The 117722-nt window shown below is 47.9% G+C and overlaps 4 protein-coding genes across 13 annotated transcripts; all 4 read left to right on the top strand.

Moving 5' to 3' along the window:
* The first annotated feature begins 11579 nt into the window (after positions 1 to 11579).
* On the top strand, positions 11580 to 62583 carry grin3ba (glutamate receptor, ionotropic, N-methyl-D-aspartate 3Ba). Its single transcript, XM_057059347.1, has 12 exons — positions 11580 to 12425; positions 37959 to 38650; positions 42255 to 42751; positions 43078 to 43349; positions 43929 to 44165; positions 46997 to 47143; positions 47349 to 47494; positions 49609 to 49724; positions 56968 to 57119; positions 57950 to 58114; positions 59042 to 59109; positions 59561 to 62583. Exons 1-12 carry the CDS (start codon positions 11895 to 11897, stop codon positions 60507 to 60509), a joined length of 3972 nt encoding a protein of 1323 aa, XP_056915327.1. The 5' UTR covers positions 11580 to 11894; the 3' UTR covers positions 60510 to 62583.
* Positions 62584 to 65469: 2886 nt separating this feature from the next.
* Positions 65470 to 81866, top strand: plppr3a (phospholipid phosphatase related 3a). Its single transcript, XM_057059287.1, has 9 exons — positions 65470 to 66111; positions 69368 to 69471; positions 69633 to 69818; positions 72138 to 72267; positions 72828 to 73023; positions 73901 to 73958; positions 75093 to 75266; positions 77567 to 78388; positions 78539 to 81866. Exons 2-9 carry the CDS (start codon positions 69391 to 69393, stop codon positions 79547 to 79549), a joined length of 2658 nt encoding a protein of 885 aa, XP_056915267.1. The 5' UTR covers positions 65470 to 66111; positions 69368 to 69390; the 3' UTR covers positions 79550 to 81866.
* A 5814-nt stretch (positions 81867 to 87680) lies between these two features.
* Positions 87681 to 102326, top strand: palm1b (paralemmin 1b). Of its 10 annotated transcripts, XR_008946627.1 has the most exons (9): positions 87693 to 88153; positions 96000 to 96042; positions 96639 to 96719; positions 99534 to 99649; positions 100072 to 100142; positions 100356 to 100735; positions 101285 to 101327; positions 101789 to 101833; positions 101951 to 102003. XR_008946627.1 is itself a non-coding variant. In XM_057011750.1 (8 exons), the coding sequence occupies exons 2-8, from the start codon at positions 96001 to 96003 to the stop codon at positions 102086 to 102088; spliced, it is 873 nt and encodes a 290-aa protein (XP_056867730.1). In that variant the 5' UTR covers positions 87681 to 88153; position 96000; the 3' UTR covers positions 102089 to 102326. The 10 variants fall into 10 exon arrangements, 8 of the variants coding, with proteins under 8 accessions (XP_056867730.1, XP_056867728.1, XP_056867731.1 ...); XM_057011750.1 differs by lacking the exon at positions 101285 to 101327 and having other exon boundaries at positions 87681 to 88153; positions 101951 to 102326; XM_057011754.1 differs by having other exon boundaries at positions 101789 to 102003.
* A 1296-nt stretch (positions 102327 to 103622) lies between these two features.
* LOC130513137 (polypyrimidine tract-binding protein 1-like) lies at positions 103623 to 116011 on the top strand. Its single transcript, XM_057011747.1, has 16 exons — positions 103623 to 103836; positions 104530 to 104583; positions 104855 to 104885; positions 108216 to 108276; positions 108444 to 108616; positions 108912 to 109058; positions 109247 to 109417; positions 109530 to 109640; positions 109962 to 110139; positions 110210 to 110290; positions 110410 to 110567; positions 111787 to 111820; positions 113023 to 113115; positions 113223 to 113439; positions 113521 to 113598; positions 113704 to 116011. The coding sequence occupies exons 1-16, from the start codon at positions 103670 to 103672 to the stop codon at positions 113834 to 113836; spliced, it is 1887 nt and encodes a 628-aa protein (XP_056867727.1). The 5' UTR covers positions 103623 to 103669; the 3' UTR covers positions 113837 to 116011.
* The last annotated feature ends 1711 nt before the right edge of the window (positions 116012 to 117722 follow it).

The raw sequence follows: 117722 nt of genomic DNA, 5'->3' as shown, positions 1-117722 counted from the left end.
CTCCAGGTCTGCCTCTCTGCATGTGTGTATAGGTCTAATTATATGTTCTCAGTCCATCTGTGCGTGTGCACGAGATTTAGGGTGTTTTATTCTGGTGGGAGGGGGGGGGGGGGGGGGGCGCATGGGTCAGGCTGAGAACGAAGAGGTGTGAAAGAAGCCTGAGCGGAAGGGAGCAATTATCCCAAACACAGATGTGTATCCTCTAATTGCTCATATACATTATATACAAAGATGCTGTATTGACTGGGGAGGGACGTGCATGTATATCTACGAAGCAAAGAAGTACTCCTATACCCAAAGTAGAGTTGTTTGCTGAATTCAGCAACGATTTCCAGATGATTGATCCATTAATTTGATTGGCTGAACTTCTGTGCTGCGTCTGGTTGCTCTGATGAGCGGAACACGCTATCCAGATTTTGGGTGGAGCGTTGCAAGTGCAAAACAACCCGGTCAAACAAATACGAAACATATTTCTAATAAATCATACTTCAGGAACAAATCCAGCATCTTACAGGAAAGTATCACAGGTACGAAAAACATACCATCAACTGTAGAAATACAGTATAAATCACAATTTCCAAAAATGGCTCCTTACATCACATGAATTTTAGCATGATGTTTCTCAACTATAGAAACCTGTTTTATCCAGTTTGACCTACGCGAACTGGAAGGTTAAGGGTAAGACAATGGCGTTGGGTCCTGATATGTACGCTAGCCAACAGCTTAGCATCAGTTGAAACTACCAGTTTGTTTAGATCGTACATTAGGGCAACATACCGGACAATGTAAAACAACACAAACAAAAAAATAACCTTTAAAAAGGGTCAGTGGGGCAAAGGGCAGGTGCTATAGCACCACCCAGGGTCTGTGGTTCTGAACCAAGATGGCCGCCCTGTAGACCCGCCAATGTGGCATCCCTGATCTGTGGCCACGCCCCCAACATGACATCAGGGGAGCTATGCAGGAAATAAGTTTGAGAGTGGCTCAAAGAAACTGGAACCTTTTAAAAATACAGATGTGTGGAGGATTCAGAGAGAGAGAGAGAGAGACATATAGAAAAGGAGAGAGAGGCCAGAGGCGGCAATCTTACATGTGAGTGTTGATGACTCCTATATAGTTAAACTGCCTCGTGGTCTCACACACACACACACATACACACACACACACACACACACACACACACGACTGTACACACACTGTACACAGAGATTCTCTGCCTTCTCTGATTCTCTTAAAGAGGTTTTCTTCCTCGTGCTTGTCCTTGGGCAATATCATCAAAGAGAGAATCAATACGTCCATCGCTCAGAGTGAACGGAGGCAACAAGAGGGGTGGAGAGGCAGTGAGAAATGTATGGAAGGAGATCAGGACTGGGTAGATGGAGAGAATAATAGATGTTTGGCAGTGCAAACAGTGGGGAATGAATGGAGAAAAAGGAAAATCGGGCTTTGGGCAAAGTGCATAATGACTGGGAGTGAAAGCAGGAGAGAGGGATGAGAGGAGGAGTGGAGCAAGGAGCTGGCAGAGGAACACAAAAGGAAGCCCGAGACAAAGTGACAAGGATGGATGAAGGCAGCGAGCAAAAGTGGAACAGATGGAGAAGGGAAGGGAGGAGTGCGCAGAAGAGCATGCCGGGGGAAAGAAAGAGAGAGAGGGAGGGATGGTTCTAAAGGTGGAGGAGCAGCCCGTGACTCAGCCGGAAGGAGGAGAGAAAGGACGGCAGAGGGCGAGGGGGTCCGAGGATCCGGAGAGGGGACCTGGAGGAGGGGAAAGAGTGATTATTGAGTGAGGAGGTGATGAAGTGAGACAGAGAGTCGGCCTGTAATCAGCCCTCTTCAGATTTATGGTCGACTGCGTTCATGACGAGGCTTCATTGTATTTGATGATCCGACTGTGACAGACTGGCAGCGCCACCGCTCCAGCCGGAGCAGCCATAAAAAGGGAGGCACGACCCGTAAGGGCCCGTTCGCCATTCATGAAATTTACTGTAGGTGTAAGATTAGGCATATTTGAACTGCTCTCGAATGATTTATTGCACTTATGAGAGATTGAAACACCTAAATCTACTGTTCTTTTAAAACTTCTAATTCCCCGACACACCGTGATTTGCCGGAGCGTCATTACTTCAGCTCTTTCGTTTCCATCTGAGCTTCGCTCCCGGTGATACTGTGAAATTTCCCACCCACTGGTTTTGGCCTGAAGCTAACAGCAGCCCTAATTTTAGCCCCGGCTCTTGATTGACAGAATCATTGTGGAAGCAAAGCTCGTTTATTGTTTATTGTGAGGCTTTTGTTTGGTTGTCCATCTTTTTGAAATGTCCAAACATGCTGTTACATGCTGCCAGTGTCAACGGGGCATCACTTTTAATGTTGCTCCGGAGTTTGCGCTTCCTGGAAAGATTGCTGCTAAATAACTAGCACAATATGTTGAGAGTGTCTGTATATGTATGCTAGGCTACGTGCTTAAAAGATAATGTTACGGCTAATGCTCACCACAGGTGGAGTAATCTGTCAGTCAACATCTGTCTCGTCTCTTCGGGGTCACGGGGAGGGTATGCAGTGGGCAAAGGCAGGTCCACCCCTGGATGAGTTGCCAGTTCATCGCAGGGCTCTATATGAGCGCTTGTGGGTTCGGTGCCTTGCTCAAGGGTGCCTTGGCAGTGCTCTGGAGGTGTTCTGCCCCCTCCGCCTGACACCAGAACACCTTCCATGTTTTGTCTGCGCCGGGTCTCGAACCGAGACTGTGGGCGGAGTCTGCGAACCCAGCGTCAGAACTGCACTATTACACCAGCGTGAACACCGAGAGGGGGCGTGCGTCTGTGACTCGTCCCGGCCGGCGAGGCAGCCTGCCTGTCGTCAGCTTCATTAGCGAGTCCCACGTTAGCAAATGATGAATGGCCCGCATGCCGCAGAGGCTGATTAGATCAGAACAGATCATAGAAGACACAGATTAGCTCATATTAGCCTCATACAGGACCCTTCATTACCATCCAGCTGGCCTGTGCTCCTGCGCCGGGGTGATTCCCCCCCCCCCCCCCCCCCCCCCACGACTCGCAAAGTGCTCGGACGGCGTGTTGGCCTATATTAATGTAATCCCTGTACCTCAGCCTGCCAGCTCAGCACAGCGTGGCCTCTGTGACGACAATGGGAGTAATGGCCACGACTCTGCCATATTATTGCTGCTCGCCGTTATGGGGAGGCACATTAACCTGTGGAACTCCTCGTGTACATTTTCCTCAACGTGACATTCTGCCGCTGTGCAGAAGAGAAGGATCCAGCCATGTTTAGGAAAGGCTGCTTCTGTTTCAGAGCCCCGAGACTGACTCGATTATGCTAGCGTTGTTTATTTTTGTGCAGAAACTGTTCTGAATGCAGATAAACCAAAGGAAACACACACACACACACACACACACACACACACACCACACCACACACACACACATATCCTCATCATCATAACTGTAACTTTCTGGGGACTTTAATACATTAAGCATACATTAAGCATCTAATCCCCCAACCCTAACTAACCTTAACCTAAACCCAATTCTAACCTCATGTCACAATCCTCAAGCAGTCCTTTGAAGTCGTGGGGACCCGCCAAATGGCCCCATGTCACAAAAAATGTCCTCACGTAGCTGGTAAAATGAGTATTAAATAATAGCAAGTACAAGGACACACACACACACACACACACACGCAGTATCAGTTGAATCAGGGACAAATATCTTTTCTTTTTTTAAGCTGTTTAGATGTTAAAGATACAAATTTGACTTAATGAAACAGTCTAAAAGATGAAGATTGTAAGAAAATTGGCAATATTGAGGATCAAAGGCTCTCACTTGATGATGAAACGAGGAAGACGATGATGAAATGAAGAAATTAAGCTTCTTGAGAAATCCAAAAGTCGGCCGAACTTTTCTTCAAGGAGCAGACTTGAGGAAATTTACACCGAGCGGGATTAAAAGGCACCAAATAAAAACCTTGAATGGGCCTCTTTAATAGATGCTGCACATTTACATTGGGATTCCTGCATCCGTGCACGTTGGGCTGCACGTTGGGCTGCGCGTCGAAGCGAGCGACAGCGCCGTGGTGAAATTAATTCCAAATCCCTGCTGTAATTGCTGCACATAAACGAAAGCATGGTGGCGCAGACCTCATCTCTTCTCACTCTGTTTACGCTCCTCTAAATTAAGCGCACGTTTCCCATCAGCCTCAGCCCATCATTCCACTTCCTTTTTAATTTATAAATGTTTTCTAACTCCACCATCTCTTATCATATGAAAGTTTTAAGCATAATCTGCCTAACTAATCCAAAACCTGACAGTTTTACTACCTGTGAGGCTAATTTATATTTAAATATGATTCAGGAGTTTCCAGCTGTTTTATGCTTTTGTTTTACAGTCTGTTATAACCTGATGCTGACGATGACTCCCGTCATTATTGCGGCTGATTATTAGATATTGTTTTGCCGTCAATATAATTTGTTTCTCTGCGTGTTGCAGCTGCTGATGGAGGCAGCGAGACGTTGCCTGGCGGCCTGGAAAAATCCAAACACAATCTGAAGCGGGCTAAGCTGCAGATAATTCCACTCACAATATGTGCTGTCAAGCATGTTTAGCGTGGAAGGAAGCAGCAATCTGACGCGTGGTTAAAGGTGTATTTTGTTAAATATAGACTGATTTTAATGGTTCTACAAACCTACAATGGGCGCCACAGCAGCAGAGCAAAGCTGGATTTATGGCTGGGAGTCGGCTCTGAACAGGACCCCGCATCGTGGTTTATGTGCCTAGCATGATCTGTAGGTAACGTTTGAGGACAGCAGGAGGGCCAGAGCTCAGTGGTTCATGAGGTGTTCCTGGTTTTCCGGTTTTAAGGGGGAATCACATTAGATTCACATTTTGGCTACTGCTCAAAGTATCTTAATAATATTTACCTAAGATATCTGCTAAACTAAATAGATGTGTGTGTTATCATATGCATAACAGTGCCATCATATACTTTAGAGTGCAACCCGTGCTCCGTGGCCCACTTGTGGACCATAAGGGCATTACAAGTGGTCCCTGACCTGACCGTTAGTTTGGGATCACTTTTATTTATTTAACACATTTCACATGTGTTGCAAATGATAGCATTGATGCAAATGTACAGAGTTTTTGTGTGTGTGCGTTTATTGGTTGTATCCCAGCCCTTAATTCACTGAAACAAAAATAATCCCATCAAAACAAAACCTTAACAGAAATGTTGGATCCTTGTAGGCCCAGAACCCATAACCGCAGTCTGCTAACATCCACACAAGTATTTGCACTGTCTGGGATCTCTTTGCTGGCATCCAGATATTTTTAGAAATGTCGTTCTTGCGCTTTGAATTCCTCATAGTTGCTCTTTCAGTCGATCAATCTCTTCTCAAGCTGTTTATTCCACAATAAAAATGCTAAGGAAGAGATCGAATAAAATGCTCCTCGGAATGAATCAGTGAACACATACTTATCAAAGATGAAGGTTATTTTACTTTTGATCGTGGGACAGGCGGTGTGTCGACCCATTAGCGGGATTCAAATCTACCAGAGGTCACCTGTCTTTGAAGAGTAAATGTAGGATGTCTGGGCTGATTTCTGCAAGAAACTTTAGGTAATTTCAGTTTTAATGGAAGACCAAGAGGAAGGAAGAGGAAAGGAGGCAGCCAAAGAGCTGCGGGCAACTGGAAACTCTACCATGGGAAAGTTTAAATGATTTAGAAGCTCGCCGTAAATCCCCCCCCCCCCCCCCCCCCCACACACACACACACACCATTTTACATCCTGTCCTACATCCTGGACCTCATCATTTTCTATAATTGCCCCTATTGGATGGACTTCTATCTGACCTGTTTTGTCCCATTCTTCTGAGAAATGAAGGCATTCCTCAGGCGACCCTGACCTGTCCCAGGCCCTGTTTTCTGACTGACAGACCATTAGCAGCCCATTGATTGGTCAAATCTTGACGTGTAGAAGCCTCTCTAATTAGGCGCGAGACCCTCCTCACTGAATGTCAATTGAGATCCTCAGAGGAGGCAAAACTTCAGGCAAATGAGTGTTCTTTAAAGCCTGAAATGAGATAGTAAGTGTTATGCACATATTAATCAGATATAAAGATGTAGAAATTCTACAAACATTTGCACTCTTGGGTATTAAATGTATGTATTAGCTCATTACCAGAGCGTCTTAATTGCACTGAGGGAGGTGATTGAATGAACATGCATGTGGAATAAGGGACAAAACTTCTTCCTGGGGTGTGTTATCAGTCTGGTGGATGCTCCCCCCCCCACCACCACCACAGACGCTCCGTCCTGCTGCTCGTTTGTATTCAGGCTGCATACAGCAGCCAAACTCACCTTCATCATTTGCGAATTAATGGTTTATTTCCCAGTCAATCACAGAAATGAACCTCCGAGGTGCTCACAGGAGTGCCAAGGCTGATTTTAGCAGCGGCCATCGCTAGCAAGATGTTGCTGAAGGTTTTGTTGTGGAAAAATGGCCGAAATGGATAATTTGATGAGAGAAGAGGATGTTCCCCGCAGCGAATCGCCGAGCCTCTGTCCCAGATTGGTTTTTTTTAAAACGTCATATAATCACATGATTGCGGTTATAAAGACGAATTCCAAGGTTTCCCTAAATCCGATGCTTCCATCAGCACACTGTCCCCGTCGCCTCTGTGGGTATTTCCCTAATTATCTGTCTGGAAGATGGAGTCTGTCACGGTGACGGACGACATTTCATCCACACAATCGCCAACAAGCTTCATTAGCTTTTCTTCGCGTCATGTCGGCTGTTGTGCACAACTGAAATCCATCATCCTCTGAGGGCTCGTTGCTAAAGCTCATGCCGCTACGCTGTTTTAGCAGCTGTTGCTGGCTTAACAGCATTTTTTTTTTTTTTTGCAGTCGGAAAATTGCTAGACGCACAAAATCTTTACTGCTAACTGTGTGATTTTACATCTCCCAAGCTAAATTGCGAGCTATTCTGCTGTTACCGCCTGCTTGCATAAAGATCTGATTTATATCTTAGATCCTTTGCAGTTACAATAACTAGCACTACAATAACATGTTACTCCTCCTTCCCCATGTTGTCGTTTTCATCATCTGTACACAAATTTCCCAGGACGTACAGGCCCAAACAAAGGCGGAAATTCCTAAAATAGCTGAAGTCTCTTCATATTTCAGTGTTTATTTTCTCATTTACAAGGGGCTCATGTCCCTGAAAACAACAATAAACGATTCCGGAAGTGGATCTACGTTGTTTTCTGTGATTTCACCGCGGCACATAAACTATAGATAACCCCTTTAAAGAATACATGAGGACTACAACGCAACATTGGCCAACTCTAATCTTAATTTTTCATCGAAATGCTCATTTGTTTAAAGGCTTCTGGTGTGTAATAATTTACCACTTGAGAGCATTTCTTTGTTGCACGTTCTGAAGGATTTTTGTGCCGCACTGGTCCAAAACTTTTTCAGAAGCTTCTCTTCTCCTGCCAGAGTCATTACGCAGAGTCCACACTCGTGCTTCATCATCTTGTATGAGGAGCTTTATGCTGTGCAGACGGTTAAGTGCCGTGGAAACAGCTTGAAGTTAGATTTACGGCTGCGGTCACTAATTTAGTGGAAGCCTCAACTGAAGACGTTAATGTCGCCTTGGCGTTGACGACACAGTAAAGACTGCTTTTTGCTGTGTTTACAGTTTTTAAAAAGGCCCCTACGAAGTGTTTATTGTGCCACACGTGTTAAGTATGTTACAACAGAACACACTCCAACTTCTTGAAATAATACACACACAAACACACAGACACACACACATGCCAGGCACTGCTGGTGCTTCCTGATAAGTCTCTCTCCATAGACCAGTGTCTTTGTACATCAGAGGGAGCGGAGGGTGAAAGGAACTGAGAGGAATGAACTCGTGTTTTAATTTGTTTTAATTCTGAAGACACAGCAAATGCCAACCCCCAAATCATCCCCAAACACACCCCCTCCTCTCTCTGCCCGATTCCTCTCCCGGCGCTCCTCCTGCAGCCCCGCTCGATTCTTTATCTCTCTTTGTTTCTTTTCTTTCACCCTCTCTGTTCTCCTCTCCCACCTCTGCCAGGCTCCTCGTTTGCTTTGCTAAAAGGTGAAATTAGCGCCTTTAGCGGCGTGCCAGAAAAACCAAGTCAAAGCTCTGGGGGCCTTTCCAATGGCTCGGCGCTACCTGGGTGTGTACCGACAGATTACTGAGGATTAGATACAGGCGATGCAAACCTGCCCCCCCCCACCCTTCGCAACGGTGCATTCTCCCTTCCTCAAATTGGCAGTTGTTGGCTCACCCCTCAGCTGAACCGCTGTGGTCTCCAGAAGCCTTTCACCAGTGTAATTACAGTTTGGACTCCAGGATGAGCCACTGATGTGCTCTAATGGTCAGGGCTGTGCGGTCTGGGGGCAGAGAGCAACATTTCTGTCTCCCTCTAAAGAAAAACTAAATCTAAAAGGAAGAATTAAGGGAGTGTGGGGTCAAAGGTCAAGTCCCACCCACACAGAAGTATAATGCACAGGGTTTTCCTGCTCGGGAGGGATCGCATTAGAACATGTTCTGCCTCATTATACGAGCGGACCATGTTTCATCACACGTGAGAGTCCGCTAATGGCTAACGTATCGCTGTAGGCGGAGGTGAGTAGCCAACAAAGATGGGGAGGTGCAGAGGGCAGGAGGTGAGGAGTGGGTGAGGGATGAATCCCACCCCGTGAAACTGAGAGGCGGTCTTTGTTAGAGGAGATGAAGGCCTACTTTAATTGAGTTCCCGATGCCGGTTTAATCCCACTCTCATATTAATCCCTGACAATGTACACAATCAAAACAAGCACACCCATGTGTGGGGGGAAGAGGGGTGGTGGGGGCTGGGTTGGGGTTGGGTGCTGTTGATAGGGAACACTAATGCAGATTGAGTGTCCATGCGGGACATGTGCATAACCTTTGGGGACAAACTAAGGACGCGTCCCATTCATCCGTCTCCCTGAGCTCTGAAGGGCGGCAGGGTGGGGATGCAATCTCACTCCAGAGACCTCATAAGCCCCCCTCCTAGAAGGAATGGCGGTGCTCAAATATACATACGACCATTTCTCTTCTCCTTCTTCTTCGGAGCACAGCTTTGTTCCCAGCAACAAGTGAGAACGAGTCACCTTGTCCAAGAATAAAACTCCATCTCAGAGAATCGTTTTAAAATTCTGTTTGTGTCCTGAAAAATCTCTGTTTGTACAACCTGCTTCCGTTTGGGTTTCAGCCACTTAGCAGCATATTAAGTGTGTCTGAAGCCACTAATTCATTTCACAGTTAATTCTGCTCACACTAATGATGGATCCCCTCACTCGGACTGTTATTTTTAGATGTATGGAACAATGCAATGAGAGACCTTGTGATTCAGGGAACAATAGGTGTAAAATGAAAACATTTAGCTGGATCCATTAATCCAGTACTCGATTTATGTCGTTTATTTATAGGGATTTTGCCTCATCGTGTGTGTGTGTGTGTGTGTGTGTGTGTGTTTGGTGAGAGAGAAATCCTCGCTTAAATTTTATCTTGCTAAAATAGCTCATAATTGGAAATATCTTTCCAAGTTTTAGTTGTCCAATGATTTGTCCCTCTTTGAGAGTGCCCTCATGGACCCTTAGACAGAGGCAGCAACAGATGTCAGATGTCCATTTCTTAAACTATTCTGAATCAGTCTCCTCCTCAAACACAGGTGTTATTTTTCAACCATGCAAAAGACAAAAACAATAGACGATGGTTGAGACTCGATTATGACCACTCATTTTATTATAAAATTAAGCCAATAAAGTCACTGAAACGTTTTAGTAATTCAATAGTTTGAGTTGTTTTGGTTCTCATGTGTTTTTGTCTATAAGGTTTGTCGTGTGCGAGGACTCCGCCCACTACTTCCTGTCTTTGTTTTATTTTCCCTCCATTTTGTAAAGACACCTGATCTTAGTTTGGTCTGAGTTTAGCCTGTGCCAGATGGTGGCCTGGTACTCCTATAGCTTGGCAGAGCTCTTGCATGTCTGCAGCCTTTATTTCTTTCCACCCAAGGATTAGATTTGTGTTTTCGTAATGGTGTTTAGACATATAGGACAAGCTTTGGATTTTCACCGACCTCGACTCGACTGGTTAATGGGTGTTTTTTGAAGATTGATTAAATCATTTAATACATGAGATTGGTGCCGCCTTCTCTGCTTGTGGGTCCTTCTTTCCTGAAGCCTAACAGAAACACCCGTAACACAGGTGTGTGTAAAGAATGAGGGTCTCACCAAGTTTAGTAAAACATAAACAAGGCTTTCCTGCATGATGTACGTGGCAGTATTGATGGTCAGACTCCAATGGATAGAATCTTAGTGTTAGAATTCAACATCACATGGTCTAATCTTGTTGGGTTCTAATGGTGATAAACTGTCCTCTGATGATATACTCTTTATCTCTATGCTGTGGTGCCCCATTTACCCAGAGATAAACCCTCTAAACCCCGAGTTTGAACCAGTCCTGGTTGTTTCCACAGGTACCCGAGGGAGAACCTCTGAAGATCCATGTATGTTTAATGCAGCTGGTTTCTCCCGCCGAACAAAGCCCCCAGTGTTGGTTTTCATCTCCCCACTATGATGAAGCAAGTCGAGCATGGAGGACAGAGGAGGACAGGTGGGGGAGCCTTGTTTTTGCCAAACTGCATCAGATTTGTCAGAAAATGACACTGACCCAGTCGGCTGTGAAATGACTTGTTGATCCCGCGCGGTGACACCTCTATCTGCAGGGACGCGGTGGACACCTTCTCGCGTCAGACCAGGCGCTGCAGCATCAACCCCTGTGCCGAAGCCTTATGGGAGCGGATAAAAAAAAAGAATCAGAGGCAGAAAACCAGTCAAATGACTGCTCGAAGCACCACCGGTATCTGACAAACGAGGGATTATCTGGAAACGGGGACGCGGGGACCCACAGAGCCAGATTTCACTGGGTTGACTTTGAGATTTACTGCCTGTTCTGCTCTAATGACGGCAAATTAGATCAGAGGAAAGAAGAGTGAGTGAAGGGAGGGCTTACTGCTGGCCCCTGCATGGGGCCGAATTATGGCGGGTCTGCTCTGTCCCTGGTGCTGAAAAGACCTCTTTAAAATGCATCATGTTCTGTTTGGACTGAAGGAAGGTGTTTAGATCCAGTCTCAAATGTGTTAGCAACTGACTGGAGGTGCATCTGGGAAAGTTATCCTGCGCAGCAAATAAGCACCATAACCAGAACATTTATTTGAAATTATTAGCGTCCTTTCACCTGCTCTAGACACAATTCAAGCATAACAATGGAGCCAAATGTGTGTCAGAACTCATGAAATAATCAAAAGCAACAGTCTGCTGTTGCTTGGACTCGCAGTTTGATAAAGTGCTGCGGCTTCTGTGGTGAAGACCCTGGGAAGCGGAGGGAAATGTTACCCGTCGACTTTTCATTAAAATTCAGGAAGAAGCGGGCTCCGTGAGAGGTTAGATTATTGGCCGGCAGGCGCACGGACACACACACACACACACACACACACACACACAAGCACGCACGCACCCTCGCCACAGCTGGTGCGCCTTCCTCCAGCAGAGACTGACAGAAGCGGGGCGACCGCTCTGAGCTGTGCGCGCTCATTCCTCCTTCGCCGGCGCGCCTTTCACTGTCGACAAGAAAACTTTGAAGAGGTGAGAGCCGACAAACCGCCGTCGACACCGCACATCAGTGAAGACAAAGAAGGGAGAAGGCAAGGAGCACCAAGTCCGGGAAGAAGCGGTGGAGGAAGCCGGGAGAGAGAGGGAGCTATGCCATCTCCCGCTGCGCAGAGCCCAGTCCTCCACTGTTGCGTGTCGGAGCTGCAGCATGCTGTCTCTCTTTGGACTCTGGACCTGCTGCCTTGCCCCCAGGAGACCTCATCTCCTTCTCTTCTCTGCCAGATCACTGCCGCTGCTACTCTTATCGGCTGTTTTCTGCTCCCCGGAGTCGTGCTTCCCGCACCCGCAGCCGTGCCACATCCTCGCCCGGATCGGACACACCGTGCGCCTCGGCGCGCTCCTGCCCACCCGTCAGCCGGCACGGATACAAAACGCGCTCAACCGCGCCCTGGTCAGCCTCCGGCACCAGAGCAGCGGGGCAGACTCTGCCGCGACCAACTCCCAACCCCCCTTGCTGCCCTACAACATGAGCCTTGAGATGGTGGCTCGGTCCCCCGCGGGAGGAGACCCGCTCTCGTTGTCCCGTAGCGCCTGCCAGGACCTGGTGGTCAGAGGGGTGTCAGCCGTACTCGCCTTCCCCCGCTCCAGAGAGGAGCTGATCCAGGTGGAGTTCCTCTCCTCTTTCCTGGAAATCCCCTTCATCTCTATCCTGGAGGACACGGAGCCTCTTCTTACCAAGGTGGGTGGACGGAGCGCGTAAGTTTCTGCATCGGTGCGCCGCCTCTAATCAACTGTATTATTTGAATTTAATCGACCAGAAACCTCTTTGGGGCGCGTTTAGTTGGTTGTCATGCTTTCCGCACGTTGTGCCTCCGTCAGCAGCAGCCAAGGGCCAAAAACAGATTTCCATTTGGCGTTTATCACAGAGCTGACAGTCGGGGCTGAACCGCTGACTGACCCACCCGCCTGTGGGCGATCTGAGAGCTGAGCCGGGCTGGGAGGGACACAGCATGCGCGCTTCAAGGCAACAGTGTTTCATTGAGAGCTGTTCTTCAAGGGCAAGAGCGATAAATAAAATAAAATAAGGCAGCAAAACACATTTTAAGACTTTTGGTGCGCGGGGTTATTTTAGTTGTTCACCTAATTATGTTCTTCCTGCTGTTCAGATTAATTTCAAAGGAGCTGCCAAAGCTGCAGGCCCGCTGCATCTGTAATATCTGCTGGCCTTGTCTTGTGTTGGGCTCAAGCAGCCGAGGATTAGAGGGGTGTGTGTGTGTGTGTGTGGTGTGTGTGTGTGTGTGTGTGTGTGTGTGTGTGTGTGTGTGTGTGCGCGCGAGAGAAAGAGAGAAAACTGTGGCATCTTGGCAACTTCCCAGCTAATGTTGACACACAGAGATGGATGCTGGTGAGACAGACAGACAGACAGACAGACAGACAGACAGACAGACAGACAGACAGACAGACAGACAGACAGACAGACAGACAGACAGACAGAGAGCATTGCTCAGGAAATCAATGGGAGTGTATTTCACGCTAGCAACAGTCGGTCCAGGTCCAGTTGGAACTGCAGGCTGCACACACACACACGCATCCTTGTACTTCTGTCTTTGTGAGGACTTTCACGTATTATGGTATAATGCATTAGCCAGCCTCTTAATCGAACCTTAAGCATCCCAACCAACCCCATGACCCTGACCCTGATCTAAAGCCAATTCTACCCTCAACCTTAAAACCAAGCCTTAACACTCAAACAGTCCTTTGAAGTTGTGTGGACCAGCCACAATGTCCTCACATCACAAAAATGGCCTCACTTCGCAAGCAGAATGAGAATGTGTGTGCAGTTTTAGAGTGTGAGGCACATATACACGCACAGGCAGCAGAGACATGAATAGTCAAGCTCAGGAGCGTAGAGAAGGCAGGTTCAGGTAGAGGACAGATGTTTTTATACTAAACCTCATGACAGCTGTAGAAATCAGCCATGTAGCTGTTGCTGCCTGGCTAAAGGAGGGAAAACAGTGGCTTGAGAAGTATTTGTTAAATTGAAAATAAACCCTGCAGCAGATGAGGGAATGAGCGCTGGACGTGTGTGATCTCGCGTATCTTTTCCTATTTTCGTTGGGAAAATCAAGCTTTGCCTTTGACTCTGGGCCTTTCCCACCTGTTTGCCAACATGTTGCACAAAGTGTGAAGCTGGTGATTCTCCTGGGAAAACCTGTGCAGTTGCTGGGAGAAGTCCCACATGATCGATGAGGGAGGAGTGTGTTTTTAGTTGGGACTGAGCGCAGCAACAGATGCACCAGCAGCACAGTGTATGTGGTAAAATTCCTCCAAAACGTGTAGTGACGAATGAATGTTGGATTCTCTTTTTACAAAAACACCGAAAACCAAATCTTGATAATGACGGAGGCAGGAGGGAATCAGACCACTGAAAAATCGGAATTCATGACGCAGGAAACTCAAGCATGCTGGTGCAGAGTAAAGATTTGTCTTTCTGCTTTTTCTATTCCTCCCATTTTTTTAACCTCCTCATTTCTTTTTTTCTGCTCTGTTGCTTTTTGATGCTTTGATCCTCGTCTTTCTGGCTCTTTTATGCTTCTATATGTTCCTCATCTCTTTCTTCTTCTTCCCTTTTATGCATTTCTTCAGGCCATCTTTCCTGAAACTTTATCTCTCCCCGATCCTCCGCTCTTAACTTTTCCTTCATCTCATCAAAGCAATGTTCTACAATTTTACCAACAAAACAGCTGTAACTATAGTAACAGTCTGTGCAGCTGCTGTAGGATGGCAAAAATTGTCTCCAATGTCCAACGATAAGTTTTTCCAACCCAGCAATCTTTAAAAAGATCACACCAACTCTATCTTGTCCAGTAAAAACATGTTTTGTGAAAGATACAACATCCTTATCACAACCTGTTGACGACAGGTTTGCACCACCTTTACCAACGTATGTTTTATCAATGTTATGGATTATTTAGCATAATTATTTATGTAAAGCACTATTCATATTCACCTGATATGAAATATGCTGAGTGTATCTGTTGTTCTGAACCACAAATAATTCCAAAAGGATGTTAAATATGGTTAAAAGGAATTCGTATAAGTTAGCGTTTCCAGGTAAACTCCATATTTACAGTCATTTTAAAGGGTGTGCTTATAAAAGACCATGTGGTGAAAGGGGAAAAGAGCTGAAGCAGAAAACAAACATGCGCGTCAGTTTCAGGCTAACCCTAACCCAGCTTCAGCCATCTTCTCCATGACCCTGAGATGTTTGAGAATTCACAAGCCCTCACGCCTCCTGGTCATGTGACTGTTCGTCCCCCCCCCTCCCTTTTGCTATCAGAACCCTTCCTCAGAGGACATTCTCGGGCTTGTCTTTGAGGAGCATTTGGTTGTTCATAAGCAGTGATCAAAAGATGATCGACCCTCCCAGACCTCAGCCTCTGCAGGTCACTCTTCTGACCCATCAGAAGAGAGTTTTCACTCCCAGGGATGTGCAGACACTATTGATTTAACCCTTTGTGTTGATCATCGTCGGCTTGTGTTGCTTTGATTCAGTTGTTGCACTGGTTTGCTTTCAAAAATGTTAGATATAATGCAAAAGATATTAAGTATTTCTCAGGCTATTTACAAGTCAAAATATACTTTCTAAAGAATTTTACTAGAATCGAGAAAGTTGTGCGAAGATTACACTGTTGAAATTCAGGAGAAAACATTTTAAGTTAAAAAAAAAACAGGCTTATTTAACATAAGTATTACACTTTTATTGTGAGTACTTTCTCTACTTTACCCAGTGGAACCACAGAATCATGCGTAACAAATTTAAATGGAGCATCGGGTTTTAATTAAAGATGGAAGGTAGGCTTCAGAACAGGATAAGTCCTCCGGGGAGAACAAGGAGGAAACAAGTGAAACAAAACACACACTTGTGCCAAAAACCGGCTGGATCTTCTTGAAACTTGATCCAGAAATGTTTCCTGTGTGGATGCAAAGAAAAAAGGTTTTTTGAGCAGAGTCAGGGAATGTGGGAGATCTTTTTTAATCACTCTCTGGTGATAACTAACCAAACCGAAAGTCATCATTATGGGCTTGATGCATCATTTTATGTAGTTTGACAGAGTTTCAGTGACAGCAAATCAGCTTTCCGCCTGTTTTCTCCTTCCCCTGCTAACCCGGGTTGAGCTGTGGGACTCGTCTGAGAGGTGGAATAGCTTTTTCCTCCCAGCCTACTTAAGCTAATTAGAAGCACTGCGTGAACCCCCCCCCCCCCCAACCGGGCCGTAAATCTCCCCCTTCCATCTATGGCGGGCCAAATGAGGGGCGGGGAAGGGAAGAGGGGACCTAGGGAGGAAGCTAAGGAAAAGGAAAATGGACTGCTAATTCCCATCGGCATCATAATGGACGTTTCAGGTGTTTGGTTTTTGTTTTTTTTTTCCCCATCAGGCACATTTTTTCATGGAATTAGAGGAAGAAATGAAATTGGAGATATTTGATGTTTCAGTGACAAAAACAGCCCTCAAATAACCTTAATTAACCCCCCAAAATGAAGGAGCTGGGTTTTGGAATTGCTAGAACGCTAGCGCGTGTTGGTGACACGGAGACTCATTATAAATGTTATAATTCAGCTGCTCTGTCACGAACAGATTAAATTTAAAACACAATCTAGGTCCATTCTTAACGCAGGCGGCCATTTTAAAAGGGCCCGCCTCGCCAAACAACCCCTGATCCGCCGATAAGATCACAGGAATTATTTTGTGGATCATGATTTCTCCTCTGGAAATGTATTAGCGGTGAGAGCGGAAGGAAATGGTTTTTGCTGATTCCTCGCTGTGATTAGGTGAGATGGGCGGCTCGCTACAAATTCATTATTCGCAATACTTCACAGTGGAAGCTGCATTCTGGCCTCTGGCTTCTTTATTGGGCTTTTTATAATTATTTGGTTGGGAAAAGGATATAATATCTATAATATAAATGAGCATTTTGCTGTCATTTCCTGTCTTTCCTATTGTTGATCATATGTATGCACATTTTTTAGCATATTTCTTTGGATCCTGTTGCTCCACTTGAGGATTCTGTTTCCTTCAGTTTTACTAATGCTTCTCTTTCTCTCCTCTTTTGTCATAAATCTGTTTCTACCGACTCCTCCTTTTTTCATTTATTTATATTCATGCTTTCATTCTTTTGTCCTCTGTTCTTCCTTTTCGCCCTCTGTTCTCTCCTTCTCTTTGTTTTTGAGATCAAAGCAATTTTCTACAATTCTTTGCGAAGTAAATGTGAAACCAGAGTGACTGTAACATAGTTCCCTCTACGCCACTATAAAATAGGCTGCTCAACATTACATGGAGTCTTTTTAGCTTTAGGAATTGTGCGCTAATGCTGATGTCTTGGATTGTGTTTCCCTTCCTTAGCCATCTACAATACTGTAATTGGTTACCAAGGTAACATGGCGACCTGAAGTCTGTAGAACTCTGAATACATCACTCAAAGTCTTGGGAACATTTAGGTTGACAAAAAATATTATGTATCATAAATGAAGGTGCTATGATGTGGAATAACCTTTGTGGTTTTGGCTTGAAGCACTTTTCCCTTTTGCAATTCATCCCACCTGCATTCAGTCATTAATCGCTTCTCCTTTTTTCCCTTTAAATGACATCCCTCATTCTGCTAAGCAAAATGAAGATTAGCGTGGTAAAAAACTCAATTTGCGACTTTGAATGAAATTACATTTTAATCCACTGTGGCTCTGGGCTAGCCCTGCTCTCAGAGGACGCACACACACACACACACACACATACACAGACACACACCTGCGCTCTCACGCTGGAGAAGCATGTGCACACGCCTGCATACGTGAACATACGCTCGTTCAGCTGGCTGTTCTGTGCTTACTAAAGGATATTAAGCCTAATGAGGCTTTGCGAGGCCGTGGCGCCTTCAGTGTTTTCTGATGAGGGGATTTGCGCGTCGACCACAACGGAATAAACCAGTTGAAAGAGATGGACAGAAGTTGTGCCGAGCCAGAGCCGCAGGCGAAGCGACAGTTTGCCACTTAACGCAAGCAGCTCCGAGCTTTTTCCTTTATTGGCGCAATGATGACAGTTCAGGCCCGTCTTGACGTTGCCAGATTAATTGAGCAGAAACGGAGCGCCGTGTCAGCCCGTGAGGACCGTGGGCCTTTTTTGGAGCGCCTCAACGTGGCGTCTGAGTTAGTGTTTGGCTTGGTTTTCTGCCTCTGGTAACACAAACGTCACCAGTAACTTCACGAAACCACTGCGTTATTTCCCCACGGAGCCGCAGGGGGAGAACAGTGATAGAGTCCAGCGATGAGGAAGAATGGGAATTTAGAGGGATCGGGGAGATGGGCCTGGATCAAAGACAGCGGGATGAGGGAAGAAAGAGGGAATAGTGGAAGGATGGAGCAGGAGAGTGGGAGGAAAAATGGGAGGAAAGTGGTGGCAGGAATATGAGGTTTGAGTGTGTAGATGGCGCTGGGGACGGGGGGGGGGGGGGACTTGCCGCTACCTCCTGCAGCTCCCTCAGGTGAACAAAGCCAGATGGGAAATGAAATCCGTTCAGCATGTGTGGCTTTTCCCCGTCCCGGGGGAGATTTCTTGACCACATACCTGAAACCCCTCGGTGCAGATGTTCTCTGGTGATGCTCCTCAGCTCGTTTCTGAGGTTCAGACCACCTGTGCTGTCACCTGTCTGGTTAAATCACTCTGGTACACGTGCTGCCATGTTGTGATGATGTCATTTACAGCTACAAGCTGGAATCAGTGTCATATTGGAGAATGTGGATTACTGCCCCCTGTGGTGTGGAGTAGTACTGCCATCACAGGAGCAGAAGGTCCAATTATTAGCTGTCTGTGATGCAAGTTAATGCTACAGGATGTCCCCTCCAATGGAACTCTGTCAGGCTCATGTGTGAAAATGTTGGAAAAGAGGAAGATGGAAAAGATAATGAGGGATAAACGAGAGGACGGCTGACAGGAAGCCATGTTTTCTCTTCTGTGGAGGAACGTGATGGAGGGAGTTTTATCTAAACCGTGTTCATTAGAGGATTACTGAGTGATAATTTCAAACTGTCTGCGACTGACAAACAGCCCACACGTGCACATCCGCATAGATAAGCCAACGCACGTGCACAAGCAAGGTCTGATGCACGCAAGCAATGTGCTCATTTAGATCATTTTTCTCCAAAAAGCAATGGCAAATGCAGACATGCAGACTTTTGGCTTTCTGTGCATGGTGCTGGTTCACGACAGTTGTTTATACATGTGCATTAATGGGATTTTGCATTAATGTGACCAAGAAATGTGACCAGCTGGGCTTCAGTGATAAGGGCCGACTGGGAGGGCGCACACACACACACCGAGGCTCCCACAGGTCACAGGTGAAAGACGAGCAGATGGGGAAGGCAAGACGGGCGAGAGAAGGTGACAGAGGCATGTGCTGGTAGGAGATTAAGCAGATGTTGGCAGATGGCCGGCGGACGTGGACCAGCGACGGTACGCACACACGAGGGTGAGGTCGGAGTTGAACCGGTGAAGGGAAACACCCATAAATAGACTTGAAATGTAAGTAATGGAGGATGAGAGGACAATGGAAGGTGCAGAATGGCGCAGTACGGCAGGTAGATGAGTGAGCGATTAAGACGGGATGAAAGAGAGACCAAAGAAATCAAAGTAAATGGAGTAAACTGATGAGGATGCAGAGGTGGAGGGGCTGAAAGTGACAGAGCAGAAAATCTGGGTGGACCTGAGAGGCATGTCTGATGGAAACTTAAATATGGCGGACCCCCGAGGTAGCTTCTGTCTTCTGTCTTGGATATCTATGTGGCAAGCTGGCAGGAAATGGGGCTTGATTTAAAGCCCATCTGGAACGGGCACCAGCACCACCTGCCTTCACTGGGAGGCTGCCCGAACGTCGGCAGAAACAGGCCACCAGCGGCAGGCACGCGAACACATGTCATTCGCATCAGCTACACGTGTAGAGGAGCAGACGGTTTGCCCTTATTTGGCCCACAGGCTGGTCGTCACACCTCACATCAGTTTTGCATGCAGATGCTAACCTACTGCCCAAAATATAAGAGCGAAGTGAGCGATGGAGGGTGTCAGAGCCTCATCGAAGACTAAACCTCTTCTCTGCTGAGGTGCATCAATCAAAAGGAGAGGATAACTAAGAATTATGGCCTCCTGTAGACATCAAAGACTTTATTTCATCAAAGTGTACGAATTTTTTTAATGCACCGCCAGAGACTCGCTGCCATCTTTGTTGCCGAATGATGACTTTCATTTTTCTTCTATTCTCTCTATTAATCTCTACCCTTCATTATGGGATGTCATTGTCTCACCTACTCTTCAACAGTGTCTCATTGGTCTTTCGTGCGATGCGACCTTGAGAAGACCTTGAAATTAAGCACTATCCTGTCGTTTTCTGGACGCTGACCTTCAAATCAAGACTGTAGCAGCCGCTAGGTTGTTAGCATGGAAAAATAGCAGTGGACGTAGCTTCTGCTGGTTATTTGGTGTGTTTTTTTTGTAGGTTTATTGTGACAGATTATATTTTGGTCACACTTGCTTGTTTACCTGTATATAAACACGTATTGGAAAACGTCCTCCGAGACCTGATTTATGGATGTTTTTCTGCAGTGGATATGAGGGATAATGACACCTTCATAAAGGAACTGAGTTATTACGCCTTAGATTGCGTCTGAATTTTGCAACCAGGATGGCACTAAAGCTTTTAGTACCTAAACACATTTTGATGGCCTTTTTCTTTCATGCGCCTTTCCCGCTCCCCCCTCCACGTCTCCATGCAGTTGGTAAAACTCTGTTGACAGTCTCCAACACCAGCCTGGCCTCGGAAACGGCGTGTTAGCATACAGTTCTAGCTTTGAATTGGATGTTTTGCTTTGATCTTTTTTTTTGCAAGCTGCTTTGTTCTTCCTGCTTTGTAGGAATTGATAAAGGAAAAGGGTCCCTGATGCAGGACTTCACTTTGGCTGTTGCTTAAGTTTTCTGTCCAGAAAAGTTCCTATTTTGTGCATCTCACTGGCACATCGATAGGCTAACGTCTCTCCGGATGTCTTCTTTTGCTCAGTGGAATCTGGTGTCCAAAGAACCTGCAGAGTTTAAATCCACAGCCCGTGTTTGTACCCTGTCCTGACTCTACGGGCCTGCTCTCTGCTTGGGCACCTCGATGTCAGCCTCTTTGATGGCAGCTCCACGGGGGCTGGGATCCTTTCTTTCTCCTTATTACTTCACGTCCTCTGATGTCTCAGCTCGGCAGCTCCCTCCTGAGGGCGTCCTCCTGATGAATCCACGGATACACCTCGTTTAATTCAGGAATGTGACTCTCACGATCACACAGATCCTCCGGCGCATTTTGAGTAGTCTGACTTGAGATCGGTGGGACCTAAACTCCAGACATACTGCACCACCGGCCTGTGTGTATCAAATAGGTTTGGGACATCAGTATATCTCAGTATATTGAGTATTGGCCATCATCCAGCGGCGCTTTAATGCGGCGATATTAACGTCTCAACAGTCACTCTTCTGATTAAAATTGACGATGGCGGCCTGTGGAAGTGGTCGCAGCCCCACGCAGTACACAGATATACAGCTGCAGATGTGATAATAAATAAAGTTGTGCTTGTTTGACAAACCGCGCACTCATAAGTGACTGTCAAAGCTCGGCACGCCGCACACGTGTGGGTGAGCACACTCAGTCAGATTGTTTCCTGAGCCATCCATCAAACCGCAGGGGCTGTCCTTTGCCGGGATGTCTTCGTTATCTTCCCTCCTTTGCCTTTTCTACCATTCTCTCTCCATCCTGACCTCCGTCCCAGCCGCCCGCGTGGGCGCAGCGGCGCGGAACGGCGGATAAACCCGAGCAATATCTCAAGCTGAGTGCCGACGCCGAAGACATAAAGATGATCGGATACTCTTGCGCCACAACGAACCCGTGAGAAGAATTTGACGCGGACAGGAGGCGAGGCAGCCGGGGAGTAAATGAGGCAAGGTGACAACAAATGAGAGCTTAAGGGCGAAGAGACACAAAAAGAGAAGAAGAGGCAGCATAATAAAGAGCAGAAAAGTGTGATAGGAAGACGAGGAATGAGATGTGATCGGTTTTCTTTCCTCATTGCCCTTCAAAGACAAGGAGCGAGTGTCCTCCCTGTAGCAGCACGGTCCTTCTCCTTATCTCATGCCAAGTCATACAGGTGAACGCAGCAATATTTCAGCCTAATTCAGGTCTCTGGCATCAAAGCACCTTCCAACTTTCCCCACTTCTTTTTAAAAAGAACTGAAAGACGACGCCAACGTGCAACAAATGTGCTTTTCCTATGAGATTCGGGTGGATATAAATGTGCGTTTTCGAGTGGCAGAACGAGACGTGGAATTCCCTCAGGTGTGCAGAACGTGCCTTAATTGAGGCAAATGGAACGTGCAGAGAGCTGAAGCTTCTAAAGGTTGTTTTGTTTTCAGTTCAAGAGCAGCGGAGCCAGTCAGGCTGTTTCTTCTCCGGGTAATGTCACACTGTCAAGAGGAACCGTTGTCGAGGCGCTCTGGTGGAACCGTCTGGTCGACTGGTCTTTTTCAGCCTGGGATAAGGGACAAAATGGTTGGTTGGGAAAATATTTTCATGGCAGCATAAAAAGATCTGTCAGGGATAAAAGTACCGTTTCCTCGGTGATGTGAAGAAAAGAAAAACATCAAAGCAGTTTTGCTTTACATTTCAGCATGGCTTCATACATTAAAGTTTGTAGGCAACTACAGATGTTCAGATAATTAAATTCTTATTTAAATTAGTTCTGTTTGTCTCCTCCAGGCCGCTGTAGAAACATAAGCTGTATCAGTATTCACATGAATAAATAATAAGTGAACACACAGCACGATTGATATGCTCAGGATAACATGTCAGGGTTACTGTTACATTTAATGTCTAACGGTAGATTAGCAGAAATCTCACCTTTAACAGTGCAGACATTTCCGTCTGCTAATACAATTCACACCTTCTTAACTGTCCAGGAAGGGCCTCGGGCGGCTGAGCCAGAACACCATTAGCTTCTGATCAATCAGTGCCTGGTTTCTAATAGCATTCTTGTGCCAAAATGCTACAGCACATTATGGATGCTGGTCCCCGGACCCGCAGCAAGCCTGAACGCTTGAATACTCGATTCTGCTGCAGGCCACGAAAACAAAACCAAGCATTAAAATTATAATGCAGTGTTTCCAATGCTTGGTGACGGATTCTTTTATTCCGCGCAGCCAGTGGTGTAAATTTTACACCCGACGGAAAGAAAGTTAAAGTTATGACTCAGCAAACCATCCTTTTTACATCCCAGCTGCTTCTCCGACAGACTTTGCTCGGGGGTGGTAATTTTGAAAATGGCAGCATGTTATGGCCTAAACGACAACCGCCAGCCTCATTAGCTGTATGGCAGATACAACAGGACGCCCCAGCCCGCCCGTTCCCTCCTCCCAGTCAGACCAGCAGCAGTGCTGGGCCACAGGTCGCCTGCCAAAGCTGCCCCGGCGGCCGCAGCGCTCTGCCAAATGTATTGTCTCTGTGTCTTTGTTGTGATGTCTGATGTGAAAAATGCTTTTGTGCGGTGTCTTTGCACATTTGCTGCTCGGGCTTGTGGGTTTTGGATGCCGCTGCTGTCTTCTTTTGGCCGTGCAAATAGACGAGGAGGGTCCAAGTTGGTGAGACGCCTCGTTTTTAAGGAAACACAGAATGAGCGATGTGACGACACAAGAACTTCTGTTTTTTTGCAGCACTTGAAGGATGCAGCATTTCATTATTCATCTTTACCAATAGTGTCACGTCAGAAAATGCTGGCAAAAACACCAGAAACGTCAAATTCATTTCAGCATTTGTCAAAGTGAAAAACGGGACCATTTTTTTGCTTAAGCTACAGAGAGGTGAGGTACTATATGCCCAATTAAAAGTATTTCACCCTCAACTTTCTGCATCTTTTGGCAGTTTTCATTGTTTCGCTGTAGCACATCTGCTTCTGTGTTTAACACAGATATGTAGCATAATGCTATCTTCCTGTGAATTAGCCTAGTTAATCCACTCTAATCTAGATTCGTAGTTTTCATCTCTCTTCTGCAATCTTAGCAAGGATTTAGTTTGCGGTTAGATCTTAAACCCAGTTAATGAATATAATCCTGAGCACATTTGTCTGCTGAACCAGAACGCTTGTCCGCATATGCTAGCTGCCTTTGAGCCTCACACATTAGCGCCGGATTGGCAACTTTGCAAAAAAAAGTGTTTCTTTGAACAAGCTGTTCCTTCAACATGAACCTTAAACCAATCAGTCATAGAAAACTTAAAATTAATAGAGCGACAGGGAGGCCACCCTGAATGTGGTTCCATTGTGCTCGAGCCTGTGACGCTGTGTTTTCAGAGTGCTGGTCAATTCTACGTCCTCGCTGGCACTTAAAAAGGATGAGATATCGATCTGCACAGGCACAACTTATTTTCCTGCTTTGCGTAAATCAGGTTGTGATTGACGTGTCCCAGACCTGGAGCCGTCCATCCCCATCGACTGATTTGTCCAATGTGGAGTCCTGCTTTTGTCAGGCAGCTGCAGCGGTAACCCAGCTTTCATATTAACCGCGGCCCCGTCCTCCAGCGTCTCCATCGATAGCGAGCATTCTCTAAGACATCAAAACATCCCACAACAAAAGGTTTGGAAGGGACGGATGGACAAGGGAGATATGCAAAGGCTTTAGCATAGGAGGCATAGAGAGGAAGAGGGTGGATGAGAGAGGGGCAGGGACATGCTTTGTCTTTCCTGGCACAGGCTGCAAACACGGCGTCCACAAGACTGGAGACACACCAGAGATGGAGCCACGTGCGGCACACAGCAATAACACTTTTGTTGTTGTATGAGGTTTTATGGTCTCAGCGGAACCGAGATGTGGACACATTTGCATAAGTAGATACAACACATGCGGACCCAGCAGCCAGTGGCGATGGTAAACCAGATAACAGCTCTCACTCTCCCTGTCCCTAAAAACAAACCCTTTTGTTCGACTTTATTTACTGCTCAGGCAGGTAAAACTGCAGAACTTCAGCTGGATGTTTGCTGAGGAAACAGCCAGATGGCGCCAGATCTGACTACCCACTTGCAGCCGGGGTCTAATGGCGGTTTCCGCCTGCTAAAAGCTTCTGTTTTCCCACCAATCTTGCTCCAGGAGAATGTTAGCTGTCTCCTCAATGAGGTCAAATTAAACCTCTAGCTTGCTGCTGTGTGACAGATTCAGTTGCCTGACCAAATATCTCCAACTGCTCTTGTCAGGGTTCCTCCTGCCGAGATTTCAGACAGCGTTTGACCTGCTGTCAGCAAACTGTTGGGCACTTCCATCTTCAAATGATTCCATTCATCCAAGTCCTGACAGGAAGTGCTGGAGTGTGAGCCCATGACTTTGGCTCCTGTTTACTTGGCCTTGTTTCCATATTTGCAGTGCGGCTAACATTTTCAGCTGCTCCTCTGCTCCGCTCACCCCGCAGTGTCAGCTTCTGTTAGTTCTCGCTCCTGCCTCCTGCACCCCTGAAGGTTAGGGGTGAAGGCAGTGTTTTGGCAGGATCAAGCATCTGCAGAGGAAGGAAGCAGAATATAAAGAAGAGAAGAGAAGAGGAGGAAGAGATGAGAAGTTGAGGGAGAGATTCTGCAGTGACTACGTTCCAGTAGCCATATTTCATTTTTATGGCTTCAATCAAATGTCCTTGAAGGCTAAATTCACTCTTATCCAGCCTTCGTGTGCTGGCTGGAAGGCTGGGATTCCTTTAAGTGGAAAACCTCTGCTGCACCTGTGTGTACGGACTTTAACGACTGCCGATCGATTAATGCACTTTATTACCAAAGTCTGCCTTTGTAATTAATACTGCTTTATTTAGGAAGGAATAAGACCTCATCATTGACTCCCTCTGCGAGAAAAACTGCACAGTGTAGAAAGATAAGAATAAATGTGGGCGTGTGTGTATGTGTGTTTGTTCATGATACAGAGTGAGGACCAAAGAAGGCTGCTTGAGGATTCAGGTTTGGTTTTAGGGTTAAAGTTGGGTTGATGTTTACAGTAAGAGGCATTATGTCTATGAAGGGCCTTACAAAGATATAACTACGAGTGTGCATGTGTGCATGTGCGCACGCGTGTGTGGTCAAAGGCACTTTTTTTTTAGTTAAGAGGAATAATTCCAACTGTCAAATCTCAACTCGGCACTGTGTGTGTGTGTGTGTGTATTTATGTATGTGTGTGTGTGTGTTTCCATTTTTCTTTTTCTCATTATGCCTTCTTTTCTCCCATTACTATTCCTCCATCTCTCTCTGGTTCCTCTCCATTTGATTACACCTTCCATTTCCTCTAACCTCTGCTTCTTGGTCTATCCATTCAGCCTTATTCTCCATTCATGCTTTTACAACCCCCCCCCCCCCCACCACCACCACCACCACCACCACCACCCCCTTCTTCTCCTATTTCCACCTGTATGGGATGGCTGTTCACAACCATCAAACTTAGCGGTTGTAATACCGCGAGCGGAGTTATTTAGCCCCTCTGTGGCAGGAAGGGAAATGAAATCACTGCTGTTGCTCTGTTTGTGTGCTCATGTATGTGTGTTTTTCTTTTCATCCCCCTTTAGTGTCTCTCATCCATTTACGAGACCCCCGCCGCAGGGCTATTTTTATCCAAATGCCACCTTCTCACTGGCCTGTAACACCCAGCTGCCAGACGTTCACTTAGGCAGAAATTCTATATCATGATTGCAAGAATGATGATGTTCATCTCTCCCTCTCTCTCTCTCTCTTCTCTCTCTCTCTCTCTCTCTCTCTCTCTCTCTCTCTCTCTCTCTCTCTCTGTTTCGACAAATATTTGCTGCATGGCCATGAAATCCTAACGATGCTGGGCTGCGAGGGAGACATTTATATTTTATAATGAAACATTTCAACCTTTTTGTCATAAAGATGTTGGAGATGTTAGAGATGGAAAGCTGCATTTACACGTTTAATTCCTCCCGTAAACCTCAGCAGCACCGTTTTCACAGTTTTTCCACCCCTGATGCTCACAGAAACGAGCTGATTTTAGCCTCTAGCCCCATGTTTGAGTTATTATATTCCATTCAAAGTGATTCACACACAGCTGGAAACGTTCCACGCCGGTCAGAGTCTCACAAACCTGCTGGTTTGGTGAAAGCCTGTTGGAGGAATTGGTTTGGATTTAGCAGGGAAAAGGTGTTTTTTTGTTAATCCAAAGCTACCGTCACGCTGCTGTAGCCTTTTTTGTCAAACGCGGCGTGATTGTGGTTGGATGGGTGTCACGGCTGCCTGAGGTCAGTGTGGATGACGGCTGAATTACAGGAGGCTAAAAAAAATATTCACCGACCATCTGACAGACGCAGACCTATTTTCTGTGCTCACAGTCCTGCTTTAGCCTCGTTAGCTTCTCTGATGCATCGTTCTGCTCAGTCGGACGCGTTGTTATATTCTGTCATTTCGTGTCACCGTTTTCAAAAGTAACCACGATGTTGGTCTGGATGTCAGCAACGTTTTTGTCAAATTTGAAGAACAACTGCTCTTAAATGGCTAACACAATGAGCATAGCGCAGTCTTTCAGCTGGCTGCAGGAAAATGCGGCAGCGTTGCAACATTCTGCACCACAGCCGCCGTCCCAGAGGAGAGCAGGACGAGGTTTTGTGGCCGAACCTTTGTGAATCATATTTCATTGCTTTGTTTTGATGTTGGTGGGCCGCCACCGTGTGATGCTAGAGCGCAGCCCTGTATTATGAGGCTGTCTCCAGAAGCCCCAAAGGTCATTTGTGCAAGCAGCTTATGGTGACCTACACTCTGGTTTCTGACCCGCGCACAGATGCAGCTAAACACCTTCTCTAGGACGGTCCCTGGAAATGCTTCAGCCTAGAAACCCAATATTAAGTGGTCGCCCGGGAGGCTAGCAGCTAATCTCAGATTTATTTGACATTTGATTCAACTATTTACAGAAAAACGGAGAAGAGCTGATGTTCTGAGAGCCGAATTTCCTGTTGATTTGCTGAAGGCTGGGCATCGGCTGAGGGCTTTCTCTGACGTTCCAGAATGACAGATGTGTGAAGATCTGCTCTCTAAATGTCATTTTATCCCCTGGCGATCTATCAAAACCTCTCTCCTATAAGGGTGCGGTTTTCTCTCTCCTTATCTGTCAGACGGCTAATCTGATTTTAAAGGTGTTCTGAAATGCTACACTAGCCACCAGTGTTCCCATTTAACTCCCAATAATGTTCCCATGGCGCTCTCCTCTGCTCACTAAGAAAAAGAGGGACACATCTGCTGAAGACATTGATTTTTTTCCCACCTTCTCCCTCGCACATCGACCCGCCACCGCTGCCAAACACCTTTTTCCTCTTCCAGCAGCCTCCCTGCAAATGTAAGGTGCAGCAGCGGGGGACAGATGAAGGGGAGCAGGGGTGGCGGCGGCGGTAGGGGGTGTCAGGGATGTACGTGGAATGAGAGCAAGATGCATATATCAGGAGGAGGATTTGAGTGTGAAATCATGTTATGGTATTTGGCAACCGCGAGCCTGGGGAGGAGCAGCTGACAGGAAGTAGAATTCTAATCTGTGCTCCCATATCCCGACCGCAAGAGCAGCGATTATACGATTATGAACTGTTGCTCAAGTGCCACCGTTCCGGATGGTCATGTGGTCTCCCGGACGGGGCATCGATTTCACGCTAACATTCTCTCGTAAGCTAACCTGAACATCAAAGAAACGTCTCGGATGGAAGGAAGAGCGGCCAATCGTTGGCGTATAACGTGTCGTCGACGCGGGGCTGGCGTCGCTTAGTCACACAAACGCACCACGTGGACGCAGCCATCCTGCCATCTGCTATTTATTATTTTGTTATTCCCTGTTTTCTGCAACTAATATTAATTATTCATCAAATCTGGTGGCTCACAAATATCATTCCGGGAGATTAATATGAAATTCATCTGTCGCATTCGTGCGCTGATGCCTTCGGTGCAGCCGACGCGGAGCGATCGGCCTGTTTGCTATGCAGGAAAAGCCAAAGACCCAAACTCCAGTTAATTAAACATTAAGCATTAATCAAAATGACATCGTTAATCTCGACTCGATTATCTGTGATATTTTGTAAATGGTGTGTTCCTCCGCAGGCATGCTGGGTGGAACAGTGTGAAGCCCGCGTGTGTGACGGGGCGCCAATAAGGCGGCGTCCCGCGCTCTTTCATGGCCTTTACTTGTTTCAATCAACATCAATCAATACTTTCATTCTTCATCTTCATTGAGATCGGATCAGCTGCCTCAGGAGGGGGGACGTTCACACACCAGCGGATATTAACAGGGTCACACATCACTGTAGGACCCCTGACAGGCTCAGGCGCTCCACAAAGCCCCTCCCCCGCGTCAGATCCCGCGCACGCCATCTTCTCGTGAACCTAAACTTGGGGCGACGTTGTCGGGTGCTGAACTCCGAGCTGGCATTTACAGAAAGATTATGGCGCTCTCTTTTCCATTTTCTCATCGCAGGGTTTTGGGGAGAGCGGGACCACATCTCTGAGGCCAGTCTGGGTCTTATCGGCAGCCGAATTCGCCTTTCAGCGTCTGCATGCGCACGCTCTCGCACACGCTTGTCCCACTCCAGCGTGATGAGTTTTTTTTTCCCGTACATTCTGAACTTCAAAGACCGCCGTTCTGTGGGACATAAATGACCCCAGACGCCTCATTACTGGCGTGAGCATCTGCGTATGAACGCCCCGCCGCACACATGTGGCGTCTCCGAAACCATGAAGTTATCATTCAGTCCCGTTGTTTTGCCCTCCGCTCATACGCCAGTTGCCCTTTCTGCGTTTTTGACAACTCCAATTAGGACCCCTGGTCGGACGAGCTAATGTCAAATAAGTGATTAAGAACTGATGCAGAGATTTGGCCCATTTATTTAATGAGAAAATTAATGCTAAAGATGAGGTAGCGGGGGGCCGTATTAGCTGTGTCTTCAGCTCCGAGGAAAGAGACCACGTTCCAAACAATGTTTGAGACAGTTGTAATGAGTTGGGGAGGTTGTCTTGGCTCTGAGCCCTGTGGAATCTGCCAGAACATTTTTATCTTCCAGACACAACATAGCATCACAGACCACATCTGCGCTCTCTGGGCGCTAATCAGAGAATATGCTAATTAGTTGGATTAGAAAACAGGACAGAAAACAAACAGCTGTCAAGGATCCTTATGGGGATCAAATATCTGTAAGTTCTTTATGTATGGCTCTGTGGTAGCACTGTAACCTCACCATACGAAGGTGTTGGGTTCTAAGGTCTCCCTCCTTTCTGTTTAGTTAGCCCACAAGCTGCTACGATTCCCCCGTGGCCAGAAACATACTAGGCTAATAACTTGACCAGGTCAAAGACAGCAGGTGAAGATCTGGATCTGAGCTCCTCAGAGAAGGCCTGGATGCAGAAGCGTAGCTTACATCACGGTGTAAAACATGTACAGGTGGTCTTCAAGGTGAGCTCTTCCGTCTCTCTCATCGACCGGCGGGTCAATTGGCGCCGTTTGTCGCGTGCCATGGGTCCCGATGCATCAATGAATGGAACCGGGCGCTTGCCGTATTTCCTGTGTGTGTGTGTGTGTGTTTGTGTGTGTGTGAGAGTGTGTGTGTGTGTGTTATGCTGTTGTTGTGAAAAGAACTGGAGCAGTGGAATATTATATTTAAATAAACAGTGCCTGCAGTTTCTTAAAGGTCGCGCAAATACGGAGAGGTTGGTGGAAATATTTAGATCCAAATGACTAATGGCGTGTTTGCTAACTCGGTGGCTGTTAAAAGCAAAGTTTTTTGCTAATTTAATCTGTATCACTTTGTCCCCAGAGGATGTTGAGTACACCACATTAGCAGTGGGGAAACACTCTTTCTTTAATAGATTCCATCAGTGAAGGTGTCTAAAGAACACGAGCTCCACTTTCAGTGTATTTTTAAGAGGTGCAAAGGTCAGTTGTTGTTTATTTAACCTCGGTGAACCTTCCGTGACCGTGGATTCAACTTTAGTCGTGCCTGAGCGCTACCCCTCCCCCTAATAGAGCGAAGAGTTGAGCTACCTGCAACCAAAAAAAGACTGTTTGTGATTATCCAAAGGAAAAAAACAGATAGAGCATTTTCCTCCAGAGAGAGATTTGCTGCACTCGACAGCCTCGAGTGCCGTTGTTTATGGTTTGTAGTTGAGGCTCTGATGAAAGACATAGGAGGGATGCAAATAATCATATTTGTTGCAGCTCAACAGCTGGCAGTCGAGAGGAGTCGTTTGGATCCTGCAATATGCTTTTTTCAGCCCCGTCATTGCATATTTTTCTTTTAAATTGCAGAACATATGTCGTATCTTTAATGATACAAGGTTCCACTTTGCAGCTTTCCTGATGATGAAAGTGTGTAAAAAAAAAACGGTTAAAGGAGCCCCCAGCGAGCGACAATCTGTAGTCTATAGTAAATGCACCAGAACTGGAGGCGTTAGCTTCCTGCTGGGTAATGGCTGCGCGACAGCTACGAGAGGTCACGCTGTGGCTGTCACTCTCACAACGGACTCGGTTGTACCCAAAGTATCTGACATTTGATCCACACTCTCCCGTATGACGCCCTGAGTTTACTTAGACAAGGGTTGACAAAAATGTCAAGTTTATTGTAACTGTGGCGCCGGCAGCTGCCGTTTTCCATCCCGACTCACCTCAAACGGCCCCTCAGTCGATGGAAGCCGCCTTTTTTTAAGACACCCTTGATTCGGATCAGAGCCCGACACTCTTTTATTCACTCCCCGTCTCCCTCGCTCTCCCCCCGCCTCTAATTAGCCCCTTTATGCTCGCTCGTGCACTTGAAATCATTCACTCAATTCGGCGGCCTGCCTCTCCATCCCTCTGTCATCTCTCCGTTATAGAGACGGATGAAAAGAGGATATTGGAGAGTCTGGGCGGAGAACTCGGCTGATAGGCTGCATCACGGCAGGTCATTTACTCAGAGCGAGCCCATCTATTCTGGAGCCCGCGCATGCTAACCGACACACGGGCCTTCGAGTGCCCCCAGACGACTTCCATTTGTGTTATTTCAAACCCGGGAAGTCTGGTTTCCGCATCCATCACTGGTTCAGAGGTGTTTTCTCACCTGTTGGTGGAAACCTCTGTACATTCACCCAAAGCTCCAGATGCCTCATTACCAGCCTGTGAATCCACCACCGGGGCGCTGAGAATAAATCCGTCCGCGCTGTCGTGGCCCCTGTGGGCTGACACCGCGCCCGGAATGCTGCTATCATTTCCCCATAACTAAATAATGCTGCCATTTCATCTGTCGAGCCGCCTCTCGGTCAAACTCGAGCCCAGAATGACGCCATTATCTCCCCAGCCCCACGCTGTCCAAACAGCTCATTCTGCCCCGTATGATGGCGTGATTACCGCCTTTGCTGGAGGACAGGTTAGCGAGTCGGGGAGGCCGAGAGATAAAACGGGGGCTGCAGGAGAGGAGAGAGTTATGAAAGAGAAAAATATGGCAGTGGAAAGAAGGCAGAGGGCGACGGCGGAGGAGCGAGCACCTACTCTCTTATTGACAGATGTGCGGCGTAATCAGAACACGGCGTTGCGCGCGGCGCTAGGTGGATGGATGAGTCAGGGAGGAAAATGCGATTACAGTGGCAATCATAATTCAGATTAGCATGCTCCTGTACCTCTCTCCACGGTTCAACACCGGAATCAATCACCATCGTTTCCAGTGCGCCGCCTCGCGTCGCACACGGCGCCGCATCAAGGAAAACACAAATACTCTCGCCGGCAAAGAAAACAACGCTGCCTATTGAGCAAGGACAACAATCACTCTCTTTAATAAATAACAGCAGCTATTACAGTCATAAATAGCGCGGGGGCCAGAGGCTGTTTATGGGGGGAGGATGATACATGAATCCATTCAGCATATTTCTGCTGCAGGCTTCTATCTCTGCAGAAGTGGGGGGGGGGGGATCAAAGGAGCTCCAGACAAAAGAGGTGCAGATGCAGCGTGCTGAGATGACAGCGGCGCACTTAGTGCTAACACCGGCTGACTCCAGACCTGCCTGACCAGTCATTCACAGACTCCCACCGCCTGATCGTTACTGATGACATCGGGGCAATCGCAGGCCGGTTGGGGTGGGGGGGGGGGGTCATTAAATCAGAAACAGTCAGCTGATGAGGAAAGTCTGCGTCGGATTGTTTCCGCCACGTTAGCGCAGTTTGATACGCCTGCTGTTTGATTGGGTGGCGTGACGGGAAATAACGCCCCGTCTCCCCGCTGTGAGCCCGCCGCGGCGCTCGCTTTGCTTACCTGTCACACGTGTGTTTGCAGCGCGACAGCAGGCCTCCGGGAGGAAAATGATGACTCTGTGCTCTGAGTTTTAATTGAATTGATTTAAAGCCGTGCTGAGAACAATATTACATTGATTTTCTGTTAATTACCGGGATTCGCGTCGGCACAGTTGCGCGCTAAAGCAGTCTTCGCAGACCGCCAAATGCCGTGCTCACATTTTATTTTAGTGGTAATTGCACGTCCACGTTGCTCCGGTTGGTTGGACACCAATATGCAAAATGGGCGAATCCCATTTTCTCCGGGCCGTCTCACCTGTTCATGGACTCCGAGGAAGAGAATCCTGTGATATAGATTTGCCGTGATGGTTTCACTGCATGTTCCCGCTGTACCTTTCCTGGTGGCAGGGAAATGAACAAGGTACTTATGGCAAATGGACTCACATTTGGACCGCCAGCCGTCACCGAATTGCCTCGGAGACGAGCAGCTGAAGCATCAGGCAACTGGTTGAATGCAATCAAGAATCATTCTTAGTGTGTTAGACACGCTGTCCCGCAACCGTGGGAGTCGGATCCAATCCAGAGATGTGGCTCCACCTCCACCATTGCTAATACCGAGTGTCTCTCAGCTAACTGGCTGCCGTGCTGGGCTAACCAGTCATTCGCCGCGCTGTTATTGCAGCCTGCCACATGCGTGCTGCTAGCGAGGCCGAGCGAGGCCGAGCGAGCTGCGTTTACCGCTGGGGACGGGAAGAAATTAGAGGAAAATCAAACAATGTGATTTGCATGTAATTACACAACAGCGACAGCCTGACAGCACGGTTAGCCTCCGTCTGGTCACCTAAAGAGCTCTCCTCAGCGTTGCATCATTAACTGTGCAAACAAATCCGAGCGCCTAATTTAATCAGGGCTCTAGATTTGGGCCGTGCGCGGGGGGAACTCACTCATTCAACAGTTTCTCTGTTTGTTTTACATGAGCTGAAGCGAAGCGCGGCGGCGGCGGTTGCTCCTGTTTGACACCTCTGACAGGAAAGAGGGTTAAATCACAACCGTCGGGCTGAGATGAGTTCACCGTGACATTTAGATAGTGGAAAACTTCACTCGGATGCGGGTTGTGGTGCGAAAGACAAGGCTGCCGCTGAAAGAAACACAATCCTTCCTCGGCGCTGCGCACAAACGCGCACCGTCGCCTCTCCGCTCCCTCCTCAAGTGCGGATATTAAACCAAGGCAGTGCCTCTGCTATCTCTCATCTCAAACATATATTCACGCTCGCCGTCCGCGTCTCTTTCCGTCTCCGGCTGCCTGCACCTGCTGACAATGGCGGTGAAATATGAATGTGCTCAGTGGAGTGTGTGTCTGGAGCGCTGCCCTGACCCCGAGCTTTGTTTTGGGACTGAATGGGATGCTGAACAACCGTCCAGGGGCTCAGAGGTCCACACACGGAGCGGGCCCCGAAATTATGCTGAGTGTGTGTGACTGTGTGTGTGGTGTGTGTGTGTGTGTGTGTGTGGTGTGTGTGTGTGTGCGTGTGTCACAGCCAGTTCGTCTCTCTCCAACATCAAAAACTTTCTCCTTATCCAAATTCCCACCTTCCTGCCTTCTGAGTTCCGTCTGCGCCGGCTCTGTTCTGCACCAGGAGATCTTTTCTCTCTCGCGCCTTCCAAGCGTTGCCTCTCTAACGGCTGCCTAAATAAGGAATGAGGGCTGCGCCCTATCTTTGGGATTCGACGCGCCCTTGTTGGTTTTACTTTCTCCGCGTTGCCCGAAGATCCCTCCGGGTTTGTGCTCCCGCATTCGCACCACGCTGCGTTTGTATTGTGCGGGGCTTTCTCGGTCACGCCTCGTGCTGCGCGCGTGTAGCGCGTTTGTCTGTTTTCTGAGTGCGCGGAGCCGCTTGGATCTCGGTTCAAGGCTCTTAATTTGCAGAGTTGATATTTTCTGCGGAATAACGCTGACGCTCCTCTCAGCTCTGCTTATCGCGCATCCCGACTTGAGTCTTTACAACCTGGTGCTTGCCGATGAAGCTTTTACCTGAGAGGAGAAAAAGATGATAAGAGCATGCACACAAAAACACACACACACACGCTGGAACGCACACTCCGGGGGTCCTGACAGGGTGAAAATGTGCAGTCGGCTGCTTTGAGAAAACTTCCATTACATCCCCAACCAACCTGAAAAAGATCTGAGTTCTGTAGTGAAGCTCGTTTGGGCCAGGCTGGAGGAAGCCTGTTTATTACAGCTAACGTCCCCGTGCACCTCAGCGCTGACAGGCAACTGTTTCTGTTGCTAATGGTCTGCAGATTTTGCAGGCCCGTCCTCTAAAAATAAGCCTTACAGCCTTGTTTGGAAAGGAATCCTGTTTCGATCAAGGCAGCACTCGGGCTGCCTAAAATCTTAATGAGAATCATTTTAAATTCAGATGTCCAGTAACAACAAAACTGGCCGACACCCAAGGCCCAAACAGGGAATGTCAGGAATAAATCAGCCTGACAGCCTCCGTGGATGCTTTGAAAGCACCGAGGCGAGCACACAGAAGTTCCCTGTGTTATATCTCCCTCGCCGCTGAGGAGAAACTCCAGATGACACGCTGGATTAAACTGGCCACTCATGTCTGGCCAGAGTCTCATTGTTCCCGACGCTCCAGAGCACTGCAAAGACTCCACATGACGGATTTTGTCATTGGTTGATTAGTTCAGGCTGCTCAAAGACCAAGTGGGCTCTTAAAGTGTCCATAAAGAATATTAAAACCAGTCTGGCTGGCACCGGGCGCCGAGGTCCGCCTCGGGTTGGCATTGACGCGGCTCCGGATTTGTTGTAACAATATCAAGATACAGATGTTGGGACTGAAAACTGCGCCGTCTCTTAAAAATATACAATGGGCCGCGGTGATGGGAGTACCTCGCTCATCAGAGAGGATTAAACTCCCAATTTCATATAAACCATCAATGTTTGAAATCTGCTGCATCATCCAAAGCAGCAAAGTTCTGCACAACAACAGCGATGGAAACGCTGTCGTCCACTCAGCATCGGCATCTATTTATCAGTTAAAAGTCGAAGGACCCGGGTCACTGGCTGCCTCACAGGTACGACCTGTTGGAGTACGTACTTAGAAGTGTGTTTTTCCGTCATTGAGGCGTGCTCAACAAGTACGCAACAACTGCCCCCTGTTGGTCGCTCGAAAAACATCGCCAACCAAAGTGCCCGCCTGACGTGATTTCCTACATTCCACTTTGGGTTTGTGCAGAAACTTTTGAGCGATTTCACTCGAGGCGGCTTCATTTTGTTATTAATGGACGCGTCACGACTCTGAACACAACCTTTTTTTCCAGAAGGTTCCGAGCGTCACATCTGTAACTTTAACCCAATATCTCAGCAGAATTTACTGTGACAAAGGTGGCTGCAGTTGTAACAGGCAATAACTCTCCCGGTCCGCTTTTCTGTTTAAGCAACTTTTGGTCCACTCTGGTGTTTGTCACGCCGGAAAACTCGCAGTATTTTTTCTTTAAAGTTTTCTTTAAGTCACACCAGCAGGACGCCTCCCAAATTTATGGCCCCGAACTCCTGACTTTGCAAAAAAGGCTCATATCACTTTATCTGTTACGACATCCACTTTAATTTCCGGCCAACGTCGCGCTCAGCTCTGATATACCCAAAATATAAAGGGACGGGTAACGGAAATGTCGTTGCTCCGGTCCAAAAACAGCAGCTTTGGGATGGGGTTTGAGAAGCTTCTCTTCTAGAGCTGCAAACTCATCAGCAGTTGGTTCGCGCCTATTTCACGCCACTTACGCCTGATTTAATGAGAGAAACAACACAAGCGTCATTTATCAGTTAGTCACACGTTCATAAAGCACACAGCTCCCTGGAAGCATCTTAAGAGGAGGTATAGATTTACATCCTAATTCCTCCACACGCCCTGAAGCTGTGTTTTAAAGCCTGAACTCACAAATATGCAGGATGCTGGTTCCAACCCCGCTAGCTAAATGGCTCTTAGACGGCATCAACGCCACCCTTCCTCACAGCCACTGCGTCCGGCACCTCAGACGCCGTCTGCACCCCCGGAGAGTTCAAAAGCAGAGGCCGATCCTCTCTGGTCGCCCTCGCAGGCTGGCTCACACTCGTAGCCTCTCCCAGGAGGATGAAAGCGTAAGCGGCTGCATTAATTTATCCATGTCTTCTCAGACTTCAAAAACTTTTCCCCCCTCCCTATCTTAAGGGACTCTCAGCAGAGGAACGCTCTGTTTACTCTGCGGTCCCGGTTGGGATGTTTCCCCATTTGCATAAACTTTGTGAGTTGTTACAGGACTAAATACCTGTATTTACTCCAGAAGCTCATATACGCGTTCATTTACAGATGAATCAGCGTTTTAAGCGCCAGTTTGACGCTCACCTGCGATCTCGCCTGCACTTCTTCCTGTGTGACAGGCTCAACTTTGGTCTTCCTCTCCAACCTTGCCTGGAGTGCTGATAGGATGATAAATGGACAGAAGCCCCAGAGGAAGCGGGGAGACGGTCCATCTGTGAGCTGCATTCAAGGACAACAGTGTCCATTTTGGAACAGCATGAAACAAGCCAGTGTTTTCAGCAGGGTTTTGGGGACCGCGGGCTTTTGGACGAACTGTGGATGCTACTGTTGCGTTGCCAACTGTGATGTTGCAGATTAGACGCGAATCATTGACTCCTTGTTCGTATCGGCCTCTCACCCTGAGCGAGGGCAGATGAGCAGAAGTGAGTGACTGTTTCTGATCAGCGTTGAGGTGAGATTACCGCAGCGGTCTGGAGTTCATAAAGGCCACATTTGATGCGATTGCAATGTTTGATATGCAACGCCCCCCCCACAGGTTTTCAGGCCGGCTCCATGTCGTTACCTTCGGCTTTGTTCTTGTTTTCTCTTTTCTCTCCCGCCATCAACTGTTATTTCTTTTTTCCCCCTCTCTGTCCTTTACACCAGAATGGATTCCACCTGCAGATGTCCGCTCGCGTGCCCCCCTCAACCCTTGGGAGTCTCCTGCTGGCAGTTCTGCAGGGAAAAGATGGCGACAAGGGGAGCCAGGGTGAAGGCAGCTGGGGAGGAGCGGCGGTAATCTGCCCCGGATGGGAGGAAGGTGGCGACGGGTTGCTGTCTAATTTACAGACCCACAGCGGGTCTAACTGGCATTTATGGGACATCATTAACCTTACTCGCATCTCCGAGGGAGGGGACAGGAGAGGTGAGGCCAGTGAGGAGAGGAGGGAGGATCAGAGGGAAGAGGAGGCTTTGAAGATACTCTCCACTCGTTTTCTCCGCTCCCCCTCTCCCATCTCCTCCGTCGTTCTCCTGGGCTCCGACCCCGAGTGCGTCTCATCGGTCCTACGGGCTGCTCAGCGTATGGCGCCATCGTTACCGGCGCTGCAGTGGATCATGGGATTTCCCCTGTCTCCAGATTCCCTCCATACTCTGGGAGGCCCCCTCGGACTTTTAGCCTACGGGGAGGTTGGCCGCAAGCCAATCAGCTTCTACATACGGGATGCCTTGCAGTTGATTAGCCGCGCGGTCTCTGCGGCAACCATGGTGAGGCCGGAGCTGGCTCTGATACAGAACGTGGTCAACTGTTACGAGAAGGACCGGAACGAAAGGCATTCTTCAGGACAATACCTGGCCAGGTATTTGGATGTTTAAAATAAAGCACAAGTCTTTAGCATCATCACGGTATTCCCGTAGGGGTAACTTCTCGAGCCCCTAGACGTTTTGATCTTTACATTCGGGTGATTTACAAAGTGCTGAAGATTCACCAGGTGATATACGTACGTCTGCGTGAAGGTGACGATAGATTGTTTATTTTTGATGTCCAAGCCCGACCCATAAACCATAAACACTAATGTTCACATGAACGTTTATCTTTGCATACAAAAGTTCAGAATTTCGCTGATGAAATATTGTAGGAAGTCATTTTTAAAACATTCCGTCATTGACGCAAAATACATCGTTTGTCAATGGTTTGCATCACATTCGCGTAATTAGAGCCGACTTCTCAATCTGTCACATCAGAAGAAATACATACAGTTCAGCAGTGTTGATGGTTCCTTCTCAATGCTGTAATTGGCCGATAAGTCTCCCGATTACACGCTGCTCCTATCTTGTGTTTCCAATTATCAGCAGTCTGGGCTCCAAACTGCAATTAAATTCTTCCCAACACGCCGCTAAATATCTGTATTCCTGTTACCCGTCTGAGTGACAGTTTGGCATTTTCCAGCAGACGTTCCTGGCACCGCTTGGGGCGCTGCGCGCTCCAGGTGCCGTCCTTGTCCGTCCTCTGCACCGCGGGGGGCCTGGAGCTGTCTTACCGGCGGTGACACATAGATTTTCAGACATCCGCCCCAGAGTTCCGTCTGTTGCTTTACACCTTTACCAGGAGAGGCGTGTTAAAAGCACCTCTGACAGCTTTGTGGAGGTGTGGATGTGATCTCAACAGCTCCAAATACAGACACTGAAACATATTCTACACACGTCCGCCCACAATAAGACCCTCAAATGCTTCAGAATCACGTCTAATCCATGCAGCAGGTCCCGTTCAAAGTTAAATGGTTGACATTAAAAAACATGGCACAACGTGCAAAGCGCCATTTGGCCGAGCTGCTGATGAATTGATCTGTTCAGGGAATGTCGGTTTATTGAGCTGTTTTCATACCAACGTGTCAAACTCTGCCAGGAAGTGATGCTGCTGGAACCCCTGATGGTTCCCAACAGTGTGTATTTACAGTGATTCTGACAAGTGCTGGCTAAATTCATGACCTCGACAGGCCCTCGAGCACCCCTAGATTGTACTCCATGTGAAGTGGACACAAATCTTTGGAAAATACTTCAGATCCGCACCGTCCCCCAGCCCGAGCCTGGAGTATGATCCAAATATGACGCAATATCCTCAAATTGCTGCTCACATTGTTGCATTTATTGCACCAGTGTGACCTGCAACTTTCCGTCCGCCCTCACCCGCCACTAATCAGGGTCAGGGTATCAATCCGGCACTGGGCGGGAGAGGGCAACGTAGCCTGGACGCACACTTCATGCAACTGCGCCCCGACTTTGTGGCCACTTTTCTTTTTTCATTAATACACACGGGAACGCCACATTTAGGAAGGTCTCCTCTTTTCCGTGGCTTCCCCGACTTTTGTTCCTGACCCGCGGGAAGCTGATAATAGAAGCTGTCCTATCTGACTCTGCTCACTGCTAACTTCAGGTAGACGTCTAGCCCTCCGCCGGGCTGCCTGATCGTTATCCTTCTCCAGCAACAGTCAGACATGCCACCGCTCCAGGGAACCCGGACAAAGCCGGAGGAAATGAGAGACTTCCACATGGAAAAGGCAATTAACGCCTTAATGCTCAAGGGATGGAGCAAAGAAGGCAGCAAGGGAGGGAGAGAGGGCGACCAAGAGGGAAGAGTAAAGATTCGTATAAAGCGTATGAGGATTCAAAAATGGTCCCTTATTCCCAAAAATGGATCAAAGAGAAAAAAGCACTGCAGATCAAAGACAGGGAAGTTGAAATCAAAGCAAAGAAATGTAAAAGAAACTTCTGGGGAATGGGAATAAGGGAGAGAAGGTGGTTGTTATCAGATGGATCTGCCAGTCACCGTCACTGCCGTCTCCCGCTCAGATTCCATCTCCCCGGAACAGATTAAAAGCGATGAGACGAGCATCACCCCGACAGACAAAGAGAGAGGGAGTAAACTTCCTCCCAAACTAAAAGAGATGGAACGATAAGCAAGTGAGACGTGTCTGGGACTCCCTTATAGACCCATCATTTAACATCCACTCCACTGACATTTACTCTCCGGGAGCGTAAACCGGGGACGGGTGTTAGCGGGAGGAAGCCATCAGTCTCTGATGCCGCTGACTGACTTATCAATCCACTTCTACAGTCATTCTTTAAGTGCAGCCTCCTGCCCGCCGCGGCACAAACCTGAAACATCCCTTAACTAAAAGGTGATGCTCTTTGAATGCGTGCCATTCTTTATATTAGACATACATCATGATTTTACACCTGGGCCTGAATCCAACGCCGTCAAAGGCTGCAAAATGCGCGCGCGCGCACACACACACACACACACACACACACACACACACGCACTGCACAGATAAGAGATGTAAAGCAAAGTGTGTGGCTAATTTTTTTCCTGGCCAGCTGCAGCACACTACAGTAATAGTATATCAGGCTGGAGTGGGTTGGCTTGATAAATCTGCTGTCTGTAGGATATGATGATTCAGCGGCGCCATTACCATGAGTGATTTCAGCCGAAGACAAGGCTAGCACTCTCGCTTTACGGTCACGCAGACAGCGGCGGATACTGATGACGAAACATCAGTTAGCGCGGAACGGGACGCGAGCGACTTTTAAATCAGAGGCATTTTTAATCAGCCTCTTGAGGAATGCGGTGCCAAGAGTGGCGTTAAAAATTACCGCGGCGCCACGGAGCAAAATTACAATGTGGGGAAAAGAGTCCCGTGCAGAACGTCGTATCATTGTGTGTGGTGGGGATGAGCTTTTTTTTGTATGGGCTCAATGGCCTCCTGATCAATGTCGTCGTTCCCTCACACGTTCCTGTACTTCACGGAGAAACTTCTCCTCCCCCGCCGCTCTACAGCAGCTCCTCATCAATTCTTCGTGCAGCTCGGCGACGGCAAAGGGAGGAATAAGAAGGAACAAACCAAAGAGCAAAGGGGAGAAGCAATTTCTCAGCTCCAGGAGAAGGTCCCAGCTCTGCCAACGTTTTCCATTAACAGGAGAGAAAACTTGCCATTTCTGGCCTTGACCTTGGCGTAATCAGCAGTCCCTGCACGGTTCAACACCCATCCCCAAGGCAGTGATCCCTGCATACTTTAACATTTAAACCTCCCTTCCATGATCCCCCGCCCCCCCAGCAGCCCTCTGACAATCGAGGCCTAATGAAGACATGATCAAACTCTTGTCGTCTGGTTTCACATTGAGACATCGCACGGTGTTGTCCGCACGATCAAATGCTAAGACATCTGCTAACAAACCCCGCGTGGTTCAGCAGGTCAGGGTGAATTGATGTACCAACAGGGAGGGCTCCTAATGCATTCCAGGGTGAATGAGGCCAAGGGGGGGTCTGAGAAGAATAGTAATGACTGCAGGGGCAGAGAACAGGCTGTTTAAACCCCCCATTATCTATAAATGTTGACATCCTCTGTGAGGCTGGTTCTGCTTATTTTCTGTCTTCTCTCATTTTGTCTTCTTCTGTCCATCGAGGTTCCTGTCCAACACCTCCTTCTCCGGGGCCACAGGCTTGATCCAGGTGGATCCAGACCTCTCTCGGGTCTTGACCTCTCAGCTTTTCCATGTGTGGAGTCTGAAGAGAGGAGCCCTCGGGCAGCCGGCCTGGGTGACTGTGGGCCAGTGGACCCGAGGAGGACTGGAGCTGGAAGGAGGGATTCTGGGCCTGGTGGGAGGGTTCAGGAACAGCCCGGGAAAGGGTCTTGGAGCCGGAGTCAGGGGAGGCGACGGCTACGGGGATGCTAAAGTTGCAGGACGTTGGAGGCCGGGAATCTCCGTTGAGGGACACCGCCTGAGAGTGGTGACCTTGGTGGAGCATCCGTTCGTCTTCACGCGGGAGGTGGATGAAGATGGCATGTGTCCCGCAGGTCAGCTCTGTCTGGACCCCAAAACCAACAAGTCGGATGTAATCCAGAGCCTCTTCAACCAGCTGCGCAATCCCAACAGCACAGCTACGGATTGGGAAGGCGCTGGTGAGTTTTGTGCAGAACTGTCTGCTGTCACTGGCAGCATTTTGACAACTGGAGTGTGTTTCTGATGTCCAATCAATAAAAGATGGTGTCTCAGATTATCTGACAGTGGTTTTGAAGCCTAAGCATTCCAGTTCTGTTTCTTAAATAAAGATGGTTCGAATCAAGAAGAGTCAGAGGTATTAAGACAAAAAAGCAGTCTGGCTTGAGGGGATTTGATATGGATTCATTATTATCTTAGATAAAATCAATGGAACAGCAACACCAGAGGCTCTTTGTGGACCCACACATGGAATAAATATGCTAATTCGCTATTTCTGTCCTGTCAGACCTGCCAGATGACCTGAGGAAGTGTTGCTATGGCTACTGCATAGACCTGCTGGAGAAACTGGCAGAAGACATGGGTTTCACCTTTGACCTTTACATCGTGGGAGACGGCAAGTACGGCGCTTTGAGCGGGACGGGGCGCTGGACGGGGCTGGTGGGAGACCTCCTGAGCGGAATGGCCGACATGGCCGTCACCTCTTTCTCCATCAACTCCGCCAGGAGCAGAGTCGTCGACTTCACCTCCCCCTTCTACTCCACCAGCCTCGGCATCCTGGTACTGCGCCACTGCTTGAAGTCATCATTAGTTTGCCACAGTTTGTATTTCAATGACTTTAAGAGAAAAGGGCACGTCCTGAAAACACACCCTAGTTTCATCAGTGGCTTACTGTAATTTGAGCTAAAATGCTAATTACACCAAGTTCAAAATGAAGGTTATAGAACAAATGGTTGTTATAATGAATAATGAATGTTTCCTTTCACAGTGTAGCTGCCTGATAAACATGTTACAGTCAACTTTGCAAGACCTCCAATATGCTGGAGACCTTTCAGCCTCTTAAAACAAGCACATAATTACGATAAATGCAGACTATCTGGAGAGGAATCAGTATACAGTAGCTAAAGGGTTCTGTTGCCCTGTTATTCATGCAAATATGAAAACGTAGCATCAAGGGTAGAAGAATTGGCAACGAAAATCCCTTATTAAAAAGCTTTCTGAAGGGTATCTTCTCGCGGTTCTGTCTCCACCTCCGAACAGTTCAGCAAGTATTTAACGCTGGTTTTACAGTTTCTCCTCTGCTGTTGCTTCTCAGAATATTCCATTTTCTACAATAAACTCGGCTTCTCGCCCTTCCAGGTCCGCAGCAAAGACACCGCAGCCCCCATCGGAGCCTTCATGTGGCCGCTCCACTGGTCCATGTGGGTGGGGATTTTCGTCACCTTGCATCTTACCGCGCTCTTCCTCACCTTGTACGAGTGGAACAGCCCCTTCGGCATGACGCCTCACGGCAGGAACAGGCTGCGCGTCTTCTCCTACTCCTCGGCCCTCAACCTCTGCTACGCTATTCTGTTTGGACGCACCGTCGCCACCAAGGTAAGGGGTGTCGCCGCCGCGTGATAAATCGGCGTCCGGTGGGATGGGAATCTGAAACCGCAATGAGAGTGGATGTGCATTATGGGAAAGACCGCACAAGCAATAAGGCGGAGTCCAGATAGGTGGGACAAGAAGGATGGAGGAAGATGATATAGATGGTTGTGGATGAGAAAGATGGATGGGGGAGAAGTGAGGAGGGTAGGCAGTGATGGAGTAGAGGGGTTCACCAGGATAAAACACACACAAGGAGCGAGAGGGGAAAGGGTAAGTGGGCTGGCAGAGATTGAAGGAGGGGATGGATGAAGGTGGAAGAAAAGAGAGCAGGTAGAGGTTGGCGCCCTCAAGTAGTGAATTTGAAAAATGATTTTCAGAAGAAGAGTAGCGGGGGGGTCAGGGGAGGGGAAGGGTTGAGAGGGTAAACGTAAGAGACGAGAGGAGCCGGGCAATGAGAGTGAAATAAAGGAGAACAAGAGGATGAGGAGAGGTCGTCCAAGCTTGGAGAAGAGGGGTTAATATGGGAGAGAAAAAAGAGAGATTTGTATTCAGAGATGGCTGCTTTGAATCTGCCTTAGAACAAAAAAAATCCCTGTAACTATTTCTTCCATTCAGATCCCACTACAGATAAACGGACACACTGTTTGCTTAAACCGATGCAGCCCTGCCCTGCTGCATACAACCCCCCCCACCCCCCACCACCACCACCAAAGCACATCTCCAGACTCACCGTCGCACTCTGGCCCTGGAGCAAACAGGTCATGTGGAACAATGCAGAGTGATTACAAAGACCTTCACATAATGAAAGGTCACATGTTTTATTCCTGAAACTAGTGACGTGTCAATTAATAGGTTCTGTCCATTTGCAGCCCCGTGACCTGTTAAAACGCCCTCGAGCGCAGCGCTGTACCTTTGTGTCAGAGCCAAATCGCCTTGTTTCTTGGGGCAACTAAATTGATTGCTAATCTGCTAATGATAGCTTTTTTTCCCCCCTCCACTGGGTCAGTTATTGCAGCATGCAGTTTTAATAAGATCGATCTGGGATGAGACTTCAACGCAGAAACTCTCACCACTTGTTTGTTGTTGGGGTTAGCCAGTTAGCGTAATTCATTTAGCACCTTCCGCGTGGCATCGGTAGCGGCGTAATATCTCGCTGGGGCGCCTTTTACAGTGAGAAATGTTGCCTGTCAACTGACTGGACCATTCGAATAAAAACAAAGGAAATCACTGCAGGTACAGTGGGTTTGTGGGTTTATGGGCTGGATTGAACCACCTTGGGATGTGGCTCATATATCCGACGGTCACGGCTCCAGGGTCTTCTGTCCGTAATTGATTTTGAACACTCCAGCAGCCCCAACTGACAAAATTCAAAGCAAATACACAAACAGCGGAGCTGAGGTTATGGATTTTTGGCTGTGCTACCTTCGCTGCCAACATCCAAATGCAACATCCCATTTTTCTGTCTTCCACCAATTAGACGGGAAAAAAAGACAGTCATAATGGTGTTCTGTCAGCACAATAACACTAATGTTCTTTCTGGCATTCTCGAGGTTATCACACACACACACGCACCGCGGGCACACACATCCTCTAAAGAATTTATTAACCTCAATTAAAGTGCACTACAGATAAGTGCCGAGAACATGGATGAGTGTTCGGAGCTATTTTGCATCTGAATTTGTTAGCGATTGGAAACATTAATAAAAAATGAAACATTCATTTGAACTTTTTGTGGTTTTATTGGCAACATTCAAGTTTCCTTGAATTTTGAAAGCAGCAACAACTGACGTAGAAGTCCAGACATAAATGTGTCCGCATGGAGGAGAAGCTCTGCAGCAATGTGTGTTTGTGTGTCCGTGTGTGTGTGTCTGACTGACGCATACGCCAAGACTCCAGCTGCCTGAGGGTGAAGAACAGTGATATTTTCTGGGCTACGATAACAAGATCTCCTCCAGCTGCAGAGCTGAAGAGATCTGGGCGGCTCTGGAAGTGCGGGCCGATGCCAGAATAGATCCTGGGGACGGCGAGGCGCTTGTTTATGCACAAGCATCGACGAGGGAAATGGCGTATTTGCTCCACTCGTGCACGAAATCTCCAACACGTCCATTGATTCCCTGCTGTTTGCTGAATGTTCAGACGGGCAAAGACGAAGAAACCGGAGGAAATGAAAGTCGAGCACGTTCAGTATGATGTTGACGCCCACGTGGGGTCAAGTGGGGTCACAACAGACATCAAGTTGGACAAAAACAGGCAAAATGTTTATTGTTGTTTGAGGAGAGCAACTGGAGAGGAGATGTTCTCGAGGAGCATCTTGGAAGGGACTTCAGACGCACTGGTGGCTTCCTCAAGTCTGACACTTGTAGAATTTGGAGAATCTGGTTGTTTCTGGAGTCTGGTTGCATCTGATAGCGCCCTCTTTGCTGAATCGATATTGAAATGAAGAAATGTTTCTTATCATGCCCCCCCTCCCCACACACACACACACACACACCATTTGACTGGCTAATTATGCTCAGAGTTCAGCTCAACCTAAACACATTTGAATACAATAAGCAGCCTTGCCTCATTAATCTTAAGCTCTTAAATCTCTGCAAATGACGGACTCATTCCGGACTTTTTTAGGTAAAGCCTCTCGCTCTCTCTCTTCTTCATTAGCGCGTGTGCCACTCGTCTGTTTTGATTAGCATGATTTCCTCTGGGGTTAATGGCGATCTGAGAGGAGGGGCCGAAAGGTCAAGAGCCTCCTGACGTCTCCTCCCAAAATGAGCATATTTGTATTTTCAGGGTGCCTGTCACTCATTTTCTCCTCCGTGATTAATCCCCTCTCCTGTCTGCAGACACCCAAATGCTGGACCGGGCGTTTCCTGATGAATCTGTGGGCCATCTTCTGCCTGCTGGTGCTGTCCAGCTACACCGCCAACCTCGCCGCCGTCATGGTCGGGGAGAAGACGTTCGAGCAGGTCTCGGGAATCCACGACGACAAGGTCAGACCCAAAAGTGGTGGTGCACCCACACGATGCATATGCATGCAATCTAATCTCACGCACGGACGGGTTAATGAGCAAAGAGAGGAATCATTTGCGAGGGATTATCAGATTCCAGATCCCCCACCCCCACGGGGAGTTCGGGGCGAGGATGCATAGAACGCGACCTCCGCCGTGAACTTCCTCTCTGCCTCCATCTCCTCAGCTGCACCATCCCTCCCTGGGCTTCCGGTTTGGGACGGTGAGGGAGAGCAGCGCCGAGGATTACATGAAGAAGAGTTTCCCGGAGATGCACGACTACATGAGGCGCTACAACCAGCCCACCACGCCCGAGGGCGTCCACATGCTGAAGTAAGACAAGCACACGACGCGCGCACGCACAGCGGCCTCATCCAGAGGGTCTCCAGTATTTCCTGTTGGACCCTTGCTAGAACCGTAAAGTCCAGCTTAATAGAGCTCCGGACTGACTTTGTCCTGTCCATTAAGGGTGTAATTTCGTGCTTTTCCTTCGTGATGAGCAGGCGCTCTGGCTGGATTTCAAAGGCAGGATAAACACCTTGACTCTCACAGCTCCTGAATGCATCTTTTCTTCTTTTCCTTAGTTTCTGAAAGTCAATATTAAATTGGACTTTATTATAGCTTTCTTTTCACTCATCAACTCTTTGACTTCGTTCCCCCCCACCAGTCTCCTAACAGGCCACTCGTGGATGCGGCACCCCCACCTCCCTCTCATTAGCTGCTCGTGGCAACACGCCCACACTTCTCCTCAGTGTCACCGACTACATGAAGGCACGGCGCACTTTTAATCCTGTTTCGTCATTTGCCAGAGTTTTGCATGCCCAGGCCGTGACCCCCCCGGCGTGTTTATGGGGCTGGTGGGTGCGAGAAGCCGCCGCACTGACCCACCAGCTTCGCTGGTGTCCTTTTCATGCAAAGCAGCAGCAGCAGCGGAGCTTTCAGACCTCCACATCAGGCGTGCACGCTCGCTGGCTCACTGACACTGATGAGACTTTAATCCTGTCAAATCAAAATCTGCTGTAGAGAAAAAACAAGATGTTTTCTGATAGGAAATGTGCTTCAGAACATACGCTGAACTGGTTCCCCAGCCTTGCTGAGCACATTTGCATCAGGCAGACTCAGACTTGTTCAAACATTTCCAGAGATGCTACATTTAGCGGGGATGGGGTGGGGGGGTCGGAGCTGACTCCAGATTCGACTGATTAATCACACTGAATGGGCCGATGAATGCGGGTCAGGAACAGCAGTGGCCCAGGATGAGCGGTCCGGTGGGGCTTAAAAGCAGGAGTTTATTTATGAAATGCACTCATTTCACAAAAGCACTTTGCAGCTGGTTACATAATGCAGGAAAAAGCACTATGCATCAAAAAAAAGATGACAGGTGATGAACAGTGGCTCATTTGGAAAGTTGCGTTTTGGAAAGTAGTCCGAGGCGGGTCTAGACGCCATCGCCTGCAGTGTGTTCCCGCTCCGTGGAGCAGAACCAAACGCGCTCGCTTCTCTCTCCGTTTTCGAGGGATGGGTCTCCGCAGACCCCATTATCATCAAGCTGCTTAACAGAATTATACAGGAGCCGTGAAGCACGTGCCTCAGAAACCGATGTGCTGAGTTTGTAGTGCGGGTGAAGATCCAAAGAGGATGAGAGCCGGAGAGACGATGCAAAGCAGGAGCAGAGAGCTGCAGCTGTAAAACACTGCACAGGCAGAACTAGTGACCCCAATACTGTGCTCAAAACCCCTCACAAACATATGCACTTACAGGAAGTACCACACACACACACACACGCGCACACACAGGCCAGGCATGGGATGTTTTCCGACCCTCTTTAGTCCCAAAAGAAGCCTCTATCCTCTCCCCTCCCTGTGCCTCACATTTGACAGGTCTTGGCAGAGAAAAGGCAGTTTTCTGCTTTGCCAGCACAGCAAAGACTTTCTAAAGTCAAGCTTTGGTTTAGCATCGAGCCCTCGGAATAACAAAATCCCACTTATTTGGGCTGTTTTTTCCTTTTCCAATGTGTTTTCATCCACGTTGGCTGTAGTTTAATTTGCTCTCAGATGATTATACATCTGTGAATTGTATTTTTTACTTATTTTCCTCCCCGGCTGCTGGCCTCAGTTGGCAGCAGAGGGACAGTCCATAATTAGGGGTCAATTAGTTTCAATTGGATCAATATCGCGGGAGCAGGAGATATTGCTGGAGTGTGTTTAGAGGCTTATCAGTCTGCCACAGAGGCTGCTGGTGCAGGTAATGATGTATATGTTTACACAGTGTATCAGAATGTCGTTAATCTCGTCCTCTGTCAAGTCCAAAAGTGGCTGCTGGACCCAAACTCAGTGGTCCTGCGGGCTGGATGAGCAGGGCTTCAAAGGTTTGAAGTCAAAACACCTCTCTTATGTGTGTGTGTTTGTCTGTGCGTACGTGTGTGTGTGTGTGCATTGGTGGTGAAGGACAGATCCTCCTACCCTGGACGCTTTCATCATGGACAAAGCCCTGCTGGACTTCGAGGTGTCCATCGACGCGGAGTGCAAGCTGCTGACCGTGGGGAAGCCTTTCGCCATCGAAGGTACCAAATCAGACCCGCACACTTTTGGACGTCGTAGCAACGTTTTCCGGCAGGTTCTTTAGAACACACCTTCTCCTCCCCTCTCAACGTCAGCGCATGTACATCAGGAGCCACTTCAGCAGGAACCACGGCGCTGAAATGAAACTCGACCTTGCAGCGAGCAGTTTATGTTCTCACAGAACAAATTAACAAATTTTCACCTTTTTTATTCTAATAATAAAGGCACCCACCTCTTTTCTGTGGACTCATCTACGTCGTGCTGAAGCTAACGAGGCGATGGTTAGCACGTATTAGGAGATCAAACGCTGACGTTAGCTGTGGGATTGACGGCATAATGCTGCGACATGGACCGCTGTACGCGCTCATCCATTATTCATGGTGCGGCCCAGCTCCAAGACTTTGGGATGCCCCGGCACAAGTTTAACGCAACCTTATCTACTCAGTCAAAGTCAGGATTTTAACTCGCGCTGGGTGTTAGCGGACTGTACGCACGCCACATTCCTGCTCTCATTAGCTGAATGAGTGGGTGTATTCTTGTGGATGTTTGTGCGTAATGTTTTTTTTTACACCTCCTCCATCTGAAAATCACACTGTGAGCTACAGAAGGTCTAACATCATCACAAACATGCCATTCAGTTTATCTGCTCCTCCTCCTCCTCCTCACTAGCTTCTCCTTACGTAGAGCTGCTATCAATATACTCTGTACATTAATAATAACCACAGCATCTTCAAAAATACACATGAGATACAGTCAAATACACACACACAGAGCTGCTTATGTGGATGCAGTTAGATTCTCCTGCAGGCAGCAACATTTAGTCATCCAGTTTGAATCACGGCGGCGCTCCTGGTGCAGGTCAGCATGTCGATAAGCTATTACTGCACATCATTTCACTTTTTTTCCCCTAAAAGCAACAATTCAGTTGTGATTATCTTGTTGTTCCGGCGGCCCCATGGAATTGCAGCTAAAGATAGACTACAGGAGTTAAAGGTAGAGTAGATTTTATAGTAGTTTTAGAAAAATAACTGCTGTCAGGCTGTCAGATTTATTTATTTTTTGCTATGATAATACAGGGGGGGAAAAGCTGCAGTTGTCTTTCACTGAGGTGCGCAGAGTTACTGTATTTTACATCATCTGCACATGTGCACATGGTGAAGGTGACCTGTTGGATTTATCGGTTCAATCTAAACTAGATTAAGGGTCTTTACAGGTGTGGAGTTTGCCTTTGTGTCCACATGCATGCTGCACGCGTCTGCTTGCAGGTCTGAGCGCATTTATCCTCAAACGTGCAGATAAAAAAAGCAAATAGATGGCACCCCGCATGGGAGCAGACTCTATCTTTCAAAAGCCTGTAGCCTCAGAAAGACCCCGCTCCCACATTTGATATTCGAGGCGCCGCTCTCGTTCCCCGGAGGTTATCTCCCGCCGTCCTCGCCGCGCCGGACAAAATGAGCAGAGAGACGGCGCTACAGCCCCATTCCTGATTGTGAGGATGAGAAAGCAAGATCTAATTGGGATGTGGAGGTGGTCAGTCTGATGGCTGCGTGATTCACGGTCCGCGTTTGGCTCTGCAAGCCCACAATCCACAGAGGAAGAAGCGGACGCAGGGCAGCAACACTCAATACGAGGAAGAAAGGGCAGGAAGTCGTCCAGAAAGGAAATGTGAAGGAGGAAAAACAGTGGAGGAAGTGGAGGAGGGGAGATAAATAAAGGAGGGGAAACACAACAAAGGTAAAGAGAAGGGAGGGCCAGGAGTGCAGAGGAGGGAGTTGAGCTCCAGACGGAGATAGAGAGCTTTCATTTGCCCACTGCCAGTTTGTGCCTTTCTGCACGGCCAGTGATAAAAGAGCCGGCCAGCTGAGTCCCCTAATCAAGACAAACCTCCACCCGGAGCATATGGAGTCAGGGAGCTGGACGACGGACAGCAGGAGGTGGGGAGGGAAGCATGTAGGAGGTGTGGGGAGGGGGGAGGAAGAGCTCTGTGATCCGTATGAGGATGCCGGTAGGATTTATGGAGCTGTTTGTGGTCAGGAGATACGGCTGGGAAACGGTGGAGTCGCTGCAGGCGAGAGGCCCCCGCTGGAATCCTCAGGCCAGTTAAGTGGGGAGAGGTGTGGCGGCGCAGAGATGTTTACGACAGCGCAGACGCACACCATCAATAACGCTGCCGCCGAACTCGCCGCGCTCCTCCTCTGTAGCCGTGCGTCCCCGTGCACATAAGTGATCTGCAGGAGCTCGAACGAGCAGGACCCCCGGCTGGCAGGAGGCTTCAGCGCGGCACTGGTATTGTTGCTATTCCACCGGGAATGGCGTTGGTGGATGGATCTGTGCGAGCGTGAAAAGATCAGTGAACACGTTGGAGAAAATGATCCAAAGATTAATCCCAGCCCTAAAAAAGCATCTGTTTTTGACCCATAAGTCTGCACCACGACACTCATTGAATTATAGACCTTATTTATCTCTTCACGAAAGTTAATCATCAAGATTAAATAATAAGCGACGGATGTCTCGTACAAAGCAATAAATTAGAGCAGAAGCCGGCCATCCTTAACCCTTAACTGTGAGCCAAACACACCAGTGAAATATTCCAAAATTATTTTGAAGGAATTCCAGTGACTCATCTTCTGGCTTGATCCTCTAACTCTAATAGCGATCAATCAATACCGCAATCAACATTAAACTTTAAAGTTGGGACCCGGGTTTAATCGGCCGGGGTTATGTGAGTGTAAATGTCCCACAAAGATAGCTGTGCGAGTGTGTGTGTGTGTGTGTGTGTGCGAGTGTGTGTGTTTCAGCAGTTAAAAAGTAAGGCATCCTCAATACAGAATGTAAAATTAATCAACCGTGAATTACTTCATCTTTAAGGACTACAGCAAACAAACGAAACAGTGATTACAGTCGTAACGGCCCCAGAGGCCCCAAGGGACAAATTAGAAGTTATAAAATGTCACGTCGCAGATCAAAATGATCGATTTATCTATAAATCACTGGCAGCACTGCAGCGCATTTCCAGTAGGAATCAAATCAAATTATTACACATAAAATTATTCATATCGAATTTTAAGAAGGTTGGCTGAGAGGAGAGATGGACCGGAACAACTGGAGTGTGAGTGTGTGTGTGTGTGTGTGTGTGTGTGTGCGTGTGTGTGTGTGTGTGTGTGTGTGTGTGTGTGTGTAGCTGTGCAGAAGACTTGAAATGACTCCAGGCCTGTTTATCTGGAAGTAAAGAAGCAGAATGATGGACAAGTTTGCCCGCTCATGCACACAAGCAAACGTGCACAGCGGCAGGAAAACGCCGCCGTTCTGTCAAAAACGCGGAAAGACGAGCGAGACACGACGAGACAAAGCAACGACTCGAGGGAGGAGCCGAGAGATAAAGAGGAGAATGCGACGAGAAGAGTGGAGCAGAAATTGGACAGAACTGAGGGGATGAAGGAGATAAGAGGGGAACTGAGGTGGGGGCGGGACCGGCGGCGACGGTGGGAGAGAAATGACCTCGGTCAGGGAACGATGGGAGACGGGCGGGAACACTGGAGGGGAAGGCAGCAGGACAAAGAGAGGAGAAGTTAAGCAGTGTGTGACAGTTCCATGAACCTTAACTGTGTCCTGCATGGCTGCAAAGCCTTTCACACACACACACACACACACACACTTTCGAATTTCTATCTCTGTGGTGACTTTTATTACCTCGCTCCCAACCCTAACCATCCCAACTAACCCTCTCACCCTATTTACCCTCACCCTGACTTGAACCCAACTCTAACCTCAACCCTAAAACTAGTCCTTTGAATTTATGGGGACACGATTCACAAAAATGTCCTCACTTTGCTAGTAGAGTGAGTAGTTTGATACTCATTATATAGCAAATACAGACACACACACACACACACACACACACGCGCGCGCGAAGCTATGGCGGCTCTGACTCAATCAGGCGTGCACACGGAAGGGCGGCTACAGCCGAAATGAAACAAACAACCCCAGGAGATGCGATCCATCCCCGTGGGTCTGAGCTGAGGGACACATTTCCCCCCATTTCGTACCTGCGGGCGTGTGAGCGTGTGTACGGCGCCGCCGAAAGTTGCCGTTTCAGAGTGTTTGAAAGGCAGCGAGTGTCTCTTCCTGTAAGGCCTTGGGTGATAAATGAATGCTGGAATTAAAGCAGTGAACACTGAGGGATGTGATTAAGCCCGCCTCTTAATTTAGATATCACACTTCCCCCATTTATGGGCTGTAAATGCGGTGTGTTTCGCTGCCGCACACTTGAATTCCTGCTTTTGCTTTCTGTCGGGAGACGGCAAAGTTCAAGACAAATACAAACTGAGCAGAGAAAGATATTTAATGTATGTTGACGCTGATTTGCATTAGCGGCTGCATAATTTAAAAAAAACACACCGTTTGAAGTTTTAAATCCGTGTGTGACAGCAGCAGGCGAGCGCCGTGTAAACAGATTAAAGGAAGAATCGGGATTGAGGCCGCGGTTCGCGTCCCATTTGAAACCAAACGTCTTTTTCTTTTTCTTCTCCCTACCGGTGACAGATTTCGACATAACAAGCGGGACCTTTTTGATCGTGTCCGTGTCCCTCTTCATCATTGTTTACCTTTTTCGTCTGCGGGATGGAATTGTCCCACGCTACCTTTGATGGGGAAAATACGGCCTCAAATTGTCTCTGTGGTTGCGCAACAGCTGCCGCACTTCCTGTGTGATGTCGATGAAGCCCCGGTGACTCAGTAGCTCCGAGGAACGTCTGCGTTTGGGGGTTTGGGGCCTGATGTAGACCAAATCAGATGGATAGAGTCCATATTAGGACTATTTTTAACAGACCTCAATGTCCTTTCCTGTTGCTGACGGTCGCAGCTGCAAGTCAGAGTCAGTCAGTACGATTCCATGCAGCGTTCAGTCCGACCACAGATCAAGTAGCTGTTTAATTGGGCTGTTGTCGTTGTCCCAGGCTACATGTTGTGGAGTGTAAATGTTTCATTGTTGTCATCATATCAGTGGAGGACTAGCTAACTTTTTTAAAAGCCAGTTTCCTGTTTTTCCTCCAGTCCGTGTGTTTTGAATTGTTCTGCTCCTTCACCTGAGACTCGTTGTCCAAAAGCAACCTCCAGGTTTCAGCTGGCTTCTTCTGTTAGAGCTGCTCTGTTTACCTGCTTTAGGGCCTTTCTGGTTCCTGAGCAGAACATCTTGTTCCAGTTGAACCGGTTCTTAGACACGTAGGAGTAGCTTGGCTTTAGCTGCACTGTTAGCTTGACTTTAAAAACGTAGATTAAGGTCAAGCGAACATGTTTTCATGCGCATTTAAAATCCAGTTTTAGTTGGACTAACGAAGGAAGAACACCAATCATGGAAACTCTGGACTATAAGAATGGTCATATCAGTCCGTCTATCTTATCACGGGATGGAATTATTGGGTTCAAGTTGAGCAAGATTAACGTAAATATTTCTATGCCAATTTTGCTTACAACAATGCTGTGATGGTATCAGACTCATTAAGTTGTTGTTTTCCTGGTCAACAAAAACTCTCACTAACAAAAGCCATTTGGTGGTGGGACCCATGTGTAAACATACAATTTGTATGATGTAAATGTTTGCGACACCTAGTGGTGACGGGGTAGATTGTGATTTCAGAGGCTCATAGAGTTTAAAATGTATTTTTTTGCTTCAAACAAGGTTGATTAAGCTGATGAGCGATACCGATAAACACTGTTTCAATCTGTTAAATTGCACCATGTGGAGGGAATGTTCTGTTTTTTCGCCTGTTCTGTTTGGTGTCTGACAGTTGAAAACTTTCACACTGTGCTGTTTCAGTAGGCAAACTCGAAGGTTGTTATGTTCTTCTCTGATATTTTAAAGGTCAACTTTCACAGATATAACTCTACAAATCACACTCTGTCACCCTGGTGCTAAGCTATAGCATTTCAAACCGAGCTGAACAAGCCAGCGGCAGAACAAGAGCGCTAACGAAAGCATGTCAGCAAGGTTTTATGCAAATGAGCCTTTTGTACAAGACCTGGCGTTGTATCTGTTAGCGGGGGGGTGAGAGTGGAATAGAGGGATGGATGTGTCATAATCTGAAAAAAGTGTTCGGGTCGATTAGTTCAAGGTAGCGAAAGGTTGCGCTCCTGTTTAATGCTACATTTTGCTGGTGAGAAGCCCAACACATGACACATTATTATATCCCTTTATTTATAGATTTGCTGTCAAAGCTGCTAGTGAAGCATCTATTACTGATTGATGGCTGAATTAGTGTTAAGTACCTCCTAATATTCTTCAGGCACCCCTCAGGGGAGCAGCACTAATGAAAATGTAATGGCCAAATAAGACAATCAAGCAAATGAGAAAGCAAAAATAACTTGAGGTTCACCAAAAGAAGAGCTGGTTCAAGAGAGAGTTTAAACCCAAACTTCCAATGTTAACTTCATAATGAAAGAACGCCGTCACATTGTGATGCCGGACTGAACTCTTCACAAAGAACGTTTCCATTTCCACAGAAGTAATTTATACGAGCCAATAAATCAGCCTTGCGAGTGCACCCAAAGCAATGTCACCATGTGCAGGGAGCCCAGTGGCGTAAAATATGAGCTTATTTAATACATTTCATCCTTGGAATCAGTCTGAGTCCGACTTGGGTGATGTCAGCCCCCCCCCCCCCCTCCAAAAATCCTCCAATCACAGATGGCAGTTTGTCATCAGAGCTTGTGTTTCTCATTAAAAGACGAGTATGGGATAATCTACAGTACCCTGATGGGAATATGGCTTCTCCGCACAATACTGGTCTTGACACTGATCCCCAGAGTCTTTCTGTAGCTTCGGGCTGCAGGAATCCGTTTATTCTCTCCAGACACCAGCTCCAAACCTCAACCCAAGGTGCCAATCAGGCGCTGGTGGCCTCTCAACTTTAGTGAGGCTGCAGGGGTTGAGGGATCCAGTCTTACCCCATGATACCGTTCCTTCACAGTAACCGTATTCTGATCTCATCCTTGCCTGGGGTTTAGCAGGAGGGGCGGCTAGTTGGAAGGAGATAAAGGGAGCAACTTGCTGATCAATACCGGAGTTTGATCACTGGGATTCCGGGGGGCATCTGTCCTTTGGCAAAGTGCACACGGTCACGGTTGTCCAGCACCGACCTGGACGCCAGTTTCTACACTCTGTTTCAGGAGTAGTTGCTGCCCGAGGCGCGGACAACGGCGGGCGGCGGGCGTAATATGCGTTTACATAAGCGTATGTTGTTCTTCCAGGCTACGGCATCGGGCTGCCACAGGGTTCCCCTCTAACGCGCAACGTGTCAGAGTTCGTGAGTCGCTACAAGTCTGACGGCTTCATGGACATGCTGCATGACAAGTGGTATAAGGTGGTGCCCTGCGGGAAGAGAGTCTTCGCAGCCACTGAGGTAAGTCGTCGCCGCACGTGTTCGGGGTGCAGAAGCACGCTGACCCCCACCGAGTCGCCTGTTTACAGACGGATACGGCGTGGAGCGTCCGAGCGTCCATGCTTGTTTGTGTCTCCCCTCTGCTCCCGGCCACCTTTCCTAATCCATTCTGAAGACCTGGGAATCTCTGTATCTGTAGGCGATCTCTGTGTGAGCACAGGAGCACTGCCGATCCCATTCCCTTGTTCTCAGATCCCACTTCCGAGTTGACTCCAATCATTAGGACAAATGCAATTACACACTTCTGGGTTTCTCCGCTGGGATGGAAACCTTGACTTTGGGAAGTTACCGCCGCCGCCTAACAAAGTGGACCGTGCGCTCAGACAATGTGGCCGTGCCCCCTGAATCGGCAGCAAAAAGGAGGTCAGCGTTGTCGTTGATGAATTTGCAGAGTCAGCGCGGGACTAATTGCTGCCTGAGCACAGAAATGAGCCGCGTGAGGGAAAATTCCGCTCCTCCAGGGCGATGAATGCCTCTCAGGAGACAGAGGGGGAATCTGGGCGGAGCGAATGGGAACAAACCGCTCTTCAATTAACCGTCATGTCCTCTTACCATCTCCACGCTTACTGCTGTTTCTTTGTATTAATGTCATTTTTGCGTCATCCTATCAGCCATTCCGGCTCTATCCCTCCGCCGCCTCCCAGCATCTCATTTTCGTCTCCACTCACGTGATCTTATGGAGCCAAACTGGATTGAAAACAGCAGCGCGTTTCCGATTCACCAAAAATTGCCCTAAAACCTGCTTATGTAAAGAGAAACCCATCCCCCCACCCCCTCCTGCTCCTCCTCAGACTCTCCAAATGGGGATCCAGCACTTCTCAGGCCTGTTCGTGCTCTTGTGCATCGGAGTGGGCGGAGCCTTGCTGACGCTGGCAGGTGAGCACACCTTCTATCACCTGGTCATCCCCCGCCTGCGGCGCACCCAGTCACTGCAGTACTGGCTGCACACCAGCCAGGTGAGTACATGCGCGCCGCACAATGGCGCGCTCTGTTTTCTCTACAGGCAAACTACTCCTCCTAGTGGTTAGGACGCCGAACAGCACCATTTACAGGATTGATTTAAATAAATATATGTAAAGTAAATATATGAACATTAAAGAAACACCGCTAATTGCCTCATTAGCGCTTTAATTACAGTAACGTGATTAACTAATTAAGAAGCTATCAGGAGTTTTACATATTTAACTGTATAACTGTAGTAATCAGCATAATGCACTTCATTTCTTCATCCAAAAATTTATTTGACTGTGTTGTGAACTCTTAAATATTGATTATTTGATCAGTAAGGCAGAATAAAGACTGCAGAGGCTGCGGTGACAGTGACACAGCACACCAAAGGTGCCTTCAATTGGAAATAAAAGGTCATTTCGTTGTTTACGCCAGTCTCGCCATTACCAAATGAGATGTGGAAATATAGCTGAGTGAATGATGGAGTCGACAATGTGAATATTGAGATCGCTCGCATATGTTTGCCGCTGCCCTTCTAAAGGGCAGGCGCTCCCAAGCCGTCCCTAACATTCATCACAGCTCAGCGTCCCAGTCAACCTAAACAGCTTTAGACACGTTTTGATTAATCAAAGCTGAGTAATTTTCCAATTTAAAGTTTCTTTTTCTCCCTCTCGGTCTAACTAAAGATGTCGGGTAAATAAATGAGGAAAAAAACAGCCTGGTTTCGTTTTCTAAATTGCAGTGATTTACTATAAACCATTCAAAGGAACAGCTCAGCAGGATTTGCGAGGCATTGGAGACACAGAGTGTGACTTGATAACATGACGGCCGTTTGAAATTCAAATTCACCCTTTCTGCTGCTTTTTGCTCCAATTATCATACGTTAAGTAATAATCTTTTCAGTAATAGATAGTTTTTGGTTGTCCTCTTTGCAGAAAATCCACCGAGCCCTCCACACCACTTACGAGGATGTTGGGAAGGAGCTGCAAGGCCTGGATGAAAAGTAAATAAAGCAGAATCAAACCGCGGTATTGTCTTTATGCTGTTTTACACCTGCCAAACTAGGGCTGTCAGGCTGCCAGAAGGACATTTTCATGTTATTTTAAGTTGCCACAGTAGCTTCAGAATGAGAGGCCAAACAGCCAGAGAGTTGATGATGGCCTGTTACCATAGCAACCAATCCAGTCCAGGTTCTGGCCTCATCATCCTCTATAGACACAGTACGTTAGTGTAGATGATGGTGAGGAGTCGTGCATTTGGGGTCAGGTTGGTGTTGGAGTCTTAGATCCGTGCACGCCAAGGGCAGATGGGAAATTTCAGTTTAAATAGATCAGAACGCTGGTGCAGCTAAAGTGGGTCATGCCGGTGGGATGGAAATAGACCCCACATGCGGTTCAACCGTAGAACGTGACGGGAGAAACGCTCATGTCTGTTGTTTTTCTGTCTTTTTCAAGCCCCTCCTCCTGCATCTCAGACAACTGCACCCTCCACAGGAAGCAGCACCTGAATCCTCCCCCTTCTCCCCCACCTGCTGCCAATCCCTGCACTGCAGCCGGGGAGACCTCCTCGCCGTCCCACGAGCCCAAAGAGAAACGCGTGCACTTTGACCTACAGACCCTCCACAGCTACCGCCTGCGCACTCACACCGCCTCGGTGCGCGGCCGGCCAGGCATGGTGGGCCGCCCTGGACTGGGACTGGGAGGATTTGGCCTGGAAAACCTGGGGCGGTTCTCCACCCCTCCACCGATGAGCCTGCACGTCAACGGGGGCCCGGTCTCTACGCTGGCCTCCACCGGCTTGGTGCTTTCTCCTCTGGGGAGCAGGGACCAGACCAGCATGTGGGAGGGGGAGCTCCAGGACCTGCAGGGGAAGATCGAGATGTACCGTTCCCACCTGAGAGAGGCCCTGGCCAGGAGGGCTGAGATCCAGACCAGCCTGGAGAGAGAACGGAGCGGACTCGTACGGCGGGATACCAGCCTGGAAAGGGAGCGGGACAGACAGACTATCAACACGGACAGAAGTAGCTCCAGTCAGCCCAAACTCCCTCAGAGGGACAGGACCAGCCAGCTGCAGACCCTGAACAATCAGCAAACGGGGCGGGCCAGCCAATCAGGCGGCGGCGTCCATCAGGAGCAGGGGAGAAGCAGCCACTTAAACACAGTTAACAGTCTGGACAGGGGACGGGCGAACCAGTTACGCTCTGTTAACGCGCCGCCGGGCGAAAAGACTGTCCCGTCACGCATTTCTGCCAGTTTGGAGCGGAGTCGGGTCAACCAGCCGGGCCCTGGGAACGTAACTGTCCAAGCGCGGAACACTTTGAGCCTGGACAGACACAAGGCTAACCTGTCGAGCACTTTGGAGAGGACAAAAGCCAACCAGTCTAGCGTCAGCAGCGGGACTTGATCCCTCAGAGGGCGGAGGAGTACTGCCAGTGCTTGCGTAGCCGTGGGAAGGTGGCCATTTTCCAGAGCAGCTTCAGTTTAGCGAATGCTTGCGGAAAGTGACGGCTAATGTTAATTTACATCTCTCCTATAAGCTAATAACGTTGATGCTGAGAGAATTTTTCCACAAACAAATAATCTATCGTTCGGGAAGCAATTTGGGTAAAATCTCCACATCCTCCCGCTAACGCAGGCCGGGGCCATCTGGCCGTTTCCATCACAGAGCTAATTAAAAGAGTCGCAGAAGGGACTACGAGACACACGACAGGGGTCAGTCTGCTCAACTGAGAGGCCTTGAAGCACAGACGGACGATGGAGAAAAGAGCACAGGAAGTTAGCCAAAAAGACCGAAAACTAAACCACATGCAGCAGCCAGCTTTTAAGGCACCCTGCAATATATGTTTTAGGTAATTGTGCCCCAAGAATGTGAATGATCAAGGATTAAATAGATCCGTGTCGTCATATAAGGAGCCCGGACTTTTATTTTTCAAGGTCCAGTGTGTAAAACCAGACGCCATCTAGTGGCAGCATTATGCCATTACTGAACACATCCTGGAACCCTGAGGGTCAGAGGAGCTAACCGAGCAGATAAAAGGGGATTTCAAGACCTTTGTAAATATTTAGTTGCACTGAAATCCCATGTTAGAGCATTGTGTCGGTTTGCCAGATCTGTTTTATATAAAATTAGTATAAATCTGGACTGCAGCTTTTAAACAAAAGTCACAGACAAAATTTGAAATAATACTAACGTTTGTAATGCAGGCTGTTTGTCCATGTCAGGCTACCGTAGAATCACGGTGGAGCAACCGTTGACTATCCTTGGACGGGGGACCCACTCCAATATTTATATAAATCCCACCAACAAAGCAGTGTGATGAAAAATACGTCAAATTTCTGGCAATAAAACATGAAAGATCTTACACACTGGACCTTAAAATTCCTTTTCCCATTTGTAGCATCAAATCTTCACGATATTTACGACATCTGCCCGCGGTCAAACGCGGCTTCAGTTTATCTTAAATTGAAAATCTGGAGCCACACGAGGAATGAAAAGCACCTTGTCGTAGCAAGGTGTCGAAGCACACGATTCATCTCCAGGATCTGCCTGGGTGTAATGTACAAAACACTGTGTGAATATGGAGACCTGAAACCAAAACACAATCAAATCTGTCATTTTCCCAAATCCCCAGGCGGCTGCGGCCCGAACCCTTTTAAACCTCATTTGTTCGCCTTGGTTTGCCACCGTCGGAAATCGCAACTCTGGCGATAATTTTGCGCTCAGTGGCAATACTGTGCTTGATTTCACACAGTGGAAGGTTGGAAGATTACAATCGATTTGCTGGCAGAGTGCAGAGCTGAGTGAATTTCAAGTGATAGCTCATGTTTGTGATTTTATTTCGCAATCAGAACCGATGTACTGTTTCTACACTCAAAAATGATATCTTCTTTTCTACAAAAAATAAATATATATGTGATTCTATGCTTCTCCTTAGTAAATATAAATGATGGCAGAGGTTCTTTGGACCGACATTCAGGCGTTCGACCACCAGGGGGAGCTGCTTCCCACGGCTATGTTGTTGTGCTTTTCTTAATGGTTGTTTTTTTTTACAATCCCTCTGAAATTAATGTGAGTTTATGAAGAAACGCCAACAGCTGGATGATGGGTTTTGTTTGTGCAGCAGAGGATCCGTGTGATACCCCCCCAACAATAACTCAATAGATTGTGATTCCCAGCTCCCGGCTGCAGTGTCGGGAGCTTTACGCTCGTCCTTCTGCTGCTGAACTTTGAGGGTATTTTCTACAGTGATCAGATGTACATTTAAACCTTTGCTGTGGTGTGAAGTGGTTGTGTTCACATGCCATGGTGTCTGCCGGAGAATATATACATATATATATTTTAGATCTTTAATGGGGAAGCGCTTGTGGTACTGATATTTAAACAAATACTTTTAAATTCACTCCTTATGGACATGATTAAGTTTAATCACAATAACCATTCTCATGTTTTGAAATAAATATTTATATATTTACTTGAATTCCTGGATATTGCTCATAAATGTCTCAATGCTGAAAAGAGCTTCATCTTCTTTCCCAGGTTGGCACATTTCTGATGCCAATAAACCACGTTTCAGTGAGGTTTGAAACGCTTGTGGCGGATGTGTTATTGCTCAATGGGCGAAGGTCAAACAGGCCCAGAAGACCAGCTGGCTAGAGTCAGAACACAAAATGAATTAAAAAAATCATTACTGGCTGAGTCAGATCTGTATTAATCAAGCCTACAAATAGTTTCGCACATTATTGTCGGTAATTGTTTGACGTGAGTTGTCTTTTTAACACCTGCCCTGGTGCTGCCACGTTATTCATGTTGCTCTTGAAACCCGGGCGTGTGCGTCCTCCCACCCCTGGACGTGTGTTCCTTGTTACCAGCCTCGTCCTCTGCTGTGAGCGTGTGAAGCAGGGCCTCCGCTCTTGTGTGCGTCAGAATGTCTGTTGGCTCCACGCTTATACTAATGTGAGGAGCACAGTGATGTAACTAAAAGACACAAAAAGTGAGGTAAATTTACCCCTGAGCGCTTGAGCCATGTGGGACTCGGATCATCCTAAGAAAACCCAAACAGCCTCTAAAGACTCAGTTATCTAACAAGTGCAGACAAAGGAACGTGTGTTTTCACTGTGAGAAGCCTCTTTTCTTCTCTGAGGCTCTTGAGAGGCGCTTTAAGCGCCACATCTCCACCCGGATTACGGTGTAATGGCGGCCTTTGGCCACACGGGGGCGCGTGGAGGCATGCAGAGCTTCGACCTTGGACTCTTGGGTCCTGGTGGGATGGAGACATGTGCTCGTCTCTGATCCTTCCACCAGCAAGACCAGCAGGCCGCCTTTCATCCAGCATGTTTGTGTACTTCCTCTAACCACTCTTGCTCCTGTGAAGTAGTGGCCTACATAAAAGACGTCACGGCTACATACTTAATCTGTTGGTTTTGCCATATTCCACAGTGGATTTCCCACTTCCCCCCCTTTATTTTTTGCTTTACACAGAGGCATTAATACATCTTTCACACATCACTGACTGGCTGACAACCCCAAATTGAGAGCTTAAGTGTAACCTGACACTCTTAGGCGAGGGGAGAATTGAAATTGATGCTCCAAAATATGATTCTTCAGCAGAGATGAGAGCTAACAGCGCGCAGGGTGTTTGAGGAGGATAAAGAGAGACAGAGGGAGAGCGATGGCACCGGCATGCTGATGATTTAGCGCCGGTGCATCGACCCGGCCCTACAAACTGGAGATAATGTCACGGCGATGAAGCCAATCATTCACCTGCTCCTTCCCCCGGTAATAAAACAAACAATGGGGCCTTTGTCAGAGGCGGAGTGAAAATAATGCAGAGCTGAACAGCAGAGCGGCGACAGGCTTCCAGGGGGGCATCAAACCCGTCCGGGGCTGACATTTCAGACAGGCTGACGCGCTTTGTGTGGGTGTCTGACGGCGGAGAGGTGGCCGTTTCCTGCGCTCAGGAGGAGGAATTGGGTCACATGTGCGAACAGCAGTCAGGAAGGATCTTAATCAAACGTAAAAATCCCCAACGTATGCCCCCCCCCCCCCCCCCCCCCCCCCCCCCCCCCCCCCCCCCCAACACCCCCGGCACTCAATTAGGATCCAACTTTATGGTGATAACGCAATAACTAAGGACTTCCTGTCGTGCACTAACATATGCATGCCAGGCAAGGTTCTGCACGTGCCGCATCCCTGCATCGGCGTGACCCCCCCCCCCCCCCCCCCCCCCCCAACACCCCCGGCACTCAATTAGGATCCAACTTTATGGTGATAACGCAATAACTAAGGACTTCCTGTCGTGCACTAACATATGCATGCCAGGCAAGGTTCTGCACGTGCCGCATCCCTGCATCGGCGTGACCCCCCCCCCCCCCCCCCCCCCCCCCCACACACACACACACACACACGCACGCACCTCACTCCCCAATCTTGCTTTCTCTAGTAGGTGAATGGAGGCAGAACCGGTGAGTGATGAGTTTATTAGCTCGTGCCAGCTGTGACCTACCCCTGGGTATTTGTCTTGGGGGGGTCGATTTATGCATGTGTGACGATGTCTAGTGCGTGCGTGTGTGGGCTCTAGGAGCGACGGGTAAGGGGGCTTCAATTTTGTTGTGAGACCCACAGGGGGAGTACCCCCACGAGGACCGGAGAGAAACTCCCTGGCAACTGGAGACAGGATCTACACTAAACAGGATGGTGGGGGGTGGGGGGAGCCCCTATTCCTCTCACTCCAACCCTCACAGAGTCAAATGACAGGGATTGAGAAAAGGAGGGGAGGTGAAAATACTTGAATGAGTGTGAAACAGTGATCCTGGACAGCGCTTCTCGAACTGTCCGTGAACGCCTCACTGGGAGGATTTAAATTCAGGGTTTGAACCTTCACTTGGGTTAATCATGGGGGAATGGTGGGCGTCTTGGAGGGAGCGTGCGCGTCAATGGAGGATTGCGCGCGTCCACGTGCACGCACAGTCCGTACTTTGAAGTTAATTGCCGCAATGTCATTGGAGATGAGTCAGTGAACGCCACGTATGGGTGTCTGTGGGTGTGCTGAAACGGTACGCGTGTTTTAGAAGCCAGCCAGCCCGCCCCCCCATGGGGGTGGGGGGCTGCCACGCCCTTTCAGGGTAAACAAAGGCAAATGCATCACGGCCGTCACAGCATTACAGCGAGGGTCTCACCAGGGGGAATCTGGGAATCTGATTTTCCCATCAGATGTTCGTGATCACAGAGACGTCCTGTTTCCAGGGGCGCACATAGCTCCCAAAACCCGCCCACTCGCCTTTACGCACACATCCGCGCACATTCCGAATCCATCTCTTTGTCTCGGTGGTAACCCCGAAAGAGGAATTCAGTAAGGAAAGAGTGCGTGCGTGTGTGTGCGTGCGTGCGTGTCACTGTGTTGACCAGACTGTCTCCTCCCCCAACCGTAATCGCACACACAGCACCGTCTCGCCTCCCCCTGCACACCCCCATTCACCCCCTCCTCCCGCACGGCCCTCGTGCCTTTGTGTGTGTGTGTGTGTGTGAGAGAGAGAGAGAGTGAGTGCTTGCGCGTGCTGTGAAGCTGACTGCGTACCCGAAAATCCACGACACGGGCGCGTTGCATGGAAGTAAGCGTTTTGGGGGGGGAGGACAGTTCTGATGTGGAAGAGAAAAAGCTGCAGGTGGAAGTGAAGAGGGGGAGGAACCGGGACGCACGTGAATCTCACTCATCCACAGCCAGGAAGCAGGAGGAAGAGGAGCACAAGTGCCGCAAATTGGACTTTCCTGCTCCCCCTCGCGGCTCGACTGCGCCCCCCCTGTCTTCCCACACCTTCTTCCCGCCGTCCGTCCATCCTCGACCAGGAATTCCTCTCGCTGCCGCCGGGAGGTTCGGGTTTCGGGCTCCGGGGTGTGCTCGATGATGACGGATTAAAGGGCGCCGCCAAACTGGAGCAGCACGCGCGACCACGCCGGGGTGGAAGGGGGCGCCGGGACTCGGTGAATTCACGGAGCCCCCGGGACAGAGGTGAGTGCTCGGGCTGTCCGACCGTGACTGTGGGGCTCTTCTCTCCAGCACATGGGTTTCACGCCTCCATTATTGATGATCTCATGCGCGATGTGCACATTTCAGCCCGTGTTTGAGTTCCATCCAGCGTGCTTTTAGAATATTTAGATTTATCGGGGTTTATTCGATCAAGAGATGGAGATGAATTAAAACCACGAAGCCCCTTCACATACGGACGCCTCTCTCTCCGTTTCATGCACCGTATTGAATCGATATCGGGACCGATCTCCAATACAAAGGCGGCCGATGAAGTTGTGTCAGCCCTCCTCCACATCCAGGGCAGCATATGGCTCTTTATGTGCGTCTGCTGTTCGGGGCCCTGCAGTGGCCCAGGCTCTGCAGCTGAGCCTGGGCTGACAGGAGCCTGATCAGGGGGGTGGAGGATTGATTCTCAGATGTGTGTGAGAGTCGCATGTGCATTCTGATGACGCTTATAGGACCTGTGGGCGCCACATGATGCCAAACACGGCGCGGTTTGCGTAGGGTGAATTATTGCTGCGTGCGCTGTGAATTTTTCATCTTAGAATTCAGAAATTGAACACCAGGGGAGGAACCAGGCTGGGTGGGTCGCTTGTTTAACTTATTCTACCTCGTCCTCATGTGCAGGGGGCGTTTCTGTTGACTGACACGAGCAGTTCTTGTTTTTGAAGAGTCAACTGATTTTGTGGTGTAAACGTGTGGGACTGAACTGGTGCAGGGTTGGGAACTTTGAAACGGCCGGCCCTGGCAAAGGAGATAAAGCTGCTGAAGGCGGTGGGGTTATCATGGTTCCCAAACTTTGGTGCCCAGAAGAGTGGTACGGAATGGGCGGAGCCAATCGCACTGCTTTTCACCGATTGGACACTGTTGGTCAGCTCCTGATCTTGTCCCAGTCACATTTTCTATATTAATATGAGAATTGAACATGTTCACGTTGCTTTTTTAAAATTACCTGAGTACACAGGCCCTTGGTGATGATGTCACGCTGACATGATGTCATGTCATGGCAAACCAATCCGACACATGGTGAAGCGCAAAAGTGTAGAATTACATGGAAGCCCTGGGATCAGATCGCTTGAGCGATGAGGGAGAGGTGGGTGCTACAAACACGCTAGCACAGAATCCCTCGCCGTTTCCTGGATCTGTGGGAGAGCCAGAGGAAGCTCGTGGATCAGCTCATCTTTCTCAGGTGTTTGTTTTCTACCAGCATCTCCCCTCACTGCTCTGGAGGCTCCATTAGGTTAGGCTAGTGATATGATAAAATCTATGTCCGTGTCATCAATTATTCATGTCATCAGCTACAGATGTGCCCAAAAATCAGCATTGATTGCATTCGAGTACATCAAATTTCACTGCTGTGTGATACCACTGTGCACCATTCTCCCCCACGATTGCCTTGTTGGTGGACTGTGAGTCCTGCATTTGGCACCACAGGCTGTCTAGCCCACCTCAGTCTCACACGCGTTGCAAATGTTGCTGCGGTGTTGGCAACAAGGACCATGCAGCACACAGACTACACGTTCTGAAGCCCAACACACACCATGATGTGTCCCAGAGGACAAATTCTGCTGTGACCGATAAATGAGAGCCTTTTTTTCCCTCAGTGTGTGTGTGTGTGTGTTCTTGCTAACATTATACAGTAAGGACCACAATGCAAATTTCACCTGCAAAATGAGGACATTACAGGAAGAGAAGACATTTTGCCTGGTCATCATTACTGAGTTAGAATTCAGACCTGGTTGAGGTTAAGGTCAGAAATTGATTGAGTTTAGGGTCAGGCATGTAGCACTGAAGAATAGGAGCTGGGGCATGCATTATTATCATCAATGAGAGTCCTCAGAAGGATGGAAATTTAAACGTGCGTGTGTGTGTGAGTGTGTGAGAGAGAGGGGTTTAATTGTCAAGTGGAGTAGGTCAATAAGACCAAGTGGCTGGGAGAATGAGACCCTTCTTAAGCTGCTTACATCTCCACTCCATCCATCCATCCATCCATCCATCCACTGAAACTTTTGTGTGTTTTCTTGTGTTTGTTTTATTGCTGTTAATGTATTTATCCTTTTCCCTCTTCTCCACTCATCCTTATTATTGGCAGCTATGGAAATGAGACTGTGGAAGTCTTTGATTTCCTCCTCCTCGCACCGCCTCAGGGTCAGGGCCTCTTATCTGGGAGAGACATGGCAGGAAAACTGGGAGGATGGTGATAAAAGAGAGGAGGAACATGGGAAAGAGAAGGTGCTGGAGAGAAGAGAGAGGGGATTAGGAGGCTGAAGGGCAAGCAAACATCAGCAAAAAAAGCAGAGCAGTGCTCAACAAGGGCGCAAAAAACAATAATCTGAATTGAAGCAGAGGCAGAAATAGGTAGACGTGCTGCGACGGCTGGCCTCAGATCAGCCAATCCGACTTGCGTCAGGTTGCCTTTGCATCACACGCATCGCATCTCAACTTGATACCTCTGCCAATTCCCTTTATAGGCCTTTGAGCTGGTGACATCTGGGTGCAGATCCAGGAACTGAATGTGAAATCTATGTTTTTTCTAAACCGTCACAATAAACCAAAACAAATAAGGCTAAAAGTGGCGAGAAAGCAGCAGCCATCCAGCCTACAGGCCCACACATGCATCATTTCTAAATAGTTACTTCTGAGAAAGTGATTTTTAGGCTAAATCTAAATGTTGGAATTTAACAAGTGGCATTTTGTTATCTAGAGGGATTGTTAGCATAGTTCCCTCAGGAACAACTATTGGCTACAAGATCAGGTTTAGATTGTTTGTGAAAAAAAATTCCAACTGTAATTGCTGCATATTGAAGTGTTGTTAAAGGCATTTTGGTCAATTATTGGATGCTCATGTTACAAAAAGCAGTCTTTTTTTAAAGTCTTTCCATCCTCAGTTGTCAATTAAAGTTAGGAATAGGCACCAATTTGTCTGCAAAATGAGAAATTTTGAGATGGAACCTGGCGTGGGAGCAGGAAGGAAAGTTTAAATTGAAGGCAGGATGGGAAGAAGCTGAGAAAATGATCAAAATGGGGACAGGAAGAGGAAAAGTGGGAGATTAAGTAACGGGAAGGAAGGGAAATGGGTTCAGACATGAGGAAGCCTCAGGGGGAAAAGTTAATTTTTAACATTTTCCCTTGGCAATTTTGGGCTGTGGGAGGAGCCAGGATTAACGGCGTGTTTTCGCGCTGTGTGAAGTATTGATGGCGGAAGCGCGTCACAAACTTTCTCGCACTCTCGCGGCAGGCTGCGACTGGGCCCACCCCAAGATGATGTCGCCCAAAAGCAAGGCCAAGAAGAAACCACCCAAGGACAGCCTCACGCTGCTGCCATGCTTTTATTTTGTGGAGGTACGTGTAGATTCCATTGATGAATCATCTTTGAGAAATAAAATGCAAAATAAGTGCATGGGAAATTAGAATCATGCTAAAAATGGTTGAATGGCCTTATTATGAAACATCAGTCCTTCTTTTGTCCTTGCGCTGCTGCCTGTGTGGTCGTGCCTGTCCAGCTCCCCATCGTCCTGTCCTCCTTGGTGTCCCTGTACTTCCTGGAGCTGACGGATGTGCTGTCCCCGGCGATTGTGGGTTTCCGCTGCCACGACCGTGACCTCTCTATGCCCTACGTGGAGACGGGGGATGAGCTCATTCCCCTGCTGATGCTCCTGAGTTTGGCCTTCGCTGGTCCGGCTGCATCTGTAAGTCCAACCTGACTGCACGCACATCAGGGAATAACATTGAATCTAGCGATACATATACAGTGGAACCTCTACTTACGAATTTAATTCATTCCAGAAGTTGCTTCGTAACCTGAAAATTACATCAGTAGAGACACGTTTTCCATGTAAATGCCCTAATCCGTTCCAAGCCCCCAAAAATTCGGACATAATTTTTTTTATAAATCATAAAAATGCATCAAAACATGTAACAAATACATGTTACAATTAGATTACCGCACAATAAATGTAGGAATTCAGTGCAAGGCTTCTCAAGGAACAAAATTTACTTTATTACAGGCTAATCTTACATTAGCCGTCATTACTAGCAACGAACGTTAACACTTGGTGGTAACACCGCCATCTAATGGAACATTACACTAACATACGAACACCCACAATAAATAAAAATTAAATGAAGGCGACGCTGGGATACACACAAACCTGTACATATTGACGTCCCTCCTAGCCTTACAGGAAGATGCTAGGCGATAGCCAATGGCAGAGCAGCTACAAGCATGTTTGCGTTCGCTAAACTCCACGAGCTGCGAGTAGCAGCGGTAGCGTATTTTTGACGTTAGTATCCTGAAATTTCATTCGTAACAAGAGGAAATTTTTTCCTGTTGAGACGTTTCGTAACCTGAAAATCTCGCATGTAGAGACGTTCGTAAGTAGAGGTCCCACTATATGTATTTTGATATAATACTGAACATAAATACTGGCATAGGCACCATCTTTTATGGGAGTTAGAATGTTGCTTCATCGTGTTTCTGGACGTGTCCTGATTGTGGTTCCTGTGAAAACGAATTTAGCATGTCATTCTGTACCTGCATGGTGGTCGCTATGCTTGGCTAGCTGCAAGCAGTTAACTTAGCTATCAAATGCTCCCATAATAGAAACTTCAGTGAAAGAAACGTGAAACAAAGTGAACCGAGTGGGTTTTGAAATCCAAAATGAGAATAATGTGGTGTTTCGTTAATCTAACTGTTGCTAACTGCTAGTTACAACATTTCCCCCTCAGTTGTGGAATGACACAGAATGATGTTATTTAGCATTGTAGTCATTGTGTATGCTCGTTATCCTGGCGCTATTGAGCAGCCTAACTGATTAGTGCTCCCAGTTTCAACATTAATGATTCATTAAGTTTAAATTGAAACTGCTCATTTTGGTGGGAAAGCTCTCCATGTTGCTGTTACAGTAAGACCATCTGGGCCACGGTGGCCACTTTTCTCATGGAGCCTGAAGCTCAGGCAGTAAACTGAGCTGCTACAGTCCTCTGCCTCACATCGGCAGCCAAGCTAACAGATAAAATGTTGTTCTGTCTTCAAAAGGTGTTTGCTAACTGATGGGGGAAAAGCTAATATATGCAGACAGGGTTGCATAAATGGATCAGCTGCTCTTTTTAATGAACCAACATAAGTTTAGCAAGAGCGGATGCACAAACATGTTGAAGTCAGTAACACACCCCCAGTCTGCAGCTTGGGCTCAGGGTCGCTGGGTCTTCTCCCGGGAGATTTTATTAAGAGATGCATCATTTCTCGTATTTTTAGGTTTCAAACTCTGCTTTCAAAGTCATCTGGCATGAAAGTAAACGACAAATCACCAAGCACCGCAGTATCAATTATAGATGAAAGAACGGAAACATCAGTTCAGAGACATTGGTAAAATCCTAAATCCTTCAAAATAACTCCGTTCTGCACGCCGTAACGTGCGCTGAATGAGCCAGCCAGTTGGTTGGCAGGGTTAAAAATGCAAAAGCGTTCACTTCACTGCACATTACCGCGACCCGTATTTGATCAATATTCCTTCCACTGTTGGTCTTTCCGTCTCCTTGTTAACATGCCACTAGCCCGCTGCTAAGGCGTTGCTAGCCAGGTAAACTGGGCCGACAGCGGCGTTTCCCAGCTGTCCTATGGCTTCAGCATCTGCTGAGCAATGATGGGAACACAAACTGTCACCTCACAGCAACCTCGCTCTTCCCTCGGAAACCTGGAATCGACGTGCGCGTTGATTAATGCGCACCTGACATTCTGAGTGCGCGCCTCCAAACACGCCGCGGGAACCTTCGCCGCGATCTATATGCAGACACACACGGCTAATCCATCAGCAGCGCGGAAACGAGCAAACGCCTCCAACACTCATCCGTCACTCTGATTGTAACTGATTACAATTCAATAACAAACCCCCCTCCTCCCCCCTCCCTCACAGAGATGGATCCTTGATAACTACAGACTTTTTTTTTCAGGCTCCTTTTGTCACAAACGTCCGCCGCGGCTCCTCACGCTCTCCGTCTCTCTGCAGATCATGCTGGGGGAGGGGCTGATGTACTGCATGCAGTCCAAACTGAAGTCGTGTCCCAAATCGGAGAGCAGCATCAACGCTGGAGGGTGCAGCTTCAACTCCTTCCTACGCAGGACCGTGCGCTTCGTTGGTACGTAAGAGTCGCACCTCTTACCTTCTGTCTTTCCCTCTTTTTTCAGACCACCATCCCGAGTCTTTTGGAATTGGGGTCACATTAAAAATCGACAGCACTTCCTGTCCTTCAGTGCTGCGGAAATTTTAGCCTCGGGGGGTCTTTTCAGAGGCTCTTGTTGCTGTCAAAACACATTATTTGTCATAGATGCGCACCCCTGATGTTGACGAAGATGATTAAGAAGCTATTTATCATTTAAACCACCCAGAATCGTTGTCGTTGTTGTTTGGATGCAGCAGAGCTACACATGGGCATTAAGTGATTGGGTAAATATAATAAGCACAACAAATCGGGGATGTCTGAACCAGTTTTAAGCTTTGAAGTGAAAATAAGTATAATTCAGCACTGCAGACGCGTCACAACACAGCAAAATCTGTTCCCAGAGCCTTTTTAAAGCCGCTGGAGCTAATTCAGCGTTGTTTTCGACCACAGGTGTTCAGGTTTGAACGGCTCAAGGTGGCCAATCCACCAGGGGCTTTTATCTTATTCCCCGTCTCTCTTCTATCCTTCTCACTCAGGTGTTCATGTGTTTGGTCTCCTGGCAACAGCTCTGGTGACAGATGTCATCCAGTTAGCTACCGGGTATCACGCCCCTTTCTTCCTCACCGTGTGCCAGCCCAATTATACAGCCCCGGGGGTGTCATGTGACAACAACGCCTACATCACCCAGGACATCTGCATGGGCAAAGACCAGTACGCCATCATGTCGGCAAGGTGGGATGTTCACGCTTCATTTCTGAGGGAATTTTAGCTGCAGATAAATGTTCTCGGCTCCGTCTGGACGAGTTAATCCCAGATGCAGGAACTTGATGAGTTGTGCCGCTGTTCCCGGCAACTCTGCAGCTGGTTTTGTGACAATTGCCCTGCTCATGAGGGCTATTATTCCTTGCCTGGGAGCAGTTGCAGGAAGTTCCTGCACCAGAGCTGCTGCGGTTGGTTTAAGGGTCCAGACAACATATTGCCGGCATGATGTTGGCCAGTGCCAAGGCCAGCTGTTTCCACATCTGCCCCAGAAACAACAAAAACACATGAGTCGCAAAGGTGGAAGCAGCTTCGCGATGTTATCAAAGCGGGCCTGTTGTTGCTGTACTGTTTCCACCAAATCAGCTCGCAGGAGTGGATCCGCTCCAAATCGTACCCCTGAGAGAGTCAAAAGGGGCCAAATAAGTGTGTTTCAAAGGAAAGCAGCCTGGATCAGTACAAGCTGATGTAACAAAGCATCAAAAGGTAAAAATCATCGGTGGCATCAAGATGGTCCGGGATTTCTGGAGTTCTGCAACCAGAGTTTAGCTTGATGATAAAAACAAATCAGTTTTTCACTCATGCAGGAACAGATGCAAAATTCTAGCTAAGCTGTCATTTGAATTGGGCTTTGACGGCCGCAGGCCCTTTGATGATCCTTTGATCCACGTTGGAGTTCAATTTCAAACTTCTTGATTTTAAAAGAGCTTCTGGAAAAGACATGTTTATCACTCTATCCTTTAATAATCAACCCTCCTACCTGGATTCTGGTTTATTCCAGGCGTGATAAATACACTCAAAGCTAATGTTTCAGTCTTTCGCGCCTAACTCTCCCACTTTCTCCCCTCAGGAAAACTTTCCCATCCCAGCATGCAACGCTCTCTGGCTTCGCTGCTGTCTATATCTCCGTAAGCACTCCTGCTTCTCACCTGACAACCGCCTTTTTGTAACCTAAAGCATTTACCTCTCACTTTGCACGTGTAACTAGTGTCTTTACACTACATTTCTTTTCAGCACTGTATTTACTGGTGTAATTATCTGCATTCATGCCAGCTGTCCTGCTAAATCTAAACAAGTGTTGCTGCTTAAACTGTGTAGAAAGAAATACACCGACATCAGACATCTTTTCCCTTTCAGTCATTAGACTTTGAATCTGATTAGAACTTGGAAACTACAATTTCAAAGTTAGTTCAGTGCAGAGAAAAGTAGAAATTCTATTTTTCTCTAAGCTAGCCTCCCTCCACATGCAGATTCTCTCCGCTGGTCCTACCGCTGCTGCTTCGCTGAGCCGACATTGGCTCATTAAAGTTCGCCAGACAGGAAGCTCATTAGAAAAGGCAGCAAAGGCAGCAGAGAGGGGATGGGGGGGGGGGTGTAAGGGGGAGAAGAGACTTTCGATCCCAGAATTGTGTGGGCTTTTTCTCTCTGCAAAGTAAAATAGCAGCCCTCCGATCAATTTTCCGGGGTTCTGTTCCTTACTTGCCGCCACATAGAGACACGGGTTCCCTGTTTTTGTGATCAGAGTCCTTTCGCAGCGAGTTAAGAAGCAGGGAAAAGTCTCGTATGTGCAAGGCCTTCGCAGAACGACAGAAAGAGCTTTTGACAGCAAGTCGAAGGGCCCCCTGCAGAGACGTTTCTGTCCCTCTCATGCTTTTGTAGGAAAATCACCACTGAAAGAGAAGACTTTAAAATCTGTACTTTTGCAAAGGCAGCTTTCCTGTCATTCAACCCTTTACGCAGTCGGAACACAGTATAGCGAGCATGCAGCTGATCCTCCAGCTTTCCTCCCCACTCTCACCCTGTCATCCATCACATTTCAGTTGTTACTGAACATGTTGTCACCTATTGATTTTAAAGGTGAGGTTATTGATGCGGGTAACAAAGCCAGGCAACTGTCTCCCCAAAGTTTGCTTTGTGCTAATAAGCTGAGCTAACTGCTAACTTACGGCCTGTTTTCTCTCTATCGATCACCAAATCTCAAACCGCATGTGACGGACATGTGAAAGACCTCGCATCTGATCATTCCTCTTCCTTCCGTGCAGATGTATTTCAATGCCACCATCAGCAGCACCACCAAGCTCCTGAAGCCGCTGCTGGTGTTTGCTTTCTGCATGGCTGCGGGCCTCGCGGGGCTGACCCAGATCACCCAGTATCGCAGTCACCCCATCGACGTCTACGTGGGGTACCTGGTAGGAGCCGGCATTGGTGTCTACCTGGTGAGTAAACCAAGCGCATCCTCAGGGAACATTTCAGCTTGATATAAAGCTTGTTATGTGTAAAGGAAATGATTACCTCCACAGCCAGCATTTTTACGCAAAATAACTCAAAATGTTGATTGTGGTTCATGGAAGATTACCGTATTTTTGCGACCATAAGGGGCACTTAAAAGTCGTAAATTTTCTCCAAAATGGACGGGGCGCCTTGTAATGTGGTGCGCCCTATGTGTGTACCGAGTTCCAAAATCTGTAAAGGCTTTTCGGCTTTCGCAAAAGCCATTTTGGATTATTTTCGGATACAGAAGATGATGTACGTGAGTACATTGCTAAACACATGCTAGCATGCATGTTTTAAGATAGCATACCAGTATGTTTTACCCGCGCCCTATAATCCAGCGTGCCTTATGTATGTGTTAACTACAGAAATGGCATCCGTAACTGAGACTGCACCTTTTAATACGGTGTGCCTTATGGTCGCGAAAATACGGTAAATTTTGGTGGTGGCTTGATCATATAGCCACCAGGTATGTTATGTAAGCTTGTATTACTGCCAGTGCTTAATTTGTGAAGGAAGTCGGGAGGTCTCAGAGTTGATTGAGGCATGGATTCAGCGAAACAAAACGGGGTTCAGTGCAAAAACGGAGCAACACCTTATATAGCCTTTCTGGCTCAAAAAGGAAACAACACTATGTGCACACCATGGCGACATTTATTTTATTTCACAACATGTAACACTGCACTTCCTGGGTGTGAAACGTCAAACCAAATGCACTGCAACAATTGTTTTCACAAGAAGCCATTTTCTATCGGATATTAAATTAACCAAAACACCTACTGGATTTGACAAACAATCCATCATGTCAACAGGCTGCTTGTGGGACTTTAATATAAAAATACATAGAAATGCTCACGCCCGGTTCATTAGCAGCATTAGCCTATTGGTAGACGTACTGGTATCCTCCCTGGTCTCCAGGTTTCTTGATCCCCGGAAGCGATTTTTGCTTTTTTGGGACCCAACTTGCCAGCATGTTTTTAAGCAAATTTTGCTGCCCGTTTTGACATTTTTCACCCGAGTGAAACGAGTCTCAGCAGCCTCAAGCAGCACAATCAAACTTGCCGCTTGAAGCGCCTCGACTCCCCGCCTTATGCTAAAAATTCACCTCAAAACACCAAATCATCAAAATCTCCTCAAAACATTGAACAATACAATGAGTTTTGTGGGACTTGAATGGGGAATAAATGAACACAGATAACAACAGGGAACATTACACCAACAGTAGTTTGGGGGGGGGGGGGGGGTTGTTTTTAATTGCTTCTTAACAAAAATACGTTTGTTCTTGCAAAATTCCTTTTGAATTTTTCCGTGTTGGTGTTTATTTAAAAATATGTTTTGCAAACAGACCTATCCATATAAATTTGAATTGCTTTGGTGGGTTTGCTTTGGCTGCTGTGTCTCTTTGTGTTAGTCACAATTTAGCACTGTGGCAGCATGTGCTAACAAACACTGCTTTTTTTGCCACCTCTTTCAGCATTTTTTTTTTGGCATGCTCTATTTATAGCTCTTCCTATTACGGAGGGAAAAGAAAGAAAGAATAATCCGATAAGATTTCTCTGGAACAATTTCACACTTGATTTAAAAGAAACTTGTTATTGCCATTTTTCATGCCTCTCCCTCCTCTTACTGTCTTTTCATGTTGTTTTAAGGAGGTGGGACGTGTATCTGTTTCAATACTGTTTGAACTGTGAGACAAGGCGGTCGGGAATGTTACCGGGAATGTTTCAGGTTACTCTCATGCTAAACAGGACGAACAACTGGTCGTCAGTTTCTTCGCTCAGCCTGGAAGGGCAACTGTATTTTTGACCTTTTCATAACGCATCTGAGGATTTAGTCTTCCCACAATCCAACAATTAAAATGAGCTGCCACCGTATCTTAGCAACGATCCTGGTAACATGGGGTAAGGTGAGGGATGAGGTTTAATGTCTTTGCTGATGAAGGCACAAACAAATTTCCAGCTCTGTTCCGTGGGAATCTATCCAGTTCACATAAACTAGTCTGGTAATGTTATGCAGCGTTGTTGCTAATCAAGTGCTAAAGCTGGAATCAGGAGGAGGTAATGCTCTCAATGTTGTGCAGGGCAGAGCCTGGGTGGAGAGAACATAGGTCCTCATAGACTGCATGAGGCAAATGTTTAGAATTTCTACCCTAGGATCTAAGGATAATATCCAACCCTGGAGGACACTCCGAGAGCTCTCAGGATGCTTAGAAAAGTTATATTTATTTCTGTCTGTCCTCTGTCAGGCTGTGTACGCAGTGGGAAATTTTAAAGCAGCAGAAGAAGATGCCCCGGCTGTACAGAGACTGACCCCGGCTCAGCAGAAGGATGGCCTTAGGGTGTTGAGTCAGCGGAGTCATGACTCGCTCTACCGGAAAACTCCGAGGGTGTCTGAGAGCAGAGAGGAGCTGGGGGCAGGGCTGGGGTCTGGGGCCCGGAGCAAAGTGAGGAGGGAAAAGGCCTCCCTGGGCTCCCTGAAACGAGCCAGCGCTGACGTGGAGCTCTTGGCAACTCGTGGCCCTATGGGCAAGGAAACCATGGTAACATTCAACACCCTGCCCCGAGTCGCAAATGGTAACAGCCCCATCTCCCCATCGGACGAGCCAGCTACCACCCAACGTCACATGACCTTCCACGTCCCCTATGACTCTCAGAGATCACGGCAGCTGGTGACTGAGTGGAAACAGAGGTCACTGGAGCTCCGCAGCCAGAGCTCCAGGGAGGATGAGGACGGGCCGGACGAAAGAGACGGAGATGAAGGAGGATCGGGAGAACTGAGGAACCAGGAGATGCCTTCTTCTCTTTATCCCACAGTGCAAGCCAACAAAGGCATTGCTACCCCCACTGCACCCAGGATGGTTGTGGCACCCCCACTTGTTCACATCCCAGAAGAGGCCTTGCGCCCGCCACCAGTCTCCCCCAAGAGCGCCAAGACCCGGGCTAAGTGGCTGTCACTAACTGAGGGGGGTACAGTGAAGGAGCCATCCAAAGGCCCCATTGAGGTGTCTACTCCCCGTGTGCCCAACACTCAGCCCAACCAGCACCCCAGCCAGCAAAGAGTCACTCAGGTAAGAAGACCTCACCTCCGTTTGACACCCGTTGGGTCAGGATGTCTTCAGTTCTTTAACAAGAGGTTTTAAGAATGGTCCAACATATTTTGATAGATATCCTGCAGGTCCTAGCCCTTGATGCCAGTCTTTTCTCCTTTTATCATCCAGGTAATAGCCATGTCTAAGCAGCAGGGACCCAGCGCCGCATCTACAAAGACATCAGAAGGTGGCTCCTCATCTGGCGGAGGCTCCAACTGCTCCGAGTCCCCCTATTACCGGATCCCGTCTGATCGCGACAGCTGCATGGGGAGCAACCCGGGGAGCATCGCTGGAAGCGGGAGCATTGTAACCATTGACGCTCACGCCCCCCATCATCCGGTGGTCCGCGTGTCTGCCAGTAATGGGAAGCCATGGGAGTGGAGGAACACCATCAGCGGACACATGATAGCCTCCGACATGGCGGGGGACAAACAGCGGGCAGCTCTTCAGCGACAGGACAGCGTCGCTCAGTACCGCGATTACCGGACACTCCCCATGAAAACAGACTCCCAGTGTTCCTCCTCAGCCAGCGGGGGTGCAGACAGAGGTGCTGAGCTTCCTCCCCCACCTCTCCCCACCACCTCCTCCCCTCTGCCGCCTCCTCCACAGTTGTCTTCTTCCCCTTTACCTCCGCTGTCCCCCCACTCCTCTTCCCCCTTGCCTCCCCCTCCACAGCCGTGCTCCTCTCCCATGCCTCCCCCTCTCCCTCCGCCGACCTCCTCTCACATGCCTCCCCCACCTCATCTGTCTTCTCAGATGGCTCCACCGCCACTACCACCACCCTCCCAAACGCACCCACCTCCCCACTCATCTTCCAGTAAAATCCCCCCACCTCCCCACCCGTCCTCGTGTCAGATGGCAACACACCCATCCTCCTCTCAAATGCACCCACACCAACACCAATCGTCCTCCCAAATGTCCCACCATCCGCACCCATCATCGTCTCCTTTGCCACTACCGCCGCACCCCTCGTCCTCCAGCATGCTCCCCCCTCCGCCACATCCCGACCTACTGTTGGACGGCCACAGCCAGTCGCTGTCCCGCACCTCCACTTTGCCTCGGCGGCCCTCCGTGTCCGCACGCAGCCACGCAGAGCAGGAGCATTACTACAAGGCCATGCAGAACGAGAGGATGCTATAGTAGCGACGACAGAGGTCTTTGCTACATCAGCCATTGGACTTGAGGAGAAACATCTGGGAGAGGTGGCGAAACAAAGCAGGTGACCATTGACAAAAAGGTTTCGAGTCATTACCTGGATATCTTCAGTCATCATGCTGTAAACAAGGGAGCATTAGTGCTGGAGGACCACTGGGAGCTTTGGCTCACACATTCTCAGCAGGGGGTCTGTTTTTTTTTCTTCCCTGCTCACAACAGCTCTGATAAGATCCCAGTTTCAACTCAACACTTCCTGCTTGTTTCCCTGCATTCATAGAAAGAGAAGAGGCTGCAGCTGAAAGAGATATCAGGCAGAATGGTTTGGGATTTGTTCGCTCAAATCTCCCTTGAGAAGGTAAATAAGACTGAGGAAGCAAAACAACTGCAGGCAATGCTTGCTCTCCATAAACTGGCACAGCTGCTTCAGGTTTCTATCCATTAGAAAGAAAAAAACTTGCTATTGTAGCCAAATAAAACCCTACAACCTGAAGGCAGCGATACTGAGTTTAACTAGAGTTGTGAGAGCCACGACCCACAAATACATTACTCATGAAATAAGCCGACCTAATAGGGGATTTTACGTCTGAAGCCAAACAAATCTGTCGGTTTCCACCAAAAAAAGAAAGCTTTGGAAGCGGCCGTCTTGAAAGGAGCGTGAGGAGGAGGAATCATGGGTATAAGGAGGATTGCTCACAGTTGGGCAGCCCTACACAGAAGACACTGATTGGATTAGCACGGTAAACATGAGAGGTGGTGGAACGGAGTGAGGAATTGTTTCTGAACTGATGAAGGTAGGCCGGGCAGACCGAACCATAGTGAGTCAGGCAGCCGCTCTCTTCTTTTTTTTTCTTTCTGTGTATAAAAAAAACCTGCCACAGAGCCCGAGGCGGCTCTAAGGAGATTAAAGTTTGTTTATCAAACCGTGCTAGCACAGCCTCTCCTCCGTGGCTCTTCGCAGAGATGGGACTGTCAATGCAAAGGTGGCCAGTTGGGAGTGAAGCCTGCCATCACCACCAGCATGGATACTGACTCAGTCTGGGACCGTTTGTCATGACTTGCTAATGTCAGCTAGCATCTGAGTGACTTTGGTACCACCTTCTAGCTATGCATACTTAATGAAGGGTTTATTATTGAGTATTTTCTCTTTTCATGAGCGCTTATTTATGTGTTATTGATCAGAAATCCAATATTAAAAGCTGCCTCGGGATTGTCCGTTTGAAATTGAAAGGGCAGGTGATCCATCCTCCCGTACGCCTTCATCATGGCGCTGTCGGCGCCGCCCTTATTTAAGTATGCCATATGAGGAAGTGATACCAACACGTTACTTCACGCTGACAAGATCTGTAAAAGGCCGCGAAAGTGGGTTTCCTCGCCAGCTCTGGAATATTTCCACAGCGATGGCTTGATCAGCAAACATGGTCTCCCAGTTGCCGTGGAAACGGTTGGTGGGCAAAATGCATCTGTAGATGAGGACCATGCACTGCCATCAGTCCTTTAACTTAGTCCAGCACCTCAACGGCACATTTTAAGAAGAGTAAACCATTTCACAGGAGCTGTAATAAATTATTGAAAATAACCATGAACAAAATATCTGTGGGGGGGGGTGAACACCCCTCCTTCCTGTGTATCTACTGTATATTGTATAAAGTCGTGAACTGGTGCGGATCATACAGACTGGTCCTTTATTTTCAATCTTTGCCACAAAAACACAGGTGAAAACAGGTTTTTCTCTCCACTGATCCAGAGGGCAGGTTACAGGATATTGTTGATGGGAGGGGGGGTCGAAGGTAACAAGTTTGTATTCTGTAGTGGAGCTCCTGAAGCTGGTAGAAACTGTTGCTCGTCAGTTCGTGCTGCATGTGTGTACGAGCGTGTTTTTATTTGGGTTTTTTTTTTAAATAATTTTTAATTACAAGGATGCACAATGGTATTATGACACAACCACCAATTCAAGGTGTCTTCACAGCAGCGTATGAAATATTTAAACAAAGGCTTTCAGTTTTGGTGTATTGTGTGTAAGAGGTAAAGCAGAATTCTTCCCATCCAATAAATCTTGTGCATCCCTGATTTTAGTTTCTGTGGCTCAAGTCTGCAGCGTCGCCTCCGACAGAGCGTGCAGCGTTTTTCAGTGCTGGTGATTATCGTACTGCGTTCCCCCATTTTGACTGTAAAATATCCCAATATTAACCTGATATTATTCATTCTGTTATCACGCCGTGGTCCTCTTTTATGGGCTCATGTTTTATATCTGTGTTGATGTGTATTATTAATAAGCTGATTGAATAAAAAAAGGACTTCTTAATGGAGGTTTTATCTCGTTACTCGGCAGCCAAATCGTACGTGAGCAGCGTCGGCGCTTCCAGCCACGCTAATGAAAAGGACCTTCTCCATGGATTCATTGGTAATGAGTACTTTCATGCTCATTCATTCTCGGCACACACACGCTGTATGTGTGCACACTCACGGCCAGACGGATGTGTTGCATTTGCAGTGCAACATTTGCAGTTTTCCTGCGGGCGAGTGTCGGGTTTCCGTAATGAATTCTCCCGGAATGTTGGTCAATCCTAAATGACCGCCGGTGGTGGCTCTGTGTGTGTTCCTGCCTGTGTATGTGTGTATGTGTGTGTGTGTGTGTGTGAGGGTTAAGCTGTGCACATTAACATAAAGCGAATAGAAGTGTGTGCTTTTGTACTATATACAAAAACATGTTATATTAGACTGGAGCCAACAGTTTATTCAAGAGTTCAAATTAGAAGTTAGGAGAGCAGCAAAGACGGAGCAAATAGTGTGTGTTTGTGTTATTGTTTTTCTGTATTTCTGGGGTACTGTACTCTTTGTACAGGTTCTATTGTTTCTGGTGTATTATTTCATCCCACTGTGGGGACCAACCATTTTAGATCCCACATTATTGGGTTTGACTTGTATTTAAGGGCCAACAATGAACTGAGGGTGAAAGGTTGGGTTGGCTGAAATTGCTTTGAGTTAGGGGTTGTGCACGTGTATGTGTGTGCGTGTGTGTGATGAGACTGTATAAGCATTGAGGTTGCAGATGGTGTATGGAGGCCTGTCCATGAATCACACCCAGCAAGCCAGCTCTCTCTCTCTCTCTCTCTCTCCTTCTCCCTCCCTCTCTCCCCTTCTCTCTGTGTCTCTGTCTCTTCATGCCCCCCCCCCCCCCCCCCCCCACAAGGGTTTGTATATGTGGTGAAGAAGAAAGGACAGGAAATGTCTATGAAAGTCCCCAGAGAGCTAGAAGTACTAGGATGTGCATGTGTGTATGATTGCTTGTTTGGAGGATGCTGCTGACCTTCTATCAGGACTCTTTGGCTGCTCCAGGACAGCGTGAAGGTCTTCTTTCAGGTGGGTTTTTCCTCATGGCCCCCAACTTTCCGCCTTTTGCCCATCCCCTGTGATCCTTTCACACGTGGGGATTTGAAGCTTATACCCTGACTCTCCTCCGGTTCTCAGTTTCATGAATGACGGATTAGACTTCTGAAGGGTGACAGAGATCGGTGTATTTTCTGTCTAATCAATGGCTGGGATCAATTATAGCTCTCTTTTTCATGAAAATATCCCCCTCTGGTTACAATGTGTGATATGATCAGGCCATGGAATCCTCTGCGTCTTGTTTAACAGCCCCCCCAGCCCAATTTTTCCAGTCAGTTGCCAGAGGGGGAGGCTGACATTTGTAGAGAGCACTGAATCTTTGGACCAAAACAGTTCAAACTATCCTCATAAACATCCCAATTGAATTCCAATTGCTTCATAGTGTCTAGTACAATCAAAATTGACTTTAGGCGCTTTGCAGGCTGGAGTCAAAGCTAGCTATAGTGGCAAAAAGAAAACTTAAGCAGAATCAGGCTCATATATGGGGGAGGAGGCTGGGGGGGAGTTTATTTTAAAACGAGACCGAAGAAAAACACAACTCCCGCATGCAATTACGGACTATTGCATCGCTGTGGCTAATGTGCAGTTTATTTTAAGGATATACACCACCCGATAGCTTCCATGCCTTTTTCCAGTCCAGATGTGTGTTGCTGTATATTTAGTGATGATCCATGTTTATATAATTATCTCCCCAATAGTAAAAAGTAATAAATAAAGCAATTTTAATGCTACTGCTGCTAAAAGGAGCAACGCGTCGGTGTCTATTTAGTTTTTGACAACAAAAATCTCAATGCAATTTTAATAGGCCGATCAATGACTGAGGGGACTTCACGGAGTTACCAGGGTGGGGTAATTTATCCTGAGGGGCAGATGAGCATTTGCAATAAATATCATGACATCCATTTTAGTCAAACCACAAATGTCAGCCCGCCGGTGATGCAGAGGACTGTCAATTAGACTCACACTCTGGAGGTTGTGGATGGTTGCATTGAATGGTGGGGAACACAAAGAGGACACCAGGATGCTGTCAGCGGCGGCGCTCGGCTGGCGGCACGGCTGACAGTCGGCAGAAAAAGATGCTTCTAAAAATTCCTCAAAAGTTGGCTCGACAGAGATGCAAAGCTCTGGTGTGACAGCTTAAAGACACACTCCGCTAAGCAGACTTCTGGTCTGCTCTGCTTCTCCAATTATACTCGCTGCTTCTGCTCAGCGGCCTCCCTCAGAGACTTTAGGCTATAAAACAGGAAAAAACAGACTCCTCATTTTACCCCACATGCACATATAAAAACAGTTTTATAACCAAACATACACAACATGGGGGACTGGGTTCTTCTTTAGGGAATACACAGGTGGAACCTCATTAAATGGGTGGCAGCAGAGGGGACCTGTGTGTCGCTGGGCAGATGTGTGTGGCCTTACATGCATGAGTAAGACTTTCCAGCACATGACCTGAACAGCCACGGGCTCTGCGATGGGTAGTAACACACTGACACAGTTATCAGACCAGACTAATCGGGTTATGTTTATGTACGTCTGTGCAGCAGACATTTGGTCCACGCGCGTCTCCATGCAAATGCACAATCTCCTCTCGCTCTCCCAGCGGCTTCTTCCCTTCGTGCATGCCTAATGTTGGCGTGCTCGTCTTACCTTTTACTCACATTTGTCTTTTCTTTTTTCAAAGTCCCGCGTCTCTCCTCTGCCGGGAGAAGCTGTCAGGGATTTTGTTTGTTTTGGGTTTTTTTTTAAATGCAAACCTTTTGGCAACGAGATCATGCACACTCGCAACCGCCTGACCCAGTTTCAGCCCTCACATCAGCGCAGTTATGATGCTGAGGGGGTGCAACACACAAAAACACAAACGTTTTGGAAACCAGGCACGTGCCCCTGCGCGCGCACGCCTTCCCTGCTGAAATACCCTGCATGGAATTGATAAAAGACGGCCCAATTGTTAATCCAGTTTAAATCAGTTGCTGGGGGAGTGTCGAGTTAATGACAAAATTAGAGAGCTGCAGCGCTCTTCTGCTGTCCTCATGCGCGCGATCTGCTCTATTTCACATGGCAACGAGGCCGGAGACGAGTTTATCCACATGAGTAAATACGAGTGAATTATGCAGCGACAGGAAGGATCTACACTCACACAATAGAAGGATGGAGGGAAATGAAGAATAAAAGAGGGACGAGGCCAAAGAGGATATGAGAGACGGGACAGTTAAGGCCATAAAATGATTCCAAAGCAGCATGAGATCAGAGAAAGAGCTGAACAGAGAGATGAAAGAAGAAAAGCAAAGATTAAATTCGTCACAGATTACCACGTTATCACATCTGGTGTCAGTTTGAAACAGAAACCAGAGAAGAGCAATAAAAGACAGGAATAACATCAGAATTGCCCACTCAAATATAAACCACGAGAGTCTTCTGCTATTTATGGCTGTAAATTTACTAGTCTGCAAGGCGAAGAACGTCATTATAAGTGCATCACACTGCTGTATATTAAAAATGGAACTCTAATAAAATCCATACAAACCATTAATTCTGTAGAAAAAAAGACTTCCCGAGAACAGAAGACAGATATCGATTTCACTTTTCTTCATGGGCACCGATACACACCTGCAACGAGCAAACATTAAAAGGCTGATGGTTGAGGTTTAACTTGAAGGGTGAGGTTAGTATCGGGTTTAGGTTAGGGTTAGGGTTAGGGGAGGGTCAGGGTTAGGGGTTCACTTGTCATGGTGAGGGTTGGGATAAGCAGCTGGAGAATGGATGGTGTGTACACGCTAGAATCAGATCTAGGCATGATTCTGTTGCATGTACAGAAAAATGCTGCTCTTTGTGTACATTGCATCACTGACTCTGTGTGTGTGTGTGTTTTACATATAGAAAGTGCGTAGTGAGGACAATTGGCCATTAATATACAAGTTATTGCGTAAACGCGTTGCTGTTAGAGGCAGCAGAGCTGAGTGGTGTAACCTAATGAGTCTGTACACACGCGTTATCAGTGCCTGTTGCCCTAATCATCCCCAGTGGAAGCGCAGGCTGGAGAACACGGATGTTCGCGGAGCCGTTATTAAAAACGAGTCGGAGGCGGACCGAGCGCTCGTTATCCACCCCGCTCCTGTCGAGTCTGGCGGCCGCCGTGCGGAGAATCACAAAGAGTCAGAAATGAGACGGCAAGCATGGGAGATGGTGAGGGGTCGGCGGGTTTCTCCTCTGCTCTTCTGCAGCGAAACAGCTCGTGACAAAGCAACGAGTTCGGAGAGGCGGTGAAAAGGATGGAAGCACCCACACGCCCACAGACAGAAGACAAACACGCCGGTGTGCAGAGGAACCTATACCGGAACCAGACTGAGGAGCCCATGTGTTCCAGGCTGGAGGAGAATCCTTCTGCACCTTCTCCTCATACCCCCGACCCCAGGCCTCAACCTGCCTTCCTCCAATCCCGGAGCCCCCTCCTTCCATCCTGGAGCCCCCTCCTTCCATCCTGGAGCCTCTTCTCAACAGTCCTCTTCCCCTGCTGTGGGTTTTACACCCGCCTCTTCCAAATTCCACTTGGTTATTTTCATTTTGGGTGATTTCTCCCCCCTCCGTCCATGTTTATTCATGACTGTGGTTCTGAGCGGGAGATAAGGAGCGGAGCGCTGAGCTGGCTCCGGGGGCCGCAAGGGCTCCGAGTCAAAACACAGAATAAATCCGAACGTACATATGCAGATGCTGTCATAACCACAAATAAGTTTGTTTTTTTAATCATTATTATTCCCACGTCACAGCTAGAGGAGAGTTGGAGATAATAATGCTTTGGAGAACTTCTCTTTTTTTCTTCAGAGGTTTTGGTTATATTTAGTTTAAAAGTGAGCCGTTTGATGTTTAGTCACTGATATGCTTTTGCAGAGTTACGTAACCTGAGTGCTCTTTGCTTTTTCCACAGCAGGAGCTTTTTTGCGAGAGAATTTAGGGCTCTTTGATCACCCACAGATCCATAAACAGTCACCTTCGGAATGTTAGGACGGAGATGCGATTAGAACATAATCTTTTGTTTCTTATTCCACATCGAGGGTTTTCGTCTCTGATGATATTTAAGCTACACTATCAATTCCCGCCTAAAACAAAACAAGTAAAATTTATTCGTATCAGGATCATTTACAGGTTAAAATGATGTCATACACATACACAACTGTGATGTTCAAATTTAACAATGGATGTCTTGTTACAATGATTAGAAATAACATCATAAACTGAATCTGAATCTGTGTAGTCTCTTTACATTCTCGTGTTTTGAGTAGTTTATCTTATGTGCTGCCCTTGTACCGTGATCTTATTTACATTTGATTGCAGGTGAACCGGCAGAACACGCGAAATCTTTTGCACGTGTTCGCCACCTGCCGGTTATCGTGTGCTGGTGCAGCGCTTTTCGGTTGACTCCAAAGTAACGGATAATACTTTGTCAGAAAGTATAAATTGCTTGGCAAATTCACAATAGTTTTAAACGTCAAATATGATCCCAGTTGAACTGATTTATTTCATATTTCTTTCCCAAAGGCCTTTGACCCGGGGACAGGGGACAGCCTCGCCGAGGGGATGATTTACGTAAGACATCTTGAGGAGTCGTGAGGCCTTGCGTCGCTAGGTGGTGCTGAGGAGACCGTCCTTTCCTCCCATCTGGATTCAGTTCCACTTTTAGGTTCTGCAGCCTTGAAAGCTGCGAGTCTCGTTCCGTGGACGTCATCGGAGAAGGCTGGAGCGGCGCCAACAGAGCCCCCGTTTGGAGAGGAGGACCCACATCTCCGTCAACACGCGCGGCCTGGGCCCCCTTTATCTCTGACAGGGAAGGAGGCGTATCCCTCCACCCCAACACATACACACACCCCTTCACATACCACTCTCACTCCCCCCTCGCACTCACCCATACGCTAACTAGCCTACAACCTGCTTCAGACGACGCCCCGACGCCCATGAGCTCTCCGCCCGCACGGCCGCGCGTATTTTCCGCTCCAGAAGACACCGCCGGGCTCGCGTTAGAGACGCGTTGTGCGCTCCGCTCGCGCACGCCATCACCTCGGCAATATCATCAGAGGGCCCGGGCAGAAGAAGGAGCAGAGGGAGGAGGAGAAGGTGTTTGAGGAGCATTCCCAAACCTGACGCTCTAAAATAACCCCGGAGACACCCCGTTCGGGAGAGCTCTGCGACGCGAAGGGATCCAGTAACTGAGTGAGTAGATTTTTCGCCCGCCCGCGCGTGCGTGTGCGTGCGTGTGCACCGGCGTGTCCCCGAAGCTGACCTGCTTTCGGCGATTTGGCGAGCGGCACGTCGCGCAGCGGCGCAATATTTCAGCGATCGAGCCGAGCGGCATCTTTTTTCCCGGGAGATTAAGGCGAAACTAGGAATAATCCGGGCTTTAAATATCGGCATCGCTCCGCGCGGACGCGGTCGCCACCGGGAGGTTACAGCATCCTTCAGGAGGCGCGCATGCAAATGTTTAAGGGCGCTTGTTGAATCGCAGGATGTGGCTTCGCTGTTCTGTCAGGGTCAACATCCTTTATTAGAAGCCCAGATGGCCACTTTTGGACGGCTCGGCGCATCCAAACAGCTGGAGCGGTGGACGTGCTCGCGCTGGCGGGGATCTAAGCCATCGATCTGTTTCTGAGGAGAGGGATCCTTCGGTGATGCGTGAGAGGGAGATGCTGGAAGGCTGCAGGGAGGAGGAGGGGGGGGGGTCTGCTGTTGTGATGTGAGCTGGCTGCTCCAACATGGCGTGCGTGAGCCCAAATCCCAGGGCCATTACATAGTCCTGCTGGAATCCGGGCCTGAGACACCGGACCAGGATTTGGTTGTAGGGTCCAGAGGATGAGTTTGTGCATCACTATCAGCCTATCGGGGTTTAAATTCAGCTCTGGGCGCCGCTGGTGATAAAAGTCAGACTCCTGAGCCTCATCACGTAGGCTGCTGTGTCTATTCCTGTCCCAGAATGCACCGGCATTCAGACGGGACTGTTTCTTTAATCGTTGTTCTGTGTGGTTGTTTGATCACAGCGGGCGAAGCAGAACCAGACACGGATATGTTTGTGTTTGGTCTCGGCTCTATTGTTGTTCTGCCGGCTTTCTCAGAGGCAACACACCCGCCGGAGTCCTGGGAGTCCTGGGAGTTCAGACGGGACACCTGTTTGAGTCCTGGAGCACAGAGAGACACGCGACGGCCTTCGATGCCGTCGCGTTCCTTACATGGATACTCGTTATCACCTCCTCTTTCCTCAAGTAAAGGTCGTTTAAAAACTAGAGGCCCTGAAACGCCACATTTTAGAGTACTTAAGGAGCGAAAGAGCACATATTCTGATACAAGTTTTTGTTCACACCCGTTTGTTTTTGTTTAATGTATCCATGACAACTTCATAAAAACCTTTTATAAATGTCACATTTACGTGAGAAACTGTTTTCATTAGTCTGCACATTTCAGCTGTGCTGATAAAAGTTCGCTAGAAACTCTGCTTTGGTTCTGAAAGGAGGACCAAAGCTCTATTTGTTCTAATCTCACATGTTCTAGACCCAGATCCTAAAAAAATATCTTGTCTTGGTGAGGTTTGATGCATTTCTGGGCCTCAACTTTTAGTACAAAAATATTTTTAGCATTTGTTTAGCCCAGCTATAGCTAACGATTCTTTTGCATCTTTTTCCAAGGTTTTATTGGTGTTTTTATTCCCTCTTTGTTATTTAGACACATGTGACTTGAACTTTTTTTCCTTTCAGGGGTCACCCTCCAACTTCCAGCTAAATTTTGCAATTGCTACACTGTAAAAAGTGTTTCTGACTCTCACTCTCTTTAACGCTAGACGTTCTGCTCTTCACATTACTTCTACCACTTTCCTCACATTATCCCCTGCTTGTGTGCCTTATTTACCATAAATGTTGTGTCTTACATTTTTTCTTGGCTCCTCCTTGGCTAGCTGTTGCTTAGAACTTTAGAATGACAACTTTTCTACTTCCTGTCTTTGGCCACGCCCATCCTACATTTCTAACCAATCACAGAACAGTTCTCAAACACCAGGAGTGGGAAAAGTTCTACCTGGAAGAAGTGTGGAGAACAAAGCTCTCAAACCAGGGCTGCCCGTACAAAATGGCGTCATTTGGACGCGAGAACCGTTTTCTCTGGCGCAGCAGACGAGTCGCCAATAACTCCGTAGACTACCACAAAACAAGGGCCTGCACTTCCCGATTGACAACCCTTCCCACAGTTTGGTGGTCTATCCTGTCATTTTGTTGTCCGAGCACGCTAAGCCCTTTTTAGGCCTCTGCCCGGCAGCGTGTTAGCTGACGTTTCGTCTCCGGCCGGCTGCTCTGTGTTGTATCAGCAACTGGTGCTGACAGCGCTTGTCCTGTCCGGCCAATCAGGGCGCGACATTATGGATCTGGACAACCGTCGTTGTGTTGCTCTCTGTGAGTGTTTTCTTTGTCATTGCACATTGGGGGGAAAAAAAGATGAACGATGGTGGTTGTGTTGCGGCCTGATGCCGGGTTTGGTACCAGACAGATCAGTTTTCACTAATTCAGAGAGGAAATGGGCTGAAAGGAAGTGCATTAATCCTAATCCTGGGCTGTTATTGAAAGATTAGGTAAATTAGGTTTAAGTGACGCTCTACTGTGCATTAAATACGGGCAAAGTTTTATAGATGAAAGAAATACTCAAAGAAATCCACTTTCAAAGGGAAGCTTCATTAAAAGTTCATTGACAGAAAGTTTTTATACACATACATCTATTGGCACAATTTGGAAGGCTGCTGGGTTTCAAACCCCCCACACACATCGGAAAAATTTGTAGAAAGTTCCTAAAAATGTTTGGCAGCACTTCATCCTTCTGGGTGTGTTTGCGCTACAGGAACTTGGGAACAATTGCACAGCTAAACATCTTATTTTGCAGCTAATTCAACGCGGTGCCAAACAAAGAGACAAACGGCAAAGTTTCATTCTGTGTTTCCCTGTTGTTGCTGCCGTTGCTGTTGGGTCAGCAAGCAGACATCAGTAACAAAAAGAAAAACAGGCCTAATGGAACCAGCTCCCTGGGTGGCTGGTTCCTCCTGTTTCACCATCCCACAGCATTTCTAATTTTGTTCATTGTTAGCAACTGAATGCTGAGTAAAAACAGTCTTTAAAGGTTGGAAAATATCATATTAAATCCAAGTAAACAGGCCAAAGAAGAATTCAAAGTTGGCATCTTTTTGGGAGGGTCAAACAAACCGGGAGTGTGTTTGCTGTTTCATGACGAGGCAACATCTCTCTGACAGGATTAGCTCGTTCATTAGCATGAGGCCAGATCCTGCGGTGAGCTGTAGCTCCGGGGCAGCGGGTTTTCTTAATTCCTCTAATTGACACTGGTGTCACTGGGATACTTTTGTATCCGCTGAGAGTGGTGTTTGTTTAAAACTGAGTGGTGGGATAAAAAGAGGAAATAGAAGCAAACACACTCGGATACTTGATAGTGCAGTGCGATCCACCTTGCCCTTTCGTGCCCCACTTTTTATAAATCTCCTCCTCTGTTTTTTCCTTTTGGATAGGCACATTCACTTTCCTCTGTTTTCCCCGGAACAACTCTCACAACTGCTCCCTCAGTGCTGCTTCGTCATGTCTGATGAGGCCCGTTAGAGGATTTGTGTGTTTTCCCCCCTCCCTGCTCTCTTCCCAGCTGATAAACTGTCATTTTCCTCCTCCGAGTGGTTTGAACCTCAGAGGGAATTGTGTTGAATGGCATATTCTGCAACTCGAGCGCGCACCCCAACACTCATATGACCATCACCAGAGCTGCTACAGCGATGTTATCAAAAGCACTATTGATAAGCAGCCATCATCCACCCTTGTGTCCCGGAGATAAGCAGAACCCAGCAGGATGAATCCAGGTCCTGTCCCGCTGAAAAGCAACCATATTTGTTTTTCAACAATGCTGCAAAATGTTGCAAAAAAACCATCTTAAGAGCCACAAATGGGGATTGGGACTTGGCCATAGGGGACAGTAACTTTAGCCTAATGGTTCTTGCTGAGAGGCTGCAGCCACCCAGTCCTGTTATGTCCGGATACAGAGTTTACTGAGAGCTTGCCGGAACACAGGAGACTGCAGCCTCTATAGAAATTGACCAACTGTAAACATAAAACACGGCTGTCAGCAGCTCATGTTAATGCTAATGCAAAACGGAGGGGAAAAGATGGACTTCCTGAAAGCGTTTGGGTGCAACACGTTTCAGCCCTGTCAGGGGAAGGATTCCTGGAGCACAAGCTGCCTGATGTGTCCAGTCACACCGAGGCATATGAGAATGGAGAACACAAAGGAAACGTTGTCTTCTGTCCTTTTTTTTTATTTAAGCAGTTACAGGGAGAATGGCTTCTTTAAAAACAGCATTCCGAACCCTTTGGCCAAACTGGGAATATAGTTTTGTTGTGTGGATGTATCAGTTGAAGGGTAGCTTCTTTACTGACTGTAATGACCCCGGTATTCTTCTGCATACTAGCGTACTTTAGCATGCTCCAAAGCTACCACAGACGCGATGTTGAGATTAACTGCTGAGTGCTGCATCAGTGGTGAAACACACAAAATTGTTCCTGATGGACATCATTGACTTCTTGTTGCTTTCTGTGGTTCAATATGATGCCGTAGACAAGTGAATCAATAGCCACGCCGGGTAACTGCCGGTGACCTTGTACATCCATAGAGTAAATGTGCTCCTGGTTTAAAACGCACCGCTTTAAAATCAGAGCGGATTGATTTAAAGGGAGCCAAGACTTTTCCCTGGCGTCAGAAGATGCTGCAAGTTTTTCTTAGTTTTTCTCCTTCGTGAACTGTTCTGCGCTCCGAGCGGCGGCTGTAATGAAAGGGCGGGGGTCGGCGTCGTGCCACAGGAGCCCCGGTCTCAGCAGGGATGTGAAAGTAACGAGCAAAAGGCCGGAACGCCAGACATTTACAGCATCAGATGCCGTCGTCCTGGAAGTAATAGAGGTGGTGAGGCGAAGACCTTCGAGGTAGAGGTGAGTCGGCGGCGTGGAGGGAGATGAGATGCAGAGCGGGGCAGCAGAGGAGTCTGAAGTCCGGACCCCGCCTCTTTCAAAATCCCCCATCTAGGGAGCAGACAGATTTAAGGGTCCTCGTCTGAAAGTTAAGCCTTTTTTTAAGTACCTTCCACTGATCTGCGGTAATTTACAGTCTTCTGCACTCAAAGGAGGGTTATTAATGGGGGGGGGGGGGGGTGTTGGCCCTGGTTTGCCCTTCTGAACCTGAATAGTAACATCTGACCTCAGCACACTTCCTGTCATTTTTATTAGTGGCAAACTCTGTTTGGCGCGGTTTGTGCCGCTCCTCTGAGGGAGTCGAGAGATCGCGGCGTGCACGCCGGTCCCAGACGGGCGCGTTTGTGCGGCCCGGAGGAGCATTGTTGTCCTCGCGCTCACCCGGCCTACAGGAAGGAAGCGAGTTAAGAGTGTGTGTGAGGGGGTGAGCAGAGAAGCACCGACGCTGAGTGTGAGAGGACTGGAGATTAGCTTCCTCCCTCAGCTCTGGTTCTGGGTCATTAAAGCCCAGAGACTCGTTTTTATAGTCTCTCTGAAGAGGAAACGCTTTTGTGCCAACTGGAGGTGTCGAAATTTCATTCAAGAGCAGCCAAATTTCTGAGAGCGGGGAGGTGTGAGTAATCTTCGTTTAACGCCGCTCGATCCATCTACTCATTGATCAAGAGGAAGCCTCTTTCCCAGCGCTGAACTGGGAGCCCTTTTAAAAACAAATGGGTCTTAGTAATATTTCGCTGGAGCAGCTGGTGTCTGTGGTGTTTGGAAGCAGGGGCGGCGTATTTAGCCGCACTATTTTCAGCCTCTAGTGGTGGTGATGGCGTTTAATCCCGACTGAGGCGTTTGCATTAGCATACACGGTGTATCGTCACCTCCGGTGCCACGTTTGTCCCAGCCAGAGCTGCGAGGGTTCGCTATCCGATGATGATGCCATCATCTGGGCACGCCAGGCGCGTACTGCCTGACCTTTTCACTCCCAGACAGTGTAGCGTAAATTATTCACAGGAGGTTTCTCCGACTTTTCACAACACATTAGTTCGAATGGCTGCGGCGAAAGCTGGTCTGATGACATGGAGCCAATAGAACGCCGGCTCTCCCTCACGCACGAGTTGGGGTCCAAACGTGTTAATGTTCTCTTCAGCGTTCCCTTCAGGTGATCCGTGGGCTTCTGCTTCAACTGGTGCCAAAATAGTGTGACATTCGGACTATGTGAGGCATCCACTCATCTACAGCACAAATATATACAGATATAGCAGCTCTACACGCCGTAAAGGGTGTTAAGTTGCAGCTGGACGACCATGAGCACGCTGTATTTAACCAGCGCTCTGGGCAGACCGATAATGCCTTCCTGGTTTCCAGTCTGCGGCAGGAACCCAGCAGGGAATCGGGCCAGCCATTAGTCTGTTCTCTCGAGTCCTCCTGCCATGTACCTGCCTCGAAGTATTGACTAAAGAGCCGCTGGTGTTGTACGCGTGTGCGTCTCCCAGCTGAGAGTTCCTCCCCCTGCAGCCTGAGAGATATTAGACTTATCTGTCTCAGTATGTTTCTGCTGGACCTGCCTGTGAGCGGCTTCCTGCCTCCTTCCATCTCGGCCGTAAATGTAATTATTCCCCTGCCGGCGCTGCAGAGACGTCGGTCCACCCCTTTCTCCGTCTTTGGACAGTTTTAACCAATACGTTGGGGCAGATGTAGGGTAGTTCTGCTAACCTGTGACCCCTTAAGTTGTCTGGGGCCTTGGTGCTCAAAGGGGCAAGTGGCTTTTACCATTAAAAACCAGTTGGTCCAGTAATGGAACTCATATGCAAAAACAAACTGATAGAATCAGGTTAGCGAATTAGCTTTAAAATAACCGATGTTATCAATCAACCTGCCAAATTTATATTTGTACTCTATAAATCTAGATGATATTCATGGCTTGTTTCATAATCTGGTAATCTATTAGAACTTTGTGTTCCATTTTTTTCTGCTTTTAGTCTCAAAATATAAAAAACAGAAACTTAAATTAGCTTTATTCTGCACATCCAGCATCAGTAATCCATTCTTCTGATTTGGCTCCAACCTGAGGGGAAAGTAGCTTGACATTATTGATAAACACATTCTTTCTGCATCCAGAACCCGTGTTTAAAGCTAAAAACATGGTGAAGGCAGTTCTTGTGGGTTGATCAGCTGATTGTGGTCTTCCTCCATGTGATGGCGATGTCCTGTTATCCTGCCCTGAGGGCTCAGCGATTTCACACTTCTGTACAGTTCTAACAACCCCACCGTTCTCTGCTGCTCCGAGATCTTTTCAGACCACGTGCCTTTATGGGGGTGAAAATAAGTGTTGCAATCCAGGCAACGCTCCCAGCGAGGGAGGGGACGCATTCACATAACAGGGAGATTCAGTCACAATCCCAGTTTTATATGAACTCACTTTTGATATTAAACAATAATTGAACTGACAGATGAAATAATTTGAAAAGGAGGATGCCCTGTGTGTGTGTGTGTGTGTGTGTGTGTGTGTGTGTGTGTGTGTGTGTGTGGTGTGTGTGTGTGTGTGTGTGTGTGTGTTTATGCTTGATCTACGGTGTTATTTTGATGTTGAATCGGGGTAGCGGCATGTATCAGGGTGCCAGGTTGCTCCGTCAAGGGTCAGCGACATTGTTGCGGTGGGGGGAAGCCTCCAGTCCTCCTCCTGTCCTTCTTCCCCTCCTGGAATCTATTAGAGCAGGAATCTCCAACAGAGCCGCCTGCACATTAGCATGTGCTCGCAGCGCTACGTCACACTGACGGGAACGAGACGGTGTTCTCAGGGCAGCTAGGCAGATGTGTCGTCGGTCAGGCAGAACGTTGTTGTAAGGTAAACAGCGTTCGCACGGAGTGTGTGTGTGTGTGTGTGTGTGTGTGTGTGTGTGTGTGTGTGTGTGTGTGTGTGTGTGTGTGTGTGGGCGGGTTTGGTGGGACTTGTTGCTGTTAGCGGTCACAAGGTGGGTCCCCTGACATTGTCCCTCCCTCAATATATCTGTTTTTCTTTCCATCAGGATGGCTGAGGTGTCACAAGAGGAGAGACTCCAGGCCATCGCTGTACGTATACACACACACACACACACACACACACACACACAGAGTGCACATCAGGGCACACTGAGGCTCGCAGAAACAACATGCTTCTCAGCATCTGACTCCTCATCTTATTGACTTAACCTTTTAGCTGCCATCTCCTTTGGCCATTAGAGGACATTTATTGCTAATTCAGCAAGCGTGTCTCGCCGCGTTTCTCCTCCTGCCCTGATGGAAGAATTCCAGTCAGGATCGCAGCGGCAAAAATGCTTCCACAGAGAGAGAACGCCTGCCTGCCTCTCCATGCGCTTGGGCGGAAAGGCTAAGTCTTAAAGCAGGAAATTCCAGAGTGAAGAATAATCCCAATCTAGAAAAGCCAAACATCTTGAATAGCAAGGTGTCATCTGCATATCTGCTGCTTCAGTTATATCTAAAAACACCACCATATTAAGTGGCCATGTCCAGGTTGTTGTTTTGCCATCTGCTGTGTACCTGCTGTGCATCCTCACGGAGAAATCCACGTGTGTGTGTGTGTGTGTGTGTGTGTGTGTGTGTGTGTGTGTGTGTGTGTGTGTGTGTGTGGTGTGTGTGTGTGTGTGTGTGTGTGTGTCCTGTAACAGGAGAAGAGGAAGAAACAGACAGAGATTGAAAACAAGAGGAGGCAGCTGGACGATGACCGACGGCAACTCCAGCATCTCAAGGTACAGCATCTTTAATTCGCCCTGCACGCCTTCATGCTCTTGTGCGACTGACTTATTTCATCTGTGAAAATCTCAAAATCAGAAAAAACGGTTCAAGATGGAGGAAACAAAGGTTGCGGCTCGATTAGATCAGTTGTTTGCATTGTTCCTCGAGGACCTGGATTCATTTCTTGTACTCGAGAAGACTTATTTGGATTCAAGTTTGGCCTTTCCAGGCTCCCGTAGAAACATGGTGGAGCAACGTCCTGACCCGTGGGGGACCCGTGTCAATGGCTGTTAAATTCACTTTATCTCTGAGTTTTATCCCATTTCTGATTATATAATATGATCACACTGTGTAAGCAAACAGTTAATATTCTATTCTAACCCCGCCCAACTATAAATCCTCCGTGCAGCTCATCCTTTGCTCCAAATCTCTAATTCCTGTTTGGTTTAGTCACAAATAAAAACCATCATCTCGTTTGTCATTTTGCTGGCGCGTTAAACCCAAAAATGTCGCAGTTTTTGAAACGCACCGCAGCAGCCGGACGCACTTCCACATTTCCACATTTCCACATGCTCCTCTCTGCGCCAGAGCCCTGTTTTCACAAGTTTGGGTTGTAGATGTTTAAACAACTTAACTCAGCAATTCCTTTCAAAGCCGACAGTCCCACACAGTCAGATACTGCCCAACTGCTCCCGTCACGGAATGTTCAGCAGATAACGCCAGCGCCTCCTCCGCCAGCCGCTCGCACGCGCCTGCACGCAGACACACACTCATTATATCAGGGCCCGTGCCTTTGCCGGCGTGTGTCAGCACTATCAAAGCTATTCGCCGTGTGTGTCAGCACTATCAAAGCGGCACAGGCCACGGCGCACGGACGTGCACGCGTCCCGTGCCCATGTGACCTGCGCCGCTGCCCCCATGTGCTCCCATTTTTTTTTTCTATTTTTAGGGCGAATCTTTGTGCGTGTCTGTACGTTTGTGTCTGCGGTTCTTTGTGCGGGTCGCCGCATGAAAGACCAGCGAGGCCTCAGACAATGAGGTGGGCTTCGGCAGAGGAAACACATTTGTGTCCCACTCCCACCAACAGGAAACCGCTCTCACACCCACCGCGCCCCGCTTTCGCCTCACAGGCACGCAGAAAAAGACACGGCGAAGGGAAGTGCAATCACGCCACACAGAGGCACCGGAGGGCTCTCTGGAAAAGCACGTATGTTGGTTTTTCCAGAGGCTGCATTTGCATGGAAAAGCCAATGAATGTCGCCATTAACTGGGTTTTGTTGCGGCACCCTGCTGTGACGCCCCACTGATGCGGGGCCACGTGCTCCAGGATGGCTGCAGCAGAGTAATGCAAGGGTGCTGATGCTGTGTGGGGATGGAAAGATCATTTTAAACGCTGTTACAGGCCAGTGATGCTTCGGCCTCGTCCTCTGTTTCGAGGCCACATGTGCAGCACATGCTAACACGCTACATTACTGGCTTCAGTCATAAGTAGATGTGTCTCCTGTCTATAGGATCCATATGGTCCCTATGAAGTTTCTATATAGTAGTTTCTATATAAACTACTGTGGCTCCTGTTAGAATGTCTTTATACAAATGGAAACACTAAAGCAACAGGTTGCGTGTTGTTTTTATCTAATAATTTGGACCTTGAGCAACAGACTTGCTCTCTTAATGACTCATAACTGATGTGCTACAAGTTAAATTGTGCCCACGTCCTCCAAAAGGTTTGCTCTTTGGGTTCTAAATGAGCGTAAATATGAAATCAAGCTCTTTAAACAACCAGCTGTGAATGTGCGTGCGTGTGTTTGTAAACGTGCGCGCGTGTGTGTTTGCATCCTGATTCCGCTCTTTGTCTGCTACGTTAGCAGCTTTTACTCCGAAGAACAATGGAGAGAGATGTAACTTCAGCAAGAAAGCTTTTTGACCGTCTGTGTATGTGTGTGTGCGCATGTGTGTGTGCGTGTGCATATGCATGAGTGAGTACATTAAGTGATGTCAGGCTTTTGGATAGCAGGGTGTGGTTAGAGAGCAAAAAGTGAGAGAGACAGAGAGAGGGGGGAATGGGGGGAGATTCAGGGCCCAGGAGACTGTGCAGAGCCAGAGTACGAGGAGTGTTGGGTTACAGCGTTTGTGTGTGCGTGCATGTGCGCGCGCGCGTGTGTCTTAATTCTTCAATGGGAAAGCAAAGTGTTGAAACTGAAAGGCAGCACACAGACAAACAGTAGAGACGTTGGAACCCTGCTGATGTCTGAGCCCTTTAACACGACGCGGCGCAACGTTCCCGATAGAGAGATGCGTGGAGGGGAAAGGAAGGGGCGGCGGTCCGGTATGAGAGAAGAAAAGGGGAAGAGGGTCTGCAGAAGTTCTGCTTGCATCACCGGTCAGGAATTTGCATGAAGCGCAGGTCCAGATTTCCAGGCCAGCCTGTGAAAACAAGAGCTTTTCTGACACTTTCCCTCCGGGGTGGCCGAGCGGCGTTGTCTTCCACCGTGCCACATAACAGCTGCGAGCAAGACGCCGTTATATTTACCTCGAAGCACGCCAAGTATTTGCTTTGATATTAGCTTATCTGCAGGAGGGAATGTGTGCTGGGGTCCAGATAAGAGGGGGGACATGGAGGAAATAAACACAGAAAGACAGAACTAAAACAGGAAAATGTGGTAGTAGCTGTTCTCCTGTTTGTTCCGGCTGGTTGGCACAAGGATCAGTTCATTCAAGCTCCAGTGTGTGGAGCGCTGCTGATGGCTGAGAGAGCCGTTACATGAGTTCCTGCTAATCAAAAGTCCACTTCCTGTTCAGACGCTCACGCCAGTGTTTGTCTCCTGCAGTCAAAGGCGCTGAGAGAGCGCTGGTTGTTGGACGGCGCTCCGGCGGAGGAGGAGACTCAGCAGCGTCTGCACGAGGATGAAGTCAAGACCAAACTGCTGGAGCAGGTGATCCTCAGGTCAGCATCTGAAATAAGCACGGGCGTTAAACCTGTGACCAACCTGCGAGCCGCCTAGATGAGGTTAGCAATGGCGGCGACGCATCCAGGCTGACGTAATCCGCTCTGACTGTCCAGACGGATGACTCAGAAACTGTAAATAATTAATATCATGTGTAGGATTCCTGGTTTTAGATGTGAGGGGTCAGTGTTTTATCAGGATTTATCAGGATTATCAGGATGCGGCTCACCTCACCATGGTTTTCACGTGGATTTTCAAGGTTTTCAAGCTTTATTTGTCAGACTTAAGACGATCGGAAGAAACTTTCCTTTCTATCAGAATACGGATCTTTTGTTCTGATGCTCTTGTGAAGACTCGGAGGGTTTCGCTGCACATGGAGCATCTCTAAATTTTGTTTCTCATCTGTTGGCTTCTGAACCAGGCTGGAGCAGGAGATTGAAGAGCTGGAAACAGGCGTGCCGACCAATAAGGGTGTGGCCAAAGAAAATGGAGGTAAGCGCCCGGGCAACAACGAAACCATGGCAACACACCCTGGCGACCCTTTGCAGCCAGAACGCAAGCTAACAATAGCCTCTTGGTTTGTTATATTAAATCATCCCCTTCCTCCGGAGGTTATTAAAATAACATTATCTTTCTCTCTCCGACTCTGGCTGTCGGTCTTTTTTTTGCACTCATGTCTCAATGATCCTCTGGCGCCTCCTACAGGTGAGAACGGAGTAGTGCAGAACTCCTGTCAGACCCCCAAGAGAGAAGTGACGGGCATCGAAGCCAAGCTGCTGGGGCCCAGTCCCGACCAGGCCAGCGCCGACAACCCGGTCACGCTGGTGTTCATGGGATACAAGACGGTGGAGGAGGAGCAGGAGACCCGCACGGCGCTGGGGATGGAAGGGGTTGACGGCAACGTGAAGGCCGAGTTCGTGGTGATCGAGGACGGGGAGGGAAAGGACGGGGGCGAGGCGGCCACGGCGGGTCAGGCCCCCCCCAACGGGAGCATGGCGGAGAAGGAGAAAGCCAGCGGGGGCGGCGAGGAGGGGAGAAGGAGAAGGAGAAGAAACAGACCTGCAAATGCTGCACGGTCATGTGAGGTGCGTGTGCGTGGGCACGTGTCAGGACTGGGGAGGGAGGAAACACACAAAACCCAAGTACAGTTTCAATGGGAGCCGCTCCGAGCTCCAGCTACAAGAACCACAGACTCATTAGTACACTCTGCTCTGTAAACTCTCTGATATGTATTTGACCTTTGATTTCTATCAATATTTTTCTATTTTTCCGTCTTGGCATTTATATCGTATTCAGTATGTATATCTTTATTATGGGACTGTGTACTGTAAGTTCATTGTTATTATTGGTGGATATATATATATTAAAAAAAAAGATATTGTAATAGCTCTCTGGATTGTACTGCTACCCAGTGGGAGAAACCTGGAAATTAATTTCAAGTCAAATCAGCCAATTCGGATGGATCCATAAATCGATCCATCCGTCTGTGCGGGCCAACTATTTATCAGCCAAGTTCATATCGCAATATGGTCACAGATATTATTTTGAATAGTATTTTAATATTAATATATTGATATGAAATTATGTTTTATACAATGTATTTATTGTTTTCGGTTTCTCTGACTCATTTCCAGAAGTTGGCCGCATGGCAAAGCTGGTGAGGGCGTGCGCTCTCAGGTGTGTGCTCGCACCCAGGTAACCTGAGGTGTGTTTAGTGTTGGGGGGGGGGGTGCAGAGCGCAGCCGAGAGCTCCTAGGTGTGTTAGTTCCACTCGCCTCGCCATGGGTAGTTAAGGTAGCGCTGCATGAAGCCTTGCAACTGTTCTGTCTGCTCGTCACTCGTCCACTCGTTGTCACGTTCACATGAATGTAGAACCAGGGGTTAAATTGGTGGGGGGGGCTTGTTTTTTGTCTCTTTATGAACCAAATAAACTGATGATATTGTAATTCCGCTGTGTGTTAGTTGGCTGCTGGCGTGTCTTCTGCTCTCTCCCAGTTTAACCCCTGACTTCCCTCCAAAATGCCATCACACAAGTCCAGTTTTCCCAGTAAAGACCCCTCGCCGCCACTGGCAGCAGCCTGCTCGTGCGACTCCAGCCCCCTGAAGTTGGTGCTAAATAATCTCATCTCCTCCTGCAGAGACCAGCAAAGATCCCTCCCAGGGGCCCAGAGGGAGGCGAGCTGGTGAAACAAACACTCTCCACACCTTTCAGCATGTTTCCTTGCGGTGGTTTGTTGTGTTTAGCTTACTTCCGAGGACACGCTGACTACACTTGTGTATTGTTGGTGCCTTTTTGTCAGGTTGGACTCGTCCGCCAATTTCCCCGACCCGCTGGAAACACTGCCTTCTCTTACAGTCAATCAGACCAACCGGTTCAACCAGTACTGCTCTCACAGCAGATGATGCAGACTGAAAAGTCGAACGAATCCCCGGACTGAAGCATTTCTGCAGGAGACTGTGTGCAGCATATATAAATACACATGTATAGGACGTGTTTAGAATTATCAACATGCATCAACTTCCGTGCAAATTGGTGGAGCCGAGGTTTTGTCTGAGGGCGGATGTCCCCGACAGCAACAGAAAACGGCAACCTTGTGTTCGGATGATGCTTGTTCATCCATTCTGTGCTTGTCTGAATGTCTGGTGTCCAATAAAACTGCTCTTTGTTTACACACACCTGGAAGGATGTCGTGTGCATTCTTCCGCACCTTTATGGCAAGATGATTCGCAGCCTCGGAGGCAGATCGATTGTGTTTGTATTAATTTTCAGACACTGTGGGTAATAATTAAAAGATTCTCAAATATCTCGCGCAAGTCTTACGCGATAGCCAGCATTTGCTCAGACGCGCCACTAGGCGGCGCCTGTGGACTACTTCAGAGGTAGGTTTCGACGTTTAATTAGTGCATTCCGTGTGTTGTAGGGTGGAGGGGGGTTGTTCAGGGTGAAAACAAAGAGGGGAATGTAAACAGGGTACTCACCCAGTAGGGGTCAGAGATCCAAAGGCTAAACTATAATTCTGCAGCAGCACTTCTGTCTCTGTAATGAATAAATAGCTGTTTTGCACACTAGGTTCAATGTTCAGTTATGTTGAACCGGAATATTTTAGGAAATATATATTCAGGGAATGTTTGAGGAATTAAATTTAACAGGCAAAAGTGTTCTGGGAGTGATGCAGAATATATGGTATGTTTCTAGGTCACCCCAGTGACAATTTTCCACGCCCACGGGACAGAACCTCAGGACTAGACCAAAGAAGCGCGTTAAAGTGGGAATGCTGATTTAGTGGTTCAAATTTTAAACAAACCGGAAAATAAATATGGGATATGTGGTTCCAACATAATATACGACGTGTGGCAGTGACTTGTGATAAGTCACTTCATCCATATCCAGTCTCATAACTGTTTCCAAAAATACAAACTTCGGTGGGGAAAATGCGAGATCAGCATTTAGGCTTCATTGGTGCGACCGTTTCACCTTCATGCTCATTGTGTACTTTTCTCACTATTTCCTGAAGGCGTATACTGTAGATTAGCTCACTGTAAAACAATCTGTCCTCCCACGTTATCTCAGTGAAAGGCAACTTTTCAGCTTTATTTCGTAACACCTATTTGAATGACGTCACATGTCCTCGGCAGATCCGATCACGACTAGTGTTCTTAAGAATCTGAGCCCTCGAGCTAACTCTAAATGAACTTTTTCGATTTCAATCGCTTTAACACACACCTAATTGTCTGTACCAAACAAGTGGCATAGATGTAACATACAGCACACAATAAATACGGGTTCGAAAAAAAAAAACGTTAAACCGTTTATTTGCCCATTATTTCCGTTTATTATTTTCCCTTTTCTCTACAAGTCAGTCAGTCAGTCAGTCAGTCAGTCAGTTAGTTAGTTAGTTAGTTAGTTCTTGTATCAGTCTGTTTTCGACGCACAAAGATAAACCGAACGCGGCCCATACAAGTTCTGGCTCTTTTTTGCCGCGTCCGTCTTTTTCACAATAGGACCGCCGTCTTGTCCAATGAGGAGCCGAGTCTGGCCGTGGCCCCGCCCACTTTTGGCTCTTGAAAGTGCCTGGACTAATCAGCGCTCGCCTCCGTGTGTTCAGCCATTTTGTAAGAAAATCAAGCAAGTCTGCCGCCCTACCTTCCCCTCAGAGCTGCATTTTTTTTCTTGTGCAATGGACGGGTAAGTGTAAAAGAACGACACTTAAGACTGCCTTTTATGCAAGTGAACCCGCCGGCGGAGGACTTTATTGCCGTCTTCGCTTTATTCGGGGAGATGAATCGATCCCGTAGCGCGTTGCGAGACACTGGGAAAGTTTTGAAACTGTTTTTTTCCACCTAAACATGCAACAGTTAGCAGGGGCGGAAGCTAGCGGAATTAGCGAGGGCTAGCCGCCGCCGTTACTTGTATCAACGCTCGAACACTCGTTGTGTGACTGTAGGAGCGATACTAAGGCGAGTTGGTTTCAAGAGGGTTCAGAATGAGGCGTTTCGTTCGGTAAAGACGCGGCGGAGCGTCGGTGTGCTAACGCGGACTCTGACGCGGTACCGCGGCTAACTACCTTGGCAACTTGCTTTCACGGCAGCTCGAGCGCGAGCTAAAGCAACGTGTCTCATTTCCGCATTCAGTCTTGCGCGGAGCGCGAGGGCCATGTTGGAGATGTCTGGCCTGGACGCTCTGCTCTGACTCCCCCGGGGACATTGTTCTCGACGCACACTCGGCAGCCAGTCTTTTAAATCCACGGTCCCGTTTTCCTCCGTCGGCGGAGCGAATTCGACGCAATATAAAGGGGCCGCGGGCGGATTAGCGTCCGAATGCGCGTTCCCCAAGATCCGTTTCATTGGTCTGAAGTTTGCTCCTGTGTTTGTGCCACAGCCGCCTAGACACTGACTTGTACCCTCTGGGATCTGGCTACGTCGCTGAAATTGAGTAAGTGGTTGGCAGTTTCATGCGTTTGCACGTTTGTGTGTGTATGTTTGTTTGTTTTTTAATAAAGGCGAATCAGGAACTTCGTGATTGTACTCGTATCTGGACCAGGAAGTCGATGTAAAACTGATTGATTAACCTTTACAAAATGTGTGTGTGTTTTTTTTTTTTTTTATGGGAGCCTAGATGGTTTGTTAGAGTTTAGCTGGATCATGTGGTGGTTGGATTTATTGTTTTACCTTTGCTGACAATTTGCATTTTCCTCTTTCCACAGCGGTGTCCATGATATATCAGTTGGCACAAAGGTAGGCCCCCAGTTTTCTATCGTCTTGTTAAAAGAATATATGGATTCTGTTGCCAGAACAATTATTAGCACATACATTGCACTTTTTACTGTTTTAAAAGCTGTGCTGAAATTAAGGATTTAAACAGTCCGCTTTCCACTTCCTGGGTTATTTACAGAATTGCTACCCAGACTATTTCAGTTTAAAACCACACATTTGGGGAACACAAGCCAAAATCCCCTTTGATCATTCGTCGGACTGGTTTCTGGTGTGAAGTGTTGAGTTTTCCTGTTCTGGGTTCTGTGGCTGTTAGGAAATTACACTTCCTGTTTGTTTTACGTGTTCCTTAAGACCCCATTAGCCTCTCTGGAATCTTGGTAAAGCAGCGGTTGAAGCCGGTTTTGCCACTATTTTCAGTCTCATTTCACAAGCCGCCTCACACGACTCCCTGATCAGCTCCTCTGAAACCAATTACAGCACTGCCGTGTCAAAGGAGCATATTTATGTCGGTGGCCAGGTGCAGGTGGTGTTTTCACGCTTCTCTGATAAATAATGTTTGCTCACCTTTAGTAGCAGCTTTTCCTTTTCCTCCCCCCTTATTTCTGGCAGACCATAATTTGTGAGACATTCCTGCCTCCATAAAGTGCCGTCTGAATCAGCAGCTATGTAGGTGGGGCAATAGAATCGCCCTCGTTTACATTTGGCCGTATTGGGCAAAGGTCATAACGCAGTTTAGACACACATTCTGATCCCCAAACTGCTGCTTCGCTGAAGCAGTGGACGGGTCGCGTGATATGGTTCAAATTAAATCTGCTGTGAAGATGGCTTGCATCTGTTTTGTATTTAAACTGAAATTAACTCAGTGCAACAAAGAGACGCGTCCCATCGGGGGTATTTGAGCTAAAATGAGCATAGCACCTTGGTTTGGTTGCTTTTTAACTCTGGTTGGGTCCCGTTCACCGGGTATGGTGATGCTGATTTATGGGGCGCTGCCTTGGTGGAATCTCTAATTATTCCGTCTGGGCAGAGCGTCTGGCATTCCGCGGTTACATTCCAACCCCCCCCCCCCCCCCTGTAAAAACCCCCAAGTGAGGCAAAGCTCCGTGCACCCCCTACAAAAGCCAAGCAAACATGTTTTTACCTGTTTTCTTTGTTCTGTTGCTAAGCAATGACACCAGCCTTGGTCAGAGCCATGAAATGAAGTTACCTGTCAACACACGACAGAGTAACACCGAGATGGGCGTCAGATCACTTCATTCTGCCAAAGCCCTTGAGGTCAATTTCTCCCAACACCGCCCCCTGGCGCAAACCAAAATGTGGTCAAACCGCAGCCCGCGCTAGTTGGGACACACCTGGTTTCCTGCATTACAGCACCGTGATGATGAAAGGCTCTGAGAGACTTTGACCTTTGAAGGAGCAAGGCCAGGGAGCTTTGAACATGAAGCAACTCCCTATACTACACAGCCTTGTCTTACACCACCCGATGCTGTAATGCTTGTATCATCTATCCTCAACCAGTAGATTACTAACGTTGCTTTACTGTACTCCGCTGCTCCATTGGTCCAAACCATTGGTCCTGTTGTTAGTGGAAAACTTTCCCAGCACCTTTATTCTTTAACCGGACTCTTCGTTTGTAATCTGCCACCTCGACTAGCGATCCTTCCACCGAGACCCTCAAACACGCGGTGTATAAGACATATGTTGGATAGTCTGTTTGGAGCGCTGGCCTGGAACACCCATTTGGTGCGCCTTTAGCATTTTAAACACACATATGCTGTGACACACATGCTATATGTGACATTGGCACTGGATTTCTTATCTCCGCTTTAATAAAAGTGTGGGGGAATACGGAAGTTTCTGCTGCAGGGCGATTACCACCAGTCCTACAGGAAAGCGGCACACACTGGGATATGTTTTTGCCCTCTCCATGTCTTCCTCTGCGCCGCTGATCTGCTGACTGACAATGTGAGGCTTCCCACGCAGCTGTTGAGTCAGCCCACAACCACTTCCTTCATTTCTTGTGGCTAGCATTTTTCTCTTGCTAACTATAGCACCACTTCATTCATGTTATTAGCCAGGCGCTGCACTCCCAGGTTCTGTATCCTGAATTTACTTAGTTTGAAGTTCAACTCTGTCCAGAATTGTCTACCTCGATCCTCGGGCAGGGGCATGTGAGTTGTTGTTCTAAGTTGGTCTCATAGAGCAGCTCAGACAGACCATCTGGAAGTCAAAGGTCAGTTTATACAACTCCAGGAGCTGATGTGCACACATCTACACAAGCGCACGGTGAAAATGGATGTCGCTCTAAACAAGATGACAAAATGACTCCCTCCTTTCATGATTCACAAGGTGAAGAAGAATTCGTGCAGACCTGTTAAACCAGTTCCAGATAAAGGGTTCTTAAACTCCCAGCTTGTGTCTGGGGCTCCGTATGTGTGTGTAACAATGCCCCCAGTCTGAGCCTGAACAGGACCGCCATTGTGGAGCGGCGTGGAGCTCAGACTGCTGAGCTGCTTCTTGTGACTGCTGGACTTCATCTCCCACAGACAGACACACATGCAGCTCTGGAACACCACTTCATATCTACTGGCTCAGCAGACAGTAAACTGGTGGCCACTGAGGGTAACCTGGCCAGCCAGAGGGCATCGCTCACTGCCTTCACATGCCACTCCAATACACGAATAATTGCCTCAGTCTGACCGTAGCTGGACAACTGAAGTGCATGAAAACGCATTAATTTGACTGACATCTATAATGGGAAATCGATATGTGTGCACCTTAATCAGAGCTAAATTAGACACCGCGTGCTCCACAACCTCCACTGGTGTATGGCCGCGGAACAAAACACTTAAAGTCGTCGTTAGCATACAGCGTTCTTGTCTGCTTCTTAAAATCGACACGACCATGAGGGAGAGCAGCATGTAATGTGTCAACTGGAAAGGGGACGTATTAACCTGGCAAGACAACGCGTATCACCACGTGGGGGTGGAGGACGTCATCCTGTTAGTTTTCTGACTTTGTGCATATAAACTGGGACAAGACAAGAGGCGAGGTTTTCTGAGCGTAGCTCGTTTGGACCGTGCATGCAAACATAGCGTGTATATTCCAGAAACTAATCCCCAGTTCTGTTTATGTGATGGACAAACTGTCTGAAATCTGTTAAAACAGCAGCACCCGCCTGACCATTTCACTCCAGGCAAAGGTGTTCTCACATGGTTGCTCAATCCTCTTTTGGTTATCAGGTTACTTCCTGCTCGGTCACACAGTGGCTCAGTAACATGAGAACGTCGTCTTCCTCCTGCTGCGTCGTCAATGAGGAACACTGAAATAAACCTTTGTTCTTTCCTCCAGAGGGGATCCGACGAACTGTTTTCTTCCTGCATATCCAACGGACCCTATATCATGAACTCAGGTAGGGTGGTTGCCATGGAGGGGGAATTCCTTTTATAGAGGCGCTTGTCCTGTGGTTTGTTTGCGTTACCATGACAATCAATCCATTATTCAAGACAAGCCAGATCCTTCTGTTCCCTCCCTGATTGTATCTGCTTGTGTTTGTCGTGTCCCCCACCCCCCCTGCAGCTAATGGCAACGACACAAAAAAATTCAAAGGTGACGTTCGCAGTTCTGGTGTTCCATCACGTGTGGTCCATGTCCGTAAGCTGCCCAATGACATAAATGAGGCTGAAGTGATCGGACTGGGACTTCCTTTCGGGAAGGTGACGAATCTGCTGATGCTAAAAGGGAAGAACCAGGTAGGAACCTGCAGATTTACTCAGCAGCTGGGGGGGGCAGGGATCAATTTTCTGACCTAGCCCCACCTGGAAGCCATCACAATGACTCTTTAGTCACATCCTCATGAGAAGGACAGTAATTGTTCCTGTTGGAATTCCATGGAGAAATTGATCTCCTTTGCAACATGTGAAATTAGATTTTGCTGAAATAATTGCTGTGAAATCCTTGTTACCTGCTACATGTAGAGGCCTCAGCGGGACTCTCCCTCACTGTGTTCCTGTTGAAATGCAGCGCCTCTTTGCTTTGCCCCTTCAGGCATTCCTGGAACTCAACAGTGAGGAGTGTGCTCAAACAATGGTGAATTACTACTCTTCCGTCACGCCCTACATCAGAAACCACCCCATTTACATGCAGTACTCCACTCACAAGGAGCTCAAGACCGACAACTCTCCCAACCAAGTGGTAAGAGCTCCAAGTCACACATGCGTCATCAGTTAAAGACTCATTACTTCTGGATACAGTTCCACTGTTTAATCTCCCTTTAGTACATAAAACGGTTGATTAGCTTTAATTTTCATAAACGTCTTAATGGTTTATTTTAAATTTGCGTGCAACCACTGACTCACTTTGGCCTCACCACGCTCTCCCAGCGTGCTCAGGCAGCTCTGCAGGCAGTAAATGCTCTGCACGGAGGTGGGATGGGAAGCATGGCCATCCCCACAGACCCAGCTAGCATCGCAGGTGCAGCCGCTCAGAGCCCGGTCCTCAGAGTCATCGTGGAGAACCTCTTTTATCCTGTCACCCTAGAAGTTCTTCACCAGGTAAAGCCATGTTTTTGTTTAAAATGGGCACAGGCTTTCTGGCTGGACAAGATTATCTCTGATCAGCCGTGTTAAACGAGCCACCCTCACTATTTTGTTGTCTACCCTCCAGATTTTCTCCAAGTTCGGGACTGTACTGAAGATCATCACCTTCACAAAGAACAACCAGTTCCAGGCTCTCATTCAACATGTGGACAGCATGACAGCCCAGCACGCCAAACTGGTAAGACTGGTGCAGCCAGTCTTTTGTCATGCATCTTTACTTTGTACTTGTATCATGTTCCCCATATCCCCGACACACCTGAAACGTCCCACTGTGAAATTTGACCACTGATTCCAAAAGAACCAGGGAGTCGCCACAACCGTGTCTGTTCTCCCGTCGGGGAGCGGGTAGACTTAAATAATTGATCTGAAATACACACCAGCTCATTAAATATGTAGCAGTTTGGCTAATGTATTTTAATAAAGGCCTTGATAGCTACATGTCTGAGCTGTGTTAATGGGCAGCAAACTCTGTCAACTTGTGATGTCAAATGTGTTCCAGTCACTGGACGGTCAGAACATCTACAACGCCTGCTGTACCCTGAGAATTAGCTTCTCCAAACTCACCAGCCTCAACGTCAAATACAACAATGACAAAAGCCGGGATTACACTCGCCCAGATCTGCCCACCGCAGACTCTCAGCCCTCCCTTGACCCCCAGACCATGGCAGCCGCATTCGGTAGGACTCGTGCCAGCGTTCCTTATCATCAACTAAAGACCTCCCCTAACCCCGAATGTTGTCGTTCCAGCTGCTCCAGGTATAATCTCAGCCTCCCCTTATGGTGGCGCTCATGCGTTCCCGCCAGCCTTCGCCATCCAGCAGACTGCAGGTCAGACCAACTCGATTCTCGCCTCTTGGCTTTTGCTCCTTTTCCTTCTCCAACTGCAGCCTTTCTTTAGACCTTGAATTCAGTATAATCAATAGAAGTCATTCCTCTGTGTGTTATAGGGCTGTCCATGCCTGGGATTCCCACTGCCCTGGCGTCTCTGGGTGTGAGCCACGGTGGTATGGCCGCTGCTGCAGCAGCCGCCACCCGCCTCGGCTTCACGGGGCTCACTCCCACCGCAGGACACAATGTCCTGCTGGTGAGCAACCTCAACCCTCAGGTCAGTATGCTCTCAAATTAGGCAGATCTTGGCGTGGCTTTAGGTATAAAGTTAAACATCTGGCCTTATTTAAGATATCTGTCACTTCTGGGCCTGGACAGTTGTGTCTCCATCTCCAGGTGAACCAGTACTTCCAGCATTGTAATTAGAGTTTAGTTTAAGAGAAGACTTTTCTTCCAGGACCTCTCTGTGTTTGACCAGAACTCCTGCATTTCTTACCTGCCACTTTGCTCACTGTGAATTTTAAGTTTATTCAAATCACTAACTTCTTTTAAAAAAAAAAAAAACAACTTACCATTTCATATCTTCATTTTGTCCATTAGTTAAAATCATTCCTGAGTTGGTGGAGAGACAATATTACTTTTTAAACCATATGTGTGTTTCATATCAAGTAGAATGTACAGACATGTTAGAATGAAGAACATGTTATATTTTTAAGCCACACTGGACACATTTACTGTTTTTAGACTGTAATTTAAACTCAAACTACAGATGTAGTCATATTTGAAAGTACATATTGTCTCTGCCTTTTTCTGTATTTCATTGTTAATCTTATTTTCTCTTTTTTTTCTCCTAGTGTTCCCATAGTGAAAGTGCATTTTAATTTAGCCAGTTCTACTGTCTGAAGCACTACATTTCTTTGTGTATACTGACCTTGTTTTTTTTTACTTCCTTTTTCTCTCTCCTCTGTCTCTGCCCCCATTTCTGTTTTGTTTTTTTTTTCTAAACCCTTACCTCAACTCTCGCCAACTGACTGCACACCCATGACCAAATGCCCCCCCCCCCTCCTCCTCCTCTTCCCCTCTGCCATTCTTCTTTTTACTACGACCCTTCCTCCACCCACACAACCGTATTTCTCTTAAAATGTTCCCAATTTGGACGCCACCCACAAACTACAAACTCAACAAAAACACCATTGGTTCCCACATCCACCTCATGTCCACAACCTGTTTTCATCCCCTCCCCCACTCCCTCCCTCTTTCACCTGTCCCCTCCTCCATGTCATTCTGTTTGAATTCCCTTGTCCTCTCTTCATTCTCTTCCTTCCTCATCTCCTCTCCTTCCTCCATGGTACTGTGGCCTTCCTGTGGACCTCGCTGCCTGTGGCCTGCGGACATGTCCCGACTCCACTCCACTGTCCTCCACTGCTCCGTCTCTTTTCCCTGTTCCCTCCCCCTTCCTTTTTTTGGCCCCGCTGCTCCCCCTGCTGTCTCTAAAGAGCGTTACGCCACACTGCCTCTTTATTCTTTTCGGTACGTTATCATCCTTTCATCTCCTTTTTATTACTACTGTTACCTTGCAAAGTGGGCATGTCCTGTCTTATGATGATGGCTTTATTTTGAGACCGCTGATGGCTCATCAGACTGTAGGGCTGTGGAGGGTGGGGGTGTCAGTTGTTCTTGAATTTGTATGACTGGTTTTGATTGTGGTGGGTTTCTGTGAGGACAGAACGGTGAGAATACCATGCAAAGTTGCAGCATTTTAGCCATTTGGAGCCTCATAATTCCACAACTATTTAAAGAAACACAGTAGACATGTGGAGATCATCTATTTTGCCTCAACCAGTAGAGGGGTTGGGTCTTAAAGTTTACGATCACACATGGATCAAATTTTATGCCTCACAAATCCATTCTTTTTTTTTTTTATTAACCCCTGGGGTTGTCTTACGTCACCCAGCAATTCTACACTAGCAACAAAATGCTGCTGCTTTTTAGTGATCAGAGTTGACATATCCCTGGGATTATGTCGTCTGTTTTGGAGTCTATTTTCGTGTGGGTATTTGCATGTTGAGTTTATTCCTGCATGTCTATGATGCCCTCTAATGTGGTCATTTAATCAGCCCTGTCGCATAGAGCGATCACTTATCTACGCCCCGTTTTTACTGCTCTTTGTTGCTTTTTCCACTGCATGGTACTTATTCTACCTGCCTCTACTCACTTAGTGTCAAATGGTTTGAATTCTGTTGAAAATCCCTTTCACAGGGCCAATTTCAGGCAGCTGTAATCTAACATAACACTGATGCTGGAGAAAAGAGTTGTTCTTGGTCTTCGGAAGTGTTCAGATAAATAAATGTCTGTGTAATTAGCTTTAGCTGCATCATTACGTGTCGTTAGTATGAGCTTTAGCTCATCTTTCTGTCCCTGGACTTGGTAAAACGTATAAGCCCAGCAAGTGTGGAAGAGACAAGTCTAGTAGTTACCATGCAGTTGAAAAAGACATTTTAGTCATTACTTCCCCCTCAAAGTGTGACCGATTTACTGCTCTAATTGTAATTTTAGAGGGCTTCTGTCTTAATAGCTATTGAGATGCAGAGAATTAAACAAAGATGTAATAGAATAGACTGAAAATGAGCTGGTATCTGAAAATAGTCACATTTTAGTTGCTGTGCTGTGCTGTGACTCAGACGCGCCCCCTCTTTGTTGCTCTCGTGTTGACGTGTCCCTCTGCTCCTCAGGCGTTTATGGCGATGTGATGAGAGTCAAGATCCTTTTCAATAAAAAGGAGAACGCGCTGGTCCAGATGTCTGATGGCACCCAGGCTCAGCTAGGTACCTCCACTCTGGCCTTCTTTGAGATTGATGGCAAAGAGATGTTCTCAATTCTTGCGTGATGGTAGCGTGAACCCGGTGTGACCAACGGTCTGGGCTTTCCTCAGCTATGAGCCACCTGAACGGCCAACGCCTTCACGGAAGAGAAATGCGTGTGACGTTTTCAAAGCACACCACGGTGCAGCTGCCCAGAGAGGGCCACGAAGACCAGGGCCTCACAAAAGACTACAGCAACTCCCCGCTGCACCGCTTCAAGAAGCCAGGCTCCAAGAACTACTCCAACATCTTCCCCCCATCTGCGACGCTTCACCTCTCCAACATACCGTGAGCCTCGCGCCAGCTTCTCCCGATGCCTGTAAATGTTGGCAGTTTGAATGAGTTTTTGTTTTCTCCTCTGCTCGTCAGGCCTGCTGTGGTGGAGGATGACCTCAAGAGGCTCTTTGCCAGCTCAGGAGCCACCGTCAAGGCCTTCAAGTTCTTTCAGTAAGTCTGGCTGCACTCATCCATTGTGTTCTCTTTAGTGGTGGTTGGAAACAGCAGGCAGTCCTGCTGGGAGACCAGAGAAATGCATCGTTCTGTGTCTAACAGGAAGGACCACAAGATGGCCCTGATCCAGATGGGCTCTGTTGAGGAGGCCATCGACTGCCTCATCAAATTCCACAACCACGACCTTGGAGAGAACCACCACCTTCGAGTGTCCTTCTCCAAGTCCACCATCTGAGTGCCTTTCTTCCTCCCGTCACGTCTCTGCCGCCTGAATGCTGCGTTTGTCAGGGATGCTTTCAGTAGATTTGGCGACCTGTGCATATTTCTGGACTTGCTTCGCTGTAGAACGCCCCCTCCCCCCCCCCCCAATTTAAACCTTTACAATCTAAAACAGGTTCATACTTTTGCAGGTAAGCCTTTAAAAGTCCCCCCTCCTGGACTCCTTGAGTCATGTGCAGAGCAGCGACTCCTGGTCTTTGAACGCCTCATCGTCCAGGGAGAAGCTGCCTGTGTGAACAGGGCAGCGTTGTGCAGCGAGGCGGGTCTGTAGAGGTGAAGCAGGGGCAGCTGAACTGTCACTTTAGACCAAACCCCCCCTCCACCGTGGATGTATGTTGATGTGGACACACTCGAGCATTCCTTTTATTACAGTAATCGTAACTTTGTCTGTACCTGTGCCTTTTTTCTTTTTTTTTTTAATGCCACTGAAACTTTGGCCAGTCAAACGGTTCCAGACATATTTGGGTTCAACTCCCAGGTCACACAGCAATTTACTCCCTGCTATCTGTTTTTGTTCTCCCTCTATCTCCCCCATCGCTTCCCTGGAGGGGATCCATAGCACTGTCTGATAACGAGGACTTTGTTGCCCCGTCACCATCAAGAGCTCTGGCTCGGTGCCTGTCTTTGCCCCTACCAGGTTGCCTGAAGCTCAGTCCTGGAAAAGGACGCAGCTTTTGTAAAGATGCCTTTTAATATCCACCAGCATAGGGGAAAGTGGCATTCTTCTCCATCTTAAACACCAATGTTAATCCATACATTTGTATCCATATATCCCTGTAATATGTATGTAGAACCTATGAATGTACGTCAGGTAGATGCTAATATTTTTGCTAGGTGAAGTAGCTCGGTTAGATGGCAGGTCTGGAGCTGAATCTTTCTTGTCTCTCGCCCTGTGCTCGTGTCCCATCTGGGCATGGCTGGAGCCTCATTTATCTATTTTATGTTGATCTATATAAGGACACGTATCTTCATTTATCTTTTTATCATTAGCTTGTGTATCACTCGTACACTTAACTCTACGTAGTGGCTGGGTTGGATCACTATCACAGTGCCTTGACTTCCTTTTGTTCTCAATCTGAAGCCGCCACACTTTCCTGGCTGAGTATTTACCTCCGTAAAGATGCCTTTAACTCGTGACGGTCAGGCGCTCGTACCTGAGAGGGTAGCGTAGGGGCATCCTACATACACACAATTTCTTTTCTTAAATTCTAAATTCAGGATAGCACAGGATGGGATGGTCTTCATCCATCCCCTGTCAGGTTCTCGTGCACTTTTCCTCAACGACGCGTCGCTGGCGTCGCACCGAAGTCTTAAAAACGTCGTCACATTCCTGCGTGCCTCACAGCGCCGGCCTCCACAGCCTCGACCACTAGTTTTGGACCAGATACAGACGTCTCTGTCTATTTTTGTAATAAAAAAGCTGATTATGCACGATAAACTGAAGCTTCATGTAGCTGCAGACAGTTATTGCTGTTAAGGACCAAAGTATCTTTTCCTCCCTGCTGTTTGTAGTCTCGTCACCCCCCCCCCCACACACACACACACACACACACACACATTCCCGCTCTACAACTACATAAGGCTTCAATTTCCTGTTCCCCTCTTGGATGCCTTACACAAGTCACCTGATGTTAAAATCTTTCATTCCCCATTTTTGTTTGACTTTTCAAAGAGCCTTCTTGGGTAGAGTTTGCTTTAGGATGGAGCCACAGTCTTACCTGTGACCTTGACTGTAGACAATTATGCTTTTTTTTCATTCAAAGCTTTTATTTCTCCTTTTTTATATATATATATATACATACATATATATAGGGGATGGGGTGGGGTTATTTTATGAAGCGGGGTTTCATGGTTGTATATATTCATGTTTCTTTCCCCCCTTTTTTTTGTACCACAATCATTTGGGTTCTATTGTTTTACGTTCAGAACATGTATATTTTGATAAATCGGTATAGACCTATTCTGAGCTCCCCAGAGCTGGAAAAGTAAAAAAAAAAAGTTTTGTAACACAAAGATATTAAACTTATCTGAACACAGGAGTGTCTCTGTATGTGCCCCGCTCCCACCCCCTTCCATTCTTGTCTTTTTGCATCTTCTGCCTTCAATAAACCTTTAGTTTGTTTCTTCCTCATTTTGTTTCCGTCTCTTCTTCTCTGTCCTGTTCACTCTAACGGTTAACACCCTGTAACATTTCCTGCATTTGACACCCTTCCTGTGGCTGGTAGGCATTTGTTAATCTTTTTACTATATTTCCAGCTCTACTGATCCCCGACTGACCTCTCATCTGGATTAAACTCGACCTCTCTGAGATGATGTTTGAGGAGTTAATTATCACAGATTGACATAATCCTGCATCCTCCTGTACTCTGCTGTCACCTTTTCAGTTGGTCTAGGACTTAGCCATGAGCCTGGTTGCCATGGAAACCAAGTCTTTGGTTAAGAGATGAACAAATGAGGGGGAAAATACACATTCAGCATCTACGCTTTTTCCATGGGTCGTACCTCGCGCCGGCCGCTAGGAGGAGCTCTTGCTCTCCGCTGGTGGCCGCCGCTGTCGCGCAGAGGTGACTTTACCTGCCAATCACGCCACGTTAGTGGCTTAATCTCGAGTGATTTCATTGGCTTTCTGGCATTAGAGCTTTTTTCTTCTCCGTCTTCCCCGCAGATCGAGAAGACAATTAACCCGAGAGCTTTTCCTGTCTTTAAAAAAAAAAAAAAAGGACACGTGGTGAGAAAAGTCGGGGTCTGCATCCAGGGGTCATCTTTGTAGTTGAGAGGTTCTAGACGCACTCTGGGTTGTTGGTTTCAGCACCCTGAGCTGCCAGTTCCACCGTAAATACTCCGCCACCCGCCTGAAGGTCGCAGTGAAAACAGATGTCATTAAAAAGTCTCAGCAGATTTCTCTGCCTGCATAAATTCCCCAGTCCTGGAAACTCCACAGTGGCAACTTTGATGCCGCTTTGATACCGCAGACGCCGGTTTAATTGCGGCAACTATTTCCTCCAGTCGCTGCAGCGCCAGACATTTGGAACAGGGAGACTTCGAGTTGTGTTTGGAGGAGACGGAAATGCGGAGGGGGTTGCGTAACGAGCTGGAAAGATAACCCAAAGTTGAGGTGAACGCAACAAGAATCTGTTTGGATGCTCCTCTCTCCCATCTGGCAAGCTAATATGGTTCTAATCTGTGGTGACAGGAAGCGCTGGGGCACATTCACCAAAAGTGCCCCCTCAGAAGTGACCACCGGGGCGTTGCGCGCAGCAGCCAGCAGCCCTGTGGCGACCCTGGGCGCCCGAACTGAAACCATATGAGGCTCTGGACCCTCCACATCTGGCAACGTTTACTGACATTAGTGCCGCCGCCTTTAATCAAGCCAATACAGGGACTATTTTTCAAGGCAAAGGGTCAAATGTACGTCTCCTTTAGAGCTAAAATGTGCAACAATCTCAGCCTCGGGGCTGTTGTGGGCCCCTTTAAAGGTATTTGGGGGGGGGGGGGGGGGCGGGCTGCAACCGCGGTGAAGAATGACTTTGGTTCGTAATGGTTCCCTTTAAAAGAGACCATCCACCTGTTTACATATGCACGCCTCAGACAGATGCTGAATAATTCATCCAGGGAGGCGGACAGCACGCAGCTGTATTTGGGTTATTTGGGGGGGCTCGAGCTCTCTTCCCCTGCTTGATTCGTGCAGACAAAAATTTAAAGGCATTACTTTAAAAGACCGAACAGGGGAGAGAGGAAAGTAGGGCAGTTTGCGTAACGGATCCAAACGAGATGCGCAGTGACGTGGAAGATGGAGCCGCGCTGGAGTTTGGTTCCGAATGAGCGTTGAATCCGAAAAGGCT

The sequence above is a fragment of the Takifugu flavidus genome, chromosome 16 (genome assembly GCF_003711565.1).
Source record: "Takifugu flavidus isolate HTHZ2018 chromosome 16, ASM371156v2, whole genome shotgun sequence".
Classification (NCBI taxonomy): domain Eukaryota; kingdom Metazoa; phylum Chordata; class Actinopteri; order Tetraodontiformes; family Tetraodontidae; genus Takifugu; species Takifugu flavidus.
The sequence above is the reverse complement of the archived record's forward strand: the minus strand, read 5'-3'. Positions and strand labels throughout refer to the sequence as shown.

Excerpts from the sequence above, each read along its gene's own strand:
- grin3ba (XM_057059347.1), top strand. The coding sequence starts at position 11,895 with ATGCTGTCTCTCTTTGGACTCTGGACCTGCTGCCTTGCCCCCAGGAGA. Across the intron at positions 42,752-43,077 it reads TACGGATTGGGAAGGCGCTG|ACCTGCCAGATGACCTGAGG; the intron begins GTGAGTTTTGTG and ends CTGTCCTGTCAG. Across the intron at positions 59,110-59,560 it reads CTGCAAGGCCTGGATGAAAA|CCCCTCCTCCTGCATCTCAG; the intron begins GTAAATAAAGCA and ends GTCTTTTTCAAG.
- palm1b (XM_057011748.1), top strand. The coding sequence starts at position 96,001 with ATGGCTGAGGTGTCACAAGAGGAGAGACTCCAGGCCATCGCT. Across the intron at positions 99,650-100,071 it reads CTGGAGCAGGTGATCCTCAG|GCTGGAGCAGGAGATTGAAG; the intron begins GTCAGCATCTGA and ends CTTCTGAACCAG. Across the intron at positions 100,143-100,355 it reads TGTGGCCAAAGAAAATGGAG|GTGAGAACGGAGTAGTGCAG; the intron begins GTAAGCGCCCGG and ends CGCCTCCTACAG.
- plppr3a (XM_057059287.1), top strand. The coding sequence starts at position 69,391 with ATGATGTCGCCCAAAAGCAAGGCCAAGAAGAAACCACCCAAGGACAGC. Across the intron at positions 69,472-69,632 it reads CATGCTTTTATTTTGTGGAG|CTCCCCATCGTCCTGTCCTC; the intron begins GTACGTGTAGAT and ends GTGCCTGTCCAG. Across the intron at positions 69,819-72,137 it reads TCGCTGGTCCGGCTGCATCT|ATCATGCTGGGGGAGGGGCT; the intron begins GTAAGTCCAACC and ends GTCTCTCTGCAG.
- LOC130513137 (XM_057011747.1), top strand. The coding sequence starts at position 103,670 with ATGAGGAGCCGAGTCTGGCCGTGGCCCCGCCCACTTTTGGCTCTTGAA. Across the intron at positions 109,418-109,529 it reads CCCTAGAAGTTCTTCACCAG|ATTTTCTCCAAGTTCGGGAC; the intron begins GTAAAGCCATGT and ends TCTACCCTCCAG. Across the intron at positions 110,291-110,409 it reads CGCCATCCAGCAGACTGCAG|GGCTGTCCATGCCTGGGATT; the intron begins GTCAGACCAACT and ends TGTGTGTTATAG.